At 44.7% G+C, this 113,832-nt stretch overlaps 6 protein-coding genes across 9 annotated transcripts; 4 read left to right on the forward strand and 2 right to left on the reverse strand.

The window, feature by feature from the left end:
• Nucleotides 1-9,475: 9,475 nt before the first annotated feature.
• On the forward strand, nucleotides 9,476-13,120 carry LOC128325836 (C-X-C motif chemokine 10-like). The gene is made up of 4 exons (XM_053251671.1): nucleotides 9,476-9,701; nucleotides 10,377-10,509; nucleotides 10,997-11,069; nucleotides 12,345-13,120. The coding sequence occupies exons 1-4, from the start codon at nucleotides 9,641-9,643 to the stop codon at nucleotides 12,366-12,368; spliced, it is 291 nt and encodes a 96-aa protein (XP_053107646.1). The 5' UTR covers nucleotides 9,476-9,640; the 3' UTR covers nucleotides 12,369-13,120.
• Nucleotides 13,121-18,127: 5,007 nt separating this feature from the next.
• On the reverse strand, nucleotides 18,128-21,513 carry LOC128327798 (C-X-C motif chemokine 10-like). Its single transcript, XM_053257059.1, has 4 exons — nucleotides 21,312-21,513; nucleotides 20,447-20,579; nucleotides 20,002-20,074; nucleotides 18,128-18,982 (listed from the first exon to the last, which is right to left on the reverse strand). The coding sequence occupies exons 1-4, from the start codon at nucleotides 21,370-21,372 to the stop codon at nucleotides 18,959-18,961; spliced, it is 291 nt and encodes a 96-aa protein (XP_053113034.1). The 5' UTR covers nucleotides 21,373-21,513; the 3' UTR covers nucleotides 18,128-18,958.
• A 16,010-nt stretch (nucleotides 21,514-37,523) lies between these two features.
• LOC128326346 (C-X-C motif chemokine 10-like) lies at nucleotides 37,524-44,220 on the forward strand. The gene is made up of 4 exons (XM_053253028.1): nucleotides 37,524-37,631; nucleotides 40,003-40,129; nucleotides 41,061-41,150; nucleotides 42,812-44,220. Exons 1-4 carry the CDS (start codon nucleotides 37,571-37,573, stop codon nucleotides 42,825-42,827), a joined length of 294 nt encoding a protein of 97 aa, XP_053109003.1. The 5' UTR covers nucleotides 37,524-37,570; the 3' UTR covers nucleotides 42,828-44,220.
• A 2,193-nt stretch (nucleotides 44,221-46,413) lies between these two features.
• Nucleotides 46,414-77,181, forward strand: SDAD1 (SDA1 domain containing 1). The gene is made up of 22 exons (XM_053253026.1): nucleotides 46,414-46,618; nucleotides 48,954-49,058; nucleotides 49,752-49,850; nucleotides 50,596-50,706; nucleotides 51,073-51,144; nucleotides 51,468-51,568; nucleotides 51,982-52,039; nucleotides 52,552-52,626; nucleotides 54,362-54,463; nucleotides 55,205-55,274; nucleotides 55,450-55,553; nucleotides 58,150-58,207; nucleotides 59,511-59,569; nucleotides 61,710-61,786; nucleotides 63,807-63,904; nucleotides 64,249-64,325; nucleotides 65,462-65,591; nucleotides 66,700-66,797; nucleotides 68,189-68,379; nucleotides 70,195-70,279; nucleotides 73,240-73,401; nucleotides 76,629-77,181. Exons 1-22 carry the CDS (start codon nucleotides 46,529-46,531, stop codon nucleotides 76,677-76,679), a joined length of 2,073 nt encoding a protein of 690 aa, XP_053109001.1. The 5' UTR covers nucleotides 46,414-46,528; the 3' UTR covers nucleotides 76,680-77,181.
• Nucleotides 77,182-81,080: 3,899 nt separating this feature from the next.
• Nucleotides 81,081-95,962, forward strand: NAAA (N-acylethanolamine acid amidase). The gene is made up of 11 exons (XM_053253027.1): nucleotides 81,081-81,684; nucleotides 82,925-83,089; nucleotides 85,345-85,471; nucleotides 85,678-85,768; nucleotides 86,135-86,211; nucleotides 86,865-87,037; nucleotides 88,421-88,483; nucleotides 89,775-89,841; nucleotides 90,032-90,060; nucleotides 90,868-90,950; nucleotides 93,599-95,962. Coding segments are annotated over exons 1-11 (1,371 nt in total). The 5' UTR covers nucleotides 81,081-81,190; the 3' UTR covers nucleotides 93,601-95,962.
• Nucleotides 95,963-98,888: 2,926 nt separating this feature from the next.
• On the reverse strand, nucleotides 98,889-111,484 carry LOC128326342 (uncharacterized). 4 transcript variants are annotated; one of them, XR_008307991.1, is made up of 3 exons: nucleotides 111,229-111,484; nucleotides 106,989-107,152; nucleotides 98,889-99,012 (listed from the first exon to the last, which is right to left on the reverse strand). XR_008307991.1 is itself a non-coding variant. In XM_053253023.1 (3 exons), exon 3 carries the CDS (start codon nucleotides 105,889-105,891, stop codon nucleotides 103,213-103,215), a length of 2,679 nt encoding a protein of 892 aa, XP_053108998.1. In that variant the 5' UTR covers nucleotides 105,892-105,897; nucleotides 106,989-107,147; nucleotides 111,229-111,473; the 3' UTR covers nucleotides 100,843-103,212. The 4 variants fall into 4 exon arrangements, 3 of the variants coding, with proteins under 3 accessions (XP_053108998.1, XP_053108997.1, XP_053108999.1); XM_053253023.1 differs by lacking the exon at nucleotides 98,889-99,012 and adding an exon at nucleotides 100,843-105,897 and having other exon boundaries at nucleotides 106,989-107,147; nucleotides 111,229-111,473; XM_053253022.1 differs by lacking the exon at nucleotides 98,889-99,012 and adding an exon at nucleotides 100,843-105,897 and having other exon boundaries at nucleotides 111,229-111,473.
• Nucleotides 111,485-113,832: the final 2,348 nt, after the last annotated feature.

Below are 113,832 nucleotides of genomic sequence, written 5' to 3' on the forward strand. Positions count from 1 at the left end.
CAAGCATGACTTGTCCCCTTAGCTAAGCAGGGTCCACCCTGGTTGCATTTGTATGGGTGACTAGAAGTGTGAGCACTGTAAGATATTCCCCTCAGGGGATGGAGTTGCTCTGGGAAGAGCAGAAGGTCCCAAGTTCCCTCCCTGGCAGCATCTCCAAGATGCGCTGAGAGAGATTCCTGCCTGCAACCTTGGAGAAGCCGCTGCCAGTCTGTGAAGACAATACTGAGCTAGATAGACCAATGGTCTGACTCAGTATATGGCAGCTTCCTGTTTCCTATGTTTCCTAAACAAAGTGGTTCCCTCTTCCAAAGGGCTCATAATCAAAATAGAAACATAAAGTGGACACCAGCAACAATCACGGAAGGGATGCATTCCGAGGCTGAACAGGACCAGTTGATCTCCCCCTGCCAGGGGTTTAGCTATAATTGAGCGGATGGTTTGAATGAACCCAAGGCCCCCAGCTCCTGACGGCCCCCAGTTCTACCTCTCTCTATTTTCTTCATTATCTCCCTCACTCCAAGGGGCCCCCGGGGACAGGGGCAAACACAGGCCCCCTCTCCCCTAGCTATGCCCCTGCCCCCTGCTAACTACGTATAAGAGAATCACCACGTTAAAAGGTGCCTCTTTGCCAGGAGCTTTACCAAACAGTCATTTCACACAGCTTTGCTACACTTAGGCTGAGGGGGATTTCATACCATAGAACCATTTACAGCGATGTCAGGACAGTGACAGAATGCACCGTTCATATAGCCAATGACATTCTTCAGCTTTCCGCCCTGTCAATTTGCAGTTACTGCACATTATGTGCATCTTTTAAACGTAGCATTTTGGTGCAGTGCTCAGAACAGCTTAACTTTAGGCACTTAAAGCTGCCCACCTGGGGAAGCTCAAGTTAGCAGAATTAATGACTGGTTCCTTCTCATTATTTGTTCCTTTTATTTGCTCCGTTTATTGTGTCACAACTATTTGTTGGTAGATTTAATAGAATTCTGATTGATCAGAGATATTGCCCCAGCAACTAGATTGAGTGGGTTGCACCTCTGCTCCTGCGGTGTGTCTTTCACATGGGTCTTAGGTGGAGATTAATTGACTCTGTTCTACAAAACATGCCAGGACGATTGAACAAATTTTATGTCAAATATTCACTAATAGACACGAATCCGTCAATCACACACACAGCTGCGACATTCTGTTGTTCTGCAATACAAGTTCAACGTACTCTCCTCACTAATGGTTGGAACCAATGTACAGATATGCTATTAATATGGATGTGTTTAAATTATGCAATTGTTCTAAGTGTTCTGGTATCAGTCAAAGACCGAAATACTCACTGGCTTTTATGAAAATAAAAATATTAAGAAGAAGAAATAAAAAATTAATGTCCCACCTCAGCAATTCAGGAGAAGGAACTGATATAAAGGAGTAATTAAGGGAAGTTATTTGAGGGATAAACAAGAGGGTGTTTATGTTGCAGATGCTCACAATGAAAAGGAATAAAAGTGGAAGATACTACAAGAAGGAAACGTGTCAAAGTGGGAAATGAAGTCATCGGAAACTGGAGGCGGCCTTGGGAGACTGCGTGTGGGCAGAGCTTTGCACTCCCACAGTTGTCCTTTGGTGTGCTGGAAAATCCACTTCCCATATTTGCTGAAATGTCTGCTTTTGCAGTGCCTTGTCTTTTCTTCATTAGAAGCAATCAGAGGAAATAGCAACGTAATCTATCTGGCAAATCCAATTGAAAACTGCAGGTGTTATAAGTATGGAGGCCAAATCCTACTAGCAGTGTGTGTGTGTGTGTGTGTTTGTGTGTGTGTGCACATGCATGTATATAGCTCTTATTTATTTGGCTGAGTAAATAATAATAATAGTGGGATAATTATTTATGATCCTACTCTCTTTCCAAAGAACTCAGGATAAATTAGGAGTGGCTAATATAGAGCAAGCATCATCTTCCTTCAGACTACTCTCTAGTTTTGAAAAGTTTGATTTATTTAAGGAAATGCACTGAAGGTTATTAGGGATGTGCATGAACCTTGGTTCTTGTAGCGGTTCAAATATGAACCGGTTCATGGTTCAGCAAACCAGTTTGGTTGGCCCAACCTCAAACTGGTTTGACGGTTTGAGGGTGGCACGGCAGGTGGCGGGGAGAGGCACCTTTAAAAGTGAGTACAGCAGGTCCTTACCAGCATGACCACTGTTCCATGCAGCTTTTTCCTGCTGTGGCGCTCCTCCCAGCAGCCCATGTGCAGCGGTGGTGCAGCACCAACATGCACATGGCCTCCATGCATGCATGGAAGCTATTTGTGCTGACCACACATGCGTGGAGGCCAGGTACGTGCCGGCGCCACACCACTGCTGCTGGGGGGAGACCACAGCAGCAGGAAGCTGCATGGAGCAGCGGTCACACAGGTAAGGCCCTGCTGTACTCACTTTAAAAGGTGCCACTCGCCACCCCTTCCCCCAGCACCACCCTCAAACCTCTAAACCGGTTCATGGTTGGGCTGAACTGAAATGAACTGGTTTGCTGAACCACAAACCGGTTCGTATTTGAACCACAAACCGGTTCATATTTGAACCACAAACCGGTTTGTATTTGAACCACAAACCAGTTCGTATTTGAACCACAAACTGGTTTGTATTCGAACCACTGCACTTAACGAGGTTCGTACATATCCCTAATGGTTAGCATTCCTGATGACCTGGGGCTACTTTGAGTGCCAGCCACTTCATTCAGGGCAGGACCTAGGATAAATAACACCCTGGGTGAGAACGCCTTTGGCACACACACACCCGGCTTACCTTATTGGTGTTGCCACCTTTTTTTCTACTGAGCTCATTGCAGACAGTAACAGTCTATTCAACAAATGGCAAGTCACTGAGCTCAGCTCAACACCCATTGGAACTCAGGAAGCTGAGTCAGACCATTGATCCATCTAGATCAATATTGTCTACACAGATTGGCAGCAGCTTGCTTCTCCAAGGTTGCAAGCAGGAGTCTCTCAGCCCTATCTGGAGATGCCAGGAAGGGAAGTTGGAATCTTCTGCATGCAAGTCTGGTTCACCCATGCCAAAGACTGGCCGTGATTGCATTCCTTGGCCTCGCAAAAAGCACAAATCTTAGCACCTCTCTCCTCTGCTCTGAGGCCAGGAAGAAGCTGTGTAGTGTCTCCTTTTGGCTGCCGCTCAGAGGAAGTGCTCAGGGCTCCACGCTTCCCTTCCCTGTTCTGAGAGCAGTGAAAGGAGGGGGATGTCCTTGGAAGCTGCTGCAGCACAGCTGCATGCTCATAGAGCAGCTGCTCCTCTGCCAAAATGCCTCCACACAATCAACAATAAAAAATTTATTAAGTTGTCCGCCGGGATTCCAAACAATTTCCAGGTGGTTTGCAAAGAACACATATTTGAGAACCACTAGACTATCATGGCAGACTTGCTGGAATGAGTATTTTATTTTGTCTTATTTATTTATATACTGCCTGAGATATACATGCCCTCAACTCCTGCCTGTAGGCTTCTAGCAGCATCTGGTGGGCCACTGTGTGAAACAAGATGCTGGACTAGATGGGCCTTGGGCCTGATCCAGCAGGGCTCTTCTTATGTACATCTCTAGGTAGTTTGCACAATCCAAATTACAACATAAAAATAAAATAAGCGATTAAAATAATTTCACAGAATAAAAACAATTAAAAACTATTCACAGAGTGGAACAATTAAAGTAATTTCACAGTATAAAAACAAACAGTTCAAAATTAATTTTAACAAAAAGCCGGAGAAAATAGGCATGATTTAAAGGTCTTTTAACAAGAAATCAGAGATGGAGAAGCTCTTTTTTTCAGAGGGAGTGCATTCTAAAGCCATGGGGCAGGCACAAAGGCCCGGCCCTGGGTCGCCTCTGAACAACCCTAACCGGACCTCCCCAGATGATCTTAATAGATGGCAGGGTTCATGACAAAGAAGGTGGGCTCTAAAATACCCTGGACCTAGGCCTTTCAGGGCTTTATAGGTAATGACCAGCACCAGGGGCGAATATAGGGTAGGGCAGGTAGGGCACGTGCCCCGGGCACCACTTGAAGGGGGGCGCAATTTTTTAAATTAATTAAAAAAAAAAAAAAGGCCACCAAAAACAAAATGGCCACTGCACATGCTCAAATGGCCTCTGTGAGGCCCTAGGCCATGCCAGTCCTCACACAGGCCATTTGAGCATGTGCGGTGGCCATTATGTTTATAGCGGCCTTTTTTTAAAATTAAAAAAATATTATTATTAAAAATGGCCTCCACACATGTTCAAATGGTCCCTGTGAGGCCCTAAAGGCCAGCAGGGGAGGCAGAACATTTGCAGACACCCCCCCATGGTCTTTAGGAAGCCCCCTGAAGGGGCTACAGGTAATTTTTTTTAAAAAATAATATAATATAAGTCACTGTGTACATATTCAGTTTGGCACTATGTACAGAGAATCAAGGCTTGTGAATACTGAGTTGAAGCTTATGAGCTAGGATTGTATTCATTTGTTCTTACTTTGCTTCTTGTGATAAGTGAGTTAAATGTGATGTCTGAATAATATGGCTATTAATGGTGAGTTTGTCTTTGAATCAGTGTGAAATCCCTAGTATTAAGGCTCACTGGGAGTTTCTTGCTCTCTTTCTCTCATTTTAATTGTCTTTCTGAAATACTAGAATATATTCCAAGCAGTGACACAGTTTACTGTGCATATCCTTTAATTATTTTCAGAGTATCTGGGAAAAGTCAAATTCTCCATTTATTTTTTAAAACTTATGTAATAGTGATGCTACAATGCACAGAAGAGAATTAGACAGGCACTTCTGTTTAGTTTTCCAAGTACACCTCCATGGGTATTTCATGAGCCCCAGCATACTGAAATTTGTCATTTTCCAGCATTTTTTGGTCTGGCTACATCCACTGCTAAATAGTTTTTGAAATATTAAAAGATTAATGAGCTTGACTTGTATTTTTCAGCTGATATTATGGTAAAGTTATCTGAAAGATGGGTGTCAGATGTCTGGATAGGGGGCGCAATTTCAGTGCTTGCCCTAGGCGCTATGTTCCCTAGATATGCCTCTGACCAGCACATTGTATTTCGCTCGGAAACATATTGTCAGCCTGTGCAATTCTTTCATAATTGGTGTTATATGGTCCCTTTGTGTTGTCCCAGAGTCCATCCTGGCTGCCACATTCTGCACCCAAGAGTGCATTACATTACATTATAGCATGCACCCAAGCTTTTTAGCTTTTTAACATTTTAACTTCTTAAACTTTTGATTGTTTATTATTTGTTTTAAATTGTTTTTAGTATTTGTTTGCTGTGAACCGCCCTGAGACCTTGGGTTAGAGTGGTTTAAAAATGTGCTAAACAAACAAACAAACAAACAAATAAGTTACAGTAGTCAAGCCTGATGGTCACCAGCATAAGAACTACCATTTTAAGGTCATTTACCTACAGAAATGGGCGTAGCTGACCTATCAGAGTTAAAGTTTTTTCCTGCCGTGGCTTAGTAGCTCTGCCAAGGCCAGACTTATTTGTAGATTTCTGGGCAGCTTGTCAATACACATTGTAAAATGGCTCAGCATGGCCATGACATATCGCTTGCCGCATAAAATTGCAGGCTATTGTTTGGTCAACAAAACTGGACGGAATTTCCCTGCTGAGTTTCTCTTTCCACTGTACTGTCTGAGGACAGAAGCCTTATTCATTTGGATACAGATAAGTGTATGGAAGGGTCACACCTTCCTGCCTGCCCAAACCCCAATCTTCACTCATTCAAGGGCGACATTTGCACAGAATAGACCAGTGTTCTTCACTGAAAGGCCTGGGACCCAGTGACTGCTCCCACGTTGACCCTAAGTGTGGCTCCATGACTAATTGTTTATTAGGCTTGTGTGATGCTTTGGCCAAAGCCAAATACTCCACACAGCTCCCCTGGAAGTTTTTCACACGGGGCTTTTAAAGCCCTTTAACTCGTATCTCCTCCAGAATGGAGGGGGTGTGTTCACATATCGGCAAGAATATTTACCCCGAAGTCGCTGCGAGTTATCGGGGAGCAGTTCATACACACAATTCGGGTTTTTCACTGTGTGCCTGATTTATATCTGGGTAAAAAAATCCACTATTTGTGTCTGGTTTGGGGGGACAGGTTCGAGTTCACAGTAAAGCCTCCCAGTAAACTCACGGTAAAACCTGCTGTGTGTAAAAGTCCCTGGCATTGCACAGTGAGAGGTGACTGTTCCCACTATGTAGTACGGTACTTTGCCCAGTGCTGGTGGGACTCTTTTAAGGGAATCGGAGCCCTCTTGAGAGCCCCAGTAACATCTTGGAAGTGTGCAGAGAGCACTGGGAAGTGTTCTCCCCAGCTCTTTCTCCATAGAGCTCTGGGGCTTGACGAGGTTTCTTTCCTCTGAAAGGGCTGCCTGGTACTAGAAATAGTGCAGCACTGTGTGGAGGTCAGCACAGTGGGGAATGGTTTTCACACTGAAGGTCTTTTGCCAACGTGGCCCAAGCTTGAAAAATAATGAAGATCATTGATATACTGTATTTACCTGAATCCAAGACAAGGTTTTCCCCAAGTTTTTTGGTATTAGAAATCGGGAGATCGTCTTAAATTCAGAGTCCTGTTCCTTTTGAGTAATTGCAGGTACAACCTGTATTTAACCTCTGTTTTAAGGGTGTTGTCTTAAATTCAGGGTCGTCTTTGATTCGGGTCAGTACAGGGGTCTAAACATATGTGTCAGCTTCTGTGCACACAAGCTATGGCCCTCCATTTTCTAGGGTTCCAAATCATTCGTTCAGGGGAATAGGTGTCTGGATTCTGTGCATATCTGATCCTTGAACATGTGGCGATTGAGGAGACAATCATGCTAAGGGAGGCTCAATTGTTGTGCATGTGGGACAGGGCCTTCTTGGTCATTGCCCCCAGGCCTTGGAATGCTCTCCCAATGGGCATCCACTCTTTAATCTACTTCACAGTTTTAGAAAGCAGGTAAAGACATGCCTTTTTACTTGGGTGTTTATATTTTAAGAGGTGCTGTATTCCTTCTTCAGTGCTGTTTCTGTTTGCGGAACTTTTAATGTTTTATTGGGATTTTTTTATTTTAATTTTTATAGATTTTATTGCTTTAAATATGCTGTAAACCACCTTGGGGGTTTTTTTTGGAAGGCGGTATGTAAATTTGGGTGTTTCATTTGTAAATGAAAGGCGGTATGTAAATTTGAAGATAAATGAATCTTAAGACCTTAGAAGCTTCTTGGAAAGAGAAAATGAAATAGCTAAGCTACAATGAGGTCCAAGAGAGCCGGGCCTCTTTTATGACTCTCGGCCTCCAGGCCAGCTTTAGGTGTATGTGGCCTCTGCAACTGAACAGGGTGCCACACTTTGGGTGCGCTGTGCATGGTGCATAGCCTTGGTTAGAATATGCAGCGTCCCAAGTGGTACCCAAGAGTATGCTATTTGGTCACACACTCCTAAAGCCAGTCCTGAGTAGGAAGTCTCAACCACAAGACTTGGTGGTGGTCTGCAGTGGGACAGTTAGGGCATAGGGCTGCTAGCAGAGTTGGGTTCTAAAGAAATCGCCTTGAACCATAATTCATAACTGTAGGAAACTTTTCTTAAAATAAGGAAGACTTAGCTGGGTTACGTCTCTGTCTGGATGGAGAGAGGAGTCTGTGTCTCTCTCTTTGTGCCTATCTTACACAAAGCTGGTATACAGGGAATTCATTGACATATGAATCCCCACCACATCCTTACATCTTTAAAGGCAAGATTAACCCTTTGCCTTCTGGCTAAGGACAGCCCAATTGCCATTGCAATCCCAACAAAGGCAGCACCACGGAATCCAGTGAGGGGCCACCTTCTCCCACTCAGCGCAAGGAAACAGCCATCCCACTGACCGTTTGTTCAATGACAAGCCTATTTCCAGCCTCCCTTTCCTGCTATTGTTGTGGCATTTGCAGCAGTGCCTGCTATGCAGCTCTTGGGATCGTGCTCCCTTCCATGCTGCAGCCGTCGGCTCCAGAGGGTGGGCCACATTGCACTCCATGGGCAGGAATGCTGGGTTGCTTCAGCTAGCTTCTTCTGCCTCAGTGGTGGCCCAAGACCATGGTATGCCAGCCTGAGGCAGGGTGCCCAATTCTGCCCTGCTGCATGCAACCTTCATCCTCCTCTTTCCCTTTTTTTAAAAGCAGCAGTAGCAGCAATGACTACCACTTGATTCCATGCATGCAAGTGTGTGTGTGTGTGCGCGTACACACACTCACTCACTCAGTTCCACCTCCTCCTCATCCTTTGTGGCTGTGATAGCTGCCACAAAACACTGCAGATACCCTCCTCTACCTCTTCCCTTATGAACTGCTGGGCTGGTTATGAAAAGGAGGGGAATTCATAATCAGCCAAGCAGCACATGAGGGAAGCGGCAAAGGAGAGGATGTGTCCCCCACGCCAAGGTAGGCAGGTGGTGGCAGCAAAGAGGAGGAGGAGGCAGTCAAGAGAAGAAGGAGAAGACAAAGAGCTGCTCCTTGGTGTGGAACAGGAGAGGAAGGTAATGGAGGATGGTGGGAGCAATAATTTGCTGCCGGAAGCAACTGCCTCACTCTGCCTCATGAGTCACCTCTGGTCCTCCTTCATGTGACACATCATACCACATCTTCCTCTGCAGCTGGAATCCTGAAGGAGAAGGTGGGCAACATGCTGGGAGCCACACTGCCTGTGGCTACCAGATGGAGATGTCTGCCAAATCCAGTTTCACAGAGGGCACCAGAAGCCGACCCTTCCCTCTGCTATTGTTTCAGAAGGCTATAGTGGATCATGATTTAGCTAAATTTGGGGGAAGTCAGGGCTAAGGCTTGTAGATTAAGGGCCTTCTAGCTCTTCCCCCATAAATTGAGCACTGAGTGAAACAAACATGAGGAGGGAGAGAATTCTACAATGGACAGGTCTCTTTGGTGGTGGCACCAAAATGTTGGAATGTCCTCGCTAAAGAAATATATCATGCTCCATCTTTTTCCACTTTCAGGCAGGCTTTAGAGCCCACTTATTCAAACAGACCTTTAATGTGTAATGCTTTGCTGCTTACTATTTTTAAAGTTAGGATTTCTTATTAGTGTTTAACTGTCCTATTGTGTATTTGATTATGTGGCTGAATCCCTAATTTTTGCACACCATTTTGCATATACATTGTTACAGAAAAACATGCTATAAAGGTCATAACCATTAATAATAAAGAACAATAAATAATTATATGTTTAATGAGCAGCAAGGCAAACAGGAAAAAGTTTAATGAGAAAATTAATATTAGCAGAATGAAGAATGTGAAGAAGGGGAAACATAACCATAAAAGGGCAGCTGTTTGTTTTATAAAAAATGGCCAGGAACGTGAAAACTCCCTTTGTCCATCCTTTCTGCATGGCCAGAAATTCGGGACTCCACCTACTGTTCCATTTTGGCAGCTCATTTCTTTGAAATGGCTACAAATGGGAAGCGAAAGTGCACGGGGAAAGGGAAATTCCCCAAAGGATGGGGAAAGTGGGTGAGAGCAGCAGATAAATAGTAGCCTGAATGCTGCTTCTCTCCACACACCACATTTCCTACTCCAACAGCAGAATTGGAAGCAAGAAAAGCCTGAAGGAAAGTGAAGATGATCAAGAAGTCCTTTCTCATCCTCCTGCTTCTTCTCCTTGGAACAGTTTTTACACAAGGTAATATTCTTTAAATATTAATGTAATATTATTTTATTTTCTTCTGTTCCATGCTGTTGACAAAGGGACATTCTAGAGTTTTGCTTATTGTCAGTCCATTTTGAGGTAGTTTGAGGGAGATGGGCACTTTCACCCCATTTTTTCGCTGGAGATTGCCAATGACCCTTTCTCCCCATTTCCAGGGCACAGTGACTGTTTCCTATGCCAGGGGGTTCCCAAACTTGAGTCAACAGATGCTGTTAGATTAGGCATCATCCTCCCTCCCTCTTTTTCTTCTCAAGCTCCCTTGCTTGCGGAAACTTTGCATTGGTGTGAACAATATCAAGCAAGTAAAATTGTTTCCCAGCATGGAGGTAAACAAAGCCATGCAAAAGGAAAGAGGTCAGCTCCTGAATTTCTGGTTGTTAGCCCACTATTAAAGGCACAGGAGCAGGCCAGGTTTTTTTTTTTAAAGGCAACCCTATAGTGCCCAGAGTACTGCACTATAGTACAGTACATAGGGAAGAAACTGCAACCAAAAAAGAAAAGAAAAGATGAAAAAGTCTAACTTTTCTGGATTTTGCTAGAGGAGAAATCACTCTCAATAGATTATCATAGAAAATCTCCTGCAGAGAAGTTGTTAACAAATTGAGTGTGCCTGTGTCTAACTCGATGCCTCTGTGCTGTTCATTGAAGGAATGCCAACTTCTATGGGTAGAGGACGCTGTCTTTGCCGAGGAACCATAACCATGAACTCTGTCCTACCAAAGCGCATTTCTGGAGTTGAATACCACCGGCCAAGCAGCAACTGTGATCAGGAGGAACTGGTGTAAGTAGATTTGCCTGTTTTTACATTTGTAGCCAGCTGATGCAGATGTCTTTTGCCTTTAGTTTACTTTTTGTTTTAATTTAAAACAACCCCAAGAGGGTGAATATACTTTTAAAAACCAAGAGATTGGATATACTTTGACTTAAAGAAATTCTAGAAAAAAGCATAATTTATACAAATCAAATAAATAAATAAATACATACATACATACATACATACATACATACATGTCAAGAGTTCTCAAACCTGTGTACCCAGATGTTGTTGGACTACTATTCCCATCATCACCAGCCACAATGGCTAAAGGGAATGATGGGAATTGTAGTCCAAAGACATCTGGCGACCCAGATACAATTCCTATCCTACAGCATGTTATCTACAGATAAAAATGAACCTTCTCCGAGGCAGTATGTAAAGCGTATTAACAAAATGCATAATAGGTATTAAATGTTGAATATCAGTAGTAATATTAATTAATTCCTTGCAGAGTCACTTTCAAAAGGAGTGGGCAGAAAGGATGCCTCAACATTTCTTCAGACCAAGGCCGGAGAATAAAAGCGGTAAGCAAGGGGGCCATATTGAGCAAGGGCACAATTGAGAGGGCACAAGGAAAGCGGCCTGGTGGTCCAACATCTCATCCAGGGGAAAAGAGAGGCGTGAAGTCTGAACGATGCTGTGTAACTATACAAATACTAGTATGACCAATATTTATATATCACTTTTCAACAAAAGTTCCCAAGGCAGTTTACATAGAAATGAATGAATGAATGAATGAATGAATGAGGATGGCTTCCTGTCCCCAAAAGGGACCACAATAAAGAAACACAAGATAGACTCCAGCAGCAGCTACTGGAGGGATGTTGTGCTGGGGCTGGATAGGGCCAGTTGCTCTCCCCCTGCTAAATAAAGAGGATCGCCACTTTTAAAAGGTGCGTCTTTGCTCAGGTGACAGGGGACAGAACTAATTTTTATTCAATCATAAACCTCTTTCCTGATGTGTTTCTAGCTTAAGAGAGCTCTTCTTCCAAGGTACTTGCATAGTGTGGTAACTTTCCTTGGGGATTGTAGTCCAAAATCCAGAAAAGTCCAGGAAAATCCATAAATATGTATATCTGAAGAAAGATATTGAAGCTATTCTCACGATCACTGAAAAGCGGGCTAAGGGAGCTTAGCCCGCTTTCCATGGATCGTGGGAACCACTGGGCTCACCAGCGAGCCCGGTAGTCCCAAGGCGGCTAGCCCGCCTAGTTACCCCTCCCCTTAGACGAGGTTAATGGAGCGAGCGCGCTGTTAACCTCATCTTTTTGCTCATGTGTTGCTGTGGCATGCAGCGACACATGAGTAGACCCCCGACTAGGAGGCTGCAAACAGCCTCCTGGGCTCAGGGGGTCTCTCCAGGATGCCCCGCGCACTCGCCCAATCCCCCCAATCCCCGTAGCCCTCGCCGGCTCCGTAATGGAGCTGGCAGTTGTGTGGGCGGCCAATCCAGCCTAGATCATCTTCAGGGAGAGCAGGTTAAGCTCGCTCTCCCAGCAGAACCCCCTCCGGTGCTTCACACCGATCGTGTGAAGTGCCTCAATGTACTATACAATTTCCTCTGAAGAAGATGCTAGAAAAGTATCAGGCAAGAGGTTATATGGAGAGGAGAGCTGGTCTTGTAGTAGCAAACATGACTTGTCCCCTTAGCTAAGCATAAGAACTGCTTTTTGGTTACATCACATCGTTGAGATTCCACCCATACCAACGTTTTTTCTTGACTTTCTCATCCCCATTTGTTTCAAACAAGCAAACATTAGTTGTGGAAAACAAATGGTTTTGTTTTATTTCCCTTACAGGCTATTATGAAGAAAAAGAAATAAAGATCATGAGCCAGAAAGAAGGAGAAGAGAGTAAAAATATAAATGGGCATTTAAGATGCATCATGGAGGCTCGTCACTCAACATTGGAAAAGGGCTAAGTGCATGCAGCCATTATATTAACTGCTGTTTTTGGTTTTTTGCAAAGGAGAATGGAAAATGTAGGGAATTCTCCTTTGGAGCTTCTTTTCCCTCTTAGCTCAAAGACTGTTTTTGCTGTGAGAGGAAACAGAAAAGGAAGCTCAAGGAAAATAATGTCACAATGTGGGTGATCTCCAAAGTGCTGATAACCATGTGGCTTTGGCTGCAATGCTCTTCTATCATGCCAAATGTAGTCCTGTATTTATTTCTCCTATCTTGCATGCATAGCCAGCTAGTTGGGAGTGAACAACGGGTGTTTGCTTAATGGCTGTTGGGGGTCTGGTTTGTTTGCAGAGCCAACTTTAGAATATATGCTTGAGATGCCAAGCGTACCTAGGGGTGGGGTTGTAAAAGTGGGTTGCCCAGTCTGGGGGTGGGGGGAAATGTCTGCTGTGAGTAGAGCTAAAAGTAGTTTGAATCTCTGCCAACCCCCGCCCAAAGCGGCAGTTCTCCGTTTGTGTTTCACACTGACAGCTTTGGAAACTCTGGGGTTCTACTGTTATTTTGGAACCAGCATAACTGATGTACTTGCTTACTATGTGTAAAAAGAGAGAGAGAGAGTTATTTTTTTAGATGTGTTTACTTTGTAAATAAAGCATTTTTTTAAAAAAGTTCTTCCGTGCTCTCTTTCCTCCAAAGGACAATGACCTTTTAAAGTGCAGGGGCTGCCTATCGAGGCTTGCAATAGTCAGCTCTGAAATAATAGCTTCCTAGGAGCAGGGATGGCATTTGGGGTGTGGCCATGCAGGTGGGGTCACAGAAGGAAGTCCCCCTTTCCCATTGTTCGATAACTTTTATTTTAGTTATGCCTCAGGAACACATTGATTTCTGGCCCACCCCCTGAATCCATTCACTGGGGCCACAGTCCTATGCACATTTCCCAGGATGTCAGTCTTCCAAGAAGACAGGTTTAGGACTGCACAGCATGTAGCATCCAGACAATGGAAGGAGACTAGGCATCAGGGAGGATGGCCACCTTGCAGCCTGGTTGATAGTGGTTTAAAGCCGTAAGGGGTGGTGTGGTTGGACCCAGTCTTGGAGAGCTGGCTTAATCTATGCTCTGTCATGAAGGTCAGTGGGTAAGGTTGGGTCAGTCACTCTCTCAGCCTAGACCACCTCACAGAGTTCTTGGGAGGATAAATGGCAGAGCACGGAAATACATGCATTCCACGACAAACTCCTTGAAAGAAATATGGTATAGAAAAATGCTATAAACTAAACTGGGAAATAAGGCACTTCCTTACTTCTCAAACTTGCATTCTCACATGCTGTTGGATTACAGCTCTCATAATCCCCAGCCACAAAGACCACTGTGGCTGAGGATGATGGGAGTTGTAGTCCAACAATATCTAGGGGCCTAAGGCTGAGAACTCGGCCTTAAAAGAGGTGGTGTGGTTGGACCCAGTCCTGGAGATCTGGCTTAATCTATGCTCTGCCATGAAGATCAGTGGGTAAGTTTGGGTCAGTCACTCTCTCTCAGCCTAAGCCACTTCTCAGAGTCCTGGGGAGGATAAATGGGGAGTGGAACACACATGCATTCCACCCGAAGTATATATGTTTTGCCCAGACATTCCATCCAATAAAGATGGGGGGAAAGGCAATTTAAACAAAATGGTACAAAATTGGGAAATAAGGCAGCTGTGGTCTGGAACCCAGCTCTCCAGCCTGGGACTTACTGACAGTGTACAGCCAGAGTCCACAAAACTCAACTCTAGACAGTACTGTAGTATATTAATCTAAAAACAAATAATCACTAGTGTAACGACCTTTCCAGGTACCTGGCAAGATATGAAAATTATTAAGAGTTGCACACAATATAAGAAATTGGGGGAAATGGGAGTAAAGAAAGGCATGCAGGCATTAAAAAAGAAAAGAAAATACCAAAAAGAAAAAAGAAAAAGAAAAGAAAGAAAGAAAAAGTGATTAGCTAACACTGAGTTTTACTTTAGTTCAGCATTTAGCAGGTCCCTGGCTTAGAGAGCATTAATCTCTAGAGTGTCTCCCTTTCTGGACACCAGCAGCAGATGGAAAATAGTGCAATGGTGACTAACAACTGGTGACAAAATGGCTAGGCTCTTGACCCCTATTTATAATAATTAGAAAAGGAGAAGGCTTTCCAACTCTTCCAGAGATAGACTGCTCTTGGATCCAATGAGAAGAGCTGGCATGTCTCTGATGGAATGCTGGTCCCGGGTCAATCCAGGGTTGAGGTTTTCCCTCCAAACTTAATGTCCCTCCTCCTCAATGGGTCTAAATGTACCCCATCAGACTGCAACATGAAACTCCAGCCGACCACCTTGGTGTTCCCCTCTTCAGGACAGGTGATATAGCCTCTAGCCCAGTTCCTTCAGGGCTGAATCTATCCCTTTCTCTTATTTCTGAAATCTTGCCCCTCTATCTTAAAGTACCTCTCTAGCCTGCCTGGGAATCTACACATAATTTGGAACTTTAAGTTAAACATACCTTACAATAGCCTGCTTCTTAGCATATTTGTAGTGCCTTTAAACTAGGGCCACATAGTAATTTAGTCTGATTGTACTTGTAATAAACTCCTTTTTGATTTAATTAAAATCTCTCTCTCAAGCCGGTTTTCTTGACTACATACGCTTGCACAAATTAAGGCTGATTGGAACTGCCTCCCCTTTTGAGCTAAATTCCCCACATTTGCCCGAACTGGGGGTGCCGACCAAATATCCTTGTGGCAGTTTCATCAACAGTCTACTTTGAACTGGTTGCCTGTCGTGAAAAAGGGATCAAGACTCTACTCTGATGGCTCAGTATCTTCAGTAACAAGAGGCAGAGATTCAGGCGTGGAGCCAGCCAAGCGGAGGCCTGGGTCCAACTCCACTCAGCTGCCCCCTCCGCATACGCCCATGCGTGTGATGTCATGCACACGGGGCGTGGCTTGGGCTCAGGAGGAGCCCAGAGCAAAGCGAACTACCCCCTCCCACGCCCGGGCCCGGGCGAACTCTCATAGCCCGGGCAAACTCTCCTGCAGTTATTTCAGGCAGCGCTGGCTGCTTGATAGGACGTTTTCCCCTTTCTCTCCCCGGCTGCCCAATAGAACGTTTTTCCCTTTGGAAAACGTTCTGTCGGGCAGCCGACGCTGCCCGAAATGATGAGCTGAAAGCTCGCTTGAGCTCTCAGGAGCCCGGACCAGGCCCCTTTGAATGTGACATCACATGCAAAGGGAGCATGGCCTGGGCTGCAGAGAGCCCGTGTGAGCTCTCAGCTCGTCATTTCCGGCAAAGAGAGGGAGAGAAAGGGGAAAGCGTCCTATCGGGCAGTTGGCGCTGCTGGAAATAACTAGCAGAGAGTTCGCCCGGGCTCTCAGCGGCCTGGGCATGGGAGTGGGGAGTTTGCTCTGGGCTCCTCTGGAGCCTGAGCCACAGGGCTTTGGCGGCCTTTTTCATTGGCGGCCCGGGTTCTTTGAACCCATTGGCCAAATGGTGGCTCCGCACCTGCAGAGATTGTCCTCATTCAGTAACGAATGTGAGGAATGTCCCTCACTCGAGACACTCAGGGTGGAGAGTGGAAGCCTTAATCCTCGAGCTAAGAAGGAGGTCTGCATTTTGTCACAGCATTAAGGAGGCTTATTTTAACTACAGCAGGGGTGCTCCAAATTGGGTCTCCAGATGTTGTTGGACTACACTTCCCATAATCCCTTTGGCCATTGTGGATGGGGTTGATGGGGGTTGTGCACTCCAGCAAGATCTCGACTCAAGTTTGAGAACTCGTGGACTATAGATTGCTTATGTTAGAAATACACTTGTAACCCTGTGAAAGGAAAAACAGTGGCGGGGAGGGGGGTGCGGGGACTATTTTGCATTGGAAGTGGAGGGAACTCCTTTGTGATTCTGTCGGGTCTTCAGTACATGTCACTGGAAGCTGTAAGTGTTAGAGGTTGTTGATTTTTACCCACAATAGTTAAAACAGCAGAGCACTAAGGAATGAGCACACACTCCAGTTACAGAGTAGGTAGCAGAGGATGGTTTGGATATTGCAGCTATTTAAAGAAAACACATGGAGATCCTTGTATGACTAAACACTAAATATTTATTGGTTAAATACACTTAGATAGGAAAGACCTATCTCTAATCTAAAGGACTACATAGTGGATAGGTAAGGAGAGAGAGAGAGATGTTTCCATCTGCTCTCTAGGAGGAAATGAAGGATTGTGACTCAGCACAGGAAGTGCTGCAGAGTCAGTTCAGGGGTCATAGAGTAGGGACAGATAGGGAAACCCTGACTCACTGTCTCTACTCCCAATGCCCCTAGTGGTCATTAGGACAGTTGGTGCAAAAGGTCGATGCACTGGAAGTTCATCTCCAACAGTAAGTCCATCTTTGCACCAACCAGAAGGATGGAACAGCCATAACTCAGTGGTAGTGGGCTTGCTTTTTACACAGCAACTCCTGCTTACTGAGCAAAGAGACACCTTTTAAAGTGGTGACTCTCTTATATTTAGCAGAGGGAGAGCAACTGGCCCTATCCAGCCCCAGCACAGCACTCCAGTGGCTGTTACTGGCATCTGCCTTAAGTTTCTTTTTAGATTGTGAGCCCTTTGGGGACAGGGAGCCATCTTACTGATGTATTATTTATTTTTCTGTGTAAACTGCTTTGTGTACTTTGGTTGAAGAGTGGTACATATAAAAAGGCAGTCAAGACACATTGGTTCACCCAAGCTTTTAATTAGATACTGTTTTAATAGTTTGATGATTTTAATAGCTTTAACATTTTAAATTTTAAATTGTTGTAATGTTTTAACCTTTTTATTTGTTGTTTTTATTGTTTTGTTGTAAACCACCCAGAGACTTGTGTTTTGGGCGGTATACAAATACGTTAAATAGAAATATATCAATATATGTGGTAGTAGTAGTAGTGGTGGTAGTAGTAGTAGTAGTAGTAGTAGACCTTGCTGGGGACCCTGGAGAGTTGCTGCCAATCAGGCAGACAATGCTAGGCTAGATGGACCAGTGGTCTGACTCAGTATAATGTAGTTTCATATGTTCAGGGAACGAAATCTAAGTCTGCAACAGCCTCTCCTCCAAAATAATGTAGAGAGAAGACAAAAGCTTTTCCAGAAGGGAATGAAGTGCAGAATTCTGAAAGCTTCCACACAAACTCCAAACCGCCAGCCTACACACTCCTGTAGGCCTTCGTGCGCCTTCTTAGTTCAGTCTGACTGTCTGGCCACATGCCGCGCCATAACCTCTTGCGCTTTTCGCAGTGCCACCAATTGGGCAGCTCTTGCATTCCAAGAAGAACCCAGCCACTACTTTTGGTGGCAGTTGTGGAAAGGTGACGGATGCTTCTCCGTAGGTGCTACAGCAAAAATTGTGCTAGGTCCCTACTCTGCTTGGCATGCGTACATGGTAGAGGTTGTATGGAACCAGGGGGTGGGCTAGAAATTGATGTGTTGCTGAGCCATAACTAAAATAAAAGTTATCGAACAATGGGAGAGGGGGACTTCCTTCTGTGACTCCACCTGCACGGCCCCACCCCGAATGCCATCCCTGCTCCTAGGAAGCTATTATTTCAGAGCTGACTATTGCAAGCCTCGATAGGCGGCCCCTGCACTTTAAAAGGTCATTGCCCTTTGGAGGAAAGAGAGCACGGAATAACTTTTTTAAAAAAATGCTTTATTTACAAAGTAAACACATCTAAAAAAATAACTCTCTCTCTCTTTTTTTACACATAGTAAGCAAGTACATCGGTTATGCTGGTTCCAAAATAACAGTAGAATCCCAGAGTTACCAAAGCTGTCAGCGTGAAACACACATGGAGAACTGCAGCGTTTGTTTTTTGGTGGGTTTTTTGCAGAGATTCAAACTACTTTTAGCTCCTCTGCTCACACACAAACATTCCCCCCCCCCAGACTGGGCAACCTACTTTTACAACCCCACCCCTAGGTAAGCTTGGAGTCTCAAATATATATTCTAAAGTTGGCTCTGAAAACAAACCAGACCCCCAACATCCATTGAGCAAACACCTAGTGTTCACTCCCAACCAGCTGGCAATGCATGCAAGATAGGAGAAATAAATACAGGACTACATTTGGCATGGCAGAAGAGCATTGCAGTCATCCTATCCCTCTTACAGAGATGTTTTAAGGTACAAAACAAGATCCATTGGCTTTCCATTCACAGAGATGTCAAAGCCACAGGGCTAGCAGCACTTTGGAGATCACTCACATTGTGACATTATTTTCCTTGAGCTTCTTTTTCTGTTTCCTCTCACAGCAAAAACAGTCTTTGAGCTAAGAGGGAAAAGAAGCTCCAAAGGAGAATTCCCTACATTTTCCATTCCCCTTTGCCCCAAAAAACCAGCAATTAATGTAATGGCTGCATGCACTTAGCCCTTTTCCATTGTTGAGTGACGAGCCTCCATGATGCATCTCAAATGCCCATTTATATTTTTACTCTCTTCTCCTTCTTTCTCTCTCATGATCTCTATTTCTTTTTCTTCATAATAGCCTGTAAGGGAAATACAACGGAACTATTTGTTTTCCGCAACTAACGTTTGCTTGTTTGAAGCATATGGGGATGAGATGTTATACTGGCGGGAGGTGGGCAGAATGATACAGAACCCAAAAGCAAAGAAAAAATGTTGGGATAACAACAACAAATATTTATATACCACTTTTCAACAAAAGTTTCCAAACAGTTTACATAGAGAAGTAATAAATAAATAAGATGGCTCCATGTCCCCAAAGAGCTCACAATCTCAAAAGAAACATGAGACAGACACCAGCAACAGCCACTGGAGGGATGTGCTGGGGATAGATAGGGCCAGTTACTCTCCCCCTGATAAATAAAGAGAATCACCACGTTAAGAAGATGCCTCTTTGCTCAGTTATCAGGGGATGGGGGGAATCTTAAAGATGTGGTATAACCAAAAACCAGTTCTTATATTCAATCATATAACCGCTTGCCTGATGCTTTTCTAACATCTTCTTCAGAGGCAACTGTATATGATATCTTTCTTTGGATAAAGATATTCTCAGATCTTCCTGCTCTTGTGGGCTACAAACCCCCAAAGAAAGATACAGTCCTATACAAGTGCATCTGAAGAACTCTCTTAAGCTCAAACTGTGTCAGGAAAGATGTTTTATGACTGAATAAAGAACTGATAATTAGTTACACAGCATCGTTCAGATTTCCCACCACTCTTTCCCCCCTGGATGTTGGAACTGGATGTCCAGTTCCCCCGAACTGGAGGGGGAGGAGGGGGCATAAAATGTGACTCTACTGGAGTATGGATACCCCACTGTTCAGAAAACTCAATGCAGTGTTTGAATATGGATGGGCAAAACAATGTCACGATGGATAGAGGGAAGGATAGAGAAGTGCTGTAGTTGCGGCTTCAATCCTTTGCCACATACCGTGGCATTTTGCAATGCTTTAATGCTGCAAATCTTGTAGTTCAGAAAACGCCCAAGCCACCTTCCTTGTGCCCTCTACATGCCCTTGCTGAATATGGCCCCCCTGCTTACCGCTTTTATTCTTCGGCCTTGGTCTGAAGAAATGTTGAGGCATCCTTTCTGCCCACTCCCTTTGAAAGTGACTCTGTAAGAAATTAATTAATATTATTACTACTGATATTCAGCATTTAGTACCTACTATGTATTTAGTTCATACACTTCACACACTGCCTTAGAGAACGTTCACTTTGATCTTTGGGTCCCCAGATGTCATTGCACTAAAATTCCCATCATCCTCTTTGGCCATAGCGGCTGGGAATGATGGAAATAGTAGTTCAACAACATCAGGGGACACAAGTTTGAGAACCCTTGACAATTACACTTTTTTCTAGAATTTATTTAAGCCAAAGTATAATCAACAACCTTTTGGCTTTTAAAAGTGGATTCACCCTCTTGGGTTGTTGTTTTTTCTTTCTTTCTAAACTTAAGGCAACATCTGTCCACATCATCTACTTACACCAGTTCCTCCTGATCACAGTTGCTGCTTGGCCGGTGGTATTCAACTCCAGAAATGCGCCTTGGGTTGACAGAGGACATAATTCTGTTTCCTCGGCAAAGACAGCGCCCTCTACCCATAGAGGTTGGCATTCCTTCAATGAACAACACAGAGGCATTGAGTTAGACACAGGCACACTCAATCGTAACATCTATGCAGGAGATTTTCTATGATCATCTTCTATTGAGAGTGATTTCTCCTCTAGCAAAATCCAGAAAAGGGAGACTTTTTCATCTTTTCTTTTCTTTTTTGGTTGCAGTTTCTTCCCTATGTACTGTGTGCAGTACTCTGGACACTATAGGGTTGGCTTTAAAAACAAAACAAAACACTGGCCTGCTCCTGTGCCTTTAATAGTGGGCTAACAACCAGAAATTAGCTGTCCTCGAGCCTAATTTGATGCTCTTTGGCCCAGAAGTCACTAATTCAACCTCCCACACATCCCAACTTCCTTGCGGAAAGAGACAGTTTCAGAGAGCTGGGAGGAGAGATGGAGAAAATGAGAGGCAATAAGAATGGGCATGAAAAGATGGGTGTAGGATAGAAGTTTCCAACCATGGGTTCCCAGATGTGGTTGGACTACAGTGCCTCTGTCTCCAGCCACAATGGACTTTGTAGTCCAACAACATTTGGGGACTCAAATTTGGGAAACCCCTGGCATAGGAAACAGTCGCTGTGCCCTGGAAATGGGGAGAAAAGATTTTTGGCAAGCTCCTATGAAAAAATGGGGTGAAACTGCCCATCTCCCTCAAACTACCTCAAAATGGACTGACAGCAAGCAAAACTCTAGAATGTCCCTTTGTAAGAGAAGAAAATAAAAGCATATTACCTTGTATAAAAACTGTTCCAAGGAGAAGCAGCAGGAGGATGAGAAAGGACTTCTTGATCATTTTCACTTTCCTTCAGGCTGTTCTTGCTTCCAATTCTGCTGTTGGAGTAGGAAATGTGGTGTGTAGAGAGAAGCAGCGTTCAGGCTACTATTTATCTGCTGCTCTCACCCACTTTCCCCTTCCTTTGGGGAATTTCCTCCTTCCCCCACTTCCCCCCCCCATGCACTTTCGCTTCCCATTCGTAGCCATTTCAAAGAAATGAGCTGCCAAAATGGAACAGCAGGTGGAGTCCTGAATTTCAGGCCATGCAGAAAGGATGAAGGACGAAGGGAATTTTCATGTTCCTGGCCTTCTTCTTTTTTAAAAAAAAATCTACAGCCTCCCTTTTATGGTTTTGTTTCCCCTCCTTCATATTCTTCATTCTGATCATATTAATTTACTCATTAAACTTTTTCCTGTTTGCCTTGCTGCTCATTATACATATAATTATTTATTGTTCTTTGTTATTAATTGTTATTTCATTTATAGTGTGCATTGCCATTTCTGTAACAATGCATGCACAAAATGCATGGGCAAAAATTAGGGATTCAGCCACATAATCAAATATACAAGTAGAACAATAACACACAATAAGAAATCCTAACTTTAATAATGGTAAGCAGCAAAGCATTACACATGAAAGGTCTGTTTAAATAAGTGGGCTCTAAAGCCTGCCTTATTGCCACCTAATGGCACAGCGGGGAAATGACTTGATTAGCAAGCCAGAGTTTGCCGGTTCAGATCCCCGCTGATATGTTTCCTAGACTATCGGAAACACCTTTACTGGGCAGAAGCAATATAGGAAGATGCTGAAAGGCCTCATCTCACACTACATGGGAGGAGGCAACGGTAAACCCCTCCTGTATTCTACCAAAGAAAACCACAGGGCTCTGTGGTCACCAGGAGTCAACACTGACTCGATGGCACACTTTAAAGCCTGCCTTAAAGTGGAAAAAGAGAGAGCCTGATATATGTCTTCAGTGAGAACATTCTAATGTTTTAGTACCATCACCAAAGAGACCTGCCCATCGTAGAATTCTCTCACTCCTCATATTTGTTTCACTCAGTGCTCAGATTATGGAGGAAGAGCTGGAAGGCTTTTTAAAAAATCCACATGCCTCAGCCTTGACTCCCTCTAAATTTAGCTAAATAATTATCCCCTGTAGTCTTCTGAAACAACAGTGAAGAGGGAAGGGCCAGGACATAAGAACAGCCCTGCTGGATCAGGCCCAAGGCCCATCTAGTCCAGCATCCTGTTTCGTACAGTGGCCCACCAGATGCCTCTGGGGAGCCCACAGGCAAGAGGGATGTGCAGGCCCTCTCTCCTCCTGCTGCTGCTCCCCTGCAACTGGTATTGAAAGGCATCATGCCTCTGAGGCTGAAGATGGCCCACAGCCACCAGACTAGTAGCCATTGATAGACCTGTCTACCATGAATTCGTCTAAGCCCCTTTTAAAGCCATCCAAGCTAGTGGCCTTCACCACATCCCATGGCAGAGAATTCCATAGATTAATTATGCCAGCTCCCGGAGCACTCTGTGAAAACTGAATTTGAAGGCGAAAACACCTTCTGGAAACCAGGGCCAGTGGGGCTTCTTGGATGTTGCCCACCGTTTTCTGAGTGGTTCCAGCTGTAGCTGCCCAGGAGGGTGTGGAAAACAGGAAAACTCTGCCACATGAAAGCAGAGCAGGGGCGGTCATTCCATGAGGCAAAGGGAAGTGATCACTTCAGGCAGCAAATTATTGGGGCACTGCACATTATGCCACTAACACCCAGGGACAGTGGGGCAGTATACCCGTTAGGAAAAGTCCAAAGAAAGACTCACCCAATAGCTCAACTCTAGTTTCTGATTGGTAAGGGCAGGATCTGCCTGGAATGTGGAACCAGACCTGTCTCAGCCAGCTTGTGTTTTGAGACTCCCACAGCCACTCTAGAAATTAGGAAGCTGCTTTCTACCGAGTCAGACCATTGGTCCATCTAACTCAGTATTGTCTGCACAGACTGGCAGCAGTTTCTCCAAGGCTACAGGCAGGAATCTCTCTTAGCCCTATCTTGGAGATGCCAAGGAGGGAGCTGGGAACCTTTTGCATGCAAGCATGCAGATGCTCTTCTCAGAGTGGCCCCATCCCCTAAGGGGAATATCTTATGTATATGCAATCTTACATTTATTTATTTATTTATTTATTTAACATATTTTTATACCGCCCAAAACTCTGGGTGGTTTAAAACAAAATAAAAACAGAAAATAAAACATTAGTAAAAAACACAAACAAGAAATTTAAAACACAACAATTTAAAATTTTAAAAACAATATTCTAAAACATTAAAATAATTAAAACAATATTAATTAAAAGCCTGGGTGAACAGATGCATCTTTAAGGACTTTTAAAAAGCTGTCAGAGATGGGGAGGCTCTTATTTCAGTAGGGAGCGCATTCCAAAGCCTCAGGTCAGCAACGGAGAAGGCCCGTCTCTGAGTAGCTACCAGACGACCCGGTGGCAAATGTAGACAGACCTCTCCTGATGATCTCAGTGGGAGGTGGGGTTCATGACGAAGAAGACGTTCTCTTAAATACCCAGGGCCCAAGCTGTTTAGGGCTTTAACCAACACCTTGTATTCTGCCTGGAAACATATCGGCAGCCAGTGTAGCTCCTTCAATATGGGAGTAATATGGTCTCTCCTAGATGACCCAGAGACCAACCTGGCTGCCACATTCTGGACCAACTGTAGTTTCCAGACTACATACAAGGGCAGCCCCACATAGAGCACATTACAGTAATCCAGTCTGTAGGTTACCAGCAGATGTACCACTGTTTTGAGGTTGTTCATCTTGAGAAATGGATGCAGCTGACGTATCAGCCGAAGCTGATAGAAGGCACCTCTGGCCACTGCCTCAACCTGGGACAACAGGGAGAGGCTTAGATCCAGAAGCACTCCCCAGACTGCGTACCTGTTCCTTCTGGGGAAGTGTGACCCCATCCAGAACAGGCAGATCAAAATTGTCTCTCGAGTTTTGACCCCGCACAATGAGTACCTCCGTCTTATCTGGATTCAGTCTCCATTTGTTATCCCTCATCCAGTCCATCACTGACTCCAGGCAGGGATTTAGGTAGGTTATGCCCTCTCCTGATGATGCTGATAAGGAGAAATAGATTTGGGTGTCATCAGCATACTGATAGCACCCTGCACCAAATCTCCTGATGATCTCTCCCAGTGGTTTCATGTAGATGTTAAACAACATCGGAGACAATACGGAGCCCTGAGGGACACCATACGAAACCTCAGATTTTGAAGAAAAGCAGTCTCCAAGGGACACCATATGGATGGAACCTGCCTGAGAGGAAGGAGTGGAACCACTGCAAAGAAGTGCCTCACAATTACCCTCTTAGATGCTCCAGAAGGATACTATGGTCGATAATATCGAAAGCCGCCAAGAGGTCCAAAAGGACCAACAGAGTCACACTTACTCTGTCAATTCCCAATTGGAGATCATCCATCAGGCCAACCAAGGCAGTCTCTACCCCATAGCCAGCCTGAAAGCCAGTTTGAAATGGGTCAAGATAATCAGTTTCCTCCAAGACTGTTTGGAGCTGGGAGGCCACCACCCTCTCAATTATCTTGCCCAGCCACAGAAGGTTGGAGACCTGCCTGTAGTTGCTCAACTCTGAGGGATCCAAGGTAGGCTTCTTCAGAAGCGGTCTAATAATTGCCTCCTTAAGACATGGAGGCATCCTACCTTCCCTCAGAGACACATTTATAATCTCTACCTAGCCTTCTACAACAACTCCCCTGCCAGATAGTATATGCCATGTCGGGCAAGGGTCAAGAGAACTGGTGGGAGGCTGCAGCATTCCAATCATCTTGTCCACATCCTTAGGAGGCACAAACTGGAACTGATCCAACCTAACCACATAAGAGGAGTCGCTGGACACCTCCACATCAGACACTGAAGTAATTGTGGAGATGGAATCTAAGTCGGCCCGAATACAAGAGATTTCCCCCACAAAGAATTCATTAAACACATCACAGCGGGTAATCGATGGTTCCAGATTCTGATTCAAAGGAGGAGGGGCACATCCTAGCCCTCTCACAACCCTGAACAACTCCGCTAGATGTGAACTTGCGGAAGCAATACAGGCAGAAAAGAATCGCTTCTTTGCTGCATGTATCGCCTGAGCAGCATAGGTCTTCAAATGAGCTCTATGCTGCAATCTGTCGGATTCAAGCCGAGTCTTTCTCCACTTGCGCTCCAGTCGTCTACCTTGTCGCTTCAGCCCCTGTAGTTCTTCCGTATACCAAGGGGCCAATTTTGAAGCAGATCGGAGAGGAAGCTTAGGAGCAATCATGTCTACCGCCCCGGTGAGTTTGCTGTTCCAACTCTCCACCTGGACATCAACAGGATCGCTGGCAGACCCAACACTGAATCCCTCCAAGGCTTCTTGAAATCCTATTGGATCCAATAACCTTCTTGGGCAGACCATGCGAAGGTGGGGTGTGACTGTGAGTCCAACCTTAACCAGCTAGTGGTCCGTCCATGACAATGGGGAAATCTCAGGATTCCCCACCAATGGAACACCCATGGAACTGATCAGAGTGAAAGACCAAATCAAGCGTGTGACCAGCAATGTGCATCGGTCCTGAGACCACCTGAGATAGGCCCATAGTTGTCATGGCCGCTATGAACTCCTGAGCCGCTCCGGACAAATTGGTCCCAAAATGAATATTGAAGTCCCCCAGCACCACAAGCCAGGGAGACTCCAACACCAAACCCGAGACCAAGTCTGTCAGCTCAGTTAGGGACTCTGTTGAGCAGTGGGGTGATCAGTACACCAAGAGAAGTCCCAGTCTATCTCTGGTCCCCAAACTTAAGTACACACATTTCAATATGGTCCGACACCTCAACAGGGATCCTGGTAAGGGAGATATTGTTCCATGGCCATTCCACATCCCCACCCATGGTCCACCATCACCCGCTCCTCAACAGAGTGCCCTGGAGGGAGAAGCTGGGACCACACTGGGCCCCCAGCCTCCCCCAGCCAGGTCTCTGTAATACATACCAGGTCGGCATCTTCATCCAGAATCAAATTATGGATGGTTTCTGATTTGTTCTGGACTGACCTGGCATTACAGAGGCACAATCTGAGGTTCCAAGGGTAGCTGGCACTGCTCCCCAAGATCAAAGAGCTGGCAGGACAGCTGGAAGGGGAAACAGCTATTAGATTTCTAAGTCCCCTTCCCCTGTAACGGCCCACTGACCTGCCAACATTACTTCTTCGTAATGTCGAGCATGCCACCACACCTCGACCTCCTCCCACCCCCTCCCACCCCTCCTCCCAGCGGGCGGGCGGGCCAGGCTAGCTCACCGCCGCTTCCTCCGGCTGACCAGTGGCTGGGCCGCTGCCACTGCCTCCTCCTCCCGGTGGCCGGGCCAGCCCAGCCCGCCACCACCTCCTCCGCCGACCAGCAGCTGGACCAGGGCTAAGTCAGCCTGCCACTGCCTCCTCTGGCCAACTGGGGGCCGGGCTGGGCCCCACCGCCATTGTCTCCTCTTCCCTTTGCTATCTCCCATGCAGCTGCTCTTGCGAGAGCTGCCACACATGGGATTAGCGACAGGTACGTGTAGGAGAATTAAATATATAGATTATGTGAATATGTAGTCTCTCATTCAAATGCAAACCAGGGTGGACCCTGATTAGCAAAGTGGACAATTCATGCTTACTAGCACAAGACCAGCTCTCCTCCCTCAAATCCATCAGTAGTGGGACTCTGCAGAGCAGAAGCAGTGCATGGAAGAGGGGTGCTTGATTGTCCCTCTAACATTGCATTCCTCCTTCCACCCACCACTTGTTCACTGCAAATAACCCGTTTATGTGAGGTGGTGGTCAGTGGCGCACCTTGGTATTTTGGAAGCCCGGACTTAAAGGGCTTTGGAGGCCCCCCACTCCTGGTGACCCCCCACAAGGCCCCCTCCATGCTCTAGGGAGGCCCCCTCCTTCCATGCTTTAGAGAGGCCCGTGCGAGGCCACCCTCCTGCCTGCAATTCTGAGCTAGATGGACCTATGGTATGACTCAGTATATGGCAGCTTCCCATGTTCTTTTTTCTCCTGTGAGTGAAAAAGCAACCTGGAGAGAGTAGTTTAGAGTTGAAAAATGAACGGAGAGAAAAGGAGGTTACGCAGCCTCCTTCTATACACCTTTTCTCCACTCACACTTGCAGCTTGCCTAGGGAACATAGGAAACTGCCTTATACGGAGTCAGACCATTGGTGCCTCTAGCTCAATATTGTCTACACAGACTGGCAGCGGCTACTCCCAGGTTGCAGGCAGGAATCTCTCTCAGCTCCATCTTGGATATGCCAGGTGGGGAACTTGGAACTTTCTGCGTGCAAGTGCTCTTCCCAGAGTGGCCGCATCCCCTAAGGGGAATATCTTGCACTGCACAGAGTCTCCCATTCAAATGGAACCAGGACAGACCCTGCTTAGCAAAGGGGACAATTCATGCTTGTTACCACAAGACCAGCTCTCCTCCCCAAAATCACAGAACTCTATGTAATGTATAAAAGAACATGCATGGGATTGCAGCCTTATTCTCGCATGCAAAAATGCTCCGCTATTCATAAACAAGCATGTTTAGTCCTGTTGAAGTAAAGTCATTAAGTACAGGCAAGAAACCGGTCTGTTTCCTCTACATTTTGCAATATGGCTGATTCCTTTTCCTTGAAATTTCTTATTTCTTCTACAGAGTTAAATTTGGTTTCGGTTTCCCTGACTACAGATTAGTGACCAGACTGAACGTGAGCAGTTTTCTTGTTCTGAAAGCAAACAAGCCTGAGACTAATTCCCTTGGGGGTAGGGGAGGAGAAGAAGAAAAGAAACTGAAGAAATTAGTTCCCTTTCCGCGAAGGGCAACATAATTTCTTGTGTTTCCTTTTTGCTATTTCTTTGCATGTATTATCTGCCTGAGTCTGTTCAGACTCTTGAATCATCACCTCTGATTTAGTTTGCTTTTCAAATAACATTTTCAAATATTATGCAAAAAACCACACAGTTTACATCTCCAGTCTTGGAAATATAAGTGTGTGAAACCTACATTGGCTTCATTGTTCATTTCATACACATTCAGCAGATCTCTCCCACTTTCTAATCTGCATCAACATTCACACATGAACACAAATAGCATAAAAAGTGGTTCAAAAGCACTTTCAGTGTGAAAGTGCCACATATTTTTTTAGGTATGCACATTTAGGCCCTTTGAAATGAATAAGCACAGCTAACCGAGAGCTATATAGTGCAGAGAAAGGTAAACATAGTTTGGCACAGGGTCTACTTTGGTTTTTTACTAGGACCTTGAGGTCCACCAGTGGAGCCAGGTACAAAATAGGAACTCTGGGGAGCAGATCTACATGTAAAGGCTTTCTTCTGCATACCCTGAATTAGGATGCTGAAATGAAGAAAGAATAGGGCGGCAGTGAGAGTGGATTTTGTGTGAAAGGACCGTGAGCTCCATTCTGGTACAGAAATTCTTACACTGCACATGTGCTCAGAAGCATTCTTAACAGAGTGCCATCTTAGCAGGGTGTTTCTGAGCACATGTTCAGCAGAATAATTTGACTTTAGTACCAGGACAGGGCTGGATTAACGCATAGGCAAAGTAGGCACTTGCCTACGGCAGCAAATTTTAAGGACCGGCAAATTTGCCTATGCATTAATCTGCCACTTGCACTTGGGGGGCAGGGGAAAGTTTAATCTACTTTTAAAACTTTTAAAACCACCGCTGTGTGAAGGCAGTGAGAGCTCCTAGTGGCCCGCCGGCCTACCAAATAATGGGCCATCAGGCCATCTTCGTACGTGCATGTGGCGGGATGGTGGTGGAGACAGCAGCAAGAGCTCCTTCCACAGACCTTCCACCTGCCTCCCATTGTAAGCAAGTGTAAAATTATGCATATTGGGGCAAAAAATCCCAACTCCACATATACACTGATGGGATCTGAGCTGTTGGTGACTGACCAGGGCGTTTTCCGGACTATGAGATTTGCAACGGGTAAAGCCTTGCAAAGTGTGATGAAACAGTACAATGGATTAAAACTGAGAGTAAAGTGTTATTCAATGCTTTCTTGTAGGCTGGTGGCTGTTCATACTTTTCATCCATTGCAACGTGTTTTCAAGGCAGGACTGTCCATATTCTCCTTGAAACGCATTTATCTGCCCCTCCTCCAGCTCCATTTGGGCCAATGGAGTTGCGGTGGGTGGCGGGGGGAGGTTGACATGATTCCCCCCCCCTTTGGTAACTTCTTGTCTGCCTTGCGCAAATCCGCCAGCAGGGGGAAGTGCCGTTCCAAAACAAAAATCTAACTTTGTCTTTCATCATTCCACTTTTGCGCAAGCAATAACCGGAGGTGGGGGGTAAAAAAGAGGAGGAGTGGGGAGCATGAGGAGATCCTTTGGAGTGACAAACAAGGGAACTGCTTATGGGGGGGAGCAAAAGGGAATCCCATGGCAAACCAGGAAGGGGGAAAGACAGGAACTGGTGCACCTTCAGAGAAATTAATTAATTAATTAATTAATTAATAGGAAGCGGAGGGTGGGGGAGCACTTCTCCAGTGAGGGCTCTGGGGTTGCACAAAAATAAATGAATCATGATTCAGTTCAATGGGCTTCCTTTTAAGTAAGTGACTGTTCTCTCTCCCTGCCCTTTCCCTTGTAAAAAATTAGCAAGTAGGATTTCACAGAAGTAAATGGTTTAGTTCAATGGGCTTCCTCTTCAGTAAAAGTGCACAAGAAAAGGTTGGATTCAGAAATCTGCACAGCTGCACTAGTATGCAAAGGCGGATTACTGCATAGGCAGTATAAGCAGCTGCCCATGGTGGCAGATTTTGGGGAGCAGCATCTTGGTGGAGAGGAAAAGATAAATCTCAGCGCACAGAGGCCCCAAATGGGCCAAAATAGCCTGATCCGTATCATTTGGGAGGGCCTGTGTGAGGAGCTCTTTTGCCGCCACCTCATGCAGAGACGGTGGCGAAAGAGCTCCTCACACAGGCCTGCTTTCTTCCCAAATGATACAAATCAGGCTGATTTGGGACCTCCGTGCGTGTGCTCAGAGGACCCAAACAGACCGAAATTGCCCAATCAGTAACATTTGGGAGGAAGGCGGGCCCGTGTGAGGAGCTCGTTTGCTGCCATCTCTGCCGCCTGCCTCCAGCACCCAACCTCACCTGTCATGATTTGAGAGGTGCGGGGAGCTTTTGCCACTGTCCCCGCTGCACCTCCACTGCTGCTGCTGCCACACAGCGGCACTTTTAAAGTAAGGGAGGGAAGATTTAGCTTTAACTCCCCCCCCCCGCAAGACCCCTTAGCCTTGACCCTGGGGTGGCAAATCTTTGGCTCCCTATGGGCGGCAAAAAAGCTTAACCTGCCCTTGCTAGTATGAGTCTGTGGCCAAAGTAGCAAATTAAAAGGGGAATGCACAAAAGAAGCTCTTTGTTGCTGGCTAAGGCTGTGGACAATATGACTGTATCTAAGAACTTTGTGGAGCAAAATAGAGTGGCGTCCATTCGGAGGTGTATCTAGGGAAAATAGAGCCTAGGGCAAGCACTGAAATTGCGCCCCCTGTCCAAACATTTGACACCCATCTTTCAGATTACTTTAGCATAATATCAGCTGAAAAATACAAGTCAAGCTTGTTAATCTTTTAATATTTCAAAAAATATTTAGCAGTGGACGTAGCCAGACCAAAAACTGCTGGAAAAATACAAATTTCAGTATGTTGGGGCTCATGAAATACCCAAATACTATGTGGAGGTGTACTCAGAAAACTAAACAGAAGTGCCTGTCTAATTTTCTACTATGCATTGTAACATCACTATTATATAAGTTTTAAAAATAAATGGAGAATTTGACTTTTCCCAGATACTCTGAAAATAATTAAAGGATATGCAGAGTAAACTATGTCACTGCTTGGGATACTTTCTAGTATTTCAGAAAGACAGTTAAAATGAGAGAAAGAGAGCAAGAAACTCCCAGTGGGCCTTAATATTAAGGATTTCACACTGATTCAAAGACAAACTCACCATTAATAGCCATATTATTTAGACATCACATTTAACTCACTTATCACAAGAAGCAAAGTAACAGCAAATGAATACAATCCTAGCTCATGAGCGTCAGTTCAGTATTCACAAGCCCTGATTCTCTTTACATAGTGCCAATCTGAATATGTGTACAGTGACTTATATTATATTAACTTTTTTAAAAAAATTACCTGTAGCCCCTTTGGGGTGCTTTCTAAAGGCCATGGGGGGGGGGTCTGCAAAGGTCCCCCTGCTGGCTTCTAGGGCCTCACAGGAACCATTTGAGCATGTGCGGTGGCCATTTTTTATAATAATTTTTTTAATTTTAAAAAATGGCCACTGCGCATGCTCAAATGGCCTCTGCGAGGCTTTGAGCATGTGCGGTGGCCATTTTGTTTTCGGTGGCCATTTTAAAAAATTTTAATTTTAAAAAATGGTGCACCCCCCTTCAAGTGGCGCCCGGGGCATGTGCCCTGCCTGCCCCACACTAGATATGCCCCTGCTTCCATTGTTTTTCCGGTTTGGACATCTAAAAATCATAGCTCCCACTCTAATGAGAAGTGTCCTCCCTGTCCTCCTCAGTCTCCATATATTCACAAACATAACACGGAGGTGTTGAAATTAGTGGGTCTGGTTATACAGGAGAATGCATTATTTGAGAAAAACAGATGGGCTAGAATTTTAACCGACCCCCATTTTGGTGCATTGCAATCTTCCTTGGATCCATTCCACACTCCTGTCTCTAGCAACACTCAGGCAAGCCCAGACTTTCAGGTTCCTTCTGTCGACTCAAACCTTCTTAGTGTTTTGTCGGAGGTTTCCTCCCAGGTCCCAGTATTATGTCTACTCTCCTCAAGGGACTCGCTTTTGGCTACTAACTCTCAAGATCCATCTAAATCTGATCCTGCTTTGGAAAATGTCCAGTGGGTGAAGAGAGACTTTCTTCAGTCCAACCCTAATTGACTTTTGGGTCCCATCACATTGTTTAGACTCTTATGTTGGAATGTTGCAAGTTGGAAATACAGGAGTTTTGATCCAGATTTTTGTACTTTTATCACCACCTTTGATATATTATTAATACAAGAGACCTGGGTTATTGGTAATATCTCTTTGCCTGGCTTTTTGGTGCACTTGCTTGATGCTACACCAGGCGTAAAGAAGGGATGACCAAAGGGGGGGCCTGGCTATTCTTTTTTCTACTAGGCTTAAATGTAAAGTATTTCTAATTGGACAACTTGATTCATTATCTCTGGCTGTGCTTATTAGCACAAATGGTTCTGAAATTATTATCTCTGTTTATATCCCTCCAGCTGGAGCCTGTTCTAACTTAGATGAGATATGGCATAAATTAGAAGATTTTATATCCTCCATTTGGAAGGGGCTCCCAGGGTCGTCTAAATTATCGGCTGGCGATTTTAATGCACATCTGCACCCTGACAATGATGCACTTTGCAACAAGTTTCATTGCTACTCTTTTGAAAATCCTATCCCTCCCCCTCTGCTTTCAAGATACTCTAAGGACCCCAAGTCTAATAGTCATGGGTTTAGTCTTTTGACTTTATGCCATAAGGAAGACTGCCACCTCCTTAATGGTGCAGTTATTACTGATTTCCCCACCCAATTTTCTCACTGTTCTGGTGCTCACCCATCTTTGATTGATTACATGACTGTCTCATGAAATCTGGCCCCCTATGTTAGCTCCTTTGGGTAGTTCCCCATCCTGAAAGTGATCACTCTCCCCTTGAGCTCTGTCTCAGGTTGACTGGTCAAATTCATGTAGATGATGTTCAGTCTTTCTATGGGGACCAGACCCTTGGGACTATTAGAGTCAAGTGAACAGAAAACTGTTCCACACACCTTTTAAAATCATTGAACTCCAAGGAAGCCTGCACTTTGCGTGAAGCGATATTAACTTCTCATGCTTCCCAGGAGATGGACGTCATATTTTCCAGTTATCAAGGTATCATGGCTTTTATTCTTCCCATGTTGTCCAAACCCTGCTCTTATTCTACTCACTCCTCTAGATTTCCATCTAAGCCATGGTTTGATAGTGATTGCCTATATACGAAGAGGGATTTGGTTAGGGCCTTCAAAAGGCATGTGGTGGAACCCTCGAGTATGTCCAAACCTGAAATTGCTAATTTAAAAATCTCATTATAAACAGTTAATAAGATATAAGAAATTTACAGCTGTCAGAGAAAACTGGACAGAACTTATCGAGGTGGCCAGATCTAGAAATCAAATTAGTTTTTGGAGGCTGGTCTCCTCCGCAATGGTAAAAGCAATGTCCTCCCCCACCTATTGTATCCCCGTGGAAGTCTGGGAAACACATTTTCGCTCCCTGTACAAAGAGGCACCGGGGCTAGAACCAACATTAATGTTTCCAGGGAATTGCGTAATTCCGAGATCCCTATCTGGGAGCCTGTATCACACTCAGAAATAGAAAGGCTCATTAACTCTTTCCCTCGCGGCAAGGCCCTGGGCTATGATTTTGTTACCATAGAGGCATTGCGGGCCAATCTAAATTGGTGGGTGCCCCTACTTGCCCTCAGTTTTTACATATATTGATGCTACGGCTAAAATTCCCCATGATTGAGTCACAGTCATTATTGTTCCCATCTACAAAAAAGGCAATCGGGATGACCCAAATAATTAACGCCCAATCATGATCAGTAAGATCTACGCCAAACATCTACTTCTCAAACTTATGGATTAGATTGATGGAGGTGATATTTTGGCTCTGGAGCAGGCTGGCTTTCGAGAGGGCTGGTCTTCTTTAGAACATGCCCTTACTCTTCCATTTTTATCCGAAAAATATTCCACCAAGCCATCTCGTGGACTGTACATCGCTTTTATTGATCTCAAGTCTGCTTTCGATCCCACGAGAGGCTTTGGCAAAAACTGTTGGAAATTGGAATAGATAGAAGTCTGTTATTACTGATAATTTCCTTGCATGAGGGTACTTCATTGAAAATCCGCTGCAGTGCATTGGGGAGCCTTATCATCAGCGATACCCTCTTGTAGGGGTGTGTGACAGGGCTGCATATTCGTTCCTATGCTATTTAACTTGCATATTAACCCTGTAGTTTCTTTCATTTCTTGCCATTCCACTCATCTCCCTAAGATTGTGGGCAGGCATATCTCTGTCTTGTTATATGCCGATGACGTGGTAATTTTATCTCAGACACCAATTGGCCTGAAACATGCTCTTGGTCTTCTATCTAAATTTTGTATGCAAGAAGCTACCAAGATCAACTACCAAAAAACCAAAATCATGGCTTTTGCTAAACATCCCAGGCAGTATACCTGGTTTTTGAACCACATAAGATAGCTCAAGTCAACTCTTTTAAATACTTAGGAGTGGTTTTCCACTCTTTAGGCTCACGTAGGGCTCATTTAAATTCCTCTTTGTTGAAGGCCCAAGCCACTATTAATCTTATTACTTCCTTTTATTACTCAAGGGGAACATCCTATATTCCTGCCGTGGTCAAATTGTTTGTCACCAAAGTTCATTCTCAGTTGTTTTACGGTGCTCAACTAGGACCAGTTAGAAATTTTGTGTCTTTAGAAGCCCTTCAATCTAAATTTTTGAGATCTTTCTTAGCGGTTCCTCGCTGTGTCCCCTCGATCATGTTGAGAAGAGAGGTAGGTTTGATCAGAATTGAAATTTGCTACTGGAGAACCATTATTTTATTCTGGATAAAATTTGTCTTCTCCCAGGTGGGTCTGGTCTCTTTTATAAAGATTGACCAGTTCAAGTTCCATTGGACCACTTTGATCACTGATAAATTAGCACATTATGGGTTCTCACCAGAGGTAATTTTAAAGATGGGTTATGAACGGGCCAGGAGAGAGGTCAAGCAGCGTATCATTGATGTAGAATTGCAGGAGGCGGCTGCTTCTTTGCCTAAAAGAATCAGGGGGAGAGTAACTGGCCCTATCCACCCCCAGCACAGTACTTCCAGTGTTTCCAGTGCTATCTTGTGTTTTTTAGAATGTGAGCCCTTTGGGGACAGGGAGCCATCTTATTTATTTAGTATTTCTCTGTGTAAACCGCCCTGAGCCATTTTTGGAAGGGCGGTATAGAAATTGAATTATTATTAATGATAATGATAATGATAATGATAATGATTATGATTATGATTATTATCTGGGGGAGCAGTTCTAAAACCGGCAGGCTATTTGTATTCTGTTATAATCGCCAAATTTAGACGCGCCCTGACATTAGCTAGATTGAATGTCCTCCCCTCTGCTGTTCTGGAGGCTAAACTCAGAGGTATTCCTTTCTCTGACCGTCTATGCCCTTGTGGCGCACGTCAAGTGGAGACTATCACGCATTATGTTTTGTACTCTGATTTTTATAGGGATGCTCATCTTAGTTTAATTTCCCCTTTGTTGGCCAAATTTATAGGGCACCCTGATGATTTTTATTTGAAGTTTTTACTATCCAGTCCAGATGACATACAGTCGCTAGGTACTGCTATATAATCTGTAAATTCCGTTCAGATTCTTAGTAATATTTTTGTTCCGATCAACCTGTTTTATAGCTTTGCTTTGATTAATCTGCTCTGTATATTGTTTTCTTTTATTATTATTATTATCATTATCATTTATTTTTCTTTATGTGTCATTTGCTTTGTATTCTGGTCAATTACTGTAATAAGGACTGGATTGGTTTGAAAGGGACCTCGATATCTCAGTGGATAATGAGATGTACATGATCCAGCAGCGTGATGCAGTTGCTCCAAAAGCTAATGCAATCTGAGACTGCTTTAACAGAAGCACTGTGTCCAGATAATCATCATTCCATTCTATTGCACTAGTCAGACCACACTTGGACTACTGTGACCTATTCTTGGCCTGCATTATAAGAAGGATGTTGCTAAACTGGAATGGGTTCAGAGGAGGACAGCAAAGAGGACGAGGGGTCCAAAAGACAAGTCCTGTGAGGAACGGCTTAAGTGGCTGGGTATGTTTAGCCTGGAGAAGAAAAGACTAAGAGGGATATAAAGGAAAGGAAAGGTTGTGCCATCAAGTCGGTGTTGACTCCTAGCAACCACATAGCCATGTGGCTTTCTTGGTAAAAGACAGGAGGGGTTTACCATTGCCATCTCCTGCACAGTATGAGATGATGCCTTTCATCATCTTCCTAAATCGCTGCTGTCCAATACAGGAGTTTCCAATATTCTGGGAAACACACCAGTGGAGATTTGAACCAACAGTCTCCTGTTCTCTAGGCAGGTTGCTTCCCCGCTGCGCCATTAGGTGGTTCAAGTGAGATATAGCTGTCCTCAAATAGCTGTATTTACCCAAATCGAGGATGACTCTTAGATGATCCCCTTAAAAAGCAGAGGTTAAATACAGGGTTATGCCTGCAGTTACTTGAAAGGAACAGGATTCCTTTCAAGAGGAGAGCAGGTCTTAGAGGAGAGCTGGTCTTGTGGTAACAAACATGACTTGTCCCCTTAACTAAGCAGGGTCTGCCCTGGTTGCATTTGAATGTGAGACCACATCTGAGCACTGTCAGATATTCCCCTCAGGGGATGGAGCCACTCTGAGAAGAGCAGAAGGTTTCAAGTTCCCTCCCTGGCAGCATCTCCAAGATAGAGTTGAGAGAGATTCCTGCCTGCAACCTTGGAGAAGCCATAGACCATGTTAACAAGCTGGACCCTTAAAGCAACAAGTGCATTTTCAGCAGAAATGAATCTGGGGGGAAACAATGAAAATCCTGATTCTGTTCTTTCTTCCCTTTCTTCTTTCGATAGTTGTTTCATGCTTTATTATAACTTTCTGAGTTCAACATGTCTAGCTAAAAATTTCCAAGCCCATATCTTTGTAATAATCGGTGGCACTTATATCATGCAATCTGACCACTTCCTAATCACAACTGAAAGTGAAAATTGTCCCACTTCTTGTATGAGAAATCAAGGATTTCTCATAAAGGGATTATCTTTGCACTGGTTTGTTGATAGCTGGGGGCACTCCAGGTGGGCTGTACAGTAAGGATTGCTGACAAGACACTTCTTTGGAGACCAATCAGCTCTGAGGAGAGAACAAGCTTCTTAGTATAAATATTCCCTAGGAACTCAGCATCCATGATCCACCAGAAGACATCATACAGAACAACCCAAAGGAACCTCCAGCATCAGCACCATGAGCAGAACCTTTGCTGTTTTCCTTTGCTTGGCCATCTTGCTTGGAACAGGGATTCAAGGTAAGAGGCAATACTAGAAATTGGAGGATTTGCCGCAAAGCTATTGCCTGTTTGCTGGATCCACCCTGATTATTGATTGATTATTGAGGAGAGGAGAGCTGTTTTTGTGGTAGCAAGCATGAATTGACCCCCTAGCTAAGCAGGGTCCACCCTGGTTGCATTTGAATGGGAGACCACATATGAGCACTGTAAGATATTCCCCTTAGGGGATGGAGCCGCTCTGGGAAGAGCAGAAGGTTTCAAGTTCCCTCCCTGGCAGCCTCTCCAAGATAGGGCTGAGAGAGATTCCTGCCTGCAACCCTGGAGAAGCTGCTGCCAGTCTGTGTAGACAATACGGAGTTAGATAGACCAATGGTCTGACTCAGTATATGGCAGCTTCCTATGTTCCTATTATTCCTTTCACCTTCTGCCATCACATTATTCAACCAATAGGCTGTTGCCCTTGCTTCTAGGTAGATTCTCACCTCTGGTGAATAACCTCTAGGCAGTACTGGGAAAATCCCAGAGGTCACCTGAGCTCCTAAAAACATGATGTTGTTATACACTCCCCTTCTGGTCCCCTGAGCATTACAGGTTACATTTGATTTTGAAGGAGAAAGCACTGAGGATTTTTCCTATCATTGCAATAATTTCTTTGTTTGCAAAAGTTGCACGAATGCAAGGATGTTGTGCTAGCTAGTTCCTCTAAGTCAGTCAGGAGCTTGCATTCCAGACTAATGTCGCACTGGTTGCAACAGAGTACACTTAGGCAACCTGTGAAAAACTCCTTCTGTGAAAACTCCTCTTCAGTCCATATATATTGCAGGGAATGACGCAGAACTATCCTGTAGCCTTGTGCAAGTGGACCAACTTTGAGTGTCCACTAAACTACATGACCTTTTTAATACACTGTATACTTTTAATTTCTGCAGAAATGTACAAAAGAAAACAAATGACCAAAAAAAACCCCACCTCAGCTCAGGAACAATTAAATATAACACCTCAGGATCATTTTGTACTTCAGTTAATCCATGTAGAAAATGTGTAAATTGAGTTAGCAAATAAAATTAATGTCCAGCCTTTCAGGTCTTATCTATGCAGGTCTTTTGGCATCAATAAAATTTAAAAAGTATTGTTGTTAACCGCCCAGAGACGAAAGTTTGGGGTAGTGTACAAATTTGATAAATATATCAATAAAGGGTAACCGACATTCTAAGAAGAAACACTTTTAATTTGGACGAGCAGAGGCTTCTAGCTTGTCCTGCACCTGCACTAGTTACTCCCAAATTTTATCAAATCAACATTTAATATTTGGAGGGTTCTTCCCTCTATGTCTGGGTGTCGGCCCCTGACTGAGCAGGCTATTGGAAATTTTCTCTGGTAAGAGATACCCTTCTAATACAGCAGAGTGCACAGAGGCACAACACAGCGGAGTCTGCCCAGGCATTCGCGTATGCTGAGAGCAAAATAACCTGGAGCCAGTTCATAGTTTCAAATCAATATAAGGAGTATTTATTAGAGAACTCCATTCTAGATAGTAAAGTGGAGAGACAAGATCTCTAATCTAGCTAGCTGGCTGGATGCACATGGATGCATCTCTGCACACATGGTACAGGGAGAGAGGAGCTTGCATGTTGCAAGGGAGAAGGAAGGGAAAGGGAAGGAAGAGGAAGAAGGAAGTGGCTGGAAGGAAGGAAGTCTCTAAGAATAGCAATCTACATATCAAAGGGATAGTGTCAGAGCAGTAGAGAAGGGATGACCAATGTCTTGACCTCTCTAGCCCTCTGACTCACTAGTCTGTCCACCTCTGTCATTGAGACATGAGACAGAGCAAAGTCCTTCACTTCCAACACAGGCATTATGGGACTGCTGAAACAGGTACATAGTCAGAACATGATAATCTCAAAGCCACTTTAGCCTTACATCCCCTAATTCCAATTGCGGGGAACGAATTATCCCTGCCACTTCAAAACCCATTCCTCCAACTTCATTCAACAGCAAGGTACAACTTCTGGGTAGGATGGAGCCCTCCTACCCAGCATGAACCTTGCAGACTATCGCTCCCCCAACCCCTGCTACTTTTCACGAGCACACAATCACAGCCCAGACTTGGATGGGACACTTGTCCTTCTACCTTATTAAAGATCATATGAACCAGCTTATTGTGTCTGAGTTGGTTGTGGTGGAATTCTTTGTGGTTTTTAATTAGTGGGATAGCTGATTCAACATGCAAGTTTTCACTTGATTCTTGTAAATTAGCAAGTAGTGACAATGCACAGAGAAACAAGATGAAAGAACCCACCTCAAGTAATTCTTCTAGGATGTTGCTTTGACTTGTGAGTCTGCAGGGGTGCCTTTGCTAACATCTCAGTCTTTTGCCTATATTCTTTAGGAGTCGTGATCTCTGGGAAGGGACGCTGCAAATGCCTGTCTCAAGGCTCCAGTTTTGTTCCAATCAATCTATTAAAAAAAGTTGAAATGCACCCTGTAACCTCTTCCTGTGACCATGTTGAGATTATGTAAGTAATGAATCACACAGCTGAGCAAGGCAGATATGGGCTTAATAAATCACAGACAGATTTAACTCTGGAGTTCTCAAACTTGGGTCCCCAAGTGATGTTGGACTACAACTCCCATCATCCCCAGCCACAATCAGAGTTGTCAACAACATCTGAGGACCCAAGTCTGACAACCCCTGAGTTACAGTGTTTTTTGGTGGAGGCATACCTGTATTTGGAAGTAAGCTCCACTGGAACCGTACTTCCAAATAAATGTACCATGCTTGTAAAAAGTAAAGTAAAGTGTGCCGTCGAGTCGATGTCAACTCCTGGTGACCACAGAGTCCTGTGGTTTTCTTTGGTCGAATACAGGACGGGCTTACCATTGGCATCTCCCATGCAGTATGAGATGATGCCTTTCAGCATCTTCCTATATCGCTGCTGCCCAATATAAGAGTTTCAAATAGTCTGGGAAACATATCAGCGAGGATTCAAACCGGCAACCTCTGGCTTGCTATTCAAGTCATTTCCCCACTTGCTAAACCATAGTAGTAAGAATTGGTGAATCTTAGGGATGGTTCATACATGCAATTATCTCATGGAATTTCTCAGTACTTAATGCCTGGCAACTAAATGCGTGAACTGACACCACTGAAAACCTTTAGCCTTATTCGGACATTATGTAGTACCCATGTTCTGTTTACTCATACTTGTTTTTGTGTGAATGACTGTACTCGTGTTCATTTTAAAAGTGAACCTGGGTGCAGGTCACTAAAATGCAGGATACAGATAGGAAGTGTACTGCTGTAAATAAGCTCAATATTTACCTGTATACAGATCCGTACCTGTATGCACTGTATGCAGATTGTACAAGCGTTGAATATAACATGTGAATAGGGCTAATGAGAAATTATAATTACATGGAATTCATTCTTCCTCTCCCCAACCCCAGCGCAACACTGAAGCCCTCTGGAGAGGAGCAGTGCCTGAACCCAGGATCTAAAATGGTGCGGCAGATCTTGAAAATGATCCAGACAAAAGGGTAAGCAAAAGCAGGGGTGGGAATCCCAACACTTGCAGGAGACAATTTTGTAGTTGCTGTTGCTGTTGCTGTTGTAATTATTGTAACATTTGTACCTTGTTATCCACGGAGGTTCCGTTTCCTGCCAATTTCCGCACATAACGAAACCGCAGATAATAAGACCTTAAGTCAATGGCAACTGGGAGGGTAGGTTCCTGGAGGGCAAAAAAAAAAAAAAGCAAATAAAAAGCAGCAATACGTGAAATAAAGTACCGTGTTATGCTCTCCAGGTGTCCAGCAATGCCCCCTCCAACTCCAAATTTTGCTGATTTTTCCATGAAAAGTCATGGGTGGGTGGTGGGGGGGAGAGAAGTAAAAAAACGAAACAAAAACAAGAGCCACAAAATGGCTTCTTTGAGCAGAATGGTGGTCAGAAATGACCTTGGAGGTCATTTCCAGCCACCTAGGAACCACAGATCTGTGGATTTTAACCCTTTTTACACCCACGTATACCGAGGTCGGATCCATTGCCCAGCTGTGGATATGCAAGGCTGCGGGTGATGAGATCCACATGTATTTATCCATACAGTGAACTTCATGGCTGAGCAGAGATTTGAGCCTGGGTACTGCCCCCCACATCCTCCAGACCCAGCACTCCACTCCAGACATCCACAGCTCAGTGCTTAACTTCTACTACAGGGTGGCACATCTGGGCATCAAATTCCCACATGCTTGGTTAGCATCTGTGCCAGCAAAGCTAGTATCTTCAAACCTTTATGAGTGCCCAAATTCCTGGTACATGGATGGCACACAGCCTGTACTAGTCCTGTGCTCAAAGCTGCCTGTGGTGTGGATGGGAAGGGACACCTAGAGAAGACTGTTACAGGATTAAGTTGAACATTTAACTGGCCAGGTTTGAATCTCCTCCTCTGGGCAGATGTAAAGTTGGGGGGAGGGGAGTTGTTAGACTTCACTTTCCCCCTTATCAAGTGCAAAGTTTAAAAGAAAAATTGCATCCTTTGGGGGGACATTCTGCACATGCTCAGAAGCACTGTGTCCTTGGGTCCCTTTTTTATTTTTAAAGAAACTTTCCTTTCCCAAAAGGAAATCCATTTTTAAGAACTTTGTTGTCAATAGGACTTTAAAACAACTTGGTTTCCCTCAAGTAGACACTTTGCACATATTCAGAGAGCCTTGGATCAATTTAAAACACTTTAGTCCCCTAAGAGTGTTTTGTACATGCCCAGAGGCAAACATTTTGAAGCATCTGGATTTTGTAAAAGAAAAGCTGGCAAACCTAAGTTTTGGATATGTGTGGATTGCAGGAGATGGATTGTGCACTGGTGACAGACAGCACATGCATACATGCACAAATGCAAACGTTAAATATTTATTTATTTATTTGATGCATTTATTTGATGCATTTTTACAACATAAAAATTTAAAACTAACAATAAAATTTTAAACAATGCAATATTTTAAATACAATTTAAAAACAATTTATAAATTAACAGTCTAATCAAAAGTCAGAGTTGGCAGAGCCCTTATTTCAGCAGGGAGGGGAGCATGTTCTAAAGCCACCTAAAACCTTTCTGAGATCGTGATTCTGCTGAAACCAGTGGCCTGGGCTAAGAATGTGCTCTTGTCTTGACCTTTCCCATTTTGTTTTCTTGTCCATGCAGATCAAAACGGTCATAAGAGAGACAAAGAAGATTGACTGGCAGGTTACCTCAATAGAGCAACGGCGTTTTGATTCCTGGATGGATTTTCAAAGTTTCAAAAATGCTCTGCGGGCCAAAGTCAGATTAACTTTTCTTGCTAGCACTGCATTCCTTTAAAAACACAGATGCTGTCCCCTGTGTGTGTATGTGTTGGGTCCGGAAGAGTCAATACCCTGAATCTTGCACCTCTGTTTTTGCTGTGAGAACCAGTGCAGTTCTCTGTGTCCCTCCCTGTTCATGAGGCTCGCCTGGCATCGCCACTTTGTTCTTTTAAACGCCTGAGTCCCGTTCCTCACGTTCAGTAAATGCAGGGTGGGATTTCTTGACAATAGAGCTATAGTCTATTATCCAAAGACAAGTAAAAACAAAGAGAGCTGGAGGAAAGGGAGGAAAGCTAGTCACATGGTGCAGGCATGACTTGTCCCCTTAGCTAAGCAGGGTCCACCCTGGTTGCATTTGAAAGGGAGACCACAGACCACAGGTGAGCACTGTCAGATAATTCCCTCAGGGGATGGGGATGCTCTGGGAAGAGCAGAAGGTTTCAAGTTCCCTCCCTGGCTTCTCCAAGATAGGGCTGAGAGAGAGTCCTGCCTGCAGCCTTGTAGAAGCCGCTGCCAGTCTGGATAGACAGTACTGAGCTAGATAGACCAGTGGTCTGACTCAGTATATGGCAGCTTCCTGTTCCTAATTCACAGGCATGCCTAGTAGCTCTTTTACAACCCTGCCCAGATAAATGCGAAGGGCTACTGATACGGATTTTAAAATGGTCTCTGTCACCCCCTACAGGTGGCATGTGGTAACAGTTTGCGCCTCATCATCATGCTTCCTTTTGCAGCTAGACCACTTCCTTATGAGCAAATTTTATTGCTTCAAGGGTTCCCTGCCTTTAGTTCCCAGATATGGTTGGACTACAATGCCCATCATCCCCAGCCACAATGACTGAGGGATGATCTGGGAACCAACTGATTCTGGGGACCCAATGTTGGGAAGCCTTGCTCTAACATGTGCCCTTTAAGAAGCATGTTTAGGAACCAGCATATTTTGCCATATGAAATAATAGAGACACAGTAGCTTTTAACAAATGTCACAGAGCACAGAGAGTTAGCTTTGCCAGTAAGGGGAAAATTAAATCTCATAACATCTATAAAATCTGAGAAAGTTTACAACATTAAACTAATAATGTCATGTATTTAGGACAGTACAGATTAACCACACTTTTAGTGCAATGTACATAATTAAATTTAAGAAATGTAGTCTGAGCAAATGGTCAGAATACATAGTTTGCAGAAATGTAACCTGTGCTTGTTTGCAAAGTTTTTCTAAACATGGGAACTACCTAATAATATGAATAAAATATTATAAAAGCACAACCTGTGTTTTTTATACTGTCATTCACCGGTAGATGTTTAATTCATTTTGGGGAAAATATATAATTATTAAAAGTATGCAAGCACAAGATTCCAGAAATCTGACTTAGCCTCTTCTCGGACGTTGAAAAAAACTGAAGGACAGTTTTTAAAAACCTCAAATGAGAAAGCTCCAGGCAACACTTGTGGATCTCTGGACTGGGGCTAGAACCAGCTGGGCAAACTGGACTGATGGACATTGTGGATTAGCCTTCTCCTTTATCCTCACCACCCTTGCAAGCTTGCCCCTTGCAGGCAAGCCAGATCACCCTTCCTACAGACCTGGTCTACAGAAGAATGAGGGGGCAGATGGAATGCACCAACTCTACACTAGACCATTTATTTTACACAGAGTTTTGTTTTGTTTGTTTTACATGGGAAGCAATTTAAATTGGTAACTCCTAGCCACATAATGGCGCAGCAGTATGTTTCCCAGAATATCGGGCAGCAGTGATACAGGAAGATGCTGAAAGGCATCATCTCATACTGCATGGGAGATGGCAATGGTAACCCCCTCCTGCATTCTACCAAAGACGACCACAGGGCTCTGTGGTCGCCAGGAGTTGACATCAACTTGATGGCAAACTTTACATTTACCTGCAGTAAGATATAGTAGAACACAGGGGTTCACAATGGGTTCCTAGATGTTATTGGACTACAACTCCCATCATCCCTGGCACATAATTGATGACCCAATGTTACCTGAGGGCCAACAAATTCCTCAGAACCACAAACCAGGCAAACAAAGGATGATTGAAGGAAGCAAAATCACCGTTTATTGAAAACCAGCGCTGGTGACGCTCCCAGTACCTAACGGTAAAACCTGAGAGACGTGCCCAGCTGCCTGGGTCACAAGTTTTTATAATTTGGCATTACTACACAATTAGGCGTCAACATTCAGCCCCAAAGAACCAATCAGTTCATTACATTCGTACATATGCTTGCATAGAGGCTGGACTTTGCTCTCTAAGTTTCTATTTCACAGCAGAGAGATAATTAATTAATAGGAGAAGCCTTCACATTCCTAGAACAATACAGTTACTATTCAGGGGAGCCTATCTCTCCCCGCTGCTGCAAACCCCCACTTATTCTGCTCTGGGCAGATAGCTGACTGAACACTTTCTTTGGGTCTGTACTTTTCCATCCCACAGAGGCACTGACTTGCAAACACACTTTCTACAAAGCAATTACAAAGCAGCTTTCTGAAAAGGCATTTTCCATTCCACACCAAGGTGGGGAATTCCAGTGGTAGAGTCAGCTTCACCATCTCTTTAACCCCTCATTTTTCTGCATGTGTAGACCCAGTCTCAATAGGGACTACTGTGCTGACTTGACAAGAGCAACTAAGGAAACTTCAAGGTTGCTTCAGTCAAAGGAGATTTCATGGGTCCATATTTATCCTGAAGGTTCTCTCTCTCTCTGTGTCCACAGGCTATTTAGGGACCAGCTGTTAATCTCTTGGATAAACATTCCAGCTCTCCTCTCCCCTTAGTCTCGGACTAAACTTGGGTCCCCAGAGGTTGACTACAACTCCCATCATCCCCGGCTACAATGGATGATGGGAGTTGTAGTTCAGCAGTATCCGAGGACCCTTAGGTTTAAGAACCTTTGGACTAAATTCCATAGCTAGAAACCTAGTAGGCTCTTTCCTCTTGTTGGGTGGGTTCTGGCTGTTTTGCAGTAACTCTCCTCATCACACCTCCTTATCCTTCAGTGCAACATTTCTAGCTGCCCTGAGAGAGTGAGGAGGAGTGAGGAGAATTAAGGAGGAGTGAGGAGAATTAAGGAGGAGTGAGGAGAATTAATGCAAAACAGCCAGAACCCAACTAGAACCCTAAGCCTACTAGGTTTAAAGATATTTAACTGGATTCAGTATTCATGAAACATTTTTCCCTCTCACAAGGCAAGCACTTAGTACTTGCGAGTTATCCCACTGCTTCTGCACTCATTGGCCAAAATACTGGAAGGCAGGAGAGAGTCTGCTTTTTTAAGACTCGCCGAGAACAACATTGCATGGCATGCACACTTTCCCTCGTATTTGCTTTTAAAGACACACAGAGAGAAAAGAAATGAAAAATGGTCTTGTATGTATACCCGGTAAGGGGAGCTGTGCTAATAATACGGTCGTGTTTGAAGGAAGCGTGACCCTTCGCAGGAGCCGTACACGCCATCCAAGATGGCGGCGCCCACATGACGGCCCATGTGGCTCTTCCGGTTAGAGAGGACTGGAGGTTGTTGAAGACTGCTGCCTGGTTTTCCGGGTGTCGGGATCATGGCCGGTCGGAATAACAACAAGTTGCCCAGCAATCTGCCGCAGCTGCAGAATTTGATTAAGCGGGACCCGCCTGCATACACCGAGGAGGTGAGGAACTGCCTGGGGACAGAGTAGTAGTGGTAGGCAACGTGTAGGCAACCCTCGCTTGCTGCCACTACGGTGCCACCTGTGGGGAGGAAAGGAAAGCCCCCCGCTCGGTAGAGTCAGCCATTCCATTTTGAATATGAAGGCTTGTATAATAGTAACTAGAAAAGTGCATCTGAGCATTTGCAGAGTGCCACTAGGGCTGCCAGTCTCCAGGATTGGTCCCAGGAATGGGCTTCAGTCTTCAGGAGACCATTGAAATCAGATCAGTGGAGATTCCCTCACCCTCCTCTGCAAATCCATTAAAGGAGTGGGTCCCAAAAGCTTATGGATTGAATGCTGCAAGGTTTTCTGACATTCCAGAAGAAGTTGTTAAGGCAGGTCACAAAAGGGCCCCGGACTCTGAGAAAGTTGCTCTTGCACTGAGAATGTTCAGGAACCTTTGCTGGAGAGCTGAAGGAGTACCAGTGGCCAGAAATGATCTTCAAAAGCTAGTAACCATGCTTCAGTCTTGAAACCTCATACAGTGGACAGCATTTTTTTCAAAGGCAGGATGAAGACAACATAATGATCTAATAAACTTTATTTTTTAAAATGAAATCAATGGAGATTTAGTTTTCATGAAAAATATTGGCATGAGGGGAGTGAAATATTCAGGAATTGCTTTAGTCAAGCTTGGTGATCTCTAGTTCCCACCAAGGGTGGTTCCAGACAGTGTTCCCTCTAGCAGGGATCCCCAGATGTTGTTGACTACAACTCCCAGAATCCCCAAGCAAAAGCCATTGCACCTGGGGATTCTTGGAGTTGTAGTCGGCAACATCTGGGAATCCCTGTTAGAGAGAACACTGGTTCCAGAGAGAGGGCAAGTGACCCCTTAGAAAAGTCCCTCCCGCCCCCAATTTATGTTTCGGAAAAGTAACGTGGGACACAGCTCACCCACCCAGGAATGCACTTTGCCCCTTCTGAGCCCCCCTCAATATTTTTCCTGATCCCACCACTGTTCAGCTTCTGACTCATTCAGACATTATGTTGTACGAGTGTACAGATATCTGTTGTCGTACATGTTTTGTGAGAATCACTGTACCTGAGTACAGGTCCCTCAAATGCATGATACAGATAGGAAGTGTACTGCTTTACCTGCGTTCAACATAACATATAAATCACTGTACCGCTGTACACTTGTACTAGTGTTGAACATAACATGTGAATGTGGCTTGAGTTAATCACTGATCACATTCATGTTGATGAGATGGGAAGAAGGATTCTCAGGTTTTAAGATGTGGCTGTCTTGGAATTTTTCGTTTCTAAGGGATTTTAAAAAGAAATAGAACAGTTTGTTTAAAGGATAAATAAGATGGCAGCAGGAGATGAAATTATTTATTAATTAAATTAACACAACACATAACAATCATTTAATTAATTAATTACATGTGTATACCACCCCATCCAAACGGCTCTGGACGGTGCACAGCAGCAAAAACAAAACCCACATTGGTCACCTTAAAAACAATCAATACAAAACAAATTTTTAAACAGTTTAAAACCATTAACAATTGAAAAATTAAAAACAGTTTTAAAACCCTGGAAGCCCAGGCCAAACAGATAGGTTTTAAGGGCTCTCTTGAAGGCCAACAATGAACTCAAGCTACAGATTTCTGTCAGGAGCACATTCCACAACCCAGGGGCAGCTACAGAGATGGCTACTGAGTCACCACAAGCTATACCGGTGTGTTAACTGGAGATGGACCTCCTCATATGATCTTAACGTGTGGTGGGGATCATGCAAAAGAAGAAGGCGCTCTCTAAGATTCTACTTGTAATAGAACAGCATCATGCATAACTAATGCGACCTTTTCTACAAAACACATAAACTTAGATATCTACTAGATTGCAAAACAACCTCATTTAACAGTCTTTCCAGATGTTAATATAATCAAAAGGCGGAGAATTGGCAAAGCTTTCCTGATCTGTAGATAAATTGTTAGCAGAAGCATAGCCCCTTATCCCAGTAACTATTTCAAGTATATGCACATATCCCCACCGCTTGAGATCTTTGAATCATTGTCTATTTGATAAATAAAAATTTGATAAATAAATAAATATTAGTTCAGTCCCAAATATGACATAGTAAAAATCTCCAACTGCAAAGTGTAATTGCATAGTCCTATTATATGTTACAGCTTCATTGACCTTTTCTAATATAAAGAATCTCTTCTTTGCTTCCTATAATCTTTCCTGCCCCAGTGGAGGGTCAAATAAGAATTCAGAAATTTGTGCCCCATAAACTACAATAGAAGTAATGTGTGTGTTTTCTTTGTGTGTGTTTGTTTTGACTTAGTTTCTTCAGCAGTATCGCCATTATCAGTCTAATGTGGAGATATTCAAACTGCAGCCAAATAAGCCCAGCAAAAAATTGGCTGAACTGGTGATGTTCTTGGCACAGGTAAAGTAGAATACCAGTATTCTTTGTTTGAGATGGGGAGTGAGGCAGGAGTCCTGCTTAGATGAGATTAAACATTTAGAGGTTTTTCTTTTATTTACAGTTGATCCAGACAAGCAGTTAAGCAGTTGTTGCTGGGATACAGATACGATAGAGAAATATGACATGCCTTGAGGCTAATTGCATCATCAGGCATGGTTTTGTTTGAATTCTCGAAACATAGGTGCCATGGACACATTGAGAGCCCAGCCTGGTTTGCAGGCGCATATGAAACGCCAGGATTGTGCCCGATCCTGGTGGCACCATGGCAACAAACCCGCCTATGAAGCCTCCTTTGAAAAAGGGGTTAGGAGAGCGAGAGCTATCCGACCCCCCCTTTTTTAAAAACCGTGTGTTAACTGCAGCTGCAAGCAGCCGCAGCTGGCAGACTAGGGGAGGGGAGATCCCTATAATGCACCCTGCACTCGGAGCTCTGAGGGGGGAGCGGGGTGACGCGTCCCAACACCCTGGCCCTCGGAGCTACTGGCAGCAGCTGGTGCTCATTTGGCGGGCGAGCCACCCGCCCAAGGAAGGAGGTCTGCTTGTGTGCGAGGGAGGTAAGCATTCCGTGGCTTCCTCCCCTCACTCCTTTAGAGCCCATTCTCAAATTGTGGAGATGGGCACATTTTCTGTCACGTTTTTCTTCTTTTGAAACAGGTTGGCCATTGCTACCCTAAACGTCTTGCAGACTTTCCACAGCAACTGAAGGAACTGCTCTCATACAATCACACGATCTTAGATCCAGATCTTCGGATGGTGAGTCTGATGTTTAGTACTATTATTTGCTGATTTGAGTCTAGGGCTATCTGGTAACATGGAATGCAACTGGGGAAGACGCACTTTAAGATCTAAGCGGTTAGGACAATTCTTTTTTTGGAATAAAATAGGTTGATCCCTTGTGTGGCCAGCCCTATGGATAGCCAATTTCAATTTTTCCTAACTGTGTTAATGTGAACACGGGCAAATAATGTTTGATACTCCTGTAGGTAATATAAATCAGGCTGGACTCTTGCTTTATATTCAGGAGTACATTCCTTTCTTCCCTCTGTATGAGAAGATATTATTTAGGAAGCTGCCATATACTGAGTCAAACCATTGGTCTATCTAGCTCAGTATTGTCTACACAGATTCGCAGTGGCTCCCACCCACCCCCCAAGGTTTCAGGCAGGAATCTCTCTCAGCCCTATCTTGGAGATGCCAGAGAGGGAACTTGGAACTTTTCTGCTCTTCCCAGAACAGCTCCATCCCCTGAGGGGAATCTGTTATAGAGCTCACACTTCTAGTCTCCCTTTCATATGCAACCAGGGTGGACCCTGCTTAGCAAAGGGGACAAGTCATGCTTGCTACCACAAGACCAGCTCTCCTCTCTCCTTGTTAATGTCATATGGAGATACCATGTGGTTGTCCTTTGTTCTACATTTGAATCTAGAGAAATTGTAGTTCTCAGCTGTAAAATGCTATATACAATACATGTTTGTAGTAATATTTTTTTTCCTTGCAGACCTTCTGCAAAGCACTGATCCTGTTGCGAAACAAGAACCTAATTAATCCCACCAGCTTGCTGGAACTCTTCTTTGAACTTCTCCGCTGCCATGACAAATTTTTACGAAAAGTGAGTAGCGAAGTTCTTGTATTGTGCCATCCTGGTTCCCAGCCTTAGCTTCCTGTGTTTCTGTGGGTTGAGATTTGAATCTGGGACCTGCTAGTACACAGCTCATCCTGCCTGAGATGCTCAGATGACACCAGGCTGTTATGAACACAAATAGAGTTCTGTATTCAGGTTGCTCTGAGCTTAGCGTGATGTGGCAATGAGTTGCAGGGGCCAGGCAAAGCTGTATCACTGACTTAATATTGACTTCAGGCTGCCAGTTGTCCACATGTGCTGTACTTCATTTTACTTGGGGGAATTCGGGACTTTTTGAGCATATTATTCCAAATGCCATTGAGCACTGATGTTCTTATTTGCTTGTTTTGGCAGACCTTGTACACCCACATTGTGACTGATATAAAAAATGTAAATGCAAAACACAAGAACAACAAAATGAACACGGTAAGGGCTCTCTGTTTTCGGATCAACTCTGGATTCTTGGTGCCCCTGGTGGCGCAGTGGTAAAACTGCTGCCCTGTAACCAGAAGGTTACAAGTTCAATCCTGACCAGGGGCTCAAGGTTGACTCAGCCTTCCATCCTTCCGAGGTCGGTAAAATGAGTACCCAGAATGTTGGGGGCAATATGCTAAATCATTGTAAACCGCTTAGAGAGCTCCAGCTATAGAGCGGTATATAAATGTAAGTGCTATTGCTATTCTTGCTGATGCTGGGAATAGTCTTTTTGCAAAGAGAAAAAAAGAAAAGATTTATATCTTGATTTCCAGACACTCCAGAGCTTTATGTACACGATGCTACGAGACAGCAACCCTACTGCAGCCAAACTATCGCTGGATGTGATGATAGAGCTCTACGGAAGGAATATCTGGTAGGTTACAAACAGACTTCGGGTGTGAGCATAGACGCAGTGAGATAGTGTGTTGAAGTAGTCATAGTTTCTTATTGCAAGGTGGGAAGAGATTTGGTCTTGTGGTAGCGAGCCTGAATTTTCCCCTTTGCTAAACAGGGTCTGTCCTGGCTTGCATTTGAATGGGAGACTACACATGTGAACATTGCAAGATATTCTCCTTAGAGGCCACTCTGGGAAGAGCGTCTGCATGCTTGTATGCAGAAGGCCCTAGGTTCAATCCTTGGCAGCATCTCCAGATAGGGCTGAGAGAGACTCCTGCCTGCAACCTTGGAGAAGCTGCTGCCAGTCTGTGTAGACAATCCTGAGCTAGATGCACCAGTGGCCTGACTCAGTATAAGGCAGTTCCTATGTAAACAGTTTTGTTTTTCCAGGAATGATGCCAAAACAGTGAATGTCATCACCACAGCCTGCTTTTCGAAAGTCACAAAGGTGAGAAACTAGCATTTTGGACAAATGGTTAGCATCGAGGTCAGCAGTCTTTCAGTCTCTAATTTAAGGTTTCATGTGCCAGTAATAGAGGATGTTCTAAATTCTAAGCACCACCACCATCGGTGGGGGGTTGCCCTTCTTCTCCTGCCCCCAATTTCCAGCATTCAGTTCCTGAAAACCCTGCCTGGGTCCGAGTGCTGTTAATTGGACTAGCAGTGTGCCACTCAAAATCACTTAGTGTGCCACTGTTGGCACCCATGCCACAGGTTGCTGAGCCCTGAGTTAGCACTTTGACTTGTCAGCCATCTAATGAAAAGGCAAGCTAGAAATGTAATAAACAACTTGGTCTGGTTGAAGATGCGGTCTCCTTTGGTGGCAGAAGACCATGCCGTCCTGCCTTTACTAGTTCAGCAGAGCACAATCTGAGTTGCTGAAGTGGTTGCCCATAAAGTCACTTGCTTCTGGATTTGTTTCTTCCCTTCCCTTTGCCCACGTTTCTTGTGGCCATACAGATACAAGTTGCTGGCTTGAAGTTTTTTCTCGGGAAAGATGAAGATGAAAAAAAAGATAGCGATTCAGAATCGGAGGTTCGTGCATCTTGTATTCTTATTTATTTATAAGTCATAATTCGCTCTGCAAACCTTTGTTGAGAAGTGGTCCGTATTTTAGCACCAAGAACCTGCCCACGGCAAGTGCCAGCACCTGCTTAGAGTCCACAGTTTTGAGCGGTGCTTGTTAGAAATGGATTAGAAATCCTGCACCCAGCTGCTCACCACACTGTACCCTGCCTTGCCACCTCCTCCTCTTGGCACACTTTATTCCCTGGTGCTCGCTGTTTCAGGGCGGACGGGTGGGGGGATGCCATGCATCCTCAGGTGTGCATGCACACCCTCAAGAGCCTGCTTGCTGCACTAGAAAGAGAGGATGCATGGTGCTTCCCATCCCCTCACTCATTGCTCCAAGAGGGACGCATGACATCCCACCCACCCCCACCCCTGCTCGCTCTGAAGCAGCAAGCACTGGGGAGTAAAAGGCAACAGGAAGAGAAGGTGAGACACCATCCTTCATGGCCACATCTGGAGTACTGTGTACAGTTTCAGTCACCATATCTTAAGAAGGACATTGTAGAACTGGAAAAGGTGCGGAAGAGGGCAACCAAGATGATCAGGGGCCTGGAGCACCTTCTTTATGGGTTTAGGCTACAGCATCTGGGGCTCTTTAGTTTGGAAAAGAGGCAACTAAGGGGAGACATGATAGAGGTGTATAAAAATGTGCATGGAGTGGAGAGAGTGAACAGAGATAAATTTTTCTCTCTCTTTCCTGGTTCTAGTGTACCAGGGATCATCCTGAAGGTTGGGAAATTTAGGACTGACAAGAGGAAGTACTTTTTCACACAGTGCATAATTAATCTATGCAATTCTTTGTCATGGGATGTAGTGATGGTCACCAGCTTGGATGGCTTTAAAAGGGGCTTAGACCAATTCATGCAGGACAGGTCTATCAATGGCTACTAGTCTGGTGGCTGTGGGCCACCTCCAGCCTCAGAAGCACGATGCCTCTCAATCTACGAGCTGCAGGGGAGCAGCAGCCAGAGAGAGGGCATGCCCTCAGGTCTTGTCTGTGGGCTTCCCAAAGGTATCCGGTGGGCCACTGTGTGAAAGAGGATGCTGGACTAGATAGGCCTTGGGCCTGATCCAGCAGAGCTGTTCTTATGTTAACAACCAGCAGGGGTTGGCAGTAAAGGAGAACACAGAAGGGAGGGGAGGAGAGGAAGAGAAATGAGGCAGTGGGGAGAGAAACAGGACAGTTTGTGTTAATGTTTTGCTAGGCAGTCCTCATCCTTTCAAGTTCCCACTCCCTTTCTGCTTACTGTAGAACCCATGGGTTCTTGGTGCTAAATTACAGTAAATATTTGTAGTAGTATAGCTTTCATGAAATGCTTCCCCCCATCAATGCTTCCTTTTGATGGGGTAAAACTGCGTGTTTGGGGCATACCACTTCAGATTGCTGCTGAGGGTGCATGCGATTGGATGCTAAGTTCCCCGCGGGTAGAAAATTGAGACATCAGGGCAAGGCTTCTAGCCCAGCTTTCTCTCATGCTAGAGAAAAGGCTAGGCTTCTGATTCTCCCCCGCCCCCCTGGCTCCCGCTTGCATTCCTCATGTTTAATTCCATTGACTTTTGCACTGCTGTGCCGGTACAGAGCAGCTTTCTAGATGCCCACTTGAGATGTGCTTGACAAAACAGACATCATGCTTTTTCTCATGCGAGGCCAGGTTTGCCTTCTCGATCGCTCTTCTGCCAATTGATCTCCCTTTCCTAGGATGATGGCCCCACAGCAAGAGACCTGGTGGTGCGGTACTCCACAGGAAGAAAAACCACAAAAAACAAGAAGAAGCTGGAGAAAGCCATGCGGGTCTTAAAGGTGAGCAGTGAAAGTCAGTGTGGTGTAGTGGGTGGAGGGAGACTTGGGTTCAAATCCTCCCTGAGGCTGTGAGGTTTTTTGTGAGGACAACCCTGTTTGTTTGTTTGTTTGTTTATTATACTGCCTAATATAGAAATCCCTAGGCAGTGTACAGAATTAAAACATAATATAAAATATAAAACATTTAAAATCTATAAAAAATAAAAATCATAATAGATAAAAACACATTAAATTTTTAAAAAATTGGTTTCTGTTAAAAGTCTGGGGAAATAAGTACGTCTTCAGGGTCCTCCTAAAAACAAGCAGAGAAGGAGATGCTCTTATTTCAGCAGGGGACATGTTCCAACGGCCCGGGGCCGCCACAGAGAAGGCCCGGTCCCAAGTTGCCACCAGATGAGTTGGCGGCAACTGTAAGTGGACCTCTCAAAATGATCTTAATAGGCGACAGGGTTCACGCAGAGAAGGCGCTCTCTTAAGTACACTGGGCCTAAGTCATGAAGGGCTTTATAGGTAATATCTGTACTTTGTATTTCGTTCGGAAACATATCAGCAGCCAGTATATGCCACCCTGAGCTCCCTGAAAGGGCCATAGCTCAATATTAGAGCAGACGCTTGACCTGACATCCCCAGTAAGGCATTTTCCTGCCTCAATGTACTCTCTGCCCAGTGGCAAGTTCCTCCAAACTAGGCCTACGAAATATATATTTTAGTACTGAAACTGTGTCTCTTCTTGTTGTACAGAAGCACAAGAAGAAGAAAAAGCCAGAGGTGTTCAACTTTTCAGCTATACATTTAATCCATGACCCCCAAGGTAAATATTCTTGATTCCAGTGTTCGTATATTCTGTGGCCTGTCTATAAACCGGCTCTGCCCTCGTGTCTTCCTCTATAGCTGGGGTTCTCCGCCTTGGGTCCCCAGATGCTATTGGATGATGACTCTCTCTGTTGTTTTTCTCTTTGCTATCTCTCCATTTCTTTTATGTCCAGACTTTGCAGAGAAGCTGCTAAAGCAATTGGAAACTTCAAAGGAAAGGTTTGAAGTGAAGATGATGCACATGGACTTGATTTCCAGGCTTGTTGGAATTCACGAGGTATGGGTGGATTTGGACGTGTAATGTTCCGAGGTGTCTGTACACCCGAACGTGTCTTGTGTGAATGACTGTACTTGGGTTGATTTAAAAATGAGCCTGGATACAGGCCTCTTAAAGGCATGGTACCGATAGGAGGTGTAGTGCTGCAACTGTATTCAACATGACGAGTCAATAGCTGTACCAGTGTACAGATCTGTATCTGTGTACACATGATGAGTGTTCATCATGTCTGAATAGGGTTTGGGATTATGCAGATTCTATACATAGAGAGCCAAATATATGTGTGTACCTATTGAATATTTTCATGATGTAATTGTTATAACACGAGCAGTGGTGTGGGGAAGAGCTGTTTTTTTAAATATGTATTTTCCTAAACACATTTAAAAGACTTAAATAAATGAGGAGAATAATGATTTTTTTCTTAAATAAAAGGAAAGAAATCTCAACTTGATAGCTGGGAGGCCATTGTGGAAAGTCCCTATGAATATCATTTTCCAAAAAGGAGAACCAACAGTGGAATTTTGTCTTAATGACTTGACTGTTAGTGCTGTTTCCCTGACAGATATAAGAACAGCCCTGCTGGTTCAGGCCCAAGGCCCATCTAGTCCAGCATCCTGTTTCACACAGTGGCCCACCAGAAGCTGCTGGAAGCCACAGGCAGGAGTTGAGGGCATGCCCTCTCTCCTGCTGTTACTTCCCTGCAACTGGTACTCAGAGGCATCCTGCCTTTGAGGCTGGAGGTGGCCTATAGCCTTCTGACTAGTAGCCATTGATAGACCTCTCCTCCATGAAGTTATCCAAACCCCTCTTCAAGCCATCCAGGTTGTTGGCTGTCACCACATCTTGTGGCAGAGAATTCCACAAGTGGATTATGCGTTGTGTGAAAAAGTACTTCCGTTTGTTGGTTCTAGATTTCCAGGCAATCTATTTCATGGGATGACCCCTGGTTCTAGTGTTATGTGAGAGGAAGAAAAAAAGTCACTCCCATGCTGGCTGTTAGCATCTCTGTTAGGGTCTCAAAGCCCCAGATTTACAGAGTTACTGTAGCTGATGGGTGTCACCTCTCTTAGTCTCCAAGTAAGAGGTTGATCCTGCTGAGATGGGTGTGATTTCTATGGGTTGTGTATTTGCCAAGGGTGCCGTAGATAGCAATTTGGGTTTTGAAAATGAGCTGCATGATCAGCAGAATCATACGGTACAGCTCTTGACAGACTGTACCATTTCAGACTCCTAGCAGGTGGCTGCATGTTTGAATGCTGTTCCACAGAGTACGGGTTCCCAGCCTTGAATCCTCAGAGGACACTAGACTGCAACTCCCTTCGGCCAGGAGTTGTGGCTGGGGGTTATGGGCGTTGTAGCCCAACAACATCTGAAAATCCAAGATTGGGAATCTCTGCAGGATGAAACCTCCCTGCTCATAATAAATCTACCATATCAGGGAGAAGGTTCTAGCCGAGTCTATTCCTGGATATGCTCATTTCCTCTGATCAGGGAGATTCTTTTTAAGTGTGGGACAGTGTTCAACCATGCAGCCCCATCTCTCCTGCCCACCCACCACATTCTGAAGTGGCACGCAGTACGTCAGGATTCTGTTCTGTGTGATTCTGCAGACTGCATAGCTCAGCACTGTAGTAGTGGTCTGAGGAGTGTGTTGAGATGAAGAACAGCGCTGTGTGCTCAGTGGCTAAAGGGCGGGGTTTGTCTGGTGCTGCTACATCTATCCCCTTTTCTGGCCTGTGTCTGGGACAGTCCCAAACACAGGCGTATTCCCATTGTAGAGCACTCGTCCCAAACACAGCTGGTCCCATGTGTGGATTAGGCAGACCTATTTATTTATTTCATTTATATACCACTCATCCTAGAATGGGGCTGCTCAGCTTCAGCCCTCCTGTAGATGGTGGCCTACAACTCCCGTAATCCCTGGCTATTGGCCACTGTGGCTGGGGATTATGGGAGCTGTCGTTCAAAAACAGCTGGGAGTGTGGGGGCAAAGTTGAGCGGCCCTGTCCTAGAACGACTCAGGGTGGTTTGCATTGCCATTTAAAATTTGGCACAGAACACAAGACAAAAGCAGTTAAAATATCAACATAAAACTCATTTAAAAAACTATTCAAAAACAAATATTATTAAAAGCCAGGCTGAAAAGAAGGGTCTTTATGGCTTTCTTGAAAGCCTCCAAAGAAGATACGCCTCTTATTTATTTACTTATTTATTTATTCCGTTTATTTACCAAAGTCTCTGGGTGGTGGCTCTCCATTAAGAAGCCATGGCTCTTCATTCTTAAGCCAGGGTTCTGCACTCTTAAGATGCCCCAACTGCTGGCTGCAGCCTCAGTTCCTTTTCCAGTACCTTAGCCCAAAGGTTCGCAACCTGAGGTACTCTTGATGTTGCTGAACTACAACTCCCATCATCCCTAGCTACAATTTATTGTGGCTGGGGATGCTGGGAATTGTAGTTCAGCAACATCGGGAGTACCTCCGGCTGGGAACAGCTGCCTTAGCTTGCTTCCCCGGACTTACAGGTTCCATGCCCCTTTCAGGTCAGAAATGAAGATGCCATGCTGATGTCTTGAACATGCTTTTGTGTGTCTCCTCAGCTTTTCCTCTTCAACTTCTACCCTTTTGTGCAACGGTTCCTGCAACCACATCAGAGAGGTAAGCGGTCCCTTCTGCTTTTGTTGCTCCTGGAGCAATGTTGTCTATTTTACTTCACTCAGTGTTAGATGTGAGAGAGGAGGAGGAGACCTGGTCTTGTGGTAGCAAACATGAATTGTCCCCTTTGTTAAGCAGAGTCCACCCTGGTTTGCATTTGAATGGGAGACTGTGTGTGAGCAACATTCCTGTCAGGGGATGGGGCCACTCTGGGAAGAGCATCTGCACACTTGCCTGAAGAAGACTGCAAGTTCCCTCCCTGGTAGCATCTCCAAGATAGGGGTGAGAGAGATTCCTGCCTGCAACCTTGGAGAAGCTGCTGCTAGTCTGTGTAGATAATACTAGGTTAGATGGACCAATGCTCTGACTCTGTATAAGGCAGCTTCTCATGTTCCTAGAGTCTAATTTCGCTCCATCCTGAGGGTTCCTAGCATGTTGCAACACTTTAAAAGGCAATGATGCAAACTCTGTATGATAAAACTCCAAATAAAAGGCCCATTAAATCCTGAGAGAGAAGAAATGGTGGGAAATCTCTCCCCTTGCCTCCAACAGGTGCTCAACCTAAATTCTGCCAGGGTATGTATGTATGAAATCAGAAAGATGGTGTGTGCGCATCAGCAGAGGCCAACCTAAGGCATTTTGTCTTCCCATGTAGGCGCACCACCCACTGAGAGTGACCCACCTCAGGATCCCTTGCAGAAAATTCTAAGAGGCACCCCCCACCCCTGGCCAATTGTGTGCTATTTTATTAGAGTCTCAGAATGTACACAAGTGTGCATATACCTGTTAGCTGGCGCCCCTGTCCAAATCCCATGTATTGGGCAGGATGGGCTCCTACACCAAAGGTTTCTCAGATCTGTTGTCATTTTAATTATTTCTTGCGGCAAAGCTGAGAAAACTGAAGTTGCCACCCAATCAAAGTTTATACATTTTTTAGTCCTGTTGATTTTAATGGAAAAAGTAAGCATGCACTTATATCTCTCCATTTTAATTCAGTGAGACTTAAAAGTGCCTAACTTTGGTTGCATCTTAAATTTTTTCTTTTATCAAATTCAGAAACAACGTTTGGATTTTTGTGAGTTGTGCATTTTTCTCTGCCATGTCAATTTTCAGTATTAAGAGGAGAGAAAAGCTGGTATGGGAAAATGATAACATCATAAAAATCCAAACACTGGTTCTGGCTCAGATGCTAGAAAAAGCTCAGGCACTCCATGATTTATTTATTTTTTAAAGCTCATTTTGAAAACTGTATCTGGTTTTTCCATTTCTAATATCTTCCTTTGCTTTGGCTTTTTTTCTTTTTTAGAAGTTACCAAGATTCTCCTCTTTGCTGCACAGGCTTCTCATCAGCTTGTTCCACCAGAGGTGAGGATTTTTCAAAATCTTGTTTATGTTTATAGAAGTTGGGGAATGAGAGAGAGAGAAGTAACTGCTGAGGCTCTAGACTTCTGACATGAAAAGCACTTCCATGTCAAAAATATTGGCTATCCCATCTGCAGGCTACTGTCACACAAATTTGCACTGCATTCTTTGTATACTACAGCCCAGACAATAATCTAAACCATTGTCTAGATCAGGGATTCTCAACGTTGGGTCTCCAAATGTTATTGGACTTCAACTCCCATAATCCCCAGCCCCAGTGGCCTTTGGTTGGGGATTATGGGAGTTGAAGTCCAATAACATCTGGGGACCCAACGTTGAGAATCCCTGGTCTAGATCAGCGGTTCTTAACTTTGGGTCCTCAGATGTTGTTTGGTTACAGCTCCCATCACCTCCAGCCACTACAGTTGATGGGAATTGTAGTCCAGCATAAACCTGGGCACCCAAGGTGATAATCTAGTCTAGATCAGGGAGTCTCAGTGTTGGGTCCCCAGATATTTCTGGACTTCAGCTCCCATAATCCCCAGCTCCAGTGGCTTTTGGTTGGGGATTATGGGAGTTGAAGTCCAATAACATCTGGGGACCCAGTGTTGAGAATCCCTGGTCTAGATGATCTTCTGAATCGGGTCATAGTGTACATAAGCCTCAGGCAGTCTTAGATTAAAAGTGTGTATAAATGCCAGAATGTGGATGATCAGCAAGCCCTAGTAATGAAAGTCAAGGAGTACAGTGAAAAAATGGGACTACGACTAAATGTAAAGAAGACTAAACTAATGACAACAGGTACAGCAACCAGCCTCAGAATTGATAATGAAGACATTGAAGTGGTGGATAGCTTCTGCCTTTTAGGATCGACCATCAACAGTAAAGGATCCAGCAGTCGAGAAATATGCCGCAGACTAGCACTTGGTAGGTTAGCAATGAAGGCCTTGGAAAGGATATTTAGATGCTGTTATGTATCTATACCTACAAAGATTAGAATCGTTCGAACAATGGTTTTTCCTGTGACACTCCATGGATGCGAAAGCTGGACTTTGGAGAAGCAAGATAGAAAAAGTATTGACACTTTTGAACTTTGGTGTTGGAGAAGACTTTTGAGGATACCATGGGCAACCCGGAAAACAAACCAATGGGTTATAGAACAAATCAATCCAGAATGTTCACTCGAGGCACAAATGACCAGGCTCAAACTATCATACTTCAGACACATGCAAAGACCAAGCTCCCTTGAGAAGTCCATAATGCTGGGAAAAGTTGAAGGAAAGAGAAGAAGACGGCCAGTAGCAAGGTGGATAGACTCGATTACGACAGCAATGAATGCACCACTGAGAGACTTTAAAGGTCAAGTGGAAGACGGATCATCCTGGAGATCATCTATCTCTGTGGTCGCTAAGAGTCAACACCCACTTGATGGCACTTAATCAATAAATGCCCTCTGGTGGTTTTCTGGTATTCCAGGAGAACCCTGCTTAACTGGGCAAAGAGTTCTCCTTTAAATTGGTGATCCTCTTAAATTTTTCAGGGGAATCTAAGGTGTCTTTCTAGGAAATATTTTCAGTTGATATGGGGTGATGGTGAGGCCAACAGGCCTGGCCCCAGCTCAAAACCCCATGCGAGGTGAATGTATTTCCCCTAGAATGGAGGTCTCCAATTCTGGGTCTCCAGAAGTTGGACTACAACTCCCATCATCCCTTCGGCCTATGTGGCTGGGGATGATGGGAAGAGTAGTCCAATAATCCAGGGACCTGTGGTTGGAAAACCCTGCCCTAGAAAATGCCTCAAAATCCTCTGCAAGAGTCTCATGGCAGATGTTCAGGGTCTCCTTAGAAGTCATGCCAATGGTGAAAAGGATTCCCTGAAGATAGATAGTTGGGAAACCCCCACAGTAAACACACATGTGGCCATCAAGTCTGCTTGTCTACTTGCAGTGTTATCTCCTGTTCCTACATGGAAATGTCCTTTGTGAAAGATTGTCAGTTTGTAAAGTGCAGTGGCCCAAAGCTAAAGGGAGGGCTTTGCAGGAACAGAAAGTTGGGCACAATTAAGTTCTGTGTGATTCAAAAGCTTGCATGTTTTGCTGGCACAAGTTGATCCAATAGATCATAGTTTGCTTCCTCTCCGTCAGATTATCCAGTCAGTGTTGATGACCATAGCCAACAACTTTGTCACAGACAAAAACTCTGGAGAAGTGATGACTGTCGGGTAAGTACCTCAACGTGGTAGACTGTATGAGCTCAGATACTTCTTGCAAAATTGGGTGGGGATAGGAGGGGTGGGAAGCAGATGATCACGCCCACCCTCTGGAAACAGTTGCCTTTAAAGGCCAATCTGGCCTACAATTTAGAAGAAGGTAGAGGGCTTTTGTCTTCAGTGGGTGGGATTGCTTTTATTTCCTCTTTGGGTGGTGTACATTTTTGCATTCTGTTAATAGTGGTTAGAGTGCTGGACTAGGACCGGGGAGACCCGAGTTCAAATCCCCATTCAGCCATGAAACTAGCTGGGTGACTCTGGGCCAGTTACTTCTCTCTCAGCCTAACCTACTTCACAGGGTTGTTGTGAAAGAGAAACTCAAGTATGTCATACACCACTCTGGGCTCCTTGGAGGAAGAGTGGGATATAAATGTAGTAATAATAATAACAACAACAATAGCAAGAGATAACAACAACAACAACAAGAGATAATAATATTAGTGGTATTAATATACTCTCTCTTTTTTAACAAACAAAATTATCAAAGCAGTTGACAGCTTCTCTGTCCCAAAAGGGAGGGCTCACAGTCTAAAAAGAAACATAAGGTGGACACCAGCAACAGCCGCTAGAGGGATGCTGTGCTGGGACAGATAGGGACTGTTGCTCTTCCTCTGCTAAATAGAAGAACCACCATGTTAAAAGGCGCCTCGTCGCCCAGTTAGCAGGGAAGTAGCTCTGAGTAATGTTATACACTGCAGCATATGTTATATATATGATATATATACCGTGTTTCCCCGAAAATAAGACAGTGTCTTATATTAATTTTAGCCCAAAAAAATGCACTAGGGCAATAAGCGGTACATCAGAAATTACTGCTAGGTCTTACTTTCGGGGTAGGTCTTACTTTCGGGGAAACAGGGTATATATTATATATAATATACTAGTGGGCCCGGGCACAGAGCATCTGTGCCTCTAGTGCGGCCGGGCCCACCGCCGCCTGCGCTGCGGCCGGGCCCGCTGCCTTACCTCCACAGCCGGGCCGGAGGGTGCCGCCGCCGCCGGGCCCGGCCGGAGGGTGCCGCCGCCGCCGGGCCCGGCCGGAGGGTGCCGCCGCCGCCGCCGCCGGGCCCGGCCGGAGGGTGCCGCCGCCGCCGCCGCCGCCGCCGGGCCCGGCCGGAGGGTGCCGCCGCCGCCGCCGCCGGGCCCGGCCGGAGGGTGCCGCCGCCGGGCCCGGCCGGAGGGTGCCGCCGCCGCCGCCGCCGGGCCCGGCCGGAGGGTGCCGCCGCCGCCGCCGCCGGGCCCGGCCGGAGGGTGCCGCCGCCGCCGGGCCCGGCCGGAGGGTGCCGCCGCCGGGCCCGGCCGGAGGGTGCCGCCGCCGCCGCTGCCGGGCCCGGCCGGAGGGTGCTGCCGCCGCCGGGCCCGGCCGGAGGGTGCCGCCGCCGCCGCCGGGCCCGGCCGGAGGGTGCCGCCGCCGCCGCCGGGCCCAGCCCACCTGGCTCCCCGGCCATGGCCGCCGCCGCCGTTCTCCTGGGTGCGCCAGGACCAATCAGGCACCCCCGCAGCCCAGCCAATCAGCTGGGCTGCCGGGACGCATTTCTCCTGGGCACACCCAGGAGAAATATATATATATATATATATATAGATGTTATAATATTATATGTTATAATATAACATATATAATATAATATAATATAATATAATATAATATAATATAATATGTTATATATAATATATATATATGAGTTATATATATATGATATATATATGAGTAATGTTATACGCTGCAGTGTATAAAGAGAGAGAGAGAGAGAGAGTGATCGATCTTTCAGCTACAGTCCGAACCTCCATACACAAGTTATAGGATTCAGCTTTTAGGATTCAGCTTTTTGGGGGGTGCTTTTGAGTTGCCTTGATGAAGAAAATACACACACACAGAGAGAGAGAGAGAGAGAGAGAGCATACATAAGGAACAAGAGCATTTGCTTTTACCAGATTCTGCTGCTCCAGTGTGTTTAAATTTCTAACTTTTCAGGATTAATGCTATTAAAGAGATATCAGCTCGATGCCCTCTGGCCATGACAGAAGACTTGCTTCAAGACCTAGCACAGTACAGATCTCATAAAAATAAAAGTAAGTGTGCTGCTTTGCACGTGTGTAAAGTTGACTTGTGGGATCTTTAGGCTCTCCCTCATTTGTTTGTGTTACCACTTGAGCACCAGAAACCTGCTTAGTTTACATGCTGTACACAAAGTGCTAGCTGCCTTATTAGCAGAGCTGGTTTTATTTCATTCCAAATGCAACCTGTAACTTGGCAGTGAATCTGAATTTCTGAGAGAGTGGGTGCTTTTTCTGTTTTCCTAAAAGGAAAGCAGCCATCAGGAGAAAAGCTTTCATTCAGCAGCATGTTTTGGAATAAATCTGAATCCTGCTTTTCAGAGCATTCTTACTTCTGTGATTTTTCCCCCCCTGTACAGATGTAATGATGTCAGCAAAAACGTTGATACAGTTGTTCCGGTCGCTGAATCCGCAGATGTTGCAGAAAAAATTCCGGGTACACCATGCTTTGAATTCTTTTTGTGCTGGTGGGTGGGGGAAGGAGAGGGAAATAGCTCCCTTGACCAGCATGCTTTGTAAAAATATATAACACCTCCCCTCGCCCCCCGTAAATATAATATATAACCCGGCTTTATTTGCAACTGGGGGAGGCACATAAATAAGATGTGTGGCTTCATTGTCACAGCAAGTTTGGGCCTGTGCTTATCAATTTAATATTAGACAGTCTTCTCTGGTGTGAAGCCAGGGAAGCAAAATAAAGATTTTGGCCAATAGTGGCTGACGTTGAGACTAACAATGGACTTGCGCAAAGGAAATTTGCTGAAGGCCGGGAAATTAGGGACTGGCAAAAGGAAGTACTTTTTTACACAGCACATGATTAACCTATGGAATTCTCTGCCGGGGATGTGGTGATGGTCACCAGCTTGGATGGCCTAAAAAGGAGTAAAACCATGGAGGACAGGTCTACCAATGGCTACTCGTCTTGATGGCTATAGGCCACCTCCAGGCACAGAGGCAGGATGCTTCTGAAAACCAGTTGCAGGGGAGCAACAGCAGGGCATGGACTCACTTCTTGTCTGTGGGCTTCTCCGAGGCATCTGATGGTCCACTGTGTGAAACAGAATGCTGGACTAAATAGGCCTTGGGCCTGATCCAGCAGGGCTGATCTTATGTTTTTAAACGTGCTGCATAAGCGCAACGTACCACTAAGTTCCACTAAGTACTCTGCATTCCAGAGTAGTATTGCACTAGTGCCCGGAGGCCCTCAAGTTGGAAACCACTGCACTAGTGCAAATGTTCTTGTGCTGGCACAACAAAGTGTGCAGCCTGTGGTGTGCCTCCTGCTACGAAACCTTTTCCGCCATCAGTTTATGATGCAGGGTTAGTTGCACTTTTAACGCAAAAGTGCAACTTTGAGATTTTACACATTTATCCAATTTTCTTGCGCATGCACAACTTTATCGCACCAACCTTTAGTCTGGATGTACAGCCACTGACTGTACATCCACCCAGAGAGAGAAGACCTCTACAGGTGTAAAGTGTTCTTTTATAAACACTTCTCTGTAGTAATGATGTGAAATTATAGGTAGACGCAATCTTTCTTTCTAAAAATAAATATTGGATTTCTTGCAGGGTAAACCTACGGAAGCCACTTCAGAAACCAAAGTTCATGAATATGGGGAATTAGATGCTAAGGACTATATTCCAGGAGCAGAAGTCTTGGAAATTGAGAGTAAGGAAGAAGATGGGAAACTTGAGGAAGGTTTGTTTGCCTTTGCATTCCTTAAAGAGTTGCTGTCAGTGAAGTTAAGAGTTGGGACACTAACATGTGAAAGAAAGAGACGGCATTCAGACACCACGTAAAACATTTAGGGTTACTGTCACAATCCTTTGGCTTGCATGCTATGCTACCTCTCTCCTTTTTGCACAAGGGGAGGAAATGTATAGCTTCCATTTCTGGTTTAAAACACACCAGGAGTTGTCATTGTGATGGAACCCAGAAAATCCTATCTGGTTCTAATTGGAGTTTGTGAACAAGCCAAAATTTCAAACCAGTTTTAAACCAAAAGCATAAGATTCAGACTTCCTCCCCTCGTGCAGGAACTTGGGGGAAGCATGAACCCGAGGCTCGTGATTGTAACACTGAATCGTGCTTTAATCATGGCATCTGAACCTGGCCAGGCAGAGACTGTCTGTTCCATTTAAGGATAGCGTTTCTGAACTTTAGCAACTGTATTGCAAACAGTAGATACTCCATTATTTAGGTACCAGAGACTTGTTTGGAATGGGGAGATGGAAGATAAGGCTTGGGATCAGATTTCCCTTTCAAGTATGTGGATGCATGTTAAGTTCCTGACAATCTTGCCTTTTGGCTGAAAATGTTACTAGCAATTAGGCAGCTGGTGCTACAAGCCTTCTGTGCTGTGAATGTGCTCTGCTGAGCTTGAAAGCGATGGGCTCTTTGCTTAGAGTTTCTGGAATCTCCACTCTAAACAATCCCAGGTAGCAAGAAATATCCCTGTCTGAGGACCTGGACAGTCACTGCCAGTCAAAGCAGACAATACTGGGTAGAGGGACTAGTGATCTGACTTGGTATAAGCTTCATCAGAAGGACAAGGAGGGAAAGAGTTCAGGGAGGGACAATGGAGAATGATAAATGAGTTTGGAGTGTATATGAGCGTAGGTAACAATCACAGAATTTTCAGGTTGGAAGAGACCCTTGAGGTCTTCTAATCTAACCCCCTCCTCAGTGCAGGAAACTGCTGTGGCATCCTTGACAGGTAGGAACATAGGAAGCGGCCTGAACAGCTCAAGTTCTCCCTAAGACTTTTACCCGCTTTTCTGCTCTGCCTCTTTTTTCCTCCTTGCAGATGGCTGGGAGACGGCCAGTTCTAGCGACGAGGAAGACGAAGAAGATGGAGACTGGATTGATGTGCATCATTCCTCTGATGAGGAGCAACAAGAGCTAGTAGGTTGTTCTTTGTGTTCTCATCTTTAGTCAACACTTTCAGAATTTAAGTTGTCTTCTGTGTGGTATTCCCACACATCTGTAATTGCATTGCACAAAGAATCCAGTGCAAAGCCATGGGAAGCATTGCTGATTAAACTGCATTAAGAGGATTATGGGCCAGTGTGATTCCAATGCTAACATGTTGCACCCAGGAGCCATATCTTGTTTCAACTCTAACACACACAAAAATCATATCTTTCTCTGAAATCAAGAGAGAGGGCCTGAGAGAGTTTTTCAAGCTTTGATTATTTATTGATCATTCTCAGTGAAGATCTGTTTGAACTTGTGCATTTAGTGTGATGCAGACCTTTTGTGATAGCAATGTAAACAATGTCTTCTTTTCCAAGAAGAGCTTTTGTATCGAACCTCTTTATGACAGGTGGATTCCATTATCTGCAGGGTTCCATTCCCACAGATTTTCGTGGGTAACGAAACCCACAGATAACGGGGCATTAAGGCAATGGGAATGGAAGGGGTTAGGTTCCTGGAGGCTGGGAAAATCAGAGCTGCTTTGTGCCCATTGGTTTGGGAAAGGGAAGGGCAGGAGCGTGTGACTGAGGGGCAAAGAAAGAAATGATTATGTGAAACAGGTATTCTTTGTAAAAATCCTCCCCCTTTTCCTAAAATTTATTTCTTGTGTGTTATTTGCATCATGCTGTTAAAGTCGGGGGGAAGTGCATTATAACTGGAGAATTATTGGTATAATATACAGTGGTCTTGTATGGGTATAATATGCAATGGGTATAATATACAATGGAGAGCTGGTCTTGTGGTAGCAAGCGTGACTTGTCCCCTTTGCTAATCAGGCCCCGCCCTGGTTGCCTATGAATGGGAGACTACATGTGTGAGCGCTGTAAGATATTCCCCGTTGGGGATGGAGCCACATGCATAAGGTTCCAAGTTCCCTCCCTGGCAGCATCTCCAAGATAGGGCTGAGAGAAATCCCTGCCTGCAACCTTGGAGAAGCCGCTGCCAGTCTGTGTAGACAATACTGAGCTAGATGGACCTATGGTCTGACTCAGTATATGGCTGTTTCCTATGTTCCTATGACCTTGAGAAGTAGTGTAATGTAACAGCTAAGAGACTGAGATGTGAACCAGGAAGCTCAGTTGAAATCTTGACCCTGCCGTAAGCTCACCACAATATGTTCTTAGGCAATCCATTTCCTCTCTACCTCAGTCTCGCATTTGCAATATGGGGATAATTAACACTGGCATGCCTTGCAGGGCTGTTGTAAAGATTGAGATGATCTATGTGATGTGCTTTTAACAAGATAGCTATCTAAATGCTAAGCATGCCCACTGCTTCATCCTGCCTGCTCAAATCCCGTTTGCCTCTGTGCTTTCAAGGCAGAAAAAGTCCAGAGCATGCCAGTGGAAGAACGGAAGGCCAAAGCAGCGGCCGTCAGCACCAGCAGGCTTCTCACCCAGGAAGACTTCCAGAAAATACGCCTTGCCCAGCTAAGCAAGGAGCTCAAGTCGGCGCCTGGCAAGTCTGCAAAGAGGAAAAATGTGGAAATTGAGAGTGATGAAGAACAGAGGTAAGATGTGGCAATCTGGCACCGGGTTCCTGTGCTGCTGTGCTGTCCGGGGTGTGCAGGCAGCAGAACGGTGCCAGGCCATGAAGTGATTGTGTATGAATGACTCTATCTGCATTCATAAGTACAAGACCCCCAAATTGCAGGATGCAGGTAGGAAGTGTGCTGCTGTGCCTGCATTCAACGTAACCTGTGAATAACTGTACCTGTGTACAGATCTGTATCTGTGTACACTTTCCTTTCTCAGCTGCTGGGGGTCAAGGATATCACTGTTTGGGTTATCCTCCCCACGTGCTCCTACTTAGATTTAGATTATTTATATAATATGTATGTTTATAAATATATTTATATTTATAATACTGCTCTTCAACCAAAGTTCACAAAGCGGTTTACAAAGAAAAATACATAAATAAAATGGTCTCCTGTCTCCAATGGGCTCATAACCTAAAAGAAACACAAGGCAGATACCAGCAACAGCCACTGGAGGGATGCTGTGCTGGGGCTGGATAGGGCCAGTTGCTCTCCCCCCGCTAAATATAAGAGAATCACCACTTTAGAAGGTGTCTCTTTGCTCAGTTAGCAGGGCTATATTAATTAGCTAAAGGAAACAAGCCTCCTGGATCCTGGGGAGGATAGCCCCACCCCAGTCCTTTCAGTCCTGCGTAGCTCCAAGCAGCTTCTAAACTTTCTCCTCAGAGTGAGTAATTCTTTGCCTACAATCCTTTAACCTGTTCCTTCTAAGTTTCTTCACCATTTAGCCTTCCTCTTTACCTTACAAATGTCTGAATAGGGCTATAGTAACACAAAAACATGTACATGTCGACAGACACTGACTAGAACATAAGTACAACAATCTCTGAACAGGGCTTGTGTATAAATGCAGAATGCTTATGGGAACATAAGAAGCTGCCTTATGCCGAGTCAGACCATTGGTCCGTCTAGCTCAGTATTGTTTACACAGACTGGCAGCAGCTTCTCCAGGGTTACCGGCAGGAGTCTGTCCCAGTCCTATCAATCTATGCTGATGGACTTTTTTCATTTCTAATTTCCCCCAATAGCCAGATTTTGGCAATGGGGTTATTGAGTTATTGAGACCAGCTGTTTGCCCACTGCCCAGAAAGTGAAACAAACACACACACACACCAGAAATCATGTTAACATTTTATTTACCGGGCTTTTGCCCTGTAGTCTACCTATCTGTTTTTTTCTTTCTTTTTTGTTAGTTACTTTAGTTTTTAATTCAGCATGTAATTTTAATGTTGTCCTGCTTTGCATGTTTTTGTGCACCGCCCAGAGTCTTCAGAGTGGGCGGTATATTAAGTGTTTCTAATAAAAATAAAATAAAATTTAGATTACATTAATGATAGGTTAGAAAAGCTGATCTTAAGAGGTCTAAACATATTAAAGAATTCAGTAGAACTCACCACTCCTGCTGAATCAGTCTAAATTCGCCTAACTCCATAGCTAAGCTAACTTGTCTGTTCCTTGCACACACACAAAACAAGCACAGCTGAATAGCAATAACAGACTTGAACCAAAGGTCTCATATATGGATTCTTGATTCAAAGCATTGAAGCCCTTTATGTGATTATGATTGACACGATGTGATTATATATGGTATATAGGTATATATATTGGATGATGCAAGCCCCGTTCTCCTTCAGTGCTTGCTACCACAAGACCAGCTTGATCGGCCCTTTCTTGATCAGCTTCCAAAGGAGAGCCCATATTGTTGGACATGCTGCACTCTCTTTATTAGGAAGAAGAAGCACCTTTAATGTTAGTTTGATGCAGTGTTACTGACTTTGACTTTTTCAGGGGGGAGCTGCTATCACTCAGGGACATCGAGCATCTTCATAAGAAGCCCAAGTCAGACAAAGAGACAAGACTAGCCACAGCAATGGTGAGGGCCCCTTGCCCACTTTATTATTTCACTGTAGCCAAACTGTTTGGTGGGCGGGTACAAATTAATATGTGAAGTTCACCAGTTACATCTTTGCTGTTCCTGGACTTCAGTCTTTGACCCTTTTAAGTGTTTTTGTCTGTCCAGCCCCCTTCTTGTCCTCTTGATCCTGTGTTGAGTTTTCCCCAGCAGTCCCCTGATTCTTGGCCATCAACTCTTTTCCTATCTTTCTCTCTTCCTTTAACCTTCTCCTTACACACATACTTCTTTTATGTCCCAGCTTCTAAACCCACTGCCAGCTCTGACCTCTTCCCTTCAAGCATTTTGTCTTCAAGAGTAGCATTTCCCGGTCTTTTTCATCCTGAGGCACACTTGTATTCACACACACACACACACACACACACACACACACACCCCTATTGATCTATCAAGCAGGCCTTGGTGAATTTTATTTGGCTCTAGAAGCCTAAAAATTTGGTCTAAGAACTCAAAATTTTAGGAGCCAGGCAACAGACTCTTGACAAAATTACCTGACTTCATGACAGACCATTGTGGAAGGTGAGGGTGAATGGGCTCCTCTTTGTCCCCTTTAAAAATAACATATTTATAACAGGAACAAGGGTGCCTGGGACAAATGTCCCTCTTAGAGCTTATTTGCCTTATAATGCACTAGGAAGTACATGTAACTCTTGGTGCAAAAGGGAGCAAGCCAGCCTCAAAAGCGGGGCGCTTAAACACACTCCCTTGCGCCCTGGGAAGGACATGTCCTTCCCAGTGCATTATGGGGCATGCCAGCTTCAAAGGCGGGGAGTTTAAGCTCCTTGTTTTTGGAGCTGACTTAGCAAGTCAGCCATGGCACATTGGCTAGTGTCCTGCAATGCATATTGGTTTGGTATTGGAAAGCGCTGTTCTGGAGCATGCAGCCTCCCTGCCGGTGTCAGTTCTGTTTGAGGTTTCTTTACAGCCCCGTTTGCCTCTCCCCTCCCTTTAAGTCCTCGGGCCCTCTTCTCATTGGTGCCCTCTTGCCTCTGGACCTCCTTTCTCACACAGCATAGATTCAAGGGGATAAGAGGGTGGTTGTCGTTACTTGCAGTGCTGCCAGATGGGTGGTGTGGAGCTCCTTTAAGGCAGGGACTGATGTTTAGCAAGGCAGTCTTGTGATTTAAATGGAAGAAACTGAAACCTGCACTAGTTGCAAAGTGGAAATGGAAACCAGTGGGAAAAGAACTGAAAAGTTTGACATGGCCAGTGCTGGAAAGATGGATATTTGAATGTATCCACAGCTGTGGGTACACCATGATAAAATAATCTATGCCAAGAAATAGATTTGGCAACTTCTACACACTGTGCAATAGATGCAAAGCTTCCTATGTTCCTAAAGCTTCCATATACTGAGTCAGACCATTGGTCTACCTAGCTCAATATTGTCTTCACAGACTGGCAGCAGCTTCTCCAAGGTTGCAGACAGGAATCTCTCTCAGCCCTATCTTGGAGATGCTGCCAGGGAGGGAACTTGGGAACCTAGATGCTCTTCCCAGAGCAGCTCCATCCCCTGAGGGGAATATCTTATAGTGCTCACACATCAAGTCTCCCATTCATATGCAACCAGGGTGGACCCTGCTTAGCTATGGGGACAAGTCATGCTTACTACCACAAGACCAGCTCTCCTCTCTGATCAGTTCCACAGTTCTTCTCTTTTTCCTAATATTGCAGTTTGGGGATGTTCTACATAACACTGGTTTTGCTAGGCATGAGAGAGGCAAGGATGTTGAAGCCTCACTCCTAATTACTGGAAGCCTTATTCGGCCACTTCACTGACTCCGAGACTCCAGCAGACCTTACGTCTACCCTTTCGATATAGGAACATAGGGGGCTACCTTCTACCGAGTTAGCCCCTTGGTCCATCTAGCTGTCTGTACTGAGTGAGACCCTTGGTCCACTGTCTGCTGACTGGCATTGGCTCTCCAAGGTTTCAGGCAGGAATCTTTCCCAGCCCTGGAGATGCCCTGGGACCTTCTGCATGCAAAGCAGATGCTCTACCAGTGAGCTAACCCACCCCAACCCAAGAGAGCTCCTGGAATTCCTGTGTGTTTAGAAAGTGGAGGGAACCCATAGGAAGCTGCCTTTTGCCAAGGCAGACCCTTGGTCCATCTGGCTCTGTAAGGCAGTGGCTCTCCACGGTTTCATTCAAGACTCTTTCCCAGCTCTAACTGGAGATGCTGCCAGGAATTAAACTTGCATACATGCTCTGCCACTGAACTGTCTCATTTCAAACATCTCTTCATACCCACTACTACATTCTGAGCCTTAGCACATTGGCAGCACAAACACACCGGCCTGAAAACTGCCTAGCAATTCCAGTAAATCTTGTCCGTTTGCTTTTTCAAACTTTATGGAGTGAGTGTGAGTGTGTGTGTGTGAGCGAGCAACTGAGTTACGGACTCCTTCATGTCTGCTGGCTTTCTTGTATGAGAAGAGGGAACATCTTGTGGAAATGAATATGAATACGACGATGAATATACTGCTTTTCAACAAAAGTTCCCAATGTGGTTTACATAGATATAAATAAAATGGCTCCCTGTCCCCAAAGGGCTCACAATCTGAAAAAGAAGCATGAGTTTATTTATTTATTCATTCATTCATTCATTCATTCATTCAATTTCTCTACCAACCTTCCAAAAATAGCTCAGGGCAGTTTACACAGAGAAATAATAAATAAATTAGATGGCTCCCTGTCCCCAAAGGGCTCACCATCTGAAAAAGAAACATGAGATAGACACCAGCAACAGTCACTGGAGGTACTGTGTTGGGGGTGGATAGTGCCAGTTGCTCTCCTCTTGCTAAATAAAGAGAATAACTTTTAAAAGGTGCCTCCTTGCTCAGTTAGCAGGGAGCTGAGTTTTAAATGAGTTTTAACTGTTTCTCTTGTGTTCCCCCCTGCCCCCCAATTTCACTGTCAGGCTGGCAAGACAGACAGAAAAGAATTTGTGAAAAAGAAATCGAAACTGAATCCTTTTGCAAGCTCCACTAACAAAGAGAAGAAGAAGCAAAAGAACTTCATGATGATGCGATACAGTCAGAACGTTCGGACAAAAAACAAGCGTTCCTTCCGGGAGAAACAGGCAAGTGTTTTGGTGATTATGCTGGAAAGTTACGTCATATATTTCTGTCATAAATGATGCTCAAAGGCAGCTCGCAATAATAACATGAATTCAGTAAATTATCAAAACAAAAAACCCCAACCCACAATAATTGAGAGCCAGTTAAAATACTTTTTGAACGCTAGGTTGAATACGTAGTTATGCCGCAGGTTAAAAGCCTGCCCAAATAGGTAAGTTTTGGCAACATGGCAGAAAGCCGGTGAGGTGGGGACAAAATGAGAAGAGCAACACAAGAGGAGGATGAAGCAGCTGTAATACAACTGTGGCACACAAGAAGAGGAACCATTGTTAGGACTGGGGTGCCTCGATAGTCCCAGTGCTTTTCAAATGAGAATCTTTTTTGCTAAACCTCTTCCGTTTTGTGGCAACCCTCTAACTCAGGTTCTCAAACTTGGGTCCCCAGATGTTGGTGGACTACAACTCCCATCATCTCGTGCCTCAAAGGCCTTGTGGCAGGGGAAGATGGGAATTGTAGTCCAAACAAGATCGTGATCCCCTGTGTTAGAGGTTTGCCAGGCAATTGCTCTGCAAAGAAGTTGAGCAAACATTTTATTGAGAAGGTTACTCATTCGAATCAATAACTATCAGTAAAGGCAGCATACCAGCCCTAGCAGCTGTTCCTCTTCTTCTGTGGCAAAATGAGCCCCTTCTAGCAAGTGTATTCCAGAGCTTAGGCATAGCTGCCTAAAAGACTCTCCTTTGCATCCCAGCCAGGTGAGCCTCATATAATTGTGGGACTAGTTCTGGTCACCTTGGCAGGTAACGAAGGTTGCAAGTAACTCCTCACTGATTGGGATAATTGTTCTTTTGGGAAACAGTCCTGGGCAGGAGACTGTGAACCTTCTCTGGGCAGTTCCCCAAAAGGAACAATTATCCCAACCTGTAAGGAGATCGGCTTTGCCAAATTGGCAAAACTGCATTACTTGCTGTGCAGTCATGGTTAAAATCTTCATTACAACTAAACTAACTTTGTTGTATACAACGTATATATACGGCTTTTCAACGTAAAGCAGTTTGCATGGTCGTTTATGGAGCAAAAGACCTAAGAAGATGGTTCCCTGTTCCAAATGGGCTCACAGTCTAAAAAGAAATGCAAGAGAGAGACCAGCAACAGCCGCTGGAGGGATGCTATGCTGGCTTTAATAGACAGTTGCTCTCCCCCTGCTAAATAGAAGACAGGGTTGCACAACTTTGGCCCTCCAGCTGTTGCTGGACTACAGCTCCCATCATCCCCTGACTGCTGACCATTGTGGCTGGGGATGATGGGAGTTGTAGTCCAACAGCAGCTGGATTAGTGATGTGCAGCCTCGATACACAAAAAGTTCCACTTTAAAAGATGCCTATTTCCCCAGGTAGCAGTGTTAATGTTTGAAGGCGGCACCCAGGTTTCCCAATGGTATATTTGGGTAACAAGGTGTTAATTTTGCTTTGATTACTTTTTGTTTCGTGGTGTATCCTCTTACAAATTGGCTTAGGGTTTAACCAGGAAGAAATAATTATACTTGGGGTTCAACCTTCTCCTGAAGGTTGGCTGAACTTCATTTGTGCTATTCATCTCCTCTTGCAATCACCTTCTTTAATTTCAGTTGTACTTGTTCAGTGTTAATTATAGTGGGGGCTATGCTTACCAGAATCTTCCAGAGAGGAATATGTCTCATAAGTGAGCTGAGAAAAGCATATGTTTTATTTAATTTTTAAAAGTGTATATTCCGCCATTCACGAAAAAGTTCTAAGGTGGCATCCAATAGTTAATTGTATATTAAAACACAATATATGGACCATTAGGATTTTTTTTTAATTCCTTGAGATTTCTGTGCAGTTTGATAGCTTTCCTAGTGCTTAGCACTTTGATAATCTGTCTTCTTTCTTGTCATCTAAACTTCTATATACAAATTTCTATCTCTCATTACTCTGGAGAAGTTGGAAAAGGTATAGAAAATGAAATCTCTGGAGCAAGGACTCTAGGTGGATAGGAAGTAGGGATGTACACAGAACCAGTGACAGCCAGTTTGAAGGCGGGGAGGGGAGAACTTTAAGGACTGGGGAGGGTGCTCTTACACACACACCCCGCCTCATTTGCCCTGCCGCTGCTGTCTTGAAAAACTCTCCCACGGGGCATATCTCTGTGCCACCCCAGTACATCGTGGACCGGAAGTGTCCGCTGTGCAGACACGGATTAATGCAGAGGCAGAAGAGGCATCTGCCTACGGCGGCAAAATTTGAGCAGCAGCATTTTTGCCTCTCTGGGGGCGGGGGTGGTGGGAGTAGGTAGCTGCGGGGTGTGTGTGTGAGAGGAGCATTCCCCCCTTTTACTTTTTTTTTTTTAAGCTGATGGGATGGAGCACGGTGCGGCTGGCTGCAGGGAGGGAGGAGGGGAGAGTGCGCCTCTTTTAACCTATGAAAGCCTGCTGTACGGCCAGGTGGCAACAAGCTCCTTCTTCCTCCCAAGTGACTGTGCATGGGCTCTACTATCTGTAGCTCATTTCTGGCTTTTCCCTTCCACGGCTTCTTCTTTTTTTAGGGGCTGCAAAAATCTTTTTGCCTATGGGTGGCAAAAAGGTTAATCTGTCTCACTGCTGCGCATGAGCATGTTGCGATGTGCGCATGAGTGAGTGTGACGTGCACACACGCAGCGGACACTTCCAGCCACTTCCGGTCCGCGATGTATCGGGGTGGCGAGGAGGAACGTTGGTGCCCCGTGGGACTGTTTTCAAGACAGCACCGGTGGGGGAAACACAGCAGTGCGGGAAGTAAGAGGGCCCTCCCCAGTCCTTAAAGTTATCCCCACCACCACCTTCAAACTGGCGGAACCACCAGACTTCCAAACCGGTTCAGAGGTCCATAAAGGGCCTCCGAACTGGTTCCGTGCACATCCCTAATAGGAAGTTTCAGAGCTTTGCAGTTGCTTACTCTTGACTCTCATTGTTCACCAATCCTCAGCCTCCCCATTTCCCATCCAAGTTGCTGCCAAAATAAGTTTAAATTAACTGAAAGCTAGGTCTTGCAATTGGAATAAATTATGAGAATAACTCTGATTATGCAATTGGGAGGTTCTGTGTGTTAGTGGGGAATGTACAGAGTTTTTCCAATATTGTGCAATGCAGAAGTTCAGCCTTCTAAAGATATTTTTAAAAATATCTCAAAATATCCCTGTCGTTCATACTGATGCATACTTTCTGGTATTGCAGCTGGCTTTACGAGACGCACTCCTGAAAAAGAGGAAAAGGCTGCTGAAGTAACCGTTGAATGCTGACAGAGGAGACTGACTTAAGATCTAGAAGCCTTATTTTGTTGTTGAAAGGAAAAAGGTTCTCAAGAGCGACAGAATGGAAAATGCTAACTGTGCTCAGCTAAGTGTCGTGAATGTCTGTCTTCCACATAAGTCAGGAGGAAGAAATCAGATGACTTTAACATTTTAAAGACGATCTTGTAAATCTGGATGCAGAAGGAAAAGTTTTGCATTTGTAGTTAATATCTATTTAAATGCATTCCCAGACATTGGAAATGCCTGGATTGACAGATTCATTCCAGGATGACAGATGAGAATTCTAATTACATTGATGAAAGAACTGTGGCTTCAGTCCTAAACATGCACTCTTGTCAATCATTATGTTCCTCGAGTGTGCATGTTTACTAGATCAGCATTAGATCATTGCATAGATTTGTTCATGTTTTACCTGAACAGCAGAAGAAATGCAATTCCTGTGTTGTTGTAAAATATATTTTGAATATTTCCTGCTATCTTGTGGTATGTCGCAAGTGAATCATATTGTGCCTTGTGCGGAGTTGGGCCTCGCTGGATCAGGTTTTTCTGAGTCAAAGCAAATCATACCTATTACAGGTTGAGTATCCCTTATCCGGACATCCAGAATGCTCCAAAATCCAGACACCATGCCGTAACAAAAACAAAGAACAAAATTCCTCAGCTCACTTGCTCACAGATTCCCAATTTTGCTGCTTTAAAACATGCAGTCAAAACTTACTTATTTCAGAAGGCTGTTAGTGACAGGGTTTTTTCCTCTAATTCTCTCTAGCTGTGGCTCTGTTTTTATTTAATGTTTTTGATGTTCTCATTTTGGCGCTCGAGGGAAAAGGGAAATCCCTCCTCCTCCACTCCCTGCTCAGTTTGGCACCTGCTCTGTTGGCGTCTGTTTTGGCCCTCGGCTGGTCCTGCTCTGTTTGGTAAAGGTACAGTATAGGGTACAGTACAGGATATCTCATTCTGCAAATATTCCAAAATCTGGAACATTTCTGGTCCCAAGCAGTCCAGATAAGGGATACTCAACCTGCAGGGGGACACTACCCTGGAGGAGCAATAGCTCATTCCCTTGCCCAGAGGACGACTAGGATACATGTTGCTTTGTGGTAACACTTTTCTGAGCATCGAGCAATACATTTTTCACTGGGATGTCTGTACTTCATTGCCACACTTTGCAGTCAGTCTGTTTCCTGTTTCTCTAACAAGCTCTGGTAACCAGAAGGATCGGCCTGATTTAAGTAAGTCACAATTAAAAATTAAGCAATTTGTTCCTCCAGTGGTTTTCCCTAGCCATTCATTTCTGCTGCTGTAGAAGCCATATATTCATTCATTCATTCATTCAATTTCTATACCACCCTTCCAAAAATGGCTCAGGGCGGTTTACACAGATAAATAATAAATAAACAAGATGGCTCCCTGACCCCAAAGGGCTCACAATCTAAAAAGAAACATAAGATAGACACCAGCAACAGTCACTGGAGGTACTGTGCTGGGGGTGGATAGGGCCAGTTACTCTCCCCCGCTAAATAAAGAGAATCATCGTGTTAAAAGGTGCCTCTTTGCCAAGTTAGCAGGGGTTGAAGGAAGGAATTCATTTGAAGGAAGTTTTTGTTCAAATTAATCATAGGCTTGGCTCGGGAGTGGAGGCATATTTCCGTATTTCTAATATTCTGAGATGGTCAAAGAGCAGAGACACCTCTTGGCATCTTTAGCTAAAGAATTTCAGAGCAAAGCCTGTAAGTAGTATCCATATTTATTGCCAAATTGATTTGCAGCTTGAAATGACGATGTGGTTTATGGCACCTTACTAAATAACATTTATTTCAGCATAAACTGCTGTGAACTAGAGCCTATTCCATCAGATGCAGCAAGTATTATCCTCAGACATATGTACATACAGCTACAAAAAGAGAAAACAGTTAGGAACATAGGAAGCTGCCATATACTGAGTCAGACCATAGGTCCATCTAGCTCGGTATTGTCTAGAGACTGGCAGCGGCTTCTCCAAGGTTGCAAGCGGGAGTCTCTCTCAGCCCTAACTTGGAGATGCTGCTAGGGAGGGAACTTGGAACCTTCTTCTCTTCCCAGAGTGGCTCCATCCCCTGAGGGGAATATTGTACAGTACTCACACATTAAGTCTCCCATTCATATGCAACCAGGGCAGACCCTGCTTAGCTAAGGGGACAAGTGATGTTTGCTCCCACAAGACCAGCTCTCCTCTTGTAAAAGGTGGGGTCAAAGTGCTATGAGATGGAGAGGTACAATCAGTGAACATTTTAAGCATTATGTACATGTAAATTCAAACTGAATCTGTAAATAAGCGCAATGACAACCAATTGGCATAGAAGTGGTCAGTAACATTACTCCCATGAACACACTGAAGCACATGAAAGGAACCTATATGTGATGTATTGAACCCTACATGGGAAATAGGAGGCTGAAGAAAGACATTGGCCACTTCCAGATGTGTTCCATGTAGCGCCACGCACCCCTTGTCTTGTCTTAAATGAGCTACATATCTGCTGCTGCTTCACAAGCGTGCCTCTATCTCCTTAGCAGCTCTTTGCGTTCTGAGGTCCCCACCTTAAACAGACATGTGTTCACTTGCCATTAAACTTCGGCTTTCCTCCCATTGTTATTGAGTTACAGTGTTGGTTATGACAATGCCTGCTCACTTGCTTGTAGGTCAGGAAGGTCCTTAGTGGACGTCACAGCACTGAGCCTGTCTCAATTTCTGGTTAGCTGTAAGTCCACCTGCCTGTTATGGCAGTAGTGAGTTGCCTCTCATGGATAACAAAGTATTTACCCTTCAGCCCCTGACCTGGACTCCCATCTAAACCCTGTGAAGACATGTTCTGGTGGTCAGGGATGGCTAGGTATGGGTCTGTCCTTGCTTTCCTGGGTTTCCTCCCAGATTATCTTGGCCATCTTGATAGCTGGTTCCGCCTACCCATTGCAATGGGGGATAGGTAGGTTAAGATGTCTGACCATCAAATTCCTACTGAGGCTGAAAGTCTGAACTCCGACAGAAATTGTGGCCCGTTGTCCGAAATTACCGTGTCAGCTATTCCATAGCAGGCAAAGGGACTTTTAAGTTTCCTTATGGGCCTATCTCCTAAAAGTTGTAATAGCAGTCCACAATAATAAGATAATCCTTCTTGTGCCATATGAAGAAATCTAAGCCCACTTTTCCCCATGGTTAACTTAGCACCTTTTGTGAGTACTGAGTTTCCCTTTGCGTTCTATCCCTGAGCAAATTGCAGATTTCACAGTGCTTGATGTATGCTTTCAACCAGGCATTCATGCCGAGCAGGAGTGTTGCAAGGTTGAAGTGGGCTTATGAGATAAGACTTTTCCATATTGGGAGGCTTTGCCTGCCAGGAACATGTTATCAAAGTCAGAACCTCCTGATATGAAACAAACACCCTCTGGATGCTGCCAGGGCATCGTTTGGACATATCATAGGTATGGGCTCTTTTCTACATCACTTTTATTGTCTTAACCTACTATAAACAAAATACAGAGGAAAGGCTCTTTTTAAAGAAAAAGTTTACATTGAAAAGACCTGCATCTCCCCTTGTTCAGCTATAGCTGTGCCCCCCGATGCCAGGCCAAGGAGCACATGTCCCATGCTCTTGTGCCAACCACTGGTCCATACTTCTCTGACTGCTATGCGTTGGGTGGGTGCTACATGATCACGATATAACAGCACTCAGATACCTGAAGGGCTGTCACTAGGAAGAAAGCACAGACTGACCCTCTGTTGCTGAGAGCAGGACAGGAGGGAGGAAAGGGGGGGGGCACAGAAGGAGACATGACTGTAGCTATACTAGCAGGTGCTTTTGTTGTGCAAGATCAGCCATCCCACCTAAGGACAAACCTTTAGATTTGCAAATGAAATTACTATTTCGTCTTTCAGAAACGTTGCTTCTATGACCTTCATGAGAATTTAAAAATAAAATCGAGCATTGCCTACAAGTTCTACAGAGTTTCTAGTTCCTCATATTCTCCCCGAGAAGTTCCAGAGAATATGGAGGCCAGGGAAGTATATTCTTTTGCAGAACGTGGCCACCAGAAGAAAAGGGCTTCGCCGGCTCCTGTGCCTTTAACAGCAGCTTGATTTGCAAGCTGTTTTCCACAAAATGGAAACGAGCTTTCTCTCTAATAACGTCTAGATCAAGCAAGCAGTTGAGTTGACATGAGAACTAGTGAGAAAGTTGGCAACCCTCTTACTTAGGAAAAACCCGCGTGCTTCTAACAGCCTGATAGCATAGTACCAAACAGCTTTGTGGCCACCATATATGCATTTCCCCCCTTATATATACATATTTGCAAGCCTTTCCAGAAAAAGCTTGACCACGTGGATTTCGGCCTCCCACGCAGCGGACACGGAAGCTGAACGCCAGCCGCCGGCTATGAAAAAAAAAAGGCTTGGTTAAAACCTAGGGCGCTAAAGTGTAACCAGCGGCGGCCGTGCTCTCTGATCCTTAAATGTTGGCCTCCCTTTGCATTTTGTCTGCCAAGGCAGGAGGCGAAGATGTGCACACGCCTGCGTGCAACCCGGAGTTGTCCTTCGACTATGTAAACGCTAACCTTTGCGAAGCGGATGGTCTCTCTCCCCGCCCCTGGTTCCCTCCCACCCCCGCTGCTGCTTTGCACTTTCGCCCCCAGCGTCGGTTCCGGCCTCCTGTCCTGCAACACTCTCTGCTGGCATCCATGGGGCGGCGGCGCTGGCGGCCGTGGGGCGCTGCCTCGGGTTGCGTGAGGCTCTGGCTGCTGCGGCTGCTTTTGCTCCATCAGACGGGCTATGGGGCGGCTGCTGCTCCTCCTCCTCCCCGGATCGCAGCCGCCGCGTTTGATCCAGGCTCCGCTGCGCCGTTGCTTTGCAATGTCAGCCTGGACGCCCCGCCCGAGCACCGCTGGGACCCGGTGGTGCGCCGCTTTGACCCGGCGTTCCTGCGGGCCGCCCTAGCCCAGGTCATCGAGTAAGTGCTCGGCTGCGGTGCGGAGCTCCTTGGAGATGCGGCGTTTTGCTTTACTTACTGGGAGCAGGAATTAAAGGGCTGCGGCGGCGGCTGCTGTGTGCGCCTTTTCTCTCTGCTCCTCGGTTATTGCTTTTCTTTAGAAAAGGTGCTGCTGGGGTTCAGCTTCTCCAGATTAATTGCTTGATTAAGTGCCGTCAAGTCGGTGTCTGTGGCGGGCTTCGGGTTCTAGGATTGCTCACTGGAAGACAGGAAAACCCCTGCTAACTGAGCAGGGAGAAACCTTTTAAAGCGGCGATTCTCTTGTATTTAGCAGCGGGAGAGCAACTGGCCCTCTCCAGCCCCAGCACAGCATCCCTCCAGTAGCTGCTGCTGGTATCTTGCCTTAAGTTTCTTTTTAGATTGTGAGGCCTTTGGGGACGGGGACCATCTTGTTTAGGTATTACTTTATTGTGGACCGCTTTGAGGACTTTGGTTGAAGAGTAGTAGAAAATCCGATTTAACTCGCTCCACCTGAGGCCTGATGCAGCAACCAGCATGTAACGTTTTGAATCGCCCCCGGTTTGGACATTATCTGTCACCTGCTAATAAGGGCTGCAGAGCAAGCTCCTGTTAAAGGGGCAGCACCAGGGATCCAGCGCCTTTGTTCAGCCCCAGGGCTGAGTTCTGGAGTATAAGGAGAGTAAGCAAACATTCCCCTGAGTATGTACAGAGTGCATTTATGAGGGAAGGGGCTGTAGATTGGTGTAAAACACCTGTTTTGCATGCTGAAGGTCCCAGGTTAAATCTTGGGCATTTCCAGATAGGGCTGAGGAAAAACTCTAGGATGCTGCTGCCAGCCAGTGTAGACAGCATTGTCCTAGATGGAGCCATGGGCTGATTCGGCAGAAAGCAGCTCTGGATTTTCATTTCCTTGCTGCTGAATAACTTTGGAGACATCCTGCAATTGGTAATTAGAGGGGCAGGGCTTTGAGATAGGATATTTACAGATAATTGTTACCCGGGCATCTCATGTCCTCGTAAATTAAGCACTGTGTGGGCATTCTGCATGTGCTCAGAGACCCTTTTATTGCATCATGTGACCATAGTCTGAACTTTAGCATTTAAAACAAATTATTGGGCTAAAGAGCCTATACTGAACTTGAGCCCTGAATGTGTGACCCTCTGCTTTGGAGCGTAGGCTCTGCTACTGAGCTGCAGCCCTTCCCAGGTTTATTGCTTTGTTTACCGCTTTGCCTTCCAGTGAAGTCGTTCCCAAGTGGGTTCACGCTGTTATTCGGCCTCTCGCTGAAGAACTCGAACTTTTCGTTCCCCAGCCATTCTCAGGGGAGATCCGAGGACTCTGCAGTGCAGTAGGGGTGAACGTCGGGGATGGAGTCCTACTCAATTTGGCCTATGAATCCACTGCGTAAGTGTTTGTTTAGAAACAAGTGTTTAGGAAGGTGAAGAAAAGTCTCTCAGTGGAAGGAAACATTAAGCCAGGAGGTGCCCCCCCCCGACGTCATCGCACTACAACTCCCATCATCCTCAGCTGCAGTGTAGCCGGGGGTGATGGGTGTTGTAGTCCAACGGCATCTCAGGACGCGAGGTTGCGAGCTCCTGCTTAAGCCAAATTACTCAGGGCAATCTGGCATTACGAGAAACGTGACTTGTTGAGGGTATCAACCTTGTGTTTCTTCGATCATGTCTCCCCATGGTCGCCTCTTTTCCAAATAAAAACAGAACACCACCAAGCTCAGCTGAACACCCCCTTTGGGTAGGTGTCCTGGGCGATGCCTGGCTTGCCCCCCACCCCGCCCCCAAGACCGGCCCTGCGTGACAGTGGTGTGTGCTCGTGTTTCCTCCTGTTAGGTCAGGAGACCTGCAGAGGCCTTCAGCTGGAGCTTTCCTTGTGACAGTTACTGCACCTTTTGCCTGGAGCCAGTAACTTTGAGGGTGACTCATCTCTGTATAGTAGCAAAAGCAAATATTTTGCTTTGTTTCTGAAGCTTCCAGCACTAATGTGGCGTTTAGCGAAGCACTGCAGCCACAGAATGGCCTAGGTGGTCCAAATCAAGAAGTGAAATCTGGCCCCACGCTTCTCAGCTGCCTCCGTTCATTTTCTCTCTTCCTCAAACTTCTTCCTCTTTCACCTACCTTTGCTTTAGGTTCCTGTTTCTTAGCCTGGGACTAGGGAATGAATGGCTGGGGATGATGGGAGTTGTAGTTCAACAATGGCTGGAGCACCAAAGTTGCCTACTTGTGCTCTAGAGTCTGTGCAAGGTTTTAATTCCAGCCAAACAGAAAACTTTCCCTTCCCTCATAGAAACTGTTCTGCAAATATCCCTGGGGAATTTTTTCCCCCCTCATAAGTGTGATTATTCATGTATTTTTTATGCCATCATACAAGCTCAGCCAATTAGTATAGGAGACTTGGCTGCCTTAAGCTCAATACAGTGTAGATTAGTATACATAGCACTATTTATTTATTTATTTATTTTTACATTTATATCCCGCTCTTTCTCCAAGGAGCCCAGAGTGGTGTACCACATACTTAAGTTTCTCCTCACAACAACCCTGTGAAGTAGGTTAGGCTGAGAGAGGAGTGACTGGCCCAGAGTCACCCAGCTAGTATCATGGCTGAATGGGGATTTGAACTCGGGTCTCCCTGGTCCTAGTCCAGCACTCTAACCGCTACACCACGCTGGCTCCTATTGGTTTGTATTCTATCAAACGCCTGCCTTGGTTAACCAAATACCAGACCCCTGCTGCTGTTTTATACAGATGACCTCTGTATTATTATTTTTGATATTTTACTTTACAGTTTGCGCAGTCCAGGTTACAACATAAGAAAACAAACTCCAAAATTATACAGTAACTGTTGTTTGAAATGTCTGCCTATTTATTGATTTATTTTCAGCAATTCTTTATCCTGCCTTTCTTTGTAAAGGAGCGCTGCAAGACTAACAGAACGACACATAAAAGCATAATAAATTTGTGCGAACGTGTGGCTAAATGTTTAGAATGTAAAAGAGCAGTGGTACGAAATAAAAAACATGGTTTGTCCGATAAGAAATTCAAACCGTTAAAAGGTTTTGTGAAGAAAGAAAGGTTTTCAGATTTCATTCAGGCCCCCCAGCTGTGTTTGGACTCTGACTCCCATAATCCCCAGCCACAGTGGCCAGGGATTATAGGGGTTGTAGGCCAACATATGCAGGAGGGCCGAAGGTGAGCTTCCCTGGAACCAACTCCATCTTGTTTAGTACTCTGTCTCCTAAGAGCATCCAGTCAGACGTCCTTGGAAGTTTCCAGTCAAGCCAGGTTGGAGGACCACTGCCTGCTTTCTCTGGCTTCATCTCCTCCTCCCTAGCACTGCACCTGTCTTCTCCATCTCCTTTTCCGGGAGGAGACGAAGCTAGTCACTGCTGCAGGAGCAGCAGCAGGTGGGATAAGCCAATCAGGGACAGGGACAGTGACAGTGACAGCGGGAGTGGAAGAGGAGGAGCGTGGGAAGAGGAGAAAAGATTGAGAGTGGGCTCCAGCCCAGGGAGCAGGGCTCACCCAGGAGGTGGTGGGGTTCTGAGATGAAGTATCATTTTGTGCCTTGTCTCAGGCACCTAAATACCTTGGGCCGCCCCCCTGCATGCTGTTTCCCCCCCAGTCCTTTCTGTTCTTGTCCTGCAGCTTCTGCACCAGTATAATCGCTCAAGATAATAAGGGAAACATATACCATGGCCGAAATCTGGATTATGCTTTTGGAGATATTTTACGGAAGACTACCATTGATGTGGACTTTCAAAAGAACGGGAAGGTACAAAGGGGGGGTGCGGCTGTGATTAAGAACTCTTTAGAAATGTGAGGGAGCTTAAACTGCTTGGATTCCTAGTTGTTGGACTACAACTCCCATCATCCTATGATGGGATGATGGGACTTGTAGTCCAGTGGCATGTAGTCCAAGTTGGGGAGCTCTGCATTAGAAATACTACAGTGAATTATAGGCCATTCTCTAATTTTCAGGTATTGTTCAGGGGGACCACGTTTTTCGGTTACGTAGGTTTATGGACAGGACAGCGTCCACACAAATTTACAATCTCTGGGGACGAGCGAGGTAAGCCAAACCCATTCTTTCTGAACTGGAATCAAGAAGCACTGCTCTATCCTTCCCCTTCCAGACTTTTCTACAGATTGTCCATTTATCCACATGCATTTGCCTGGGTGAGGGGCTGATCCTAATTTCCAATATTTGGCTCTCCAAATACTGCTATAATTTAAAAAAAAATGTATTCTAAGCTTCTGGATTTTTATAATTTCCCAAGTGCCTCTATTTTTTGTTTTGTTTAAAATGCTATTATCCACTCTGACCCTTTAGGATGTGTTGCTCTTATCCACTCTGACACTGAAATAATTCAGAACTCGCCATATTTCTTGTGATGGCTGATATTTCCTCTCTCTCTCCTAAACCTTGTTTTTATAGCTTCTGGCAGCTGGTGGGAGAACGCAGTGGCAGCTTTCCTGAGCCGAAGTACCCCAGTCAGTTGGCTTGTCAGGACTGTACGTAGGCATAGTATTGTCCTTTTTAGACTGCTCACTCACCACCACCACCACTACCAGTTCACTGAAAACCCACACATTTTGAATGATTCTGCATGTTTCTTATTAATAATTTGTTCTCTGACTAGAGGTGATACAGACAGAGAAATTCTAAGTGATATTAGTTTATGTGTTTAGCAGCGGCAACCACATGCATGATGCTGTAGTGTTCGTCACTGTAAGGCCCCGGGGGACAGTGGCAACCTGCATCAACATGGATAAACATGGGGAGCCAGCGTGGTGTAGTGGTTAGAGTGCTGGACTAGGACCGGGGAGACCCGATGTTCAGGATTGTGATCAGTGGGCACTCAGTTACATGCCGGGCCCAGTGCAACAGATGTCCATAAATCTGCCAGCTCCAGACCCTAAGTGGGCGCCTGTATCTTTATGACCTGTGTGGAGGGGAAAATCCCCCCTGGTTGGGCTTCTCCTAGTACTGCAGCACTGTGACGAGTAAAGCTGCATTTGATGATACTATGCCTTCTCTGCAACTCTGAAAGCTATAGGAGCCTCTTCGTGGTGTGGACCTGCCAGTCCAAGATGCCCACCAATGCTGTACACAGTTTGAGAAAGTTTCAAAAAATGTTTTTGCTCTGTTTCCCTTTTGTTTTGAGGCTTTGAGTGAAGCCAACGATTTTGAGGCTGCTGCTCTTATGCTGGCCAAGACCCCAATAATAGCAGATGTCTATTACATCATCGGAGGCACAACCCCCAGAGAGGGGGCAGTCATTACGAGAAACAGAAGAGGACCAGCAGATATTTGGCCTTTGGAACCTTTGGCTGGAGCGTGAGTTGCTACCTAATCATAGGATTTGCAGATGGGAGAGTGCAAAATGAGATTTGGATTTGTAGATGAAGGTGTTGAAGTGCTTCTTTTCAGCTGCTGTTCAGTGGAGGGATCCCTTCTGCCAGGGGTGGGCAAACTTGTCCCTCTGCTGCTGTTGAACTACAATTCCTATCATCAATAAATTGTGACTGGGAATTGTAGGTCAGCAACTGCTGGAGGGCCAGGTTTGCCGATCCTTGCCTTATGCCCTGCTAACTGGGCAAAGAGGCACCTTTCAGACTAGTGATTCTCTTTATATTTAGCAGAGGGAGAGCAACTGATCCTATCGGACCCCGGCTCATCATCCTGCCAATGGCTATGGCTAGTATCTATCTTACATTTCCTTTTAGATTGTGATCCCTTTGGGGGTACGGAATCATCCCTATCCTATCCTATCCTATCCTATCCTATCCTATCCTATCCTATCCTATCCATCTATGTAAACTTCTTTTGAGAACTTTTGGGAAAAAGCAGTATATAAGTAGTAGTAGGTACTATACAACCCCAGCACAGCATTGATCCAGCAGCTATTGCTGGTGTTCACCTTGTGTTTCTTTTTAGATTACAGGCAAACCTCCTTATCCACGGATCCAGCATCTGCGGTTCCGCATATCTGCAGCCGGGTGATTGAAACCCGACCACAGCATACGCAGGGGTGGGGGGAGGGCAAAAAAGGGTTAAATCTGTGTATCCGCGTGTCGGGGGCTAGACAGAAATGACCTCCCTTTTGTAAAAGGGAGCCATTTTGTGGCTCATTAAGGTTAAAAAAAAATCTGCGAAAAAATTTATTTAACATATTTTTATACTGCCCCAAACCTATGTCTCTGGGTGGTTTACAACAAAAACAAGAAGTTAAAACAAAAAATTGAAGAATTTGGACTTCTGGGGGGCATTGCAGGATATTTGGAGGCCCACAGAGCATGGTAGGGCACTTTATTTTGCCCCTTTTAACCCTCCCCCGATTTTCAACCTCTGGGAACCTAAACCTTCCCCTGCTCCCATCCCATAGACTTAAATCGCTCAGTATCCATGGTTTCAGCATCCACAGTATGATCGCAGAATGGACCCCCGTGGATAACGAGGTCCACCTGTATGTGCACTTTGGGGACAGGGAACCTTCTTCAGAAACTGCTTTATACAGAATCCAACCCTTAGTCCATCTAGCTTACTTTGTTTTCACTGATTGGCAGAGGCTCTTCAGGGTTTCAGGCAGGAGTGGAGATGCCAGGGATTGAGCCTAGGACCTTTTGAATGCTCTTCCATTGAGCTACAGCCTTGTCCTTATTTCCTTATGCTTCGCTAAAGGATGCTGTAATACTGCTGCACTGTGTCTTCTGTTTGTAGGTGGTACCGGGTGGAGACGAACTATGACCACTGGAGAGTCCCTCCTCCTTTTGATGATCGAAGGTATATTTTGCTGGACTTTGTCAAGATGGCCCTTTAATTTAAAAAATAAAATGCACAGTACACATGCCTAGTTGACTGTTCTCCTCCCCCGCCCTTTCCGAAGCTGCTGTTTGCTGCAGGAGAGTTATTGGCTCTCAGAAATGTGGAAGCAGGCAGTTATAATCAGGATTGCGCTGTGGGGAGGGGGGAAAGTTATTTTATTAGTATTTATTTACACAGTCAGACTGGTTTGTTTTATCCAGACATTGAGTCCTTCCCAAGGACCTGGGATGGCTGAATTTTATTATCAGTGTTGTTGCTGTTATTATAGATATCGTCGCAGAATATAGGCTGTTCCCAGTAAAGTTGCTTTTTGTAATTGGCTGGTGGTGATTTCTGTGGCCCCTATGGTGTTGAGGTGCTCTTCAAGGTGTTTGGAATTGCACCTAGGGCACCAATTACCACTGGGATTATTTTGGTCTTCTTCTGCCACAGCCTTTCAATTTCAATTTGTAGATCTTTGTATTTTGTGATTTTTTTTTCTATTTCTTTTTCTATTTCTTTTTCTTCTATTCTGCTATCTCCTGGTATTGCTATGTTGATTATTTTAACTTGTTTTTCTTTCTTCTTGACTACAGTTATATCTGGTGTGACAGATGTTTGTCTGTTTGTAGTCGGAAGTCCCATAATATTTTTGCATTTTCTACCACTTTTTCAATTGTATGGTCCCACCAATTTTTGGCTACAAGTAGCTTGTATTTTTTGCAGAAGTTCCAGTGTATCATCCCTGCTACCTTGTCATGCCTTTGTTTGTTTGTTTGACTAACAAATTTATATACTGCCCAAAATTTATGCCTCTGGGCAGTTTACAATCAAAACAGTACAAATTAGAACATTAAAACAATTTACAATCCAACACAATGTTAAAACTGTTAAAAACTATTAAAAACTGTAAATCTAATTAAAAGCCTGGGTGAACAAATGTGTCTTAACTGCCTTTTAAAAAGTTGTCAGAGATGGTGGGGCTCTTATTTCAACAGGGAGTGCATTCCAAAGCCTCGGGGCAGCAACAGAGAAGGCCCGTCCCTGAGCAGTCGCTATTAAAAAAAAAAAAAAAAATCAAACACAGAATGTTGTGTTTCAACTCATGTCAGAAAAGGGTTTGGCCGGACCTTTTCTGAATAGGTGGATTGAGCAAAATAAACAGTGGATACAATCTCAGCAGCAACTCTTTTCATATCCAGGAGCCTGCATTCTTGATTTGTGTGATATCAGCCATGTTTATCAACTAGCTTTTTTTCTTATTCTCCAGAACTCCAGCCATGAAAGCACTGAATGCCACTGGACAGGAAAATATTAATCTTGATTCCCTCTATCAGGTAAGTCTTGCATATTCTACATCATATCTTAATTTAAAACTCTTCTGCCATGGCTGTTTTCCAGTGGGATTTCTCTAGCAGCACAAAAAAGCAACAGATCTCAGAAGAGAAAAACAGTGCCGCAGGTACATTTCCCAGAGCACAGTACTCTTAACCATATCACCCTCTCTTCCATTTTGTTGTTTTGCAGGTACTGTCAGTACAGCCAGTTTTAAACAAGTAAGTTTTTTTTTTGCGGGGGGGGGGGGGGGAGGAGGTTTTTAAAGTATTCACCATAATGCTGTCTTGTGTGTTTCAGTTCTGGGTGGAATCCCAACATTTTTGCTAGAGGAATCTCCTCCGTGGAACTTTTGCCCTTGATACCTAATTTTTAAGGGCGGGGAGTTATTAATACGGGAGAGCATTCAAACATGCAGCCCCAGCTTTCAGTGGGCACTGTGTCTAATGCACGCATGCAAGGAGCAGTGTGGCACAAAAAGATCAAAGCAGATTGTGTACAAATAGGTGCACTTGCTTGCTTATTGTCTAAATCGCCGGCACCTCCCTTTAAATTTCCACAGCCCCTTTAAAGCGGAGGAGAGCAGGTCCGTACCTGCTCCTCCTCTGCTCGCCACCATTCTGGCGTTCCCCCTCATCTATGTCCGTGTGCTAGCGGGGCATCTCCCACCTGCCCCTGTGTGGCGCCAGCATGCACATGGCCTCTGAACATGCACAGAGGCCATGTGTGTCTCGGCACCATACAGGGACAGCTGGGAGACACCCCACTGGCACGCGGACATAGCTGGGGGAGTGCAGCGAGCAGAGGAGGAGCAGGTACGGACCTGCTCTCCTCCACTTTAAAGGGGCTGTACAAGCCCTTGAATTTAAAGGGAGATGCCGCTGATTCGGACAGCCAAATTACATTTCGGCACATCCCTAATTTGAATCTGATCTCTCTTCTGTTCAGATTAATGTTTTGGCTTGGAATGAGACCTCTTCTGCACACTTTGCTTTTCATGTTCTCATATTTTTCATGTTCTCCTACAGGTACACAGTTTATACCACTGTGATGAGTGCTGCAGCCCCAGACACATACACCACACGGATCAGGACCTTAGAGCGAAAGACATGTAAGTGGTGATATTTGTGTGGATTACCATTTCGGAACATAGGAAGCGGCCTTATACACCAAGTTAGACTGTTGGTCCATCTAGCTGAGTACTGTCTACACCAGGGCTGCCCAGCTCCGGCCCTCATGCAGATGTTGGACTACAACTCCCATAATCCCTGACTATTGGCCACTGTAGCTGGGAATGATTGGGACTCTTGTGGAGGAATGCAACTCTGAGCAGATCTGGCCTTTACGCTTGGCATGAGAGGAGACATTTTTGTGCCAGAACTGACTGGAAGCTAAACAGAATAACCTTTGTGCATATAAACTGACTGATCAGCACTTTCTCTGTGAAGGCATCAAGGCCTTACATGCGACTGATAAAAGACCAGTCTAACCTTAATGAGCAGAAAGGATGCATGTAACCAAAATAATATTTCTGTCTTCACTGAAGGAACAGTTTTGGGGGCGGCAGCGTTCCTCCCTGCTGCCCCTGCCCCCATTGTTGCCTGGCAAAAGGGGAAGTTGAGTGCACGCATGTGCCCGTTGCCGTGCGCATGCGCCGCACACATCACATGTTACGTGCCCATGCAACATGTGATGTGTGTGGCGTGTACGCCGCAACGGGCGCATGCGTGCACTCAACGTCCCCTTTTGCCGGGCAACGATGGGACAGGGGCGGCAGGGAGGAACGCTGCCACCCCCAAAACTTTGCTAAAAAGTTGAGCGCTGGAGGGGGAAAAGCGGCAGGAGGGGTAAGTACTACCCCCCCACCCTTAAGGCTACATACCCCCGCCGGCCCGGCCCCAATCTGGACCGGTTCGGAGGCCTCTGACATGGCCCTGGACCAGTCCCTAGCGCACTGCACACTCCCATCGGTCATGACGTCTGAACCTGCCCAAGTCAGTTTCCATGCTCTCCACTCAACATTTTCCTGAGATTCTCTGCCTAACCTCCAGGCCTTGATTACAGAAGTCGGGAGAATGTTGGGTGGAGAATCTTGGGAACTGGACTTGAGCTGGCTCAGATGTCACTCCCACCGGGAGCTTGGACTTCCTGCAACCTCAGATTCCTCTTGTACCTTCTTATTAAGTACTTACAGGCTTAATGAACATGCCCTGTATAAGAGCCCTGAAAGGGCAGAGCTGCTGAAACAAACAAGGATTGAGCCAGTCATGTGTTTGTCATGGTTAGGACAAACACACACCAACTTTTGGAAGGGCAGTATAAAAGTTTTAATAATAAATAAATAAATAAATAATAAACTTCAGACCTTGGGTTCAAATTATGGTTTGACTGCCTATAATAAACCATGGCTTGTTAACCCTGGTGCTGCATAACAGCTGGATCTGCCCAGTGTGCAGATTTACAGTCCACTGGATGGCATACATAGCCCATTTCCTACAGGGGTCCCTCTGCATCGGCTTCCTTGAGAAATGGGGTATTACGTGCAAGTTGGATGATTTTAGAAAAGTAAGAACCATATTTAGTACGCCAGCAACTCTGACCGCAACATATGTCTTCTAACAGCTCTTAATGAACTGGAAAGCTTCAATTTTAAACAGCTCCCCCGCACTTGTGCATTGTGTATATAAATAAAATAAATAAATTTTATTTTCCCAGAAAGCCCCAACTTGCTTTTGCATCTAACAAAAGTGATCCTGCCAAACGAAAAAAAGAAAACACTTCTGAAAAAGGAAAGCCTTGTTAAGGCTGTAACAGTAGCTTTTTTTGTTTTTTGGCAGTTGCTTGTGTTGCAGCTGCTAGGAGCTTTCTGTTTATTTCAAACGACAGCATTGGACTCTCACTGCCTGATTCTAAACACATTAGCCCCAAGTCAGCACTAGCTATGCTTTGACCCTGGATCCATCCCTCGGGTTCAATGGGGACTGGACAATCACCATCTACAGATCTTTCTCTTTCTCCAGACCCTGGACACATTGAGCAATTTGTATGTTGTTCTGATGTTGCAATAGAGGATATGTCTATGCCCTGCTAGATTAGGATAGGTAGAAGATCTTTCCCATTATGCACTTTTCCATGCCTTGTAAAGAGTCCTCTGAAAAGTGCCGTTGAGTGTGTGTATGCCCAAATAGTTCTAAAGCCAACAAAATGTGTGCTGCTATGTGACTCTCCCACCCAACTGAATGATGCAACAGGGTGATGGAAATCTTTACAGTGACTGATTAGTGACAATATTTTGTTACTTATTTGTTAATTTCTTTTCTTAAAACAAATACTTGTATTTTTTAACATAAAGTAGCATTATTTGCAATAGCTAAAGCTAAGGTTTGATCAGAAATCGTGAATAACAAAGTAGACTGTAGAGATGACAGATTGATAGTTCTGATGTGTGATGGATCATTGGACTGTGTTCTTGTGGATTTGTTTTGATATCTTGGATATATTGCAAGGCAATTTTCTTGCTGCATGATCAAGAAATATTGATTGATTGAATTTCTTTGACATAAATGTATTTAGGAGTGAATGAATGAATGGCTTTATTACGATCATAGATCAGACGTAATTAAACACAACAAATTAAACAACATTCCGACTATTTAGGAGTATGTTACTGACAGTGAGTTGGATGACTGTTTTTCAGGTAACCTTAGGAGGGAATGTATTGTTTTATTTAATTTTCTCTCTCTTTTTCCCATAAACCAGAAAAGGAAGAAGGAAACGGAAGACTTCTTTTTAAAATGCAGCAAAAGTGGGTCTCTGTGTGTGATACAACCACAGTTTATAAGACGACGACGAATATTTATATACTGCTTTTCAACAAAAGTTCCCAACCGGATGACATAGATATAAATAAATAAATAAATAAAGTGGCTCCCTGTCCACAAAGGGGGCTTTACAGTCTAAAAAAGAAACCTAAGATAGGCACCAGCTACACCCACTGGAGGGATGCTGTGCTGGGGGTGGATAGGGCCAGTTGCTCTCCCCCTGCTAAACAAAGATAATCATCACTTTTAAAAGATGCATCTTTCCTCAGTTAGCAGGGGTTATATACCACTTAACACAAATCTTGGTATTGTGTTAAGAATCTATCATTCCCCACCCTCCAAGCAAGTTTCTTGCCCTCAACTGAGTGAAGATTCAGGGTGTAGTGGGCAATCCTTGATAAAATCTGTGAGAGATTATGGACCAGAATACGATGTTCAGGTTTAAGAACCAGGCTCCATCACCTGATAATTTCCAAAAGGACCATAAACTATGCAGAATAAGCACATACATGCAAAAATTATTCATTCGTGCAGGTTTCAGAATTCTGCCTTTCCTGGAGCTGAATTCCAGTTTCCATGGCACATAATTAATAAGCTGAGAACCAGCACGGTGTAGTGGTAAGAAAGCTGGACTAAGACCAGGGAGACCCGAGTTCAAATCTCCGTTCAGCCTTGAAATTCGCAGTGACTCCGTCTAGGCCAATCGCTTATCTTTCAGCCCAACTTACCTCACAGGGTTATGGTGAGGATAAACCTAACCATGTACACTCCTCTTGGCTCCCTGGAGGAAGAGTGGGATATAAACAAATAAACAAACTCCCATCATCTCTAGCCACAGTGGCTAATAGTGAGGCCTGATGAGGAGTTGTAGTCCAACATCTGCCATGGGGCTGAAAGGCCGTGCAGCCCTTTTCGAAAACATCCCCATTTCTCTGGGCCTCTTGGATTTCTATGGGCCTGTTTGAAAACAGATGGTGGCGACCTTATTGAAGAGCAATCTGGATTGTAGATGGCCTGGGGACAGTGCCTGTGCCACTGAATTTCGGAGAAGGTAGAATAGAAATGTGATCATAGTTTCCTTGTTGGAGTGCACATAGCCATGGCTGTGGCACAGTTGGGTATTTGCTGGGCCCCCAGATGGCCGAAGGGAACACCACCACCCCCAACAGCACTGCCATTCTTGCTTTGCACAGAAGGCTGGGGGCAGCATAGGATAATTCTTACATGGGGTGTAGCTAGGGGAGAGGGGGCCTGTGTTCGCCCCTCTGGTGACCCCTTGGAGTGAAGGAGATAATGAAGAAAATAGGGAGGGGTGGTGGATTCTTTGAACCCATCCGCTGAATTATAGCTACACCTGATTCTTACTTTGCATACCATGTTATATGAAGATCGGTGATCAGTCCTTGTCTAGTGCAAGGTTTCTTAACCTTGGCCACTTGGAGCCATTGTGGCTGATGGGAGTTGTAGTCCAACAACGTCTGGGGGCCCAATGTTGCAAACTGCTGCATTAGAGCCTCGTCAGTGCTGGCATCAGATTTATCAAATGCTTTCCCAGGGAGGTCTGCCTGGCCCCGACACTGTATGCCTTCAGCGCCAAGCAGAGCTTTTAACGGGGCCCTTGGAATAACTGATGCTGTTTGGACTATTTTCCATCTTGCCGTTCACTTTAGTTCTGCTGAATATTGCTAGTTTAATGAAATCTTCTTCTTTACTACTGCAAACTACAAATATGCATATGCTCCTTTACATCACAATTGTTCAATGCAATTTTACAATTTGCTCAGTGCAGTTTACATAGATTCCAGTGGTTCCTCTAGATGTTGCTGAACTATAACTCCCATCATCCCCAGCTACAATTTATTATGGCTGGGGATGATGGGAGTTGTAGTTCAGAAACATCTGGAGGAACCCTGGCTGGGAACCACTGCATAGATAGACAGATGGATAAAGTGGTTCCCTGTCCCAAAGGGTTCATGGTCTAAACAGAAACACAGGGGAGACCCCAGCAACAGCCACTGGAGGGATGCTGTGTTGGGGCTGGACAGAGCCAGTTGCTCTCCCTGCTAAATATAAGAGGATCACCACTTTAAGAAGGTGCCACATTGCCCAGTTAGCTTTACTTCTCTCTGCTGCTTTATATCTTTTGGATCGTTTGCAGCCCTTATTTTTCCTTGTGTTGTCTAAATTCTTGCATTTTGAGCTAGTGTTTTTATCACTGTGTATGTGAACCACTTTGAGTTTATTTTTTTAAAGCAAAAGCAAGGCATTATGATTTAAAATAAAATATAAAACATCAGAAACCTTCAAACTGTGGTGTGAATTCACTGTTCATAAGGTAGCATTGCAGAAATGTAGGTCTATATTCTTTACTGCTTCATTTCCTGACTGCAACAAAGAAGAAATTGTGTTTTGAGGTCAACAACAAGAGTGTTGCCATGGTCTCTAATGAGATCAGGATCTCACCCTAAGTGTCACTCCCTAATTACTTACACACTCTCCTTTATCTGAGGTTATGTGAGCTTTGCATTGACCCAGTTTATACAAAGTCCTGTCAAACATTTGCAGTTCCTAATTCTGTAATTGGTGCGGAAATGGGAGGTGTCAAGATCTGAGGGCCGTTCCATGTAATGGATTGGACGTAGGTTCTAGTCAAGCAAAAGGAAGGACTTGTGCAGCATATTTTGGCTTCAATACTGATTGCCACAAGATGTGGTTATGGCTACTAGCTCAGATGCCTTTTCAGAAAAGAACAGTTCATGGAAGGTGGCTCTGGCAAAAGCGATTAACCATGACAAAAAATGGAACCTCCACATTCAGAGATAGTCTGTCCTTGACATAATAAGAGGAGGTGGCTGTCTCCGTCACGCACTGCATGTGAACTGGCTGTTGTTTGAAACGGATAGCTCCATCAGTCTGATCCAACTAACCCGTTCTTGTATTCTGAGATAGAGTTCTCCTCAAATTGTAAAAAGCTACTGAGTGTTCTTGGAGGAGTGCTACATGGTTGAAGAGCTTTTCATGCAGAAGGTTCCAGGTTTAATCCCTGGCATCTCCAGTTAAAAGGAGCAACCCTGAATAGCTGCTGCCAGTCAGAGCAGACAATACTGGGCTGAATGGGCGAATGGCTTGACTCTGTATGAGGCACCTTTGTATGTTCATATTGTAGATTCTCAGGTTCTAAAACAGTAGCTTCTTAAGCTTTGTTCTCTCTAACTAGTTGGTGTATAGCAAACCCTCGAGCTGTCCATACATCCCTGCATAAGTGATCTTGTGAAGAAAGGTATTGTTTATGTAAAGCTTTATTCTTCCTGCACCTTCCATAACCATGGTTTCCGTGAAGTGCTGGTGTGATTAGATAAATCTGAGTGTCTATCTGTGGAACACTAGCTCCCCCCAAATACTTATCTGAGTTTTACTGTACCTAGAGATGATCAGCAGGGAACTTATTGAGTTAGTTCACATGTGAAAGCCAAATCTTAGGCTGATTGGCAGGGGTAGTGTTGTTTCTGTGCAAAGAACCCTTACTTTATTTTTTAAGTAAGAATAGTAATTACCTTTGGAACTCCCTGCCACCTGATCTTAGGCTTGCTTCTTCCCTGTTCAACTTTAAATGGAAATTGAAGACTTCTTTTTAATTATTATCCTGTATTCCTGTGGTTTTTTAAAAATGATTTTTATATGCTGCTGCTTTTATTGTATTTTACTGTGTTATATTGTGTTAACATTTCATTGTGGAAAATGGCAACAAAGAACATCTTTTAAAATATATATAAATGTATGGCTCTGTAGATTAAAAAATTATCCTTGCCCTTATATTTTCCTAATAAAAGGACATGTCTTAACATTTAAAAAGTCTTTTAAATTCCTTAAAATTATGGTTTCTCCAACATGAAAACTTCCCACTCTTTTCTTTTCCCAGAATATGATCACAGAAAACTGAAGCAGTAGAGAATATCCATGGTGTGAGCTTATTACCATATTTATCCCAGCCCACTCATTTGCTGCTGTAGACCTTTAGCTAAACGAGGGTGCTAAATCAATGGGCAGCTTCACATTGCATGCTAAAAACCAAACCAACCGTTCCTGAAGTTTAGTGGTGAGCATGAGTTCAGGGAGGGGGGTATGTTGATATTGGTTATGTCCTGTGAACCTGCCAATATCAGCATATTCTGCCTGACTTTTGGTTCCAGAACCAGCTTCAGATCTTGGTTATAGATGTCAGCTCCAAAACTGAAATTCGGGCAGGATATGTGAACACTGATGGGTTTGCACAACTTGACCAATGTTGGCATATCAGCCCCCACCATCAGAAGCTGCCCTTGCTGCTGAACTCTGGGAACTGGTGGCTCGGTTTTTAGCATGCCATGTGAAGCTGCACAATATTTTAAATACCTGCCTTGAACTAGGGATGTGCCTGAACCGGCTCGGGCAGCCATGGGTGGGGGTAGAGATTGGGTCCTTTAAAAATGCGGTAAGCAGGTCCTTTCCTGCTCCACCACTTTTCCAGGCATGGTGCTCGCTTCTCAATCATGGCGGCAGCACTGGTGGCCTTTTGAAACACAAACGCCGTGCCCAGAAAAGCAGTGGGGCAGCAGAGGACCAGGTAAGGACCCGCTTACCTCATTTTTAAAGTACCCAATCCCCACCCCACTGAACCGGATGTTCAGTTGCGGGTGTCCAAGACAGTTTGGCGCTTCCCTAAGGTGGCATTGAACCAGTTCAGGCACATCCCTACCTTTAACTAGATGGGTCAGCTGCAGTGTGATCCTCTGCATGTTTACCAATAAATAAGCCCCACTGACTTCAAGGAGATTTTCTCCCAAGTAAGTGTGCATAGTATTGCAGCTTTAGAAATATGAATGAAGAAATCTAAAGCGGTGCTAAAATACTCTCTAGGGGGGGAAATACACAATCCAATCGGAGTGTGCACAGACCATTTGGCATGGTTCAGCTGACCCCACTGGCTGGACCAGCCGGGTCAACGAACTGGTTCAAAGTAGCTCATGATCAAACTGCATGAACTGGCCTGGTTTGCAAGCAAGACTGGTTCGTGATTGAACTGGCTCTGCACATCTCTACAACCCAATTGCTGGTCAACCACTGGTCAAGTGTAGCTAATGACTCCTGCCAAATAGCTTCGGTTCAGTTTTGCTGTACTCCTGGAACACATGAAGACAAACAGCTCAGCCATTCTCCTGCTTCAGCAACCTTTGACCTTTTTTCACTGGCTTTAAATGTGGCCTGGTCTTTCCTTACACTTTTTCATAACGCTCTCACAGCATCATCTTCTGTTTCTCCACTAAGAGATCTTGCTCCAATATGTCCCTCTGGTCAAAAACTATTCGACTTGGCCTAGAAAGCAAGAGAAATTGTTCTAAAATATTTTCAGAAGACTTTTTTCATTGTCGAAGGGGTGCCGAAAGGTGTACTTGATCAGTTTCTCTGTCTGACTATATTCTTTGCTCGTAATCCTCCCGCTGGTAATCCTAATCTGTTTGCTTTTCTTGTCACATGGGAAGGATCTTTAAGCTTCTCAGGACAACCTACAGTAAATAAACCAACAGGTTGGCAAAGCATCATATGGCTTCATGTCCAGGGTGCAGAAACTGGAATATGGGAATTTACCCCAAACAGCTAAGAAAGCAATGTGTCCAGAGCAAAATGGTCGCATTGTTAGGCTTCTGAGGATAATTTGTTCCAGCCGATGCTTCCCAAGCCATCTTGGATACACATGGGATCATGTTGAGAATTAAAGACTGGTCTTATAAACACATGAGAATATTAGGAGAGTCCAAGCTCTGAAGTCCAAGCTTCAAAGCTCGATACAGCCCTCCTAAAAGCAGAGATCAGGTATAAGGTAAATTCTTTTTTTTTTACATCAAGTTGCCTTTTTGGATAGCCTTAATTAGCACATTCCCCTTAGAGCCTTATCCTCCTAACCATTTGTAATACTGTTTTGCTATTACAAAGAAGGGATTTTTAAAATGAGGAAATTAGTAATTAAAGACTGACTCCCACCCTTGCAGGAACAGAAACTGCCATAGGACAATTCACAGAGACACTATTCAAAGGGCAATGGTGGCCTTGTCCCATACGTCCTGCCTCTGACCTTAAGATTTTCTTTGGAGGCTCTGCTCCAAGTGCCCCTACCAAACGAAGTGAGGTGGGTGGCCAAGGGAGAGAACTTTTTGGGTGGTGGCACCCCATTAAATGGAATCGCCTCCCCAGTGAGACCTGCTTGGTGCTGTCACTTTGTTCTTTTAGATGCCAGGTGTTCACTCAGGCTTTTAAAAATTGATTTGTTAAAAAACGTTATTTAAGTGTTTTGTATTGTGTGTGTGTGTGTTGTGATTTGTTTGTCGTGTTTTGTGTGTTTTTACTGGATTTTTTTTAATGTCCTGTTGTGAGTCACCCAGAGAACAATTTGTTATGTATGGGGTAAGGTAAAGTGTGCCATCAAGTCAATTTCGACTCTTGGTGCCCACAGAGCCCTGAGGTTTTCTTTGGTAGAATATAGGAGGGGATTACCATTGCCTCTTCCCACATAGTATGAGATGATGCCTCTCAGCACCTTCCTATATCACTGCTGCCCAATATAGTACCAGCGGGGATTTAAACCAGCAACCTTCTGCTTGTTAGTCAAGCATTCCCTATGTATGGGGTAGCTAACAAATAAAGTTTATTATTATTTATTAAACATAAACGGCTGTAGGGCAATTCATAGAAACACTGTTCAAAGGGCAATTGCAGAAATAGATCGTGCTATGGGGCAATTTATACTGAGATACTATTCCAAGGGCAGTTACTTGTTAGGCAGCAACTGAGATCAGCCAGATGTAATAAAATGGGCCAAACCTGTAAGCAATACATTTGTAAATGAAGTTGCCAGTGATCATTACTGAGTGGAACTGACTTGTACGGCACTATATTAAATGCTGCATGGAACTTGTGCTTCAACTCTCTGTAGGGGCACTGCGGAAGATATGGCGAGGAGGTTTGGTAGTGTGGCCCCCTTTTCCCCTTTGCACGTGTAGGATGTTATAGATTTCTTATACTCATACCTATAAAGGGTTTCACTTTAAACTTTTGTAACCTTGTTATGTATCAGGGTAGCCTTGACCCCAATAGGGGAGGTTCGTTCCTGGGCAGATGGAGCCCAATAATCAGCCCAGACGAGAGGAGTTACGAGCAAAGCTTTATTTACTCTTAAGCAGTAAAGGTGCTGCTCGACTCATGTCAAAGAGCAGGACCCAGACTCATACAGAAAGCAATATATTTATAGTCAAAATTATTCTACAGAATGCAACCGCATAGCAAGCTCATCATCGTGACTAACCAAGGTTAGGAAACGTGTGCAGACTGCCAGCCGGTCCATCCCAGCCTTATCTTTCAGCACTAGCTGAAAGGTTACTCTGACTTTAAGCAAAGGGAAAAGTACCAGTAAACAGATCCAAGAACTACTGACAAAGCTCAAAGCAGATCCTTGAGACCAGTTAAACAAAATGGGGTTGCTTATGTCAAGCTGTGCACTTCAATACCTAATTTGCCATACATCACTTGTAATCCTGCCTTTCACTGAAGACTGTGTATCAGAATTTGGGAAGCTTGAATTTGGCAACCGTACAGCAGAACAGCAAGATTCCCCCACCCCCCTTGTCACCACTGGAGCAGCTTTTCAGGACCAATCTGACCCTTGCAAGCTTCGCATGGCACACTTCTCCTTATACTCTTTGCAGAGCTTGCAAGAAGCGCAAGGAAAGAAGATGAGGCTGTCAGCAAGCTTCCCTTCTCCCTGAGCACTTGCAAGGGTTGGCTTCAAAGGGGGGCTGGACTGGACCCCACAAAGGATGTGGGGCAAGGCAACACTGGGTGCCTTGCCTCAAGTCCTGCAAAGCTTTGGGCCACCTCTGTTTCTAGCTCTGCCCGGTAGTGTTGCCAGCCGTCCCGTATTATACAAGAAGGTCCCATATCGGAAGCAAAAAGTGCTTGTCCCTTACGAGACACTGTTCCCTCATATTCTTGGAAGAGCCTGAGGCTCCCCCTCATCCCTCAGTGCATTTGAACCCTTTGAAGTCTGGCTGAAGTCCATATTATAATGAGAAAGAAACAACAAAGTTCCCAAAAGAAGCCCCAATTGCTCTGCAAACAATTGGCCGGGTTTGTTTACATCTTTCAAAACATTTCCTTGTCAATTGCAAACAGAGCCACAGGCTCCCACTAACTGACTCACCACATCTAGCATATAAAGCAACCTTTCAGTGAGGCTTTCAGTGACAGCCATGGCAAAATGGGAAGATGGTGTGTGTGTGTGTGTGTGTGTGTGTGTGTGTGTGTGTGTAAAGCTGAGGGATTTTCTGAATTTTTCACCTATCACTTGCTCCATGTCTAAGTGGGATGGTCTGTGTGAACAAGAAGCTTTGTGATCTCATGGGGCTTGTGCTGTTTTGTTGCTGTTACAAATGCATTGCTACTCAGGCTTCTGATTACCCATGGGATGACGCCCCCACGACACACATGCACTCCACCGGACTTGTGTTACCAAGAGTTCAGGCAATGGAATGTTGGCAACCCTACTGCCTGTGGGGTAACAGACATTTAATCTGCATGCAAAGCATGTTCTCTGCCACTGATCTTGCTGTAAGCTGTATTGTGGACGTGCAGTTTGGCTGCTTTCAGAGGAAGCTTCCGCTCAGCATAACAGAAGGGCAGCACAATCGCTTCTTGAGGAACACAGGAAGCTGCCTTCTGCTGAGCCAGACCCTTGATCCATCTAGCTCAGTATTGTCTACACCAGGCCTGTTCAACTTAGGCCCCCCAGCTGGTTTTTTGACTACAACTCCCATAATCCCCAGCCACAGTGGCCAACAGCCAACATTTGCAGGAGGGCCAAATTTGAGCATCCTTGGTCTACACGGACTGGCAGTGGCTCTCCAAGGTTACAGGCAGCAGTCTCTGCCAGCCCTACCTGGAGATGCTGCCAGGGACCTAACCTGGGCCTTCTGCATGCAAAGCAGATGCTTTACTACCAAGCCCCTTCTCTTTCCCTCTGTATGAAACTGTCCAGGGAACTCATACTGCAGGCCAGCTTTCAGAAGTTGTTAAGAAATTTCCCTATGTGGTGTCTGCAAAACTGGGAGTGTAAAAAAGAGCATAAAAATCAATTGCACCAATTTGCTTGAAAACCAAGAATGTGCCTTTTGATCTGCATGAAAAAAATGAGGAAGAGCTGAGCATGTTATTGAACAAGGAGTTCCAGAACAAATGCACAGGCCCAGTGGGCAATGCCATTTGCACCAATATTAAAGGCTACTGGTATGGTAGACTATGTGGAGATCATAAGCACACTGTGAAGATGGCACTTAAGCAGCATCTGTATCTAGTGTCTGCACTCAACCAGAGGCGTCTCTAGAAAATAGTACCTAGGGCAAGCACTGAAATTGCACCCCTGTCCAAACATCTGACTGACATCCATCTTTCAGATAACTTTTCGATAATATCAGCTCAAAAATGCAATTAATCTTTTAATCAACAAATTATGGCACTACATGAAAATTATAACTGCACCTTCCTTGCTTTCACTGATGCAAATTGGTCTACTATGTGATCAAAGTCAGTTTTTTCCGTTTCTTCTCTTTCTACACTCAGCAGAGCAAGGTCACAGAGTCCACCTTGACCCATAGAGGCTCTCAAATACGGAAGTATTAGTTTTAGCTTGCTGTATGATCTCTCACAGCTGGCAAGGGAAACTACAATGGTTAGCATTATCTGAATAGCATTGCAAAGATTGGGGAAGACGCTCTTATCTCCATACTGAATAAGAAATTTGAGAAGCTCTTCAGGTCTTGATATTTTCATGTTGGTCCGAACTGATAGCAACATTCTGCAATCCAAAATTTCTTCATATAGCTCTCCACCATCAACATCAGAGCTGTACAATTCAGCAAAATTTTCGCACTTCTTCTTTAGGTCATTTCTCTTGGCACCGTAACACAGTCCCTCGATATCGAGAAGGAAGCCAAACTTGGCGTCTGTGTTGTGCAAATGAGTGAAACTTTCGTCCATTTCTCTGTGAAGATGGTCGAGTGTTCCCTTCATGACTCTTTCCATTTCCTCCTTAGCTGTTAACCCAGCATCTCTTGAGTTCTCATCAGCCATTTGTTTCTTTTGTATCTGATATCTTTCAACTGCAATATTCCATTCTTGACAGAGACCAAGTCCTTCTTCGAGTGACTTACTGACCAACACTTCTCTTTCATCATCAAAATGATCCCGGAGGGCTTTCAATTCCAGGGCAGCATCGTGGAAGTTAGTGCTAGGATCCTGCAGCCTCTTTTGAATATGGTCAATGCGAATGAGTACTTTGTTCCAGAATCCTAACAAAGTCAGAAAATCGTAACTCAACATGCAGTTGTACAGTTGCCTTGCATCACTTCTTGTTTCACTGGTCTCATTTTCATTGTCTATCATGTCCTGAAGAACTTGAAGTATCTCCTTAAGGTACTTGTTGACAGGCTTCACTGCTTCTGCCCTTGCACTCCACCTGCTTTCAGACTCTGACTCAACAACCACAGGCACGGCGTTTTTGAGTTTTTCCCAGCGTTGTGTTGAGTGAGAGAAAAACACATAGAGAGCTTCGATGGTTCCAAAAAATGTGGCCATCATTGTATCCTGTTCGGCTGCATGTACACCCACCAAGTTGAGTGAGCGATAGTCACAACTCACAAACACTGCCAGGTTGTTTTTCTCACTTATTCTTTGATAAACACCACTTCTGTGTCCAGCCATCACAGCAGCATTGTCATAGCACTGTGACCGACAATCTTGTAGCTCCATTTCATCCTTCTCTAACTGTTTCAAGATGTCTTCAACCAAGCTCTCAGCATCCTTCCGGTTTACCTGGATAAAACCAAGGAAGGACTCTCTAACATGGACTGCTTTCCTCTCACAATCAATTTCCACATATCTCACTACTTCTGACATCTGCTCACTGTGTGCCTTATCAGGAGTTGAGTCTAACATGAGACCATAGTACTTGGCCTTACGAATGCTGCTCAGCAGACTCTGGCGAACAGTGGATGCCATCATGTGGATGAATTCGTTCTGGACACCCGGTGAAAGATAAGATGTGGATCCAGGATGACTTTCCATATGAGTGAGGTGTTCTTTCATGACAGGGTCAAAGATGGCCAGTAGTTTCAATAAGCCAAGGAAATTTCCTACATTGGAGTCGTCATTGCCTAGCTGAAGTGACTCCCTGTGTCCTTGTACTGCCAGGTTCTGAGTCGCAAGGAATTTTATGCAGTGAAGGATTCTCGTCAAGATATCCTGCCACTCCTGCTTTTCTTTTGCAATCTGTGGCTGAAGTACTGCGTCAATAATTCCTCTGTTTTTAACTAAATTTCTTTCCATTTCTTTCCACTGTATGAAGCACTTCCGATGATTCTCGGCCTTTTCATGAACACTAATCCTTTCTGGTTTTTTCCAGTGGTTGAATCCACTTTCCTGTTCCAATGAGGACTGATGGCCTGACTGGGAATAGAGAAGACAACAGATACAAAATGCAGACCTTTTAGAAGGGGAATAGACCAGCCATGAGCGAGTCACTTCCACACCATGACCATTTCCCAATTTCCTCTTGAACCAAGTTTTGCTCATTGAGCGGTTATTTGTTGGTAGGAAAGGCCCCTCACTGTTCTGGAAATACTTTGAACCCAGCTTTATTATTTCTGTTCTCAATGTGTCAGGCAGAATTGCTTTTCCAGTATCTTTGTCGAACTTCAGAAGTCCAATGTCATGTTGTTCAATCACTTCTAGTATGACAGTTTGAGGCTTTTTGACACCATCCAGTTTACTAGGTTCAGTGACATCAGGTTCAGTCTTGTCAGGTAAAATCTCATCAATAAACTCAATATCACCACCACCTTCCCCTCCTGTCATGTCCATGTTCTCTGTGGCAGCCTCACTCTTAATCTCGTCATACTCGAACTTCTCCGACTTGACTTCCTCATCCTCGGCTGGTGACGCATTTGTACTTGCTCCACTTTCAGATTCTAACAAAATCGTAGCAGGTGCAGGCAACTCCATGGAAGGTGATGAACTACTTGTTCCGGGCTTTTCAAAGAAAGACATGAAGAACTTGCTCAACTTCTTGGCTTCCTCCGCCTCCAACTTTCGTCTCTTCCGTCCTTCAGCTCCACTTTCCTTCTTCTTCGTGAGGGAACGTCGCACCATGGTTTTCTAATTTATATAAAGGCATTTGTTTATTGTTATGTCAACATCCTGCTATTCCTCCAAGAAGCCCAGAGCAGTCTCCATGGTTATGTTTATCCTCACCACAACCCAGTAGGGTAGGGTAGGCTGAGAGGGAACATTTGAACTCGCGTCTCCCCAGTCCTAGTCCAACACTCAAACCGCTACACTATGCACATGAAAGTGGGGAGGGGTGTTACTTGTTTTGCAGGACTTTCAGTGAATTATGAGAAGAACTGATAATTGCAGTGATTCATTCTTGAGCATCTACAGCTAAACAGTTCTTTTATTTCCTGCTTTTTTTTCCTGCCCACATGGGAGCAGATTTTGCAAGCTCCCTCCCTTGACAGGCCTTCCCTCAATCACCATCCCTAAGGTGCTTTTTGTACGCATGCATAGAAAGCTAGGACATTCTTTTTTCCTTGTTGCACAATAATGCTTTTCCAGTACACTGGACTTCCTGAGATCCAGCACCCTCACACCTGTTTCTGCATTGGACACCCCTTAATATATCTTTAATATATTTCAATATATTTTTATGCTCATAAATAATACATTTCTTCCAAGCTCTGAAAGCCACACTTTGTAGAAATGAGTTCCACAAGTAAATGAAGGCTTGAATGGGAAAAGCCCTTTCTTTGGTAGTTCTGAACCAGTTTTATTCCATACTATGCTCATTAAAGCAGCGGGGGGGGGGGGGTGTTACTTGTTTTGCAGGACCTTCAGTGAATTATGACAAGAACCGATAGTTGCAATCATTCATTCTTGGGCATCTACAGCTAAACAGTTATTTTATTTCCTGGCTTGCATGGGAAAAGCCCTTTCTTTGGTATTTCTGAATCAGTTTTATTCCAAGTTCTAATATGATGGGAGGAGGAAAAAAAAGACTCCTCCCTCTCTCTCTCTCCATTATGCATCATTCTATAAACTTCCTAACACAGAGGGTTCCCTCTCACCTTTGTTTTCCAAACGTTTTTCATTGTACATTTTGTAAATTAGTGATGGTTTGTTTTTTAGTTGTATGCTGCTCAGGGAGAAGAACTTTCTGAAAGGCAGTTAGAAATGCTTGAATTACTCACATTAAAACTGCAGAAGGCGGGGGACCCCAAACAATTCAGCCTTTCCTCCCAGAGAAAGTGTAGTTCTGCCTCTGGTGCTCGCCAGCGAAGGGAAGGCACAGGGGGTTCGGTTAGTCCCGGTCAGTCTTTCACTGCTTTGCCGAAATTTGGAGAGCACACCTGCACTGGGAAAAATAAAACCAGTGGGCCTCATGCATTATTTGCCAATAAGCTCAGAGGGCGCTCCGCCACCGGCCAATGGGAACAGAGCGTTTGCAACTAAGTGTAGCAGCGAGTTGGGGCTGCCGAGGTCCGGCCATGGCTCTGCAGTGCAGGGCGTCCGGAGGCGGCGGTAAGCAGCGCCTGCTGCCCGCAGAACCAGCCAGCAGTATCCGCGGCACCAGTTTCCCGGCAGTGGGGCTGTCCAGCCTGGGTTCTGTCACTGCATTGGAAGCAGTGGCACTGGCGCCCCCCTTCAAGTGGCACCCACGGCACGTGCCATGCCTGCCCTACCCTAGACACTCCTCTGGAGTGGGTGGGGTTCCCTATGGGAGGAGGCACTCTAGACCAGGACTGCATAACTTCAACTTCAACTCCACAGAAGTAGTTGGACTACAGCTCGTATCATCCCCAGCCATAGTGGCTAATAGTCAGGAATTATAGGAGTTGCAATCCAACATCTGCAGGAGGGCTGAAGTTGTGCAACTCTGTTCTAGACCCAACCACAGCCATTCAAGGCTTTAAAGAGCAAAACCAGCATTTCAAATTCTGCTCAGAAGAAATTGGGATCTAACACAGAGTCAAAACAAGTGTGACGTGCTCCCAACAGCTCACTTAGGCCAATAATCTGGCTATGGTGTTTTGAACTTGCTGAAGTTTCCAAGAATTGTTCAAAGGCAGCCCCACATGGAACATATTCTAATAGTCCAGTTTAGATAGCAGAGCATAACCCTATTATTAGACTTTATTACTTTTTATAGTTTATATTAATTATATTATAGGTTATTGTTCTAATTTCATAGCCTTTGTACATTTTAACAGATTCTAGCTTTAGAGCAATGTTATTTATAGTTCTTATAGTACCACCTTTTAACCCTATAGTTATTATTTTTACAATATAGTTATTTCTACAAGGATGCAAAGAATTCAGAAAAAATAGAATTCAGATAAAACAGAAGGGGACAGAGCAGAACCAAATAAAGCAATGTTTCTCAACCTTTTTGGAATCAAGGACCGGTAAATTCTTTGTGTGGACTTTCAAGGACCGCTACATTCTTCCTGCGCAGTTTCCCTGACCAGCAGTTAGTAAAGGAGTTTCAAGTTTATCTGTTAGTACTATACTACAGACGTGCACAACTCAAATGACCTGGTGGGCCAAAACTGACTGTGTTGACTGATGGGGGCAGAGGTCAATTTTTAGGACACTGATTATTAAAGTAACACTGAACAGCAATCAATTAATTAAATCAAATTAAGTTTTTCTCTTCATTTTTGTTAAGATTATACTTTGATCCTTCACCACACAGGCTTTTATAAGAAGGAAAGAGAGAAGTGAGATGGGGAAAGAAAGAGGGAAAGGCTTGGCTTGAGAAAGAGAGACAGAGGGATAGAAAAAGGAAAAGGGGATGGGGCAGGCTTGAAGGGAGAAAAAGCAAGAAAAGAAAGGTGGAAAAAGAATAGGTAGGTTTGGCTTGAGGGAGGGAGAGAAAGTTGAAAACCAAACTGATGGAAAGAACCACCCCACCGCGCAGCACCTCGCTCTGCTTGTTGCTTGCCTTCCCATGCCGAAAACCTCATGTATTTAAAAATTCCAATACATGGCTGGGGATGGCTGCCGGGAATGGGGTGAGCCAGTAGTCCTTTTACCTCCTGCCCACCGCGCGCTGCAAACCTTCATGTTTTTTAAAAATATATATTTCCATTCCAGCCGCTGCGTGGCCGAGGGGATGGCGGTGGGGTTTTTTTTTGTTTTTTTGACGAGTTGAGTGCTGGTCCGCGCCTTGGGCAATCACACCCCCCTCCCCCGCACGCTGCAAACCTTTAGGTTTTTTAAATATTTATATTTCTGTTCCAGTTGCCGCGCGGCCGAGGGGATGGCTGTGGGGGAGGTGTGAGCCAGTAGTCCTCCTTCTACCGCCCCAGCCCCACATCCGGCGGCAGCAGCAGCAGATACTGATCACAGAGCGGCGCTGAGGCCTGCTGTCTGGCCTGGTGTCGCTTCCTAACTGCGAGGCGCGCTTGTGCAGAACTGCAACAGATCTGCAACTTTGTCAAGCGGAAGTTTGGAACTTCCATATTCAGAGGCTGTGTATCTCGGGATATCAGTTGGAGGAGTGCAGTAGTGGGTGTGAGGAGCTGCTGCATTCATGTCTAAGACTTTGGGTTTCTCAGAGGCATCCGGGTAACCACTGAGGGAGACAGGATGCTGGACAAAATCAACCTTTGGTCTAAGCCGGTAGTGCTGGCCTCCCCCCACACCCTGTTCCATTCACTAACATTTTGCTGGAATATTTTCATTCCATGGAGTGTTGCATTTCATCCAATCTCAGCTCACACTCCCACCTACTCAGCTAGAACTGGGATATGTAGACCACAGAGAGGCACAAATGACCAGTTGCTATTTAGAGTCATCTGAACAACAGCCTGCAAAGTGTTGTGCCCAGATATGCCTCGGCATCAGTCATCCTGGTAATCTAGGAACCGAGAATGGTTTCACTTTCCATTTCAGCACAGTAAGGAAGTGAGACTGCTGTTCCCTGGAGAAATCTGTTTGGGGTTAGTTCTTTGGAGTAGTAAGTATAAATGATTATGGAGAGGGGCAGGCTTATTGCAAGATAAAATGCTTAGGATTAGGAAGTGATTCCTGCAATAGGAAGAGAGACTGCATAACTTGTGTCCCAAAATGATTTTTAACGTAAAATTTAGGCCTTAGGGAGATGATGCAAAATATGAATTATTAAGTAGATTGTGAGAAACAGGCACATTCTGAATCTCGTTTGGCTTCTAGTGAGTGTACTTTACTTTCAGAATTAATTTCTGGAACTTTTAATATAAAGACTAGGTTCTTTGCTATACACTACCCACCCCACAATCCTCTGCTGTGTTTTTTCAGCCTTCCATTAGCTCTTCCTGTATATTTTGTTGGAGATGTAATATTGTTTCACAATGGTGATGGCTTATATTTTGAAGAGAAGTGCTTAAAAAAAAAAGATCTTTGACTCCTTGGGAGAGAACTTCATACCCCTTGAAACCTCACGATATTGCCTATGTTGAACATAAGTTATAGTTCTAAACATGAGAGTGTAAGACTCATGGAACTCAGATGCGCTTCTGGGCAAGATTGAAAGAAGTCCACAGCATGATACGGATACATCTAGTCTCTCATTCCCCCCTTCAGTTTTTATGATACTTCAGTCTGAGGAAGAGTTCCGTGTAACTCAGGAGCTCAGACAACTTGAACCGTAATTGAAGGTTAGAGTCATTTGGGAGCTGGAGGATCTGAATGGGGTTGCATTCCCTCAGAAGAACTGGGTGCACTGAGGGATACCTCTGGACCTAATGCTGCTCTTGAAAGCTCAAGTGATGGTCCAATTAACCAGCCCTAGATTAGGGAGACATAACTAGCATGCTACATGTAGGTGCCTTAGTAACCTTGACTATTACATCAATCATTTTGGTAGAACCATCTTTCTGCAGATCTGCCTAAGTCCCTTTCTTTTCTCCCTTTTTAAAGCCATCTAAACTAGTGGCCGCCGCCGCCCCCTGTGGCAATGAGTTCCATAAGCTAATAATGGGATGTGTGAAGAAATACTTTCTTTTATTGCTTCTCAATCTGCTGGTTAATTTCACTGGAAGAGCCCCCTATTCTAGAACTTGGGGGGAGGGGGAGAAGTGGGGGAAGCGAAAATTCCTCCACATTATGTATGGCTTTTAAAAGCCTCAACTCTCCCCACCCACCCACCCACCCCAAAAAACCAACCTAGGGCCGCGCAAACTTTTTCTTCTGGGGGAAGATGCTCCACCCCCTTGATCATTTTTGGTCCCCCGTGTTTTAGCTCTAGGATATCCTTTTTGAGAAGGCAGAACCCGTAAGATATCCTTTTTAAAAAAAAGATTTGCATTCAAAGCGGGGGGGGGGGAAGAGTACGCCTCCCCACCCGGCTGCTGCTGAGAACACACCTTTGCCTCCCGCCGGGGCTGCAGCTGTTGCTCCGACTACAACGACCTGGGGGAGAAGCGGGCGCGTGCACAAGAAACCTACCTGGTCCTGCACAGGCACGGCGGGCGCAGCTTCTCTCCAGTCCACACGAGCCTCGTTCTGCAGCTTCCCGGGGAAAACAACGGCAAGTTTTCAGCAGCGTATGTGCAATGCACCAAAAGGCAGGGACTCCAAAATGCTGTCCGTTTTTCGAACACAGAGGAGGCGGGAACCGAGAAGGCAAAGCGCGGGTCTAAAAGTCGAGCATGCGCAGAGGGTAGGAGGTGGAACCGCACAGAGATAAAGCAAAGCAAAGCAAAACACCAGAGTGACACATCCCGTTGCGTAGGAAACTTCCGGGTTCATATTGGACTTCTTTGGGGTAATGGCGTTTGGTCTGCTTGGGGCGTCCAAGATTTGCAGGATCACATCAAAGGACCATCAGTGCAAGCATTTTGTTTCTCTCTGTGTGGCACAACCAGATGTCTCTGGGAAGCCACAAAGCAGGGCATGAAGACAAAAGCCTCACCTTTTAAAGGAGGCTTTTAAATGCTCCATTATTGTTTTGTTATATCTGGTAGCTTATTTAGCTTTTTATAATTTTCAGTTTTAATTTGAACCTAATAATTGTGGTTTTTAATCTTTTTTTTAAAGTTAATTTTATTACTTTTATTTTATATCTTATTGTGAGCTGCCCCAAGCAGTAGTGCACTGGAGGGGTGGGGTATAAATATTTTAAATAAATAATAAATACTGTTTAACCATCCCAGCAACTAGTACTCAAAGGTAGCTGCTTCCTGTGTTCCAATGTATACAGCCTCTGAACTTTGAGGTTCGGTTTAGCCATCCTATTGATCAGTGATATATCTTTACTACGACTACTATTCCTATAGCAGTTTTCAACAAAATCATTCTCAGCTTGGTTTGCATAGAAAAGTAAATAGGCCAAGATGGTTGCCTGTCCCCAAAGGGCTCAGAATCTAAAAGAAACATAAGACAGATACTGATGTATTTGAATCCACAAAAGGTGAAAATGGTATAAGTGCTTAGCTAATGTGTTTACCCTAGGGGAAGTTAGAGCCATTGTAAAGATAAACTGATGTCTTAAGTTAGGAAACAGAAGCCTGTGGCTCATGTTGATAAGGCATATCCTGTTTTCTCATTGTTGTGTGACAGATGTTTATTCGAGCTGTGTAAGCACTATGCGAAGGTATAAAGACCTATTGAAATTGTAATTCAGGGTCCTCAATTTTGGTGAGAGAACCATTGAGCACCGCATTATCTGCAGTAGTGCAAATATTAAAAGCCTTGGAAAAGTTTCTCCTGTCTGGTTATTCTTCATATAAGGACCCAGACAAGAACCCAGAAAAGTGTATTTAGGCACATCAATACCAACAACAGTTGCTGGAAGGATGCTGTGATTGACCTCTTCTTCATTAATGGTCTGATCACTTTTTAACCCTAGTAGACAGCACTGCATACTGTGGCAGTGAATTCTATAAATTAATTGCACTTTGTGTGAAGTAGTGTAATTCCCTAAATCTCTTGTCAAGCAATGTCACTGAAACCCCGAATTCTAATGTTGGGAGACAGAGAAAAAGTTCACTTTCTCCACTTTCTGCAAATTGTGTATATTTTTTATCAACTTCTATTGTGTCCCCTCCACCTCGTTCACTTTTTCCTAAACTGAAGAGCACCAGATGCTCTGGCCTTTATTTATAAACTTGCAGTAACTGGCTGACAGCAGCATATCCACCAAGAAACAAAATGTAACAGCAAAAATCACTCTTATTCATTAGAATATGAATCTCTGCTAACTGAGCAAAGGTAAAGTATGCCCTCAAGTCGATTCTGACTCCTGGCGCCCACAGAGCCCTGTGGTTGTCTTTGGTAGAATACAGGAGGGGTTTGCCATTGCCTCCTCCCACGCAGTATGAGATGATGCCTTTCAGCATCTTATATTGCTGCTGCCCGATATAGGTCTGGGGAACTTACCAGCAGGGATTCAAACTGGCAACCTTCTGCTTGTTAGTCAAGCATTTCCCTGCTGCGCCAGCAAAGAGACATCTTTTAAAGTAGCAATTCTCTTATATTTAGCAGGGGGAGAGCAGCTGACCCTATCTAACCCCAGCACAGCATCCCTCCAGTGGCTGTTCCTGGTATCTACTTTATGTTTCTTTTTAGACTGTGAGCACTTTGGGGACAGGGGACCATCTTATTTATGTATTGTTTCAGTATCCTGGGGCTCATGAAATACCCAAATACTATGTGGATGTGTACTTGGAAAACTAGAAGTGCCTGTCTAATTCTCTATGATGCATTGTAGCATCACTATTACATAAGTTTTAAAAATCAATGGAGAATTTGACTTTTCCCAGATACTCTGAAAATAATTAAAGAATATGCAGAGAAAACTGTGTCACTCCTTGGAATATATTCTAGTATTTCAGAAAGACAGTTAAAATGAGAGAAAGAGAGCAAGAAACTCCCAGTGGGCCTTAATATTAAGGATTTCACACTGATTCAAAGACAAACTCACCATTAATAGTCATATTAGCAAGACATTACATTTAACTCACTTATCACAAGAAGCAAAGTAAGAGCAAATGAATACAATCCTAGCTCATATGCTTCAGCTCAGTATTCACAAGCCCTGATTCTCTGTAC

The sequence above is a fragment of the Hemicordylus capensis genome, chromosome 5 (assembly GCF_027244095.1).
Source record: "Hemicordylus capensis ecotype Gifberg chromosome 5, rHemCap1.1.pri, whole genome shotgun sequence".
Taxonomy (NCBI): domain Eukaryota; kingdom Metazoa; phylum Chordata; class Lepidosauria; order Squamata; family Cordylidae; genus Hemicordylus; species Hemicordylus capensis.

Coding starts and splice junctions, on each gene's coding strand:
- LOC128325836 (XM_053251671.1), top strand. CDS start 9,641: ATGATCAAGAAGTCCTTTCTCATCCTCCTGCTTCTTCTCCTTGGAACA. Junction 10,510..10,996: donor TGTGATCAGGAGGAACTGGT/GTAAGTAGATTT, acceptor AATTCCTTGCAG/AGTCACTTTCAAAAGGAGTG. Junction 11,070..12,344: donor AAGGCCGGAGAATAAAAGCG/GTAAGCAAGGGG, acceptor TTTCCCTTACAG/GCTATTATGAAGAAAAAGAA.
- LOC128326346 (XM_053253028.1), top strand. CDS start 37,571: ATGAGCAGAACCTTTGCTGTTTTCCTTTGCTTGGCCATCTTGCTTGGA. Junction 37,632..40,002: donor GCTTGGAACAGGGATTCAAG/GTAAGAGGCAAT, acceptor TATATTCTTTAG/GAGTCGTGATCTCTGGGAAG. Junction 40,130..41,060: donor TGTGACCATGTTGAGATTAT/GTAAGTAATGAA, acceptor CCCCAACCCCAG/CGCAACACTGAAGCCCTCTG.
- SDAD1 (XM_053253026.1), top strand. CDS start 46,529: ATGGCCGGTCGGAATAACAACAAGTTGCCCAGCAATCTGCCGCAGCTG. Junction 49,851..50,595: donor TAGATCCAGATCTTCGGATG/GTGAGTCTGATG, acceptor TTTTCCTTGCAG/ACCTTCTGCAAAGCACTGAT. Junction 63,905..64,248: donor CAGATCTCATAAAAATAAAA/GTAAGTGTGCTG, acceptor CCCCCTGTACAG/ATGTAATGATGTCAGCAAAA.
- NAAA (XM_053253027.1), top strand. CDS start 81,191: ATGTTGGCCTCCCTTTGCATTTTGTCTGCCAAGGCAGGAGGCGAAGAT. Junction 83,090..85,344: donor TTGGCCTATGAATCCACTGC/GTAAGTGTTTGT, acceptor CTTGTCCTGCAG/CTTCTGCACCAGTATAATCG. Junction 85,769..86,134: donor AATCTCTGGGGACGAGCGAG/GTAAGCCAAACC, acceptor TTGTTTTTATAG/CTTCTGGCAGCTGGTGGGAG.
- LOC128326342 (XM_053253023.1), bottom strand. CDS start 105,891: ATGGTGCGACGTTCCCTCACGAAGAAGAAGGAAAGTGGAGCTGAAGGA.
- LOC128327798 (XM_053257059.1), bottom strand. CDS start 21,372: ATGATCAAGAAGTCCTTTCTCATCCTCCTGCTGCTTCTCCTTGGAACA. Junction 20,075..20,446: donor TGTGATCAGGAGGAACTGGT/GTAAGTAGATGA, acceptor AATTTCTTACAG/AGTCACTTTCAAAGGGAGTG. Junction 18,983..20,001: donor AAGGCCGAAGAATAAAAGCG/GTAAGCAGGGGG, acceptor TTTCCCTTACAG/GCTATTATGAAGAAAAAGAA.